The sequence below is a fragment of the Triturus cristatus genome, chromosome 5_1 (assembly GCF_964204655.1).
Source record: "Triturus cristatus chromosome 5_1, aTriCri1.1, whole genome shotgun sequence".
Lineage (NCBI taxonomy): Eukaryota > Metazoa > Chordata > Amphibia > Caudata > Salamandridae > Triturus > Triturus cristatus.
Genome location: NC_140587.1, coordinates 51646600 through 51790778, shown reverse-complemented (window position 1 = coordinate 51790778; position 144179 = coordinate 51646600). Strand labels below are relative to the sequence as shown.

Below are 144179 nucleotides of genomic sequence, written 5' to 3'. Positions count from 1 at the left end.
GGGGGTGCGGTGCCTGGCAGGAAGGAGACATGCGGTGACCGGGCACGCTGGGAAGGGACACGAGCAAGTGGGAGGCGGTTGGTGGGAACTGAGGGGGCGGTGGCAGGTGTTGTTCCACTGTCAGCTGCTGGTGCAGCCTCCGCCAACTCTGAGACATCCTCCTCGGACCTGTCAGCTTCGTAGTCTGATGTGCCAGTCGACAGGTCCTCGGCCACACTATCCTCCGCCCCTGTCCCACTCGATGTGCCAGCCCCGATGTCACGGCTGCCACTGGTGCTCGGTCCCTCCGCCTGGTCCGTGTCCATGTCTCCCTCTGTGTCCCCCGACGATGCTGTGGGCAGGGTGGAGAGACAGAAATTAATCAGACACCTGTACACATCTGTCACATGAGTCCAATCTACATAGTCAACATTGCATAGCCTGAAGAGGCAGATCCCTAACATCTGCAAAACAAGGTACCGATGTAGGGCATGAAACACAGTTGGTTTAGCCACCATGCCACTGAAATACCATGGAGAGCATGAGACAATAGCTGATGACAGGAAACGGAGTCTGACATAGCACCCAGGCCCTGGGGACAATCCTGCACTGCCTCTGCACCACACAGCGTATGTGAAAATACCTATGACCAGGGACAATATCCATGAACTTGAGACACATGCTGCATAGGTAATGCTGCAAACATGCCCAACATAACTCGGTCACTGCACCTTGCGTGTGTGTCCAGTAACATCACACACTGTCCAGACCCAGCAATTAGGAATCAGGATTTGACACATAGGCATTGCCCGCCCCAAGCAACCCCCACACGATGCTAATTGCTGAGACACAGGTGGCACCAACATCTCATAGTCTGGGTGATAAACACAGTGGCAGGCAAAAGGCAAGATTGGACGCAAAACAGCAAAGGTGCGCCTGTACAAATAATGAGGTACCAGTGCCCATCCTCAGATGAGTATAACAAGACACACAGGCACTGGCAACTGTGAGTATGAAGAAGGACAATCAGGTCAGGCTGCACAGTGGACACCTGTACATAATAGCACGTCTATATACATGGTGACAGGGGACAATGGCACAGAGCACAACCTACGCTGTAGACAGTGAGAGTGTCCACGTTGATGATGACACAAACAACACTGAGGATAAGGTGCCCCAGGGGACAGTATTGGGCACGCAACTACATGCTACTGAATGGGAATGACTGCTACACACGTCACCATCCCTGCACTATGCGTAGCGCACACTCATGCACATCATGTCACAGGCCACTACATAGGACATGCGCGCTGTAAGGCATGACACATGAGAGACCAACTCCCATGTCTGGAGCCAGCATCAGTGCCAACTGACATGGAACCCACATGCAGTGAACTTGACAGTTCACAGGCAAGGTCCCACAACCTGTTACCCACCACCCCCACCCATGATGCTACAGTCATTGTTCTCGTGGACAAAGCGCCAGCCTACATTACCTTGTGAAGGAGTGACTACACACAGACCAGGGAACACATTGCAAGGAGGGGAAGGGTGGCAGGGGCGCAGTGCTACACTGGGGCAAACTGGATGGGCACAGCACCTTTAAACCATGCCAGTGAATTAATGCCACTGTGCCCTTACAAATGCCGGTGACACACAACAAACGCACATGTACCTACCCCCTTCCGCCTGCTGCATCGCCTGTAAGCGCCTCTCCAGGTCTGGAAAGACCACCGGCAGCACACGCCTGTGGAGGTGGGTCAGACGGCGGCGGCCGCGGTTCTTGTGGCTCTCAGGTGAGTCCCCCAGCAGGAGCCGTGCAATCCTCCGCGTCCAGCACCGGATATCCTGCCAGCGTTTCCTCACCTGGGACAGGCTCCGCCTCCGACCATCCACACGCCTCACGGCACTGACGGCGGTCAGCCAGATCTGCTCCTTGGCAGTGGCGCCTACCTGTGAGGAAGAACAAGTGACACCACATCAATACACCAGCCACATGTCACAGAGAGACATATGAGAACAAATTAGCTGGTTACAACAAGGCATGTCATGCAGCCAACGCATTGCACCTCTGTCATAGGGACATCATCCTCTGGTGAGGGAAAAGGCAGTACGTGCCATAGTGGGTACTCAGGTGGAATGATGGCAATGTCACAATCAATGATCAAGGCTCACACTGTGCATCACACCCACACCTCCTGTCTCAGGGCACTGCTGGGAGGAATCTGCACACACCCCTCCTGTCTCAGGGCACTGCTGGGAGGACTCTGCACCCACCCCTCCTGTCTCAGGGCACTGCTGGGAGGAATCTGCACACACCCCTCCTGTCTCAGGGCACTGCTGGGAGGACTCTGCACACACCCCTCCTGTCTCAGGGCACTGCTGGGAGGAATCTGCACACACCCCTCCTGTCTCAGGGCACTGCTGGGAGGACTCCACACCCACCCCTCCTGTCTCAGGGCACTGCTGGGAGGACTCTGCACACACCCCTCCTGTCTCAGGGCACTGCTGGGAGGAATCTGCACACACCCCTCCTGTCTCAGGGCACTGCTGGGAGGACTCCACACCCACCCCTCCTGTCTCAGGGCACTGCTGGGAGGACTCTGCACACACACCTCCTGTCTCAGGGCACTGCTGGGAGGACTCTGCACACACCCCTCCTGTCTCAGGGCACTGCTGGGAGGACTCCACACCCACCCCTCCTGTCTCAGGGCACTGCTGGGAGGACTCTGCACACACACCTCCTGTCTCAGGGCACTGCTGGGAGGACTCTGCACACACCCCTCCTGTCTCAGGGCACTGCTGGGAGACATCAGGCACCCCCCCCCTGGTACCCCCCCGACAGTACATGGCATGTGTGTCACACCGGGACACAATGCCTGAAGACACAGTCACAACATAGGGACAGTCTGTGGCAGTGGCCTATGCACTCACCTGATACCCTGGTCGCCCATACAGCATGGGGTACTGTGGGAGGATCACATCCAGCAGAGCCATGTTCTCCTCCAGGGTGAATGGCTGTGTCCTCTCCACAGCCCTTGACATGGTTCCAGGGAATCAGTAGCAGCAGCTTGGTCGACAAATGCAAAGATGTGCAGGCAAGTAATCCCTCATGGGACCTGGCTGCCTTATATGTGGCCTTCTGCCCAGTCTCATGCACAGGAGTACAGAGTGATTGGTCACTCACATTTGCATCCTATGTTTCCACCAATCCCTTCAAACCTAGCAGTCTGTGGGTTCTCTATCGGTTACATCCTCCTGCATGATGTCAGCCCCACAAACACATTGCAACAAAGTAGAAGAATTCCAACTGACTTCTGCTGTGCACCTTCCAGAACAAAATCGAAATTTGAACCTGGTCGCCATGACAACCAGCATGCATGTAGGCCTTAATACTTGTCCCCTATGTAATTAGGAGAATCACACACAGGTACGGTGCGTTTCCGGGCCCTAGGGCACCCCAAATGCATGGCAACGGCCCGTACATGCATGCCTACGTTCAAAATCACTATGGGTCTGCACGCGTATGCGTACACGTAGTGGTACGGACCGTACACTCGCATGTACGCTCACTATCACTATGGGTCTGCACGCGTATGCGTACACGTAGTGGTACGGACCGTACAAATGCCTGTACGCTCACTATCACTATGGGTCTGTGTACCCGTAGTGATAGTGAGCGTACATGCGAGTGTACGGTCCGTACCACTACGTGTACGCATACGCGTGCAGACCCATAGTGATAGTGAGCGTACATGCGAGTGTACGGTCCGTACCACTACGTGTACGCATACGCGTGCAGACCCATAGTGATAGTGAGCGTACATGCGAGTGTACGGTCCGTACCACTACGTGTACGCATACGCGTGCAGACCCATAGTGATAGTGAGCGTACATGCGAGTGTACGGTCCGTACCACTACGTGTACGCATACGCGTGCAGACCCATAGTGATAGTGAGCGTACATGCGAGTGTACGGCCCTCTCACTATGGTTCTGCACGCGTATGCGTACTCGTTGTGGTACGGACCGTACAAATGCCTGTACGCTCGCCATCACGATGGGTACACATACGGCAGCACTCCCACAGTGATTGGGGAACATACACAGGCCCTCTTAGCAGCAGTACGCCGGTTTGTACACATCACTGTGGTGATAGTCGACACACAGGTAGGAATAGGGCGGACATACTTGTCCATGGATGGACATACTTGTCCAGGAATGGACATCAAGGCATCGTCTGTGCATTACTACATGTGTGGGGCACAGGTGTGACAGGCTGTGATGTGGAACATGCCTCCTGAGTGGAGGAGGCACCAGATGTATGATGAGATGTGTACAGGTGTACTGTGTGAGGGTGCAATGTGTGCCAGGCATGCCCTTGACTCCTTTGACATGTGTGCATGTCGTACTGCGCACTTGGGGTGAGCGTCACTGGCATGGCACGGACACCAACACACGGAAGTGTCCCATGATGCCCGGTACAGGGGTCATGACACCTGACTTGTCACTACCCACAGTGCACAATGTGACTATGTCATTTATGTGTCCGGGATTTACATCAGGTTGATGTTGTAGCACCCTCAAAAGCTGCAGCCGTTGCAGCAACCAACATGTGTCTGTGTGTAGATTGTCATTGCACACTGTTCCGCACACCATGCCACATGTGGTATCGGATGTGAGGTGCACATGTATGCATGGGACACGGAGTAGCGTGACAAGGCCATGTCAGCATCCTCACAAGGAATGTGTGGTGAGTCATGACATGTGCACCTTCATGGCAAGGTGTGTGGGCAGGCCTAGTGTAATGTCATGTGACCTGTGGCTCCGTTGTTCCGCTACCAGTCTCTACAATCGGCATCCTACTTCTGCTGATGTGTGGGTGTATGTCACTTCTGTCTTGCGTCGGGCTGTTCACTTGCACTGGGACACAGCTATTCCCATGGCGTGGCATGGGGAGGTTCTCAATCTCCGTGTGTAGCTGGGTCTTGGAAGGAGTGTCACCTTGCATCCATACGTGTCCTGGGCATGTAGCACATATGTGACTCCCTATGTAGCATGTGTGTATTGCCAGATTTACATGTGCTCAGTAGACATGAGTTGTTGTCGTAGTGCACTCACTCTTCCTTGTCACTTCCAAATTACTGCAGAGCGCCGCCTGTTGCCCGAATAATTCCAGACTTGGCTGCCATGCAGGAGAATGACAGGATCCGGCTCTACCGCTTCACCCAACCGTTGATTCTGGAGCTGACAGCGAGACTGGCACCACACCTGCAACCGCAGCACAGGTATCCTACGGCACTGACACCCCAGCTGAAGGTAATGGCTGCCCTACATTTTCTAGCCACGGGTACCTTCCAAAATACCATAGCTCATGTTGGTGGCATGTCCCAGAGCATGTTCAGCGGTGTGCTGCATGATTTCTTGGAGGCCATGTTGATTCACCTGGATGACTTCATAAAGTTCCCAACCCCTGAACAGATGACAGAGGTCAAGCGTGGATTCTATGCCCTGGGAGGGATGCCCCATGTCATTGGGTCCATAGATGGGACACATGTAGGTTTGGTACCACCACACGCACGGGAGGTGGCGTACCGGAATCGGAAGCACTACCACTCCATCAATGCCCTTGTGGTGTGTCTCTCCAACATGGTGATTTCACATGTCTGTGCTCGTTTTCCAGGATCAGCACACGATGCCTACATCATGAGGCGTAGCGGGATGCCTGATATGATGATGCAGCTGCGCAACGAACGGGCATGTGTTGTTGGTGGGTACAGTCTGTCTGTCCTGTATTCTGTATAGCCTACCAGCACGACCGCTTCGCCAGTTCTAACGATATCCATGTGCTTTCCATGTAGGGGACGCTGGCTATCCCAACATGCCTTGGCTGCTGACACCTCTCCGCAACCCCATCACGCCGGCCCAGCTCCGCTACAACACCGCCCATGGCCGGACAAGGCGTGTGATAGAGAGGACGTTTGGCATGCTGAAGAGCCGATTCCGGTGCCTCCACAAGACTGGCGGCGCACTCCCATATGCCCCGGCGAAGGTTTGCAAGATCTTCATGGTCTGCTGCATGCTGCACAACATGGCAGTTGAAAGAGCTGTGCCACTCATCCTGAATCAACATGACGAGGACCATCCACCCGTGGAGGACGAAGGCCTTGGCAATGGGGCTAGTGATGTGGAGGATGTGGAGCCGCAAGAGGACATCCGGACTCGGCTCATACGCGACTTCTTTGCTTAGTGGTGAGTACCAGTGTCTTGAGTGTGCACGCCTTGGTCCCCGTGTGGCATGCGTTGTGATGTGTGTCTCCACCTGCATGTATGGCACGTGAGTCAGAGGTGTGTGTGGGTGTGTCACTGGAGTGATGGTGGCAGTGATGGCAGTATTTCCCCACTCATAATTGTGACCTAGCATGTTGTCATCCTAACATGTGTCGAGTACATGCACATGCAAGTGGCTGTGCTTTTTGTGGCTGACTTCTTGTGTGTCTCTCTTCCCCAGGTACCTGCGCATGCCATCTGCTGGTTGCATTGTTGTGGCACTGCTATTCCTCATGGACATGGCATCGTGGGCTGACTCAGCGTTACAGGCACGGACACGTTTGGAAGTCTCCATGGGGTAAGGGATGCATCAGGGGTGTATTGGGTGTGGCAGTTGTTCACGATGTGTGCACACTGCCCCGGTCGGGGTTTGGTTCCTCTGCAGACATGTGGCATCCCCATGGGACACGACATGCAGCTGGGTACACCAGAATAGATGTGCTGCCTGGTTGTCAGTCATCAGTGATGGGATAGTGGATTGTGATGATGCCATCAATGTGTGTGACACTGCCCTCGGACACATACGGTTAACAATTGCTTGACATGGCGTGGGACTTCCACATCAGCGGATCTGTGGTGTATGTTAGGCTCTCCGTGTGCAGCTGTGGGTATTTAGCTGTTGGCCGACGCTTGTGTGCCAGTACCATGGCTATCACGCATTTGTGCTGCAGAAGGGGGGTGCCAGTGTTGGACCCACATGTTACTCCACATGAAGTGTTCCTGTGTACTTCAAGTTGCCTCTGCAATCCCGAATACATGACTAATAAAGGTGTCCCTATGCCTCCAAGGTGCCTCTTCTCAGTCAATGCTGGTGTGTTGGCACGGTGCATCCAGCATGTCTGGCATGGTATCCCCTGATTGTGGCTATGTGTCAATGCGTCGAGTGGCAAGATGCAAGCTGTGTGTGTGTGCTGAGACTGTGTATTGGGCATGATGTCCATGACTGTGTGGGTAGTGTGACATGTGCCATCCCCATGCATCCAACGTTGTCCAGGCCCCCATTCTCTGCATCCACCGGACTCAAGCTTGCAGGACATGGTTCTGCCACCTGTCTACACGTACCTGGGTGCCCCCCAGGACACGGGCCAGGTTCCCTGACCTCTGCGCATGACTGTTGCTGTACTCAATGTGTCTGTCAGCACGGTTGTTCGGCCACCCCCTCAGCTGGTTCTGCACATCACGGGTGTGTATGGTGCTCCATGTCTGTCTTGCCTAATAAACTGTGACCCATGTGTCCTGTGCCAGACTCAGGCCCCAGGGTGTGGATGGTTGAAGTGAACAGATGACTCAGGCATGTTTAGACTGTACAAGACACATGTTAGGTAATAATGCTACCAGCAGGCATCTACTCTTAATAGTGTGATTTATTAGGGGGGGGGGGGGGACAAAGTGGGGGGCTTTCCGGGATTAGGGAATCCAAAGTTCAGTAGGGGAGTTGGTGTCCTTGCCATTGGAAATCGTCAGAGTCCATGCCACAGTCTTTGTCAACATTGGTCAGCCAGTGACCAGCAGGGCCATGTGGCAGAGAATGTCTCTTGATGCTGTGATGCTGTTGCTCCAGTGGGCCAGGTGCCAGGCCAGGTGTCCTGGGAGATGGTGATGTGGCAGCCACCCTCACGGTCCTTTCCGTGGACGACCCGGCTTCCTGCGGGGAACCTCAGCAGCAGGCCGTGACGACGTCTGGGATGCTCCGTCGGATGTTTCCTCCTCCTCCTCATGATCCCTCCCTGTGGGTGGTGATGTTCTCCGCCTTCTGGCACAGGGAGGGTCGGCCATGGTGTCGGCCATCCGACGGAGTTCAGCGTGAATCCCCTGGGACGCCGTCACTTGCTCAGCCTGTCTGTCCTCCATCCTCCGTTGGTGTAGCTGTAGACAGGCTATTAGCTCCGCATGTTGCTGGGCCTGCTGGACCTTGATCCCCTCGAGGACGGACACAACCTGGGCCATGCCCGTGGTGTCCTGCCGGTATGAGTCCAGGATGTTACGGACATGTGAAAATACCGGATCCCCAGCCAACTGGTCAGGCTCGCGCCTCCGCCGTCCTCCACTCCCACCACCCCTGCCCACTTGCGCCTGGCCTGCACTTGTGGGCACATCGGGTCTGCGGGACCCCTGAGGGGTGGCATTTGCGTTGTCGCCTGCCTCCTCCTGGGTGCCCGGGACACCGTGTCCCTCCTGGCGAGCCTGGCTGCATTGTGGTGTTGGGGCAGGGATCCTGGGTGTCTCCTGGGATGTGGCAGGAGTGGGGGTGGTGGTTGGCACGGTTGTACCTGACGCAGGTGCTGCAGGTGGTTGGACACCAGAGGGGCCAGGTCGGTCGAGGTCGTCCGCAGAGTGGTGAGAGTGGTCGCTGCCGGTGGGATCGGTCTCCTGCAGATCCGGGTCCTGTGAGTGTTCCCCCCCAGTGTTGGGGGGTGCAGCACGACGTTGACCTGTGTGTGAGAGAGACAATGTTAATTTTGGTCCATGAAACATCCATGTTTCATCAGTTTCAAAGTTGGCACTTTTCCTCTTGGAATTAGGATCTGTCTTGCATTCCACTCACAGTGCACTTGTGCATGGGTGTGTCCCTTGGGCACCACTTTGGCCCCTTTCACTATGTGTGGCACAGTCTTACTTGCTGCGTCAAGTGTGACTGCAGTCAGCAGTGGAGTGTGCAGGTGTGGCGAGCCATGCATTTGCGCCTTCCTTGTAGCACTGTACATGTGCACATGGAGTGGATCCACACACTTATACGATGCAGGTGGCTATCCTTGTGCTCGTGTACAGGTTGTGACATGGCCCTGCGTTTGGCCCTGATGAAGAGGGGGGGTTCTTGCACTGGCCACCCATGTCTACATGCACGCGGTCCACCTGCTTACGAGCAGACATTCCCACACACCAAAGGACTAATTTGCTCTCCCTGTGTCTCCCTCCTTCTCTGTCCCCCTCTCCCTCCCTCTCTGTCCCCCTCTCCCTCCCTCTGTGTGACAGCCTCCTCCCTCTGTCCGTCTCCCTCCCTCTCTGTCCCCCTCTCCCTCCCTCTCTGTCCCCCTCTCCCTCCCTCTGTGTGACAGCCTCCTCCCTCTGTCCGTCTCCCTCCCTCTCTGTCCCCCTCTCCCTCCTTCTCTGTCCCCCTTTCCCTCCCTCTGTGTGTCCCCCTCTGTCACCTCGGCCCAGCTTCCTGGGCACAGACTGTTAGCAGATCTTTGAGTGGCCCTTGGCTTGTTGATGTGAGTTTGTTTCTGCTCTCCAGGCACCCATTTGGTGTGATGTGTGTCTGTGCGCTGCTGCTGTGGTGGTGTGTGCTGCCACTCTTTCACAATGTTGGCTGTTCATTAGCTGCCGTCATGTGCAAACCAGTGCCTTCACCCCCATGTGTTGATGCAAGGCGTCCGCCATTTGCTGGCAAGTCATTCCTGTGTTGGGACACACTGTTTGTCTGGCTGTGACCTAGGCCATATGGGCAGAGGGCATTGTTGTCTGCTTTGGAGTCGCACTATGTGATTGTTGGTGCCCAGCCTCCCGCCATCCGGGTTACCGTGTCATGTGTTGTTGTCTTCTGTGGCCTGTGACTTGACATTGTCCAGCTGGGTGCATGGGGCATGGTGGCAGCAGTGGCATGTGCCTGCTCATGGAGTGTGGTTGAGTCATGCGATGGCTTGTGGTAGTTGCGTGCCTGTTAGTAGTTTTGGTTGTGGTTGCAGTTCCCCCCATGTGAGGTGCGTTGTTTGTGTACTCACCCGGGTCTCGGAGTCCTTCTAATCCTTCAACTGCCTCCACCGGCAGTATGGCCATCACCCTCTCCTCCCAGGGATGGTACTGTACGGGTCTGCGGGAGGGCCCTCCTCCGGTGGCGTTGGCATGGTCGAGTTCCTCCTGCCTCTTGGCTCTGACCCTCCTCCGCAGATCGTACCACCTGTTCTGGCAATCCTGCTTGGTCCTCCTGGTGTCCGCAACGGCATTCACAGCATCGACGATGGTCTGCCACATGGCTGTTTTGGCAGCCTGGCTGGTGTTTCTGACCAATGTTCCAAAGATCTGTGGCTCGACTCTGAGGATTTGATCCACAAGGACCTCCAACTCTCGGTGACTGAACTTTGGATTCTTGGTAGTGGGCATGGTGAGGGGTGTGGGTGGGGATGGTGTGGGTGCGGGTGGTGTGTGGATGTTGGGGGGGGGGTGTGGATGGTTGTGTGTGTGTGTGAATGTGATGAGAGGGTGTTTGTGAGGGTGGTTGTGGAAAGGTGTGCAAGTGTAAGGTGTGGTGTAGCTTGTAGTCTGGTTCTGTGGTGTCTGGCAGCAGTGAGTCTGTTGCAAAGGCTCATGGTTTGTGTGTGTGGGCCCTTTTTATTGGTCCATGGGTGGGTGTGGCAGTGTTTGAAGTTTGGGTGGGTGTGTTATAAGGAGTGGTGGTGTATTGGGCCTCTGTTTGTTTTTGGCAGTTGCAGGTCAGTGATTGTGTTATTTTAGTGGTTGTTGGCCATGTTTCGTGGCTTTGTGCCTTTCGAATGGTGTATTCTTGTGTAGTTTTGTTTTGTCCTGGTTGTGTACGTGCGTTTTGAGCATGTGTACGGTGTGTACATGGGCCATTTGGTTGTACGGTGCTGTCCTTGTATGTGACTTGGTACGAGTCGTACATGCGGTGGTGATGTTGGGGCCTGGGGTGCGCTCCGTACTTAGGAGGTTGTGTTGGGGGTAGGACCGGAACCTACTGGGGTGTACATAGACGGTGGTACGACACGTACTGGGGTGGGGGGGTGTACATTGACGGTGGTACGACACGTACTGGGGTGGGGGTACGACTCGAACGTACTGGGGTGTCGGTAGACGAGGGATATGACACGTACTGGGGTGGGGGTACGACTGGAACGTACTGGGGTGTAGGTAGACGGGGCTATGACACGTACTGGGGTGGGGGGTGTACATTGACGGTGGTACGACACGTACTGGGGTGGGGGTACGACTGGAACGTACTGGGGTGTAGGTTGACGGTGGTACGACACGTACTGGGGTGGGGGTACGACTGGAACGTACTGGGGTGTAGGTAGACGGGGGGTATGACGCGTACTGGGGTGGGGGTGGTGCTCGAACGTACTGGGGTGTAGGTACACGGTGGTACGACACGTACTGGGGTGGGGGGGTGTACATTGACGGTGGTACGACACGTACTGGGGTGGGGGTACGACTGGAACGTACTGGGGTGGGGGTACACGGGGGGTACGACACGTACTGGGGTGGGGGGTGTACATTGACGGTGGTACGACACGTACTGGGGTGGGGGTACGACTCGAACGTACTGGGGTATCGGTAGACGGGGGGTACGACACGTACTGGGGTGGGGGTACGACTGGAATGTACTGGGGTGTAGGTTGACGGTGGTACGACACGTACTGGGGTGGGGGTACGACTGGAACGTACTGGGGTGTAGGTTGACGGTGGTACGACACGTACTGGGGTGGGGGTACGACTGGAACGTACTGGGGTGTAGGTAGACGGGGGGTATGACGCGTACTGGGGTGGGGGTGGTGCTCGAACATACTGGGGTGTCGGTAGACGAGGGATATGACACGTACTGGGGTGGGGGTACGACTGGAACGTACTGGGGTGTAGGTAGACGGGGGTATGACACGTACTGGGGTGGGGGTACGACTGGAATGTGCTGGGGTTTGGCTTGACGGTGGTACGACACGTACTGGGGTGGGGTACGACTGGAACGTACTGGGGTGGGGGTACACGGGGGGTACGACACGTACTGGGGTGGGGGTACGACTGGAACGTACTGGGGTGTAGGTTGACGGTGGTACGACACGTACTGGGGTGGGGGTACGACTCGAACGTACTGGGGTGTCGGTAGACGAGGGATATGACACGTACTGGGGTGGGGGTACGACTGGAACGTACTGGGGTGTAGGTAGACGGGGGTATGACACGTACTGGGGTGGGGGTACGACTGGAATGTACTGGGGTGTAGGTTGACGGTGGTACGACACGTACTGGGGTGGGGGTACGACTGGAACGTACTGGGGTGTAGGTAGACGGGGGGTATGACGCGTACTGGGGTGGGGGTGGTGCTCGAACGTACTGGGGTGTCGGTAGACGAGGGATATGACACGTACTGGGGTGGGGGTACGACTGGAACGTACTGGGGTGTACCTAGTCGGGTGGGGGTATACATACACGGGGGGTACGTGTCGGACGTACGGGGGCTGGGGGGAGTGTTGGGCGCGTATGCGGGCACATGTCTCCATGGTTGCCATAGGAGTTCGGTGCGGACGGTGTTTTTTTCCATACGGTTGTACGCTCGGACGCACGGGATGGATCGTGATTCCTCGGTCGGACTTGGCTTTTCACGTTTGTAAGGTAAATCGTCCGAGGACGTGTCGGACACATTTTCCGACCCGAGGACGTGTGGGAAATGATTCCCAGTGCGGTTCGTATGGACTTTTTACCATGCGAATCGTGATTGCCAGTTCGTACGGCACTTGTACGATTCGTACGGTAAAAAGACCCGATACGAGTCGCACGGGGACATTTTTTGCCGGATCGTGATCGGCACCTAAGTGAAGATTTTTGTAAATGTCTCCATATACATTGGTTTAGATGGAAGTAACATCCTTGGATAGCTGTATGGGGGTACAGTTTTAGAATGCAATTTATCATGGCTTGCTCAAAGTCTATGATAATTCTTTGAGGGTAAAAATCATTTGATTCTTGTTTTAGTTTTCCTCGCATTTCATTATATGTTGTGTTTTGTTTGTTAGGTAATAGTGCATAAATTAAAGGTATGGAAGTGTTGTGATATTGACCGTGTATTGTGTAAAGCTGGTAGAATGGTTTTGGGCATACTGTAAAGGTGCCATCCATCATCCATGTTTGGCATTGTTGGAGTTTAGTTATATTGTTTGCAGTAGCAAACATTATGATTCTTTTTTCTGTGCTTTTGTTATCAAAAAAAATAAAAGGTTCATTCTGGTGGAATGATGATATCTTGAAAAGTTTTAGGGGATGGTATAGTTGTCGTGGTTGCTTTTTTGGTCCTAGCAATAGTTCTTTTTATAGAAGCAATTGATGGTAATTGGCCTCTTGCTTCTTTGGGCACTCTAGGTAATAGTTCTTTTAGGATTACACTTGTAGCAGTTTGTGAACCAGTGCTTAATTCTTTGATATTTTCGAGGGTTGATCTGACTTCTATTTCAGAGAGATTGGGTGGATGGTTATGCTCTCTTGTATATAGAACAGTTGTTTCTCTTGTTGTTGCTCGTCCGTAGCATTTGTTCGAATAATATTTCGAACACTTCCAGTTCACTTTTCGGTCCGTCTGCTTTTCTTGGGTGTATGTTTAACCCATGTAACACAATAGGAATTTTCCTTTCTGCGAAGTTATAAATTGGGCTTCTTCTGTCATCGTGATGTGTTAGAAATCTGGAAAAAATGTATATGAAAATATATGCAATTGTACTTTATATATTTCTATAAAAATAGGAAACAAACTACTTTTTTATATATAATTACCAAGTGTTTTTGGTTCTATTTGAATGAAGATGTTGTTTGTAGACAAAATGCTGTTTAGTTGATGTAGTCTCTGAAAGTTAAAGAACATATATTGTTTTGGTTGGTTTAGTTTTTTAAGTGGGGTGGTATTGTTGTTTGGTATAGACTATATTTTTTTTGTTGAGACGTATTTTATTGTTTTACAAATCAACAACTCTACAAACATTCCCCCGCCTTCACCTGTCCCGGAAGTACCACACATTTATCATCAAGACCAATTATTCAGGAGAAGGAACAACCTTCCCACCCAGTTCTCTACCCCTCCCCCACTCCCCCACTCCCCCACCACATGTCAATGTACCCCCGTCCCCTACCCCTCTTACTATGTGCCCCTCCTCCCTAATAAATAAGATGCAGTAGCCCAACCTCTCCCTAAGCAAACAGAGCCTTCCCTCATGCCCAGTGGTATAGACTATAGGTGTTAATTTATACAGGTTTTTTTAAACTTAAAAAAGAGAACATGGATTTGTTTAGGGGTTTAGGATGTTTTGGGGTTTGAGTAGTATACTTACTTTTTAGTGAGTCTTTTCTGGCAATCTTCAATATTTTCTTTAGCTGTTTGGAGTAATATCTGTAGTGGAAACATAAAGAGATGGAATATATAAGTTAGTTATTTATTTGAGTAAAGATAAATTAGTGTTTTAGTTTAATTTGGCAGTTTAGTTAGAAAAGAATATTTACTTACGTTTTTAGAATAGTAGTAGGATGTAGGTTTCTTCTGTTTAGCAGAGTTTCTTCTTCGTTCAATGCTTTGGTTTAAGGAACAGTAGAAGACTTGTTTTAATTGGTTTATATAGTGGTTTTAAATTGTTTCTTGAATGTTATTGGTTGTTTTCTGTATGTGGCCTTTCTATTGGATGGTTTGAATTTTTTTTAGTTAATTGGTTTCCTTTTATGGAAAATGCTAAGTAAGAGTATATTTAGTTTTAAAGGAGGAGAGTTTTAAATAATTATATATAAACAGATTGTTTATAATGTGTTGTAATTTTGTTTAAATGTGTTCGAAATGCCAATGTGATAATTATTTCAGTGTTTTTTTATTATGTTGTTAAATATTTAGATCGTTATAAATGTTAGGTTTATGTTTAAGTAGAATCTCATTTGAAAATGTATGTTTTCGGAAAATATTGTCTTTATGTTGTTTAAAGTATTGGTTTTATTAGTGTTAGAATTGTCGATATATTTTTAAAAAACGATATTTTTGATGTCTATATTTTGGTTATCGATATTTGTGACATGTGTCATATTTATTTACTCATGTCGATATTTAGTATTGCGATATTTATGTGTGCGATTTTTGTGTGATCGATATAATTGTATTACGATATTGTAGTGTCGATATTAGTGTAGTTTTTTAAATAAGTATACAATGTCGATATTTTTGATGTCGATATATTTGATGCGATATTTGTGTAGTTCGGTAATGTGTCTGTCGATAATATGTCAGAAATCCGAATTATTTGATCAAACAGCCAACTTAGAGAATAAAAGCACACAAGAGAACACAGAAAATGCAGAACTTCCATGTGCTGGAGCAAACTCGCAACATATTGAAATAAAAACCTTACTTAATCTCATATTGGATGAGATTAGGGATATGAAAAAGTCTCAGGAACAAGAGACAGCTACTCTCCATCTTCTGCTGTAAAAAATAGAATAATCAATATCAGGCATTACCGCAAGACTGCAAGAAGCTGAGTCAAGGATAGCGCACCTTGAGGATCAGATGAGCTTTACGATCCAGAAAATTAACCCAATCACGACAGACAAGATGGCCCTTGAAAACAAGCTCACAGAATTGAAAACCACTCACGTCGTTCTAATCTTCGGATTGTTGGAGTGCCGGAGGGGAGTGAGGGAACCAACACCCTTTTATGGGTTGAAACATTTTTTTTTATTTTTATTTTTTATTTTTTTTTTAAAACCTTTATTTCAAAATTCAGGACACAGCTATTCAGCCGACAGCCCGAAGGTTCGGCAGCATTGAAGTTAGATACAGTGATGTGTCCCCAATACAGGTCAAAGAGTAATGCAAAGGTCCAATTTTAAATAAACACAGAAAAAACTCACAACAAACCCCAGCAAGGCAAGGACATTGAAAGCCCATGGCGAAAGCCCCCAGGGGAGGCCGGACCCCACTCATCTACTAGTTACAAGACTGTGTACGGAGGAAGAAGGGGGACAGCAGAGGCCCAAAACGGTTCCTAAAACCAAACTGTGCTGGAAAGTAGGTCAGGGGGAAAGCTGTTCCTCGGGAGGTTCCAGATCCGGGACAAGACATATTCCCCCCCTGTATTGGTTCCACCGCCCCCAGATGGCATGCCACTTCCGGGGGCGACCTCTAGAGCAGTAGACCGTCTTCTCCCTAAACATGCTCCAGTCCATGTTCTCCTTCCACGCGGTCAGTGTAGGGGGTCCCGAGGAGCCCCACAATCGCGCGATATCCCTTTTAGCTACCATGTTACCCAGAGTCACCCATTGGGTCTGCGCCTCATCGAGGTCAGTGGGCCCCCAGACGTTCAGGAGGCAACACCGCGCCTCCGGCTGTACCGCAGTGCCCGTCACCTCCCCCATAACTGCATGGACTCTCCTCCAGAACTCCACAATGACACCACATTCCCAAATGATGTGCAGGAAAGTACCCACCATACCACATCCCCTTCTGCACAGGCCGTCCTCCGAGAATCCCATGTGGACCAGCCTTGGCCCCGTTACATACACCCGGTGCAGTATTTTAAGCTGCACCAGCCTCAGACGCGGCGGGATCGCAACCTCCTTAGGAGAAGAAACCGCTGACTGCCAGTCCTCATTATCCAACTCAAGGCCATCCCTAGTCCACTGCTCTCTCAGCCCCAAAAGCATATCTGCCCGGACGTTAATCAACTTCTTATATATGAGCGAGATCGTGCTCTCGGGCATATGACCATCAAGGACTCGGTCCTCAAGGGGAGAGGACTCCGGCACCTTCTCACCCTCCACGAGGACTGATCGGAGGGCGTGACGCAGCTGGATATACCTGAAATACTCTGAGGGCCCTAGCTCATACTCAGTCTGCAACTCCTCGAAGGACTTCACCCTCCCCTTATGCAGCACATCTCCCACCTTGGATATACCTATCAGGTCCCACTTATCAAAGCCCTTCGTATGCCAGAGTCTTCCCAATCTTTCCGATTCAAACAATGGGGTAGCGAGGGTGAGCCTATCCTTCCAGCCCAACGAATCAGTCGCCATCTTCCATACACGCACCGCCACACCTGTGGGCCCCGTGAGGGACGAGTCTAAGGACCGCGAATACAACGCCCTGTAGTAGTTGCCGCCACGCAGCAGCCACCTATCCATAGCATACCCAGGGCTGAGGGCAGGGCCATAAAACCCATGGTTGATCGCGCTCAGCTGCGTGGCCCAATAGTACCGTCGGATGTCTGGGAGCGCAATGCCCCCATCGTACCATGGGAGCGTCAACTTTGAAATAGCTATTCGCGGCCGCCCATCCCACAGCAACGTCCGTTGGAGGCCTTCGACCTCCCGAAAGTATTTGGCCGGTACCCAGTCCAAGGTGTTCTGGAGGGCATAGAGGAAGCGGGGAAGAGACATCATTTTGAACAGGGCCGCACGCCCAACAAGGGAGAGCGGCAGCCTCCGCCAACCTTCAACATCTCGCCTCAAGCGCGCCAAGGGGGGGAGCAGATTCCTCTCATAGCGCACAGCAGGATCCATGGATATAAAAATCCCCAAATACACGAAACCCTGCTGGGCAACCTGTATCGAACATGTTCTAGGGATCGGTGGGACCTCGCCACTAAGAACGTACAAGTACGATTTGCCCCAATTAATCACAAGCCCCGAGTTCCTACCGAACGATGCGAGTACGTCACAGACCACTATAAGTGACTTCTTAGGTGAGGCAAGATACAGTAGGATATCATCGGCATAAAGCGAAATACGGTCCTCGTGATCCGGCGACCACCGAAGGCCCCGTATATCCGGGTGCCAACGTATCCACGCAGCCAACGGTTCAAGGGCGAGGGCGAACAACAGAGGCGACAGGGGGCAACCCTGCCGAGTACCCCTACCAAGCTGAAACGGAGTAGATGCCCGACCATTCACCACAACATTCGCTAGTGGCCCCTCGTACAGCAACCGAACCCAACTCACAAAACCGCGACCGAAACCAAACTTGGCCAGCACGGCCCATAAGTATGCCCACTCCACCGTGTCAAAGGCCATCGTGGCATCAAGAGATGCCACAATAGCCGGTTCACGCAGCGTGCCCGCCCTGGCGATGACGCCATGAAGACGCCTAAGGTTTAATGCTGTGTTTCGGTGCGGGATGAAGCCAGATTGATCCGGGTGGACCAAATCGCCAAGTACCCTACTCAAACGGGTAGCCAGGAGTTTGGCCAGAATTTTCGGCTCAGCGTTGAGGAGTGAAATGGGCCGATAGGAGGGCACCTATCTCGGGGTTTACCCTCTTTATATATGACCACGATCGACGCCAGCCGCTGATCCAACGGAAGGATCCCATCCCCCCGCGCCTCCAAAAACATGGCGCGCAGGTGAGGGGCGACCCTATCCGGGAACAGTTTGTACAGGTCGATCGGCAGTCCATTCGGTCCAGAGGCCTTACCCGAGTTTAACGCGCGAATCGCCCCCGCCACCTCGTCAACCGTTATGTCACCATCCAAATCATCCCTATCTATGTCAGAGAGGCAGGGCAACTCGATATCACGGAGGAGATCAGACGAGTCCTCGGACGGCCTGTCCGACACAGAGGAATAAACCCTACTAAAATACTCCGCGAAACACTTCACAATCCCCTCAGGTTCCACAATCGCCTCTCCCCACTCTCCCGTCAACTCTGGCACCACTCTATTGACCCGTTCTTTCCTGTCCAACCACGCCAGGAGTTTCCCTGCCTTATCACCAACGTCATACAGGCGGCCCTGTTGTTCCCTACTGAGGGTCTTAGCGGCGTTCGTCACCAGGTCCCTATACTCCGCCTGCTTCAAGCAAAGCTCATGCAGTGAGGACTCTGTAACCTCCTCCTCCATAGCCCCCTCAAGGGCCGCGATCTCCTCCTCCACTTGCCGCACCTCGCCATCCCTCCGATTCTTGGCAGCCACCACCAGGGAGAGGGCTTCCCCCCGAAGCACGGTCTTAAAAGCTTCCCACAGCGACACCGCCGAGTCCACGGTTCCCAGATTGTCCTTAAAGTAATTATCCACCTTCTTTACCAGGGCGCTGCGCATCTTGGGGTCTCGGAAATACCATGGGTTGATGGGGGCCACCCTCCCTCCTCCCTCCCGACCTAGATCCAGCCGGATCCACACTGGCGAGTGGTCAGAGATACCGCGTGCCATGTGCCTCGCCTCGGATATCAACGAGGCATGTGCGGCCAGAGTGAGCAGGTAATCAATCCTGGAGAGGCTACCATGCGCCCCGGAGTGAAACGTGTATTGACTCTGTGTGGGGTGCCGAAGCCTCCAGCAGTCTATCAGACCAAACGTATCCAGGAAGTCTGGAAGCCATTTCTGAGCCCCCCCTGTGTCCCTGGGCGGGTATCTATCCAACAGTCCGGAGCCCACAACGTTGAAATCCCCTCCCACTACCAGCATTCCCCCCGGGAGAGTCAGCAAAGCCCTGCCCAGTTCAGCAAATGTGGAGGCCTGCAGGGCCGGCGGGACATAAACCGAAACCAAAACCAAAGTCCTTCCTTCCCACCGCCCCGCCACCGCCACAAACCTCCCCCTATCGTCAACAATGGTGGAGTCCACCTCAAAAGGCAACGATGCTCTAACAAGGATGCCCACACCCCTGGACCCAGAAGAGAATCCCGAGTGTGCAATGAATTTATACCCCTTCCTATTCAGGGCATAGCACATATTACCTATGAGATGCGTCTCCTGCAGCAGGACAACATCTGGCATTGAGCGTTTCAAAAATTGCAAAACAATCCCCCTCTTGATTCGATCCCCCAAACCATTAACATTCCAGCTTATAACACTTAAGCCCCTACCCCCCATCCTCAAACGGAAAGAGGCCCACCCCACACCCGAGGAGCCACCATGGAACAGCCCTGAGGATAATCATCATGCCTTGCAGAAATAAACCCCCCAACAACAAACTCAAAATCCCCAAAACTCCCCCCACCCTGCACCCCTGCTGCAGCTTACAAAGCCCCCCCAACTTGCAGTGTGCCTGTCGCCCTATAAAAACAAAAAATCTACAAAAAGTACCCTAAGGGAGGAAAAGAGCACCCCTCGTCCTCCCGCAACCCTCCACAGTTACTGCACTCTGTTCAAATCTTCAAGTATGGTCAAGTCAAGTCAGGCCGGCTCTGAGATATCAGCCCTGTCCATCCCGGCCACTGTCTCCATGCTCGGCTGTGTCGTCCCCCGTCCGTCGCCGGGGCAAAGCGTCCAGCCATTCGTCGGCCATAACAGGAGAGTCAAAAAAGAATGTCCGATCTTCATGCACCACCCGTAGTCTGGCAGGGAAAAGCATGGCATACTTCAGATCCAGTTCCCGAAGTCTCCGCTTCACCCCCAGGAAGCTCTGTCTCTGTCTCTGCACCTGCTGGGTGAAGTCCGGATAAAAATTCACCGACGCATTCTGGAAGGGGACTGGGCCCGTCACCCTCGAAGCTTGCAGGATAGCGTCCCGATCTCGAAAATGAAAGAGCCGGGCGACAATCGGCCGCGGCGGGGCACCCGCCTTAGGCCGCCCGCCCGGCACCCTATGGGCCCTTTCCACCGCAAAAAACTTTCCAAGGCCCTTAGGCTTCAGATGATTGAGGACCAAATCCTCCACAAGCAGGTCCACCGAAGCCTCATCCGAGGACTCCGGGACCCCGATGACGCGCACATTGTTGCGCCTGGCCCGGCTCTCGAAATCCTCCAGCCGGCGGGCGGCGAGGTCACTCTTGGCCCTCAGCTTCCGAACCTCGGTCTGCAGATCCGCAACATCATCAGTGAGGCCCGTGGTCTTGTGGTCCAGGTTCTTAACGCGCTCGTTCGTCTTGCCCAGGTCCGAGCGGATCAGATTGACATCTACCAGGATGGCATCCACCTTATGCGCCAGGGCCTCGAACTGTCTCCCCATCGAGGTCTGCATCCCGTCGAGCGCGCCCATGACATCCTGTAGGGAGAGCTCCGGTGTCCCAGGCGAGTCCTCCTTCTGGGCATCCGGCGCCTGGCTCGATCCACTCGGCGATGCTTTCAGGAGGGCGTAGCGGTCCATACTGTTGACTTGGGAATACGTTCCCCGCCTGGTGGACTTAGTCTTCAGCCGATCCCCTTCTGCTTTGCCCGACATAATGGACTCCTGGCAGTCCAGTGCAGTTAAGACTGTTCCCTCTCAGAGAGAGGGATAAGGAGTGAGCAGGTCTGCCTTGTGCTGCCAGAGTAGCCCGCCGAGCGTCCTTGGGGTAATAAAGCCACCCAGAGCTCTACAGTGTCCGGGCAGACAAAGGGAACGAAATCGAAAGTAAAAGAGCGAGGACCTCCGTCCGACAGTTCACACCTCGCCAGGCCGTTGTTGATCAACTAGGAGTCGGGCATCCTGCCAACTCTAGCCCCTGGCATCCCCGGGAGTTAGGCCGCAATCTTCCGCCAGTCGTAAGTCCGGTTCCCGATGGGCGATCCGACCGCGGGTAGCATCAATCGCCTCCCTGACAACTCAGCAACACGGTGCCATGCATACCATCAGGATTAGATACAGGATAGTCGACGGAGGGCGCGAGGGTCTCGGGAGCTCTAAGCTCACGCGGCCATCTTGGTCAAGCGCTAGGCTCCTCCTCCCGGTTGAAACATTTATTAAACAAAACGTGCTAACGGATTTTACTGGGGAATGGACATTAACAAGGGCACATCGGGTTCCCGCTCATCCTATCCCTAATTCTAAGTACCCCTGTACAATCCATTGTTGAGAAGGGAGAGTTGTGGTTTGCGGGAACTGAAGGAACAACCACAGTTCCAGGGTGGGTTCTAGGAGTTGGGGTAGGGGGGTCAGCAATAGTAAAAAAGAAACAGGAAAGGTATAAATTCGTTTATAGAAATACTCTAAAATGCGGAGGCTTAGACGGGACCAAAGATTACAAAATACAGCAGGCCATATTAGAAGAAATCAATAAATGCAGAATATAAAGTTTGTTACATGTAATGTCAATGGTTTACTTAACCCGAGGAAAAGTGCTGTTCTTCTAAATTCACCTCCCTCTCTCCTGAGATTATATTTTTGCAAGAAAGATAGCACTACCCAAGAAGTACTTACAGGCTTATTTGTTTGTTATTTTTTTAAATATTATTTTATTGAAAAGATGTCTCAATTCAACACAGCCTCTTGCCTACAACCCTTCGGGCCGGCTGCTTGCTAATTCACAACAGTGCACACAGCTATTTAGCCAACAACCCAAGGGGCAGGCAGCGTACATTGGCCATAGATATCTTGAGGACATTCACTCGTGCAGGTCATGGTGCACCAAAGGGATCACTGACAAAATATTGACTACAAAAATATAGACTTACAAAAATATCGATGCCAAAATATAGAATACCAAAATATCGAATCCCTATCTCCAAACAGGAAAGTACAAAAATATAGAATCCAAAATATCGTTGTAAATAATATAGTTAGTCAAAATATCGAATTTTTTAAATGTTTTAAAAGTAATGTAAAATTAATAAAATAATACATATAATTAACTGACACATACTTAAAAATACTTAAATAACATTAAAATTAATAAATAATTAATGTAAGTAAAAAAAATAATTAATACATATATATTAACGTAATATTTATTAAAAATATTCAATATTTTCTGTGTAGGATAGCGAGAGGGTAAAATTTACTATTACCACTCCAGAGAATGCAACAGTAGGGAAAGCGTTGGATAGCGGGAGAGTAAAAATTACTATTCCCACTCCAGAGAGTGCAATAATAGGGAAATCATTGGATAGCGTAGCGGTAAAAATTACTATTCCCACTCCAGAGAGTGCAACAGTAGGGAAAGCGTTGGATAGCGGGAGGGTAAAATTTACTATTCCCACTCCAGTGAGTGCAGCAGTAGGGAAAGCGTTGGATAGCGTAGGGGTAAAAATTACTATTCCCACTCCAGAGAGTGCAACAGTAGGGAAAGCATTGGATAGCGTAGGGATAAAACATTACTATTCCCACTCCAGAGAGTGCAACAGTAGGGAAAGCGTTGGATAGCGGGAGTGTCAAATTTACTATTCCCACTCCAGTGAGTGCAACAGTAGGGAAAGCGTTGGATAGCAATAGGGTAAAAATTACTATTCCCACTCCAGAGAATGCAACAGTAGGGAAAGCGTTGGATAGCGGGAGGGTAAAAATTACTATTCCCACTCCAGAGAGTGCAAAAATAGGGAAAGCATTGGATAGCGTAGGGGTAAAAAATACTATTCCCACTCCAGAGAGTGCAACAGTAGAGAAAGCGTTGGATAGCGGAGGGTAAAATTTACTATTCCCACTCCAGTGAGTGCAACAGTAGAGAAAGCGTTGGATAGCGTAGGGGTAAAAATTGCTATTCCCACTCCAGAGAGTGCAACAGTAGGGAAAGCATTGGATAGCGTAGGGGTAAAAATTACTATTCCCACTCCAGAGAGTGCAACAGTAGGGAAACTGTTGGATAGCGGGAGGGTCAAATTTACTATTCCCACTCCAGTGACTGCAACAGTAGGGAAAGCGTTGCATAGCGGGAGGGTAAAAATTGCTATTCCCACTCCAGAGACTGCAACAGTAGGGAAAGCGTTGGATAGCGGGAGGGAAAAAATTACTATTCCCACTCCAGAGAGTGCAATAATAGGGAAAGCATTGGATAGCGTAGGGGTAAAAAATACTATTCCCACTCCAGAGAGTGCAACAGTAGGGAAAGTGTTGGATAGAGGGAGAGTAAAATTTACTATTCCCACTCCAGTGAGTGCAACAGTAGGGAAAGCGTTGGATAGCGTAGGGGTAAAAATTACTATTCCCACTCCAGTGAGTGCAACAGTAGGGAAAGCATTGGATAGCGTAGGGGTAAAAATTACTATTCCCACTCCAGAAAGTGCAACAGTAGGGAAAGCGTTGGATAGCGGAAGGGTAAAAATTACTATTCCCACTCCAAAGAGTGCAACAGTAGGGAAAGCATTGGATAGAGTAGGGATAAAAATTACTAATCCCACTCCAGAGAGTGCAACAGTAGGGAAAGCGTTGGATAGCGTAGGGATAAAAATTACTATTCCCACTCCAGAGAGTGCAACAGTAGGGAAAGCGTTGGATAGCGGGAGTTCAAAATTTACTATTCCCACTCCAGTGATTACAACAGTAGAGAAAACGTCAAATGGCGTAGGGGTAAAAATTACTATTCCCACTCCAAAGAGTGCAACAGTAGGGAAAGCGTTGGATAGCGTAGGGATAAAAATTACTATTCCCACTCCAGAGAGTGCAACAGTAGGGAAAGCGTTGGATAGCGGGAGGGTAAAATTTACTATTCCCACTCCAGAGAGTGCAACAGTAGGGAAAGCATTGGATAGCGTAGGGATAAAAATTACTATTCCCACTCCAGAGAGTGCAACAGTAGGGAAAGCGTTGGATGGCGGTAGGGTAAAAATTACTATTCCCACTCCAGAGAGTGCTATAATAGGGAAAGCATTGGATAGCGTAGGGGTAAAAATTACTATTCCCACTCAAGTAAGTGCAAAAGTAGAGAAAATAATAAATTAATATTTTTTTACCGATTAATTAATTATTAATACCAAAACAAGTATTACAATTAATTACCAATCACACAAGATTTAATAATTGAATATTTATAAATACCAATACATTTTTGTTTAATTAATTACCTATTAATAATTATTTAACAACCAATTGTTTTTCAATAACAAACATTAATAAATGCTAATAATACCAATTAATAATTAATTAATAATATAATGATTAACGATATACACAAATTATTTAAATAATTAATTTTTTACAATTATATTACTTCCCACCATATTCCCCTATAAACACACTACCCGCTACAAATATTAAATGAATACAATTAACATAATTATCAATTAAACAATTAATACAAATTAATTACCAATTAATACAAATTATTTACCAATTAATAATTAATCAACAACCAATAAATTTTCAATACCAATTAATAATTAACTAATAACAATTAAATTACTTCCCACCCTATTCCCCTATAAACCCACAACCCGCTACAGAAGTAAAACGCAAAATTAAATTAAAGATATATTAATTAACAATATACACACATTAATTAAATAATTAATTATTTACAATTATATTACTTCCCACCATATTCCCCTATAAACACACTACCCGCTACAAATATTAAATGAATACAATTAACATAATTATCAATTAAACAATTAATACAAATTAATTACCAATTAATACAAATTATTTACCAATTAATAATTAATCAACAACCAATTAATTTTCAATACCAATTAATAATTAACTATTAACAATTAAATTACTTCCCACCCTATTCCCCTATAAACCCACAACCCGCTACAGAAGTAAAACGCAAAATTAAATTAAAAATAATTAATAATTCCTATAAATTATTATTTAATGTACTATAATTAAATTACTTCCCACCCTACTCCCCTATAAACCCACAACCCGCTACGGAATTAAATTACACAAAAATAAAATAACATAAAATTCATTACTTTAAAAATATTCTAACATACATTACAATATTAATACATACTTTTAATACATATACTAACACTTAAAACACTATAAAAAATTCGATATTTTTAACAACTATATTATGACTGTCGATATTACTTACTTCTATATTATTGTAATCGATATTTCTTACCTGATTTTCGATATTCTTCACCACTATATTTTGGCAATTCGATATTCTGTCCATTCTATATTAAAAACTCGATATTCTGTCCACTCGATATTTTTTTTTCGATATTATGTCTATTTACCGCACCAAAGCCTCTAGTCATAAACAACATTCACAGTGTACAGTAAGTAATATAAAGCAATACTCATGAACTGCGCACTAAAGTCAGAGACATGCACTGATATCAAGTAGGTGGGATACCATTCCCCTCGCCTGAGGCCGAACCAAGCCTCCCTCCCCTCGCAACCCGCCTGATGCGAAACTTCCCATTAGCAAAGTGTCCAGGGAAGTGTCATGGAACGTGTCCCATGTGTAGACAATCAAGTACCAGGAGCGTGAGTGGCAGTGTCAGAGGTGGCAAGGACAGCCTCACCCAGGGCAAGCTCTTTGGCAAGCAGTTATGAAATATATAATCCCCAGAAGTTCTTGGGTCTGCTCTTGGGGGGGAGTAATTCGCTAAAGGTCTCAGTTTGGGTACTGCAGTAAAGCATGTTGTGCGACCATTGCGCCAATGTGGGTACAGGGCCCTTTAACCAGTACATTGCAACCCGTAGCTTCGCCACAAGCAGGCCCATGTCTATCAGTCTGCGGATCACCTTAGGTAGCCTTTTAGAGTACCCCAGGAGGGCCAGGGCCGGGTCCGAAGCGAGCTCTGTGCCCACCACCCTCCCCAGTTCCAGAAAGATCAACTCCCAATATCTATACACCTCAAGGCAATGCCAAGCAAGGTGGACAAAATCTGCAAGATGTGCACGGCACCTGTCACAAGCCGAGTCCTCTCGCAGTCCGTATCTGTATAGTCTCTCTGGGGTGTAGAACGCTATATGCAAGTAATTGAAGTGGACAAGTCTATGCCTGCCTGTTGGAAACCGGGCAACCGGGTCAGCAGTCACCAGGTTTCCAAGCATACAACGGTAGCTTGGCTCGAGCGGTTGGGGGTCAGGCACCGTGTTAAGCGTACATCACACCCTCACAATAACCATGCGTTCATCCGTTCCAAAAACGACTCTACACCGTAAAAATTTATGAAAGAATCTCTTTGTGTTTATCTTAATTTTTCTCTTAGTTGCAGGGTTATGACACAAATACAATACAAAAGGATTTTCTTCAGAAATAGCAGGTCAATTAAATAATAACACTTTGCAGGTGCAATAAATAGGATTAGGTCATAAATACACAAGGAATAAATAGAGGTGCGATAAATACCTAGGGCAAATAAATACTGTCAGACAATAAATACAAGGCAGGAATAAATACGGTCAGACAATAAATAAAACACCTTCAATAAATAATATAAGCCATTAAACAATTGCAAATCAGATCACAATTATGAGGTAGATTGATTTTACCATGCCCAAGTACAGCTTGTGGTCATTTGGATGACATGGGGGGTGTCCCACCTAGATTGGTCAAGGCTGGGCCTGAACTGAGGTAGACTAAGGGTAACCTAAGGATTTGGTTCTCCCAAAATACACAACCCCTCACAAAGGGCACTGCACCAGTCTCAGTTCACCCCTGGCACTCCCAGGCTGGTTCTAACACCCCTCTAGCCCCTAGAATGGTCTTTTAGGGCTCCACAGGGCCTCAGATGCCCTTTTCACCACTTACTGCCCTTTTCACGATGATCGGCTCCGCTCGGCTCCGGGTCGACGCCGTGAGACGGTTCCGGTTCGATGTCGCGTCGATCTGTTCCACTTGACGCCGTGTCGATGCCGTCTGGCGGTTCCGGTTCGATGTCGCTGGGCGGCCTCGGTTCGATGTCGCGTCGATCTGCTTTACCTGACGCCGGGTCGGTGCCGTGAGGCGGCTCCGGATCGATGTCGCTGGGTGGCCTTGGCTCGATGTCGTGTTCCGGCGTCACAGGGTCACGGTCTCCCCGCTTCCGGGTGTCTCCGGAGTGCGACCTCCACTCCCGACCTCCGTCAGCTCCACCTCGGGTTCCGGCGACTCCGGAGTGCGATCTCCACTACCAACCTCCTGCGCGCTTCACCTCGACCTCAGGCAACCCCGGAGTGCGACCTCCACTCCAGACCTCCTGCGCGCTTCACTTTGGTTTCCGGCGACTCCGGAGGGCGGGCTTCACTCCCCCGTCGACGCCTCACCTCGACCTCAGGTGACTTCCTACTCGACCTCCGGTGCCTCTCCACGACCTCCGTCGGCGCCCTCACTCGACCTCTGGCGGCTCCGGGTACGACGTCTGCTTTCTGTCAGCGCCGCTTCTCCACCTCGGGCTCCAGGTCTCCAGGCTTCTCGACGTCGGGTCTCCAGGAGGATTCCACCAAACAGGTCAGGAACTTGCTGTTCTTCTCCTTTAAGGCCTGTTCCGGCTGTTCAGGTCTTTAAGATGATTTTCTGGTCTTTATCCCACACCGGGCTTCAGGCTGGGCTTGGTCAGTAGGGACTAGTATCAAGGGTGGGTTTCTGGACCCCACTCCAGGCACAAGTTTCCACCCCTGCTGCCTTACTCCTTCCTCCTTCTGTTTCTCTGTCCTCTCTCCTCTCCAGTCAGGTGCCAACTGCCAACTGCCAACGGCCACACTGAGATGGCCTCCCAACATTCTAAACCGCCTCCAACCGTCACAGGGTTCCAGAATGTTGCAGAAGGTTCTAGAAATCTCCAGTGGGTTCTGATGATGTCACAGGTGGCCTCCATTTTGTGTCTCAGGCCCTCAGACAGAAGTTCCAGGGGTAGGGAAAATGGCTCCCTGACCCTGCATCAACACTAAAAAGTCTGGTGGTTCCCAAAAAGGAAAAATTCATAACAGGGTTTGAGGCAAAAGTGGGACAAAATAAATAATGATGAGGAGGGACCACCCAAAGGGCTGACAGGTCTAACACGCGTCCCCCCCAGCTGAAAGTGGGGAGAGCTACCCAACCCCTTGGGAGTTCTCATCACTAAGGCGGAAATACCTTGAGAGACCGTCTGCATTGGCATGGTCCACTCCAGGCCGATGTTCCACCTGAAAGTCCATTCCCTGTAGGGAGATAGACCACCTTAGCAACTTGGGATTCTCCCCCTTCATCTGCATCAGCCAACGAAGGGGTCTGTGGTCGGTCTGTACTAGGAAGTGCGAGCCAAACAGGTATGGCCGCAACTTCTTCAGAGCCCATACCACTGCAAAGGCTTCACGCTCTATTGCACTCCACTTCTGTTCCCTGGGAAGCAGTCTCCGGGATAGGAAGACCACAGGTTGATCCAGACCCTCTTCATTGAGTTGCGATAACACTGCCCCAATGCCATGTTCCGATGCATCCGTCTGGACAATGAACTCCTTGGAAAAATCTGGGGCCCTTAAGACCGGGGCCTCGCACATGGCTTGCTTCAGTTTCACAAAGGCCTGCTGACAAGCCTCCGTCCAGACTACCCGTCGAGGTTGCTTCTTGGACGTAAGCTCCATGAGGGGGGCCACAATGGTCCCGTACCCCTTCACGAAGCGGCGGTAGTATCCTGTGAGGCCCAGAAAAGCTCGGACCTCAGTCTGAGTCTTGGGGGGTTCCCAGGCCATGATAGCCTTGATTTTCGCCTGGAGGGGCTGCACCACTCCCCTACCCACCAAGTGTCCAAGGTACACTACCGACCCCTGCCCGATCTGGCATTTACTGGCCTTGATCGTTAACCCAGCTTGTTTCAGGGCCTGGAGAACAGCTTGCAGGTGACGCAAGTGATCCTCCCAGCTGTTACTGAAGACGGCAATGTCATCCAGATAAGCAGCAGAGAAACTCTCCATTCCGGCGAGGATCTGGTTCACCAGACGCTGAAACGTGGCAGGTGCGTTCTTGAGCCCAAAGGGCATCACGCAGAACTGGTAGTGGCCCTTGGGCGTGGAGAAGGCTGACCTTTCCTTAGCTCCATCAGTCAGGGAGATCTGCCAGTACCCGGATGTAAGGTCAAAGGTACTCAAATATTGGGCAGCTCCCAGCCGGTCAATCAGTTCATCCGCCCTCGGGATCGGATGAGCATCAGTCTTGGTTACTGAATTCAGTCCCCGGTAGTCCAGGCAGAACCTCAGTTCCGGTTGGGCACCCGGTGGTGCAGCTTTTGGTACTAGTTACACCGAACTGGACCAGGGGCTGCTGGAAGGTTCAATCACTCCTAGCTCCAGCATCTTAGTGACTTCACTGTGAATGCTGGCCTTCACCTTGTCTGTCATCCGGTAGATCTTCGACTTCACAGGTGGGCTGTCCCCTGTGTCCACGTCATGGACGCACAGGTGAGTCCTACCCGGAACAAGGGAGAACAACGAAGAGTACTGCCCCAGGACCTGGCGGCAGTCCTCCTGCTGTTCAGGAGTTAGGGACGGGGAGAGAATCACTCCCTCCACCAACCCATCCTTTTCTTGAGACGCAAATAAGTCGGGGAGAGGCTCGCTTTCCACGTCCTCTGCTCCGTCAGTCACCATTAACAATATGACTTCGGGCCTCTCATGGTGGGGTTTGAGGCGGTTGGCATGCAGCACCCGTAGGGGCTGACGAGGGGTCTTCAGGTCCACCAAGTAAGTAGCCTTACCCTTCTTCTCCAACACCTCAAAGGGTCCTGACCAGCGATCCTGGAGGGCGCTAAGCTCTCCTGGTTCGATCACCCACACCTTCTGGCCAGGCTCCAACTCCACCGGGTGAGCATTGTGGTCATACCACGCCTTCATCACTGCTTGGCTGGCTTCCAAGTTGTCAGAAGCTTGCTTCCACAACTTAGCCATTTGGCTCCGGAAGGCCAGCATGTAGCTCACCACGTCCTGGGGAAGCTTTCTGGGAGTTCTTTCCCATCCGTCTCTCACCAGGCTGAGAGGTCCACGCACAGGGTGCCCATACAAAAGCTCGAAGGGGCTGAAGCCCACTCCCTTCTGTGGCACTTCCCTGTAAGAAAACAATAGACAGGGTAGGAGGACGTCCCATTTCCTCCGCAGGCTTTCAGGCAGACTTCTGATCATGCCTTTCAAGGTCTTATTGAACCTCTCCACCAGACCATTGGTCTGGGGGTGGTAAGGAGTGGTGAACCGGTAGGTCACTCCACACTCCTTCCACATCGCCCGCATGTATGCTGACATGAAGTTGGTCCCCCTGTCGGACACAACTTCCTTGGGAAAACCCACTCGGGTAAAGATTCCCATCAGGGCCCTAGCCACAACAGGTGCAGTTATGGTCCTCAGAGGTATGGCCTCTGGGTACCGTGTGGCATGATCCACCAGAACCAGGATAAACCTGTGACCAGCTGTAGTAGGCGGATCTAACGGTCCCACAATGTCAATGCCCACCCTTTCAAAGGGGGTGCTAACGACAGGAAGTGGTTCCAGGGGAGCTTTCAGCTTCACCCCTGTTTTCCCACTGGCTTGACAAGACACACACGTCCGGCAGTAGGTGTCGGACGACACTTTCATCTGAGGCCAATAAAAGTGCGGGACAAGACGGGCAAAGGTCTTGTCTTGCGCCAGGTGTCCTGCCAAGGGGATTTCATGAGCCAACTCCAGAAGGAAGGCTCGGTAACGTTGAGGGACAACCAAGGCCCGTGACGATCCGTGCATGGGCGCCTTGGGTTCACTGTAGAGGAGGCCATCCTCCCAGTAAATATTATAGTTCCCCTCAACGTTCCCTGCTGCCTGGGCTTCGGCCTGTCGCCTCAGTCCCTCAAGGGTAGGACACTCCTTCTGGCCCTTGCAGAATTCCTCCCTGGTCGGCCCTCCCTCCACGTGCCACTCGGCCGGGATGGGTAGGTTCTCCAGGTTGGTAACATCCCCCTCCGCGGACTCCTGGTCCACCACCTCCGGTGGCCTATCCGTCACACGGGGCGCGGATGCCGAGGCAGGCTCCTCCTGTCCTCGGTTCTTCCCTTGATTGGAAGCCGGCGGTGCCTTTGTTCCAGGCTCCCGCCTAAACGAACTCCCCCTCCGGGTAGTCGCGGACCTTGTGCTGACACAGGCCCAGTCAGGTGTACCCAGCATCTCAGCATGAGTCCGGTATTCCACCTCCTTCCAAGCATTGTGCTCCATGTCATTCCCCAGCAGACAATCGACTGGCACGGCAGGGCTTACGGCAACTCGAAGTGAACCCGCAACCCCTTCCCATTCAAATGGAACCTCGGCCACCGGATAGTGGCCCATTCTGCCGTCAGCCATCGCGGCAGGGTGGATTACATGGGGAATCACCTGCTCTGGAGACACCAGTTGGCTACGTACCATAGTCATACTGGCTCCTGTGTCTCTCAGAGCCTCCCCTCTTTGGCCATTGATGGTGACCCATTGCCCATACTTTGTGGTATTTGCGGGCACCTGGATCTTAGGAACCATCTCCCGTTCTCCCAGGGACACTAAAGTGACACCCGCCCACTCCCTTCCCTTACCTAAGGGCATCTCCTCCCCGAGCACTACACTAGCTACTCCGGGGGCCTTTCCTCCGATGGGAGGGGGTGGTCTTTTCAGGCACTTCGCATCTCCCTTATAGTGTCCGATACCACCGCACTCATAGCAATGGACAACCCTTCGCTGCTGACTCTGGCCAGGATTAGGGTTTCTGGGTGGGTTAGCCCTAGGGGTGAATCCTGTTCCCTTCCCTTGGGAACTATTTTGGGGGCCTTTAGAGAACTCCGCTTTCTTTTCCCCTCCCTCTTTCTTCTGGGGGGCGCCCTGTCCGGTCCTTTGAGAGTCCCCTCCAGTCCCCCTTGTGGACACTCGGGTACTAGCCCAAATGTCCGCCTCCTCAGCAAGCTTCCGGGGATTGGTCAGCTTGCTATCCACCAGGTGTTGACGCAGTTCAGGGAAACATTTTTCGAGCAGGTGTTCCTTCAACATCAAATCAAACAACCCCTCGTAGTCCCTCACCTCACTGCCTTGTATCCAACCCTCTAATGCCTTCTTTGCATAGTCCAGGAAATCCACCCAATTCTGTGTGCCCAGTTTGTGGCTACCCCGGAACTTCTGTCTGTACTTCTCGGGTGTTAGTCCAAACTTCCTCATGAGCGCCACTTTCATGGTGGGGTAGTGGGTCTGCTCATCCTGCTCTAGGGCCAATAATGTATCCCTACCAGCTGGAGGCATGTACTTATACAATCCCCCTCCCCAATACTTCTCTGGAACCCCATGGACTCTTAATGAGATCTTATAGGCCGCTAGCCACTTGGCGATATCATCACCTGCACTATAGCTAGCTACTATGTCCTTTGGCAAATAGGGTTTGGATTCCCTGGTGATTCCTCTTTCTTTGCTGCCACCACTAGGAACAGGGTGTGCCCCGACCCGTAGGATCTGGAGATCTATCTCCCTGAGCCTCAACTCGTGAGCCATCCTCCGTTCCTCTTTTTCATTCTCCAGCTTCGCCAAATCCCATGTGAGCTGTCTTTTCTCCCTCCGGTCAATGAATTCTGCTTCTAATAAGCCGTTGCTAGAGACACTGCTGCCCTTCCTTGAAAGTGTTCTGGGCCCCGCTACTAGGTCCCCCACCTCAGGTTGGCACAAACCAGCCCCCTCGCTGTCAGGCTCTCCATCCCTGTCCTCCTTCTCAACCTTACTTTCTCGTCGTGCCTCCCACCAAGCCCTTAAGCTGGTCTGGAGCTCACCCTTCTTTGCACCTTGGGGACAAAACACCCCCTCTCTCTGACAAAACTCCCTGAGTTGGGTCACCGTGTAAGTTTCCACATCCTCCAATACAAACTCCATTTTGCCCACTCAAGTTAGAAGACAGTTGCTTGCAGAAGCTATGCAGGGGGCTACCTTATGTAATACCTCCTCCCACCACCAGAAGTAAATTTGGAAAAAACAAAACTCAAAATTAGGAAGGCCGCTTGGAGAAAACTCCCGGTGTAGGCCTATGGACTACCCACAGTTATTGTCGAGTGGACGCAAGCACAGCTCAATCCCACCGCTGAACACCAATTTTATGTTGGAAACCGGGCAACCGGGTCAGCAGTCACCAGGTTTCCAAGCATACAACGGTAGCTTGGCTCGAGCGATTGGGGGTCAGGCACCGTGTTAAGCGTACGTCACACCCTCACAATAACCATGCGTTCATCCGTTCCAAAAACGACTCTACACCGTAAAAATTTATGAAAGAATCTCTTTGTGTTTATCTTAATTTTTCTCTTAGTTGCAGGGTTATGACACAAATACAATACAAAAGGATTTTCTTCAGAAATAGCAGGTCAATTAAATAATAACACTTTGCAGGTGCAATAAATAGGATTAGGTCATAAATACACAAGGAATAAATAGAGGTGCGATAAATACCTAGGGCAAATAAATACTGTCAGACAATAAATACAAGGCAGGAATAAATACGGTCAGACAATAAATAAAACACCTTCAATAAATAATATAAGCCATTAAACAATTGCAAATCAGATCACAATTATGAGGTAGATTGATTTTACCATGCCCAAGTACAGCTTGTGGTCATTTGGATGACATGGGGGGTGTCCCACCTAGATTGGTCAAGGCTGGGCCTGAACTGAGGTAGACTAAGGGTAACCTAAGGATTTGGTTCTCCCAAAATACACAACCCCTCACAAAGGGCACTGCACCAGTCTCAGTTCACCCCTGGCACTCCCAGGCTGGTTCTAACACCCCTCTAGCCCCTAGAATGGTCTTTTAGGGCTCCACAGGGCCTCAGATGCCCTTTTCACCACTTACTGCCCTTTTCACGATGATCGGCTCCGCTCGGCTCCGGGTCGACGCCGTGAGACGGTTCCGGTTCGATGTCGCGTCGATCTGTTCCACTTGACGCCGTGTCGATGCCGTCTGGCGGTTCCGGTTCGATGTCGCTGGGCGGCCTCGGTTCGATGTCGCGTCGATCTGCTTTACCTGACGCCGGGTCGGTGCCGTGAGGCGGCTCCGGATCGATGTCGCTGGGCGGCCTTGGCTCGATGTCGTGTTCCGGCGTCACAGGGTCACGGTCTCCCCGCTTCCGGGTGTCTCCGGAGTGCGACCTCCACTCCCGACCTCCGTCGGCTCCACCTCGGGTTCCGGCGACTCCGGAGTGCGACCTCCACTCCCGACCTCCTGCGCGCTTCACTTTGGTTTCCGGCGACTCCGGAGGGCGGGCTTCACTCCCCCGTCGACGCCTCACCTCGACCTCAGGTGACTTCCTACTCGACCTCCGGTGCCTCTCCACGACCTCCGTCGGCGCCCTCACTCGACCTCTGGCGGCTCCGGGTACGACGTCTGCTTTCTGTCAGCGCCGCTTCTCCACCTCGGGCTCCAGGTCTCCAGGCTTCTCGACGTCGGGTCTCCAGGAGGATTCCACCAAACAGGTCAGGAACTTGCTGTTCTTCTCCTTTAAGGCCTGTTCCGGCTGTTCAGGTCCTTAAGATGATTTTCTGGTCTTTATCCCACACCGGGCTTCAGGCTGGGCTTGGTCAGTAGGGACTAGTATCAAGGGTGGGTTTCTGGACCCCACTCCAGGCACAAGTTTCCACCCCTGCTGCCTTACTCCTTCCTCCTTCTGTTTCTCTGTCCTCTCTCCTCTCCAGTCAGGTGCCAACTGCCAACGGCCACACTGAGATGGCCTCCCAACATTCTAAACCGCCTCCAACTGTCACAGGGTTCCAGAATGTTGCAGAAGGTTCTAGAAATCTCCAGTGGGTTCTGATGATGTCACAGGTGGCCTCCATTTTGTGTCTCAGGCCCTCAGACAGAAGTTCCAGGGGTAGGGAAAATGGCTCCCTGACCCTGCATCAACACTAAAAAGTCTGGTGGTTCCCAAAAAGGAAAAATTCATAACAGGGTTTGAGGCAAAAGTGGGACAAAATAAATAATGATGAGGAGGGACCACCCAAAGGGCTGACAGGTCTAACACTGCCATGTAGCGATATACGTTGGGTGCTGGTACAACAATAGGACCACATAGAGTCATCTATCTCCAGTTGCAAGTCTCGTTGCCAAGCTAGCCTAGCTTTCGAATAGTGATTCGCTTTGTGGGACATTGCCAATTTGTAAACATTGGAAACCACCTTGCGTGGCGATTTAGCTTTAATAATGTAAGACAGTTCCAGAATCTCAGGTGGTTCCAGCAGATCATCCCCCAGTACCTCCCGTAGAGCCCTCCGTACCCTATGAAACTAGAATCTCTGTAGCAGAGTGCTATCTCTGGCTGAGCCCTCCACGTCTTCCCACATCTTCACGGCACCGTCACGAAACAAGTCGGACCACTCCTTTATCCCTGCATGGAGACAGCCAAAGGGCCCACTCCAGCGGCATAACCAGAGAGTACAACAGGGCCCCCGCCTCCAAGCTCAGTAAAGTATGCCAGACGTGGCGTGTCGAGTTAAGTGAGTCCAGTATCCCCATCCTGCGGTCAGAGGGTTCATATATCATGGCTGGGAGAGGTAGCAGGTCGGCAAAGAGCCTCTCCATGCGAAGAAACAGTATATCTGGTGAGCCGTTCATCCAATAGTAAGCCTGAGCGCTCTGCGCCACTCTGTAATACAAATTCAAATCCGGCGCGCCTAGCCCCCCCATATGATATGGTAGAGTAAGGTGCCAATTACGATCCGGTAAAAAAAAAGCCCGTACGACTCGTATCCTGTCTTTTTCCCGTACGAATCGTACAAGTGCCGTACAAACTGCCAATTACGATTCGCATGGGAAAAAGTCCATACGAACCGCATTGGGAATAATTCCCCACACGTTCTCGGGTCGGAAAATGTGTCCGACACGTCCTCGGATGATTCACCGTACAAATGTGAAAAGTGAAGTCCGACCGAGGAATCACGATCCCACCCGTGCGTCCGATCACACAACCGTATGGTAAAAACACCGTCCGCACCGAACTCCCATTGCAACCATGGAGACATGTGCCCACATACGCGCCCAACACTCCACCCAGCACCCATACGTTCGAGTCGTACTCCCCGTAAATGTACACCCCCCCCTGAATGTACACCCGTGTACGTGTCGAACCCCCACCCGTGTACCCACACCCCTGCACGTTCGAGTCCCACCCCCACCCCTGTACGTGTCGTACCCCCCTGAATGGACACCCCAGTAGGTCAGAGTCGAATCCCCACCCGTGTACGTGTCGTACCACCGTGTATGGACACCCCAGTACGTTCGAGTCGAACCCCCACCCCTGTACGTGTCGTACCCCCCTGTATGGACACCCCAGTACGTCAGAGTCGAACTCCCACCTGTGTACGTGTCGTACTTACACTGTTGGGGTGGGGGTACGCTCCATACGTACGCGGGTGGGGGTACGTGTCGTACTTACACTGTTGGGGTGGGGGTACGCTCCATACGTACGCGGGTGGGGGTACGTGTCGTACTTACACTGTTGGGGTGGGGGTACGCTCCATACGTACGCGGGTGGGGGTACGTGTCATACTTACACTGTTGGGGTGGGGGTACGCTCCATGCATACGGGGTGGGGGTCGGGTCCGTACATATCCGTCCCCACGCTATGTGATGCTTTTGCGGCCCGTACCCAGGCCTTTGCCACGTGGGTATGAGCCGTCCCGCCATTGTTGGGGTGACGTGGGTGTGGGCGTGGTACGACTCGTACCCACGCTCTTCAGGCGTGGTTACGGGACGTACCTGTCTGGTTGTGTTGCCTGTTCGTGTCGTGACGGACTTCCGTTGTGGCGGTCGCTGGCTTATCTGGACACGCCCCCACCCCCTCGTAGTGACCAGGGCATGGGAGTCAGGTATGTCCAGGGCATGTGTGCTGTGTGACTTTGGTGGGGGGTTTGTGGCCTGCCCTGGTCCTGCCACCCCCACCCCACCCCACTTTCCCCCTCCCCTTAGTTGTTCTGACCTTCTGCGGCGTCTGCGTCCGAACCTGTAGAGGAGGTCGACTGCTATGAGGGCCGGGATGACACGTAGGTTCGGGTCCATGTCTGTCCGTCGCGTACGGGTCCTCCTTGTTCGCGTCGTCCTGTCTGTCCGTCGCGTACTGGTCCTCCTTGTTCGCGTCGTCCTGTCTGTCCGTCGCGTACTGGTACTCCTTGTTCGCGTCGTCCTGTCTGTCCGTCGCGTACTGGTCCTCCTTGTTCGCGTCGTCCTGTCTGTCCGTCGCGTACTGGTACTCCTTGTTCGCGTCGTCCTGATTTCCCGGCAGTTTTTGGCAGCCGGAAAACATTCACCGTGCGGGATGACGTCGGTGCGAATCGTGATTCCTGGTTCGTGAATGGCAGGCTGCGAGCGTCCCGACGTCAGGTCGGCGCTTTCCCGGATCGCATTTGTAGGTTTATTTTGTTCAGTCGGGGTTTTTTACGATTCGTACGGACATGGTGTTCCCGTGCGAATCGTAATTCCATGTTTGTATATTTTGACGACCGGGTACGCGTCGAACGGAGAATATGCTCCGTCCGACGGTTCGTACCCGGTTTTTACAGGATCGTGATCAGCGCCTAAGTGTCTGCAAACGCACCCTCGCTTGCTTGCCCGCCCAGGATAACTTTATTAATAATGTATTGACCCGGTGAAAAAATGAAGCAGGTAAGACAATGGGGATATTCATGATGTATACTCTAACGAGTAAGGATAACGGTATCTTAATCCAGGCCTCTACGTCATCCTCCAGCTTGCTGATCGGTATACCGTAGTTTTCCCTGAACACGATCTCCGAGTCTGTATGGAGACGTATGCCCAGGTAATGAATTGCATCAGTAGACCAGTGTAGTGGGAAATCCGGTTCAAAGCGCGCTGTAGCCGGGGTGAATGGGAAAATTATGGATTTAGACCAATTGACACGTAATCCCAACAGCGCTCCGAAATGCACGACTTCTCTGAGGATAGAGAAGAGGTTATTCTCAGGATCTCGGACGTACAGCAACGTATCATCCGCGTAGGTGGAAACTACTATCTTATAATTAGGAAAACTGATACCTTTGTGGCTATGATTTTCCCATAATATGCACGCCAACGGCTCGGCGACCAGGGCATATAAGACGGGGGATAACGGGCAGCCTTGTCTCGTCCCTCGAGAAATAACTATGGGATCCGTTACCAAATTGCCTATTTTTATTCACGCCCTGGATGAGCTGTACAGGATTCCGATCAACTGGAGAAAGACGGGGACAAGTCCCATCCTAGTTAGTACGTGACGCAGGAAGGGCCATTAGACTGAATCAAAGGCCTTCTCCATGTCGAGGAAGACCGCAACGGCCTTAGTATCCTGCCGAACATGCTGGATGTTTCCGAGCACCATGCGGAAGTTATATGTAAGATTCCTATCTTGGACAAACCCCGCATGTTCTGAAGCCACCGGCGCCAGGGGGGAAAGACAATTGGCGAGCACCTTCGCAAAAAGCTTAGTATCCACATTGAGCAAGGAGAGTGGGCGGTAGGACCCACATTCATCTGGCGACTTATTTGGTTTAGGGATGGCGACAATCACTGCCTCCCTCATCGATGGTGGCATTGTACCCGACACACACGTCATCGAAAAGCATAGCAAGGTGTGGAAGTAATAAATCTACAAAGGCCTTATAAAAAACGACGGTTAAACCATCTACACCCGAGGCGCTAGATACCCACATTCCTCACAGGGCAAGTAATATTTCATCTTTTTCAATGGGCCGCATGAGAAACTCACGATGCGTGTTCGTAAGGAATGGCAATTTGATATGCTCGAAGTATTCCAGGATTTGTTCCTCCGTGCCGGAAGATCGGGAAGTGTATAAGTCTCCGTAATATCTCTTAAACCTATCTGCTACGTCCGCTTCTTCAGATAGCAGTTCTCCCTCCTCCGATTTAAGCTCAGTGATCAGCGTTCTGCTGCGTTTAGCTTTTAGAATCTGGGCCAGGACCGACCCAGGCCTGTCGCCCTCCCCGTGGGTGCACGCTGTCGCATATTTACCCATGTGTTTCAATTCGCTATCTGCAGCTTCCTGATATTCCCCCAACCGGTCTTTTATTGCCTGCGTGGTAGTCTCATCCTGACTCACTAGCTGACATTGTTCTAAAGTGCCCAGTTCCTTTTCCAGAGCAGATAGTCTACCCTGAATCGAGCGGAGTACCCCCGAGTGCTTGGCCATAGCCACGCCACGAATATAAGCCTTAAAGGTTTCCCACACTACTTGAAAACTGTCCACTGACCCCTCGTTAAGGGGGAAGAAGGTATCTATGGCTTCAGCTAATTCCGCCTTAAAAAGAGGGTCCACCAGTGAATAAGGGGGAAAACGCCAAGTGAATGGCGGTATTGTGTTTTTTGGTGTGGTAAGAACAAGCAGAAGAGGAGAATGGTCTGATAGAGGACGTGGAAGTCCCGAGCACTCCCGAGTGTGCTCCACAAGCGAAGAAGAGGTCAACCAGTAATCTATGCGAGTGTGCAAGTTGTGATAGGCAGAATAATGTGTGTAGCCTCCCTTGTCCGTGTGTCGTGTGCGCCAGACATCGCAGATGTCCAAGCTCACCATTACGCTTTCAAGCGCCCTTGCAGCTGCCGTGGCCCTCCTCTTCGGGCCCCCGGATCTGTCCAAATTTGTGTTTCTGACCAAATTCAGGTCCCCACCAGAGTCACTGCGCCCCTGGGAATTTGGCTACCGCGGCAGCAAGTGTAGTGGAGAACACCGGGCAATCATAGTTAGGGCCATAAACATTTACTATAATTAAGTCAATACCCCTTCCCTGACATCTAGAAATCACGTAGCGGCCATTCTTGTCTGAGTCTAATTGGACCAAAGTATAGGGGGATTTAGGGTTAACCCATGTCAGCACCCCTCGGGCATGCGTTGTGAAGCCTGATACATTAACATGATCCATCAACCCTCTGCTATGCAAAATTGCACTATTCAGTGGGAGGTGTGTCTCCTGCACCAGGGCCACATCAATATTCTGTCTGCAAGTAGTTCAATACCTTATGCATTTTACGGTGGTCGTTAAACCCCTGGACATTCCACGTGAGCGCGCGGAGGAAGTCTAGCGGCTTTGGCGTAGGGGTCTCACTGGGTCCCGCCATCTGTAACTATACTGCTTGTAATGCAACCTGACCCAAGCGACTTGTAGTTAGTGTGTACACCTGTCAGAGACCAATATGAGACTTTAAACAACAAAAACAGCAAAACCCTCCCCTTCCCCCAACCACCCCCCACCCACGACAGACCCCCCCCCAACTTGGTCGCGAAGCATTCCCCAAAACGTCCAAACCACCACCCACCTCCCCACCAATCAGACATTACCACCCTCGTGTGATGCACTCGTGGGCAGATGTTGCTCTACTTTGCAAGGAGGAACAATATGAACATTAAACAGCCCGGCTCCCTGTACATCGTCCCAAACATCATACTCAGCATCGCAGACCCAAGAGTCACAGATCTCAACAGTCACTTGGTGCACTAATGAAGCAATGACATCTCTTGGTCTTGTATCAAATGTTTCCAACACTTCGGGACAGCTCACACCAAAAGATCTAAAGCAGGCTCTATGTGGTCTACACTTGTGTGTCTCACCAAATTAGTTATCGGGTGGCCACCCAATGCCAAGAATAGGACTAAACTCAACCTGTAGGTAGCCCCAGCTCGGCAGTTGTGGTCTCACCGCCACGTGCCCCAAACAGCAGAGCCCATGAGACCCAAAGATCACACCCCCGCCCTTCAGTCCATAGCCATACTTAGCAGTGTGTCGCAGTCCTCCGCAGCTAGTCCTGGTCGTCCAGGTCACCCCCTTCCGCCTCGCCGAGCTGCTGCCGGTCCGGGCTGCTATGTAATTCTTTTGTCCAACCTTTTAAAGCCTTCTGGAGCGCCTTTGGATCCGTGAAGATATGGGATCGGCCCTGCCTGTTAACATGGAGTTTGGCAGGGTACAGCATGGCGTAGTCTACGCCCAGTCAAAATCGACTAGAAAAAACACCTGCGTAGATTATATAAGTATGGGCCTAAAGCAAAGGTCCCTGGATATAAGGACACTACCTGAAGCTGAATCAACAATATGTTCATATCATAAAATCACAACATAATTGGATAGAAAAAACATATTTCTTTTTATTCACATAGTTTTCAAAACAAATATTTTTTGTGCAAGCGAAAACATTACACAATAAAAAAAGGGGGAAGAATGAAAGGATATACAAGATATTTTTTATACAGAATATTTTTCAATGTCCCGCACACCACTATATTCATGCACACATACATTCATTCTAACAACAATCGCACTATCACGTATCGGTCCTGGTAGTAAAATTACCGGATGGAATGGTGTGGAAGGTTTGCTCATACATCATCCAGTTGGAAAACAGGGATAATATAGGAGAAGATATGCCGAAAGTTCAAACGCCAACGTGCGTTTCGGTATCGGACCCAGAACAGGGCCCCACCTTCATCAGGGCAAAGACCGGTAAATAGTGGGGGGACACAAATCACACTTCAAAATTGAATCACAGTGGAAATGGATTTATATATGCATCTTCACAAGGTCGATATGCATATACTCAGAAAGGCATCTGGACGCTTGTCTAATCCAGATAGTGGATAATTATGAGACAGATCCTATGGAGTATTGGATCCAAAGATCGAATAGGCAATCCAGGGGATAAGTACGGGAGATGTTCTTTATAAAGATTGCTCAGAACAGCGCAGATGGACGTAAACGGTTCTAGGGTTTTCCATGAGATGGAAAATTAGCATAGTACTGTTTCCACATATATAACGGTTATTTCAGAAGAGGAGTCCCACAAAGCCAATCATTCATCAGGATGATAGTTCTCGTATCCAAGACGGTAGATAGATTTCTGTAGATAGTGATTTCTCTATGCGCAGATAGTCGGCGGCGTTACGGCAGGACAGCAGAGACTTCCTCGATAAAAGTCTACGCCCAGATCACGCAGCTGTTTCTTCATAGGGATGAACTGTCTGCGCGCCTCCTGCACTCGAAGTGTAAAGTCCGGAAATAGCGAAATCTCGGAGCCCTCATAGGTCAATGTCTGCTTGTCTCTCGCTAAGCGCAGGGCAGTGTCACGGTAATTGAGCAGTTTTGCAATGATCGGGCGCAGTGGTGCCCCCGGGGGCGGACAAGGCCCCAGTGAGCGATGTGCTCTCTCCACCACGAACATTGAGGAAAAGACACCTTCCCCCAGCAGCGCAACCAACAGCCTCTCGATAAATTGCTCCATGTTGCCTGTTTGGGTGGACTCCGGTAGGCCAATGACTCTGAGGTTACATCAACGGGAGTGCGCTTCCAAGTCCTCTGTTTTATCTTATAGGACACGCATAACTCTACCCAACTGCTTGTGTTCAGTATCTAGCGCAGTATGCGCTTCTTCAACCTCAGTGAGTCACCGCTCTGACATATCCAAGCGCTCAGCGTGTTTGTATAAATGCTCAGCCATTCTATCCATCCTGTAGGAGAGAGCGTCCATTTTCGTACCTAGAGAGGTGATACCGCCCTGCAGGTTCTTTTCCATAGCCAGTAGCATGCTCCGGATATCAGTGCCGGGATCGGCAGGCGCAGGGGTCTGTGTCCATGCAGCATCATCCGTTGAGGCATCATGCGATTTCGACCGCTTCTGCTCAAAAGAGAGTTTGGGCTGTGCCCTATCTACTCTGCCCATGTTCGTTATTAGTTGAGTGCACCCTGCAACGCTCCTTCACTACTCAACACCGTAGCCCTGACAACCACTCCTCAGGGACAGCCGTGAGAAACTCCAAGCCACTATGATCCTTCACCACTTCTGAAAGTCGCAATGGGAAATGCCCACTCCAATAGGTGCCGTAGACCTGTTAGCAGATGTCAGCCCACGCCGCCTAGGTCCTCCACTAGGGTGCTTCCCAGTAGGCTTTAGGCGGCGTCCAGAGTGCGCACTCAATGTAGGTCACAGTCACCAGCAGGTCTGCTCGTCGCCGCACATCGTGCAACCTCCAGCTGTGCCACACAATCCGGAATAGTACCACAGGGGTACACGCTTAGGAGGCCACTAATGAGACCAGAGTACTGGCGCTATGGGGCTCATCAACAAGCCAAACTCCAATCCCATTCCAGGCTACTTGCACATACTAGTCTTCACTCACCAGGCGTGTACAGGGCTCCCCCGGGGATGTGGCAGATGCAGGGCCCCATGCACTGCCACTGTCCCACATTTTCCACCGGTCCAATCCACGCACACCTGCCAATTGATGCGCTGCCTCAGTTTTCTCCCCTCCAGTCGCAGCGTGTTTAGGCATCGTACCGCGCAACAGCACTCGGCGAGACGGGCCCATCGACCCCGCGGGAGCAAGATGGCCGTTCTCAGAGTCCACAGAAGGGACGGGCGTCCAGGCCGACCCCGAACGGGCCCCGAAACAAGGGGCTGAAGAGCGGTGGGGGTACTGGCAGGGTTCCCGAACCGTCCCCCAGCAGCTAATAAAGCTGTGGCAGTCCAGGCGCCGCGTCAGGCCAGGTGCCGCACCTCCCACCATGTTGCAAGGGACCCGCTGCCCCAAGCCTATGGTCGCGGCATCCGCCACACAAGGATGCAGCTCACAGCTTTTCACCTCGTCCAGCAATGACTGATGGCTTCTGCCGCGCTGGGGGGGGTCTCGTGGCTCCCTCCGCGGCAGGAGGCTGGATGGTTCCCTCAGCTCGCGTAGGGCAGCACTTACCCTCACAGCTCTGCCGCTCACCAGTGGGCTGTCGCAGTAGCATCCCCCAAATCAGGGGGCCGGCCACAGGCGTCTGACACACGCCAGGTCAGCACACAGCTGCTTCGGGCACGTTCGCTGTTTCAGGCTCCGTGCTCCAATCCTCCACCCCGCCAGGTCGATAATTAGCTCCAGTGGTCTCCGGGCGGTGGTACAAGTAGTAGCTCGTCACTACGAGGTCAGGGCGCTCCTCCGGTGTGTCACAGTAAGCCAGGGTTTGCGTTTGCTGCGCTCTCACCAGTCAGTACTCACCGCCGCAGCGACGCTCGCACCTCCAGCGTCACTGCGCCTCAGCTGAACTCGAGCCCGGGGTTCTGAGACCTGTGAAGAGGGCGCCTTCAGGCATCGATATCTTCGGCATTTGTGGGCAGAATAGGGCCGGAGAGCCACCTCTGTACACCCAGCAGCTCTCGGAATCGAAGCCTCTCCGACACGCTCCTGGGGGGGAGCAATGCTGACGAATTAATGCCGGATTGTCTGACGATGTACGGAGCTAAAGGCTCAAGCAGCCATCTTGGTCACGAGCAAGCTCCACCCCCCTACTTACAGGCTTATTTTTCATCTGCTAATTTAGCTGTCCATGGGGTATGGATCTTACTAGCAAATACCCTTGACTGGCAGGTTTAGAAGGTTCAACGAGATGGTAAAGGCAGATAGCTCTGGTTGACGGTAAAGTTACAGGAAATAGTCTTGAACCTGGTGAATTATTATGGTCCAATAGAGGACGATACTGCAGCACTTGGCCAAATGTATCAATTAGTAGTACAAATGGAAGGAATATTAAGTCTGGGGGGGCGATATTAATTTCATTTAGAATTTGGCACCCGATACATCAAATAAGGCGTAGCGCCAACTAAAGCCTAAAACCGCTAAATTAATAAGTAGCCTCAAAAAAGATTTCTCATGGAGACTAAGGTGCCGATTCCGATCATGGAAAAATTTCCCCCGTACGAATCGTATCCGGATTTTTTTCCGTACGAATCGTACAAGTAGCGTACAAACTGCCAAGTACGATTCGTATGGGAAAAAGTCCATACGAATCGCATTGGGAAAATTCCCCGACAATCCCTCGGGTCGGAAAAAGTGTCCGACACGTCCCCGGACAGTTTCACGTACGAGTCGGGAAACTGAAGTCCGAGCGCGCAAGTACGATCCGTCCCGTCCGTCCGAATGCACAACCGTATGGAAAAAACACCGTACGGACCGAACTCCCATACCAACCATGGAGACGTCCAAACATGTGCCCGCATACGCGCCGAACACCCCCCAGCCCAACTCCCCCATGTCCGCACCGTACCCCCATGCCCCCCATGTTCGCACCTGACCACCACCCCACCCCGTAGGTACGGAGCGTACCCCCACCCCGTGTGGGTACGGTGCGGACCCCCAGCCCGTGTTGGTACAGAGCGGACCCCCACCCCGTGTTGGTACGGTGCGGACCCCCAGCCCGTGTAGATACGATGCGGACCCACAGCCCACCCCTTGTTGGTACGGTGCGGACTCCCACCCAGTGTTGGTACGGTGCGGACCCCCAGCCCGTGTTGGTACGGTGCGGACCCCCAGCCCGTGTAGGTATGGTGCGGACCCCCACCCCGTGTAGGTACGATGCGGACCCACAGCCCATCCCGTGTTGGTACGGTGCGGACCCCCACCCAGTGTTGGTACGTTGCGGACCCACAGCCCACCCCGTGTTGGTACGGTGCGGACCCCCACCCCGTGTTGGTACGTTGCGGACCCACAGCCCACCCCGTGTTGGTACGGTGCGGACCCCCACCCCGTGTTGGTACGGTGCGGACCCCCACCCAGTGTTGGTACGGTGCGGACCCCCACCCAGTGTTGGTACGGTGCGGACCCCCAGCCCGTGTTGGTACGGTGCGGACCCCCAGCCCGTGTAGGTATGGTGCGGACCCCCACCCCGTGTAGGTACGATGCGGACCCACAGCCCATCCCGTGTTGGTACGGTGCGGACCCCCACCCAGTGTTGGTACGTTGCGGACCCACAGCCCACCCCGTGTTGGTACGGTGCGGACCCCCACCCCGTGTTGGTACGGTGCGGACCCCCACCCAGTGTTGGTACGGTGTGGACCCCCACCCCGTGTAGGTACAGTGCGGACCCCCACCCCATGTAGGTATGATGCGGACCCACAGCCCACCCCGTGTTGGTACGGTGCGGACCCCCACCCAGTGTTGGTACGGTGCGGACCCACACCCCATAGGTACGGTGCGAACCCCCAGCGCTACGGGCTGGGGGTCCGCACCGTACCCACACGGGGTGGGGGTCCGCTCCGTACCAACACGGGCTTGGGGTCCGCACCGTACCCACATGGGGTGGGGGTCCGCACCGTACCCACACGGGCTGGGGGTCCGCTCCGTACCAACACGGGCTGGGGGTACGCTCCGTACCAACACGGGCTGGGGGTCCGCACCGTACCCACACGGGGTGGGCTGTGGGTCCGCATCGTACCTACACGGGGTGGGGGTCTGCACCGTACCAACACGGGCTGGGGGTACGCTCCGTACCAACACGGGCTGGTGGTCCGCACCGTACCAACACGGGGTGGGCTGTGGGTCCGCACCGTACCAACACTGGGTGGGGGTCCGCACCGTACCAATACGGGGTGGGCTGTGGGTCCGCATCGTACCTACACAAGGTGGGGGTCCGCACCGTACCTACATGGGCTGGGGGTCCGCACCGTACCTACACGGGCTGGGGGTCCGCACCGTACCAACACGGGGTGGGCTGTGGGTCCACACCTACCAACACTGAATGGGGGTCCGCACCGTACCAACACGGAGTGGGCTATGGGTCCGCATCGTACCTACACGGGGTGGGGGTCCGCACCGTACCTACACGGGCTGGGGGTCCGCACCGTACCTACACGGGCTGGGGGTCCGCACCGTACCTACACGGGCTGGGGGTCCGCACCGTACCAACACTGGGTGGGGGTCCGCACCGACCAACACGGGGTGGGGGTCCGCACCGTACCCCCAACACCCCATATGTAGGCGCCGTACCTTCGTGTCCCGTATGTACGGCATGTACCCCCAGGCCCCTACACCCTGCCCCGTACGCACCCTACCCCAGGCCCCTACACCAGCACCCCCATCCAACATTGCGCATGTACGAGTCGCACCAAGCCACAGCAAATGTGAGCACTGTACAACAACATGGCCGATATACGCACCTTACAGACACCAAAAACACACGTACTGAACCAGGACACTGCTAAACACCACAAGGAGAGTCCATTCCAATCAAACAACACCACAAAACACGTCCAGCAAGTCAAAATACATCCAATACACTGACCTGCAACAGCCAAACAGGGAAACAGAGGTCCAAAACACAACCACTCCTTACACCCACCCAAAGTTCAAACACAGCCACACCCACAAAAGGACCAATAAAAAGGGCCCACACACACAAACCATGAGCCTTTGCAACAGACCCACTGCTGCCAGACCCCACAGACAACCCACAGCACCAGACTTGACCCTGACTACACCTTACACTTGCACACCTTCACACACCCACCTTCACAAACACCCCCTCATCACATTCACACACACACACCTTCACAACCACACACCCACACCCACAACCATCAACACCCACACCCCACACCATGCCCACAGACAAGAATCCAAAGTTCACAACAGCGGAGCTGGAGATCCTAGTCGATGAAGTCTGCAGAGTCGAGCCACAGCTCTTTGGAACAGCGGTCAGACAGACCAGCATATCAGCAAAATCAGCCATGTGGCAGAGGATCGTTGACAGGGTGAATGCTGTTGCGCCCATCAGAAGGACCAGGCATGAATGCCAAGCCAGGTGGTACGATCTGCGGAGGACGGTCAAGAGAAAAATGAATGAAGAACACGCCCAGAGCAACATCACTGGAGGTGGGCCGCCCCGCAGAACGGTACAGTTCCATCCCTGGGAGGAGAAGGTGATGCGCACGCTGCCGCCGTTGGGAGTCCACGGAGTAGAAGGAGTCAACGAGCCTGGTGAGTACACAAACAACTCACCTCACATGGGGGGAACAGCATCAACAACCCAACTCCCAATAATGCACGCAACTACCCCAAAGACATCACCGGTCACAACCACACACCAAAAACATGCACATGCCACCAGTGGCTCCATGCCCCATGCACCAAGCAAGGCCATGCCAAGTCACAGGCCACACAAAACACCAACACAAGACAGGATGTCCGTGATGCCGGGAGGGTGGGGCTCTAAAAATACATTGTGCAACTCAGAAGCAGACACCAATGCCCTCAGCCCATATGGCCTAGGGCAGAGCCACACAAACAGTGCGTCCCAACACTGTACAGTGTCGCCTGCACATGGTGGCTGTGTCGCAGGATGACATGGGAATGAAGGCCCAATTTGCACATAACAGCAGCTAATGAAGAGGCATCACTGTGAGAGTGTCAGCACACACCGCCGCATCAGCGCCAGACTCAGAGACACACTGCCCAATGGGTGCCGGGAGATACGAAACAAAGCCACATGAACAAGCCAATGGCGTTTGAAAGACCTGCAAAGTGTGTGTACCCAGGAAGCTGGGCTGAGGTGACAGAGGGTGACAGACAGACGGAGGGAGAGGGAGAGAGAGGGAGGGAGAGAGGGTGATAGAGGGCGACAGAGGGAGACAGACAGAGGGAGGAGGGTGACAGAGGGAGGGAGAGAGGGAGACAGAGGGAGACAGACAGAGGGAGGAAGGTGACAGAGGGAGGGAGAGAGGGAGACCGAGGGAGACAGACAGAGGGAGGAGGGTGACAGAGGGAGGGAGAGAGGGCGACAGAGGGAGACAGACAGAGGGAGGAGGGTGACAGAGGGAGACCGAGGGAGACAGACAGAGGGAGGAGGGTGACAGAGGGAGGGAGAGAGGGAGACAGAGGGAGGAGGGTGACAGAGGGAGGGTGACAGAGGGCGACAGAGGGAGACAGAGGGAGACAGACAGAGGGGGGAGGGCGACAGAGGGAGACAGAGGGAGACAGACAGAGGGGGGAGGGTGACAGAGGGAGGGAGAGAGGGAGACAGAGGGAGACAGACAGAGGGAGGAAGGTGACGGAGGGATAGAGGGAGACCGAGGGAGACAGACAGAGGGAGGAGGGTGACAGAGGGAGGGAGAGAGGGAGACAGAGGGAGGAGGGTGACAGAGGGAGGGTGACAGAGGGCGACAGAGGGAGACAGAGGGAGACAGACAGAGGGGGGAGGGCGACAGAGGGAGACAGAGGGAGACAGACAGAGGGGGGAGGGTGACAGAGGGAGGGAGAGAGGGAGACAGCGGGAGACAGAGGGAGGAGGGTGACAGAGGGAGGGTGACAGAGGGCGACAGAGGGAGACAGAGGGAGACAGACAGAGGGGGAGGGCGACAGAGGGAGACAGAGGGAGACAGACGGAGGGGGGAGGGTGACAGAGGGAGACCGAGGGAGACAGACAGAGGGAGGAGGGTGACAGAGGGAGGGAGAGAGGGAGACAGAGGGAGACAGAGGGAGGAGGGTGACAGAGGGAGGGTGACAGAGGGCGACAGAGGGAGACAGACAGAGGGAGGAGGGTGACCGAGGGTGACCGAGGGAGACCGAGGGAGACAGACAGAGGGAGGAGGGTGACAGAGGGAGGGAGAGAGGGAGACTGAGGGAGACAGACAGAGGGAGGAGGGTGACAGAGGGAGGGAGAGAGGGAGACCGAGGGAGACAGACAGAGGGAGGAGGGTGACAGAGGGAGGGTGACAGAGGGCAACAGAGGGAGACAGAGGGAGACAGACAGAGGGAGGAGGGTGACAGAGGGAGACCGAGGGAGACAGACAGAGGGAGGAGGGTGACAGAGGGAGGGAGAGAGGGAGACCGAGGGAGGGAGACAGAGGGAGGAGGGTGACAGAGGGAGGGAGAGAGGGAGACCGAGGGAGACAGACAGAGGGAGGAGGGTGACAGAGGGAGGGTGACAGAGGGTGACAGAGGGAGACAGAGGGAGACAGACAGAGGGAGGAGGGTGACAGAGGGAGACCGAGGGAGACAGACAGAGGGAGGAGGGTGACAGAGGGAGGGCGACAGAGGGAGACAGAGGGAGACAGACAGAGGGAGGAGGGTGACAGAGGGAGACAAAACACCCTTGGGTGGTGTGGCCATGTCGGCTCGTCAGCAGGTGGACTGTGTGCATGTTGACAAGGTCTTGCAGTGCGTCAAACAGCCCTTCCACGTTTGGAAATCACAGGGCCATGTGTCAAACTGTGCATAAGTAGATCCTTGCTGCAGGCACAAACCTAACCCTACACCCAGTATACCTACTCACTGTGTTCGTTATAACCCTGTCACAAATGAAGAAGTTGCCTACATGCATTCTCCAATAGAAATGAAAATGCACCAATTGCCCACGTACAGTGTAACACGTAAGCATGTTCTGCATCGCTCGCTACGCACGCTCGCTACACTGCCCACTATGTACACAAATGATGCAACAAAGAGTGTGTCACACATAGGAAAAGTGATGAAAGCTGTGGCCAAGGGACACACCCATGCACCATGCAAAATGCACAGGGACTCTCCAAGTACAGACACGGTACATGACACTCGGCCCTGCTGTAGACAGCACAAGCCAATCCTGTCACCACTGTACACTCAAACACAAACTCCACATGCCACCTACCTACCACAGGAACTCACAATCACAGTCATGCCAGCATGCACCATGAGGGGATAGACACATCACCTGGTAGACCCAATGACAAATCACACCACACCCAACAGCATGCCGGGTCACACACCCCCCCCGCTCACACAAGCACACCCCCCCGGGGCAGCCAACGCAAGTTGCCACTCCCACAATGGATATGTGACACAACAAGACCAATCCATACCAAATTAGCATCACAACACCCATTAGACAGGCCAAATAACCAGGAGTACATATCAATCTGTCCCCCGCAACATACCCATCCACAAGTGCACTGTGAGAGGTATGCCAGACATATCCAACTACCCAGAGGAACTGTGCCAACCTGAATATGCATGAAACATGGATGTCGCATGAAACACAATTAACATTCTCTCTCCCTCACACACAGGGCAACGTCGGCGATCTCCCCCCAACAATGGGGGGGAAGAGTCACAGGACCAGGATCGGCGTGACCAGGACACCACCGGCAGCGACGACTCTCACCACACCATGGACGACCCCGACCAACCTGGCCCCTCTGGTGTCCCACAACCTCCAGCACCTGCGTCAGGTACAACTGTGCCAACCACCACCCCCACTCCTGCCACATCCCAGGATACACACCGGAGCCCTGCTCACATACAACCACGCAGCCAGTCTGCCCAGGAGGGACAAGGTACTCCGGGCACCCAGGAGGAGGCAGGCGACCCCGCAAATGCCATCCCTCAGGGGTCCCGGAGAGCCGATGTGCCCACAACGGCAGGCCAGGCACATGTGGGCAGGGGTGGCGGGAGTGGAGGACGGCGGAGGCGCAAACCTGACCAGACAGCTGAGGAACCGGCCATGTCACAGGTCCGCAACATCTTGGACACATACCGGCGTGACACCAGGGGCATCAGCCAGGTAGTGGAGACCCTCAACGATATGAAGAACATGCAGGCCGAGCAATATGCCAGTCAACAGCAACACCAAGGACGGATGGAGGCAAGACAGGCTGAGCTCGTGGCGGTGCTAACTGAACTGAACCGTTCACTCCGTCGGATTGCCGACAACATGGGCAACCCTCCCTGTGCCACCAGGCGAAGATCAGCACCAGACACAGGGAGGGAGGAGGAGGAGGATTCATCCGACGGAGCATCACAAGCATCGTCCCGGCCTGCTTCTGAGGGTCCCCGCAGGAAGGTGGGTCGTCCACGCAAAAGACAGTGAGAGTCAGCGGAACATCACCATCTCCCAGGTCACCTGGCCTGGCACCTGGCCCTCTGGCCCAACAGCAGCACATCATCACATGACATTCTCTGGCACATGGACTTGCTGGTCCCAGTCTGACCAATGTTGACGAAGACTGTGGCATGGACTCTGAGGACTTCCAATGGCAAAGATCCCATCTCCCCTTGTGAACTTTGGATTCTATTCCCCCGGTAGAGCACCTAATTTCACCTACCAAGACCCGTACCCCACCGCAAATAAATATATTGTTTTGATCTTGAGACGTTGCTGTCATTTTGCATCATTCAACAACACATGTGTGTGTAAATGTCAAACCATGCCTGAGTGTTGAAGTAACTCCAGCCATCCATACCCTGGGATCTGAGTCTGGTACAGGACACACATGGGTCACACGGTATCATCCAATACAGACATGGCGCACCATAATCACCCGTGATGGGAGCAACCAGTTGAGGGGGTTCCTGCACAACTGTGCGGACAGACCTATTCCGAAGAGCAACTGTCATGCGCAGAGGTCAGGGATCATGTGGAGTGTCCTGGGGTGGGAGTCCCAGGTATTTGAAGCCAGGTGGGAGAACTAGGTCCTGCATGCTGGAGTCAGGTGGATGCGGAGAATGGTGGCCAGGTCAAGGTTGGATGCATGGAGATGGCACAATGGGGCCTTGGATGACAGTGCCACAAGGTTGTGATGGGGTCGTGGTGGTGGGCTGCATCCTGAGTGTGGGCGTGGCTTGTGAAGGTCATCCTGCAGCTGACAGTGATCTATTGCAGCTATCTCTGTTGGACGGTGATGTGGCTGTGTCGCCGGATGTTGAAGCAGAGCTGTGCAGATGCACCCTGGATGTGGACAAGTATCATGGGAGTAGCAACGTACTTCTCCGTAGAGTGAAGGGTAGGATTACACACGGATGTTGTAGTTGACCTGGGGGATGGTCTGTCTTGCCTTGAGGTGGGTCGAACTGTGGATCTTGTGCATAATGCAGAGTGTGCTGAAGCCTCAGGTACAGATGCTGGTGATCAGCATAGCACATGTGAGCAAGCAAACCATGATGCACACCAGCTCGTGTGTGTGGACACTGTGTGCCTGTGCAGGGCCCTTGCGGGTGGGACACAAGCAGTTGACCCAGCTGTAAGGGGACAATCCGCAGATAAACACCTCAGTCGTGTACAAGTCCAGCATCAGGTGGCCGCTGTCCAGCCATCTGCCAATGGACACCATGCATCATTCAACATGAGAACTGGCAAGGACTGCGTCTTTGGGGAGGGTGAGAAGCACCTGGCTGGCAATGGGACACCAGATGATGTTGAGATGCAGTGTGCATGCCATGGTGTAGAGGGGGATCCTGGACACATTGTAGACTGACACGCTGAGACATGATACCTGTGCCATGTGTCCCACAATGACACCATACTACATGCAGAGGCCTGGAGTACCACTCCCATGGCCTTGTTGGGGCACAGAGCCGGTGGGGAGTAGGAGGGACATGACCTGGTTGGAGTGACAGGGCCTGGAAGGCGTGCCAGCGCTGTGTAGGCAGTTGGAGTTGCACACTCAGCATGCACACGTGTCGTGTGTGTGCTTAGGGTGTGTCTGACTGCAGGGGGTAGATTTGCGGATGTACATTGCTAGGAGTGCGTCTGCTACATCAGACTGTAGTGTGATGTGGGTGATGCAAGGACATGAGGGTCGTGCAATGTGCACGTTGCATGTGCAGACGTTCCAGCCTTTGCCACCACAACAGTGTCACACACAAGCAGATTACAACAAACTGAATGGGTGGAGGGAGGAAAGGGGGTGCATCCTAGAGGCGTGTGTGTGAGTGCAAATATAGAAACTCTGTGTGCCCTTGCTGCAGGGCCTGCAGCAGCATGCGCCATGCCCTGAATACCATGCCACAAGTTGCACACAAACACAAGCATGTCAGTAAGGACCACTGCAAAAGGTGGATGAAAAGGAAGGAGTGTCTGGTTCTACATGGTGTAGTGAAGAGTACCCTAATACGTACATACATTGTTAAGTTAGCATAACCACGTTAGATGTTAGAAAGCCATCTTGCTGCTTTTGCGCACGACACTGCAGATACATGTTATTGTTTAAGAACCTGTTGGCTCGCGTTTCTCCTCACACGAGAGCTATCTGTTGTTACCATCCCGAGCTCTGCGCAGCGACCTTGGTCTGTACATAGTGTAACAAGAACAGTCTGGGTCGCTAGACGATGCATGTTTTCCACTTCAGGTTGATCGACTCACTATTTAGCCATAACACACATACAGCTGCGAATACCTGAAAGTCGGGTGCTTTTAATACTGCAGACAACATGTTTAACACACAGTCCGAAGAAGAGCCTTCCTGCGAGAAGACTTCAAATGCTCCTGTGATGTGATTTCACTAAGCTGATCTTTGAGGTATGGGGTTACCCATTCAAGCCTAAGAGACCTTTTATTAGCCTAATAATAATATTAGCTTATTAGTAAAGGGAAGGTGGTTGTATCCACTGTCATTTAAAATATGATTTCTCCCTTTATATTCTATGGTATTGTAACAATGCTGATGGTTTTACTTCTAATCATTTGTCTGCTTGTATTAGCCAAAGTACTGCATCTTAGGACACGTGGTCTATAGAATAAATTCTTTTTATTTTCACCGTGTCTTTGTTTATTCTTGTTGTGGACTACTATGAGAATAATATACGAACAGGTATTTCCGATTCCCACCATTCCTGAGAGTACACTGAGTCGCTTGTTCTGGGTTGTCTTTTCATTGGGACCGCCGAGTTAAACCTCGGATAACGAATGGGACACTTATGCTGGCCAGATACAGGGTTCTGGGTTCTCTGAGGTGAGTTTCTGGTACACCACAATTCACTGAGGTCCTGGGTTCCTACGCATAGTTCTGTGTATATGCAGAATCCCTGCAACATGGCGCACCTAACGTTTGGTCTATGAGTTGAAACGCCTTAGTAGTGCTTATATTAGTCCACAGCACCCTCACTCTTGTTTCCGGATAACAAGTCTGACGGATTCAAACCTACCTATTTCTATTGACATAGGTTTATTCAAGCTTGATCATTAAAAAGGTTTTTGAACCCTTGTGCTACTAATTAAACTAGGTGTAGTTTGTCCTTATGGCGGTTGAAATAGCAGCGCACAGTCGGACACCTCTGAAACGTCATTTGACGCAGTATGGGGTGCCGGACACTGGTATGGAAGTAATCTTTGTGGTAGGAGCCGACGCGGCTCATCCTTATGAGTTGTTTTACTCTTGGGTGACGCTTCCGGCGGTGAGTGAGGACGATAACTCTTTTCATACTTACACTGCCACTGCCGTGCCAGCGAGCTGTACACCGTATAGGACACAAGAAATACTAATATCTGCTTGGCAGCATCGTATTTGGTTTAATGGCGCCCTCCCCCATGCGGTTATACCGCCGAGAATGGGCCCGTTGTCAATTGAAGGGGCCACTTGGCCGGTACTAGCCGGATATACGCCTCATCCTCGTTACCTAACGGCAACGGTGGCTGAGTTGCGTGTTCTACACACTGCCCTTATTACAGTACATAGGGCTTTAGTGCAGTACGTGTCACGCAATGTGCAGGTGGGGGCACCTGCTGTTGCGGGACAGCCTACTGACCACCATGCGGTGGTCATTAATCCTGTTATGGTTAATTCGGTTATGGGCAAGCGCCCCCAAACTAGGGATGATTTCCCTTATTGGCTTGCTGAGAAATTTGACCAAATAGAAGAGGTTTATCCGAATACAACTCCTGTGGAGAAACACAGGATCCTTACCATTAGTTTGCCAAAAGACTTGGTCCCAGACATAGACGATTGCGTGAACTGGGGCAAGGTCTTTGCAGCGACTTACTCGCAGTGCTTTGGCACTCCGTCTCTGTCGGTACTGCCATCCGTTATTAAACGTGTTCAAGATAATCACGGTGCGGAGTCTGCGGTAGAATTAGGCATGCGGCTTGTCGGACAGTTCGATCTGGTAGCTACCATGATAATGGGTAACCTTAAGGGTGATGCTATACAATTCCAAGTTCGTAATGAATTGAAGAAAGTGGCAGATGAAGACAAGCCGCGGGAGTTCGCGAGAATAATCTCGACGGCATACAAAGAAGTGGGTCGTAGCGCTTTAGGCGTTAAACCTGTTGTAAAAACTCCCGACACTAAGCAGCAGGGTAAGGCAGACTCCTCTGGTAAGGACGACCGCCCAAATTTTCCGAAAAAAAATTGGCGATCAAAACAACAGGGAAAGCAGCAGCAGCAGAAACAGGGGTCTCGGCCTGCCTCTCCCGTTCAGTCAGGTAGTGAGCGCACTTATGATCTGCGTGATCGTGCTACTATTAAGTCACCTGATAGATTTCAGGTTTCTGAACAACGTTCTCCTCGTTCTTCACAGGAAACATCGGCTTCACAGTCCGGTGGCAGAGGCGGTGGCAAAGGTCGGGGTGCTCCACAAACACGTGATCAACCCCGACAGACTGAAGGTAAAGGCAAGCAGGAAGAATTTGCAAGACAAAGACCCCCGTTTCAGAAGAAGAAAGTGGCTGCTCTGATGGCAAGGTATGCCTCAGATAGTGCGGACACGTTTTCGGAACCGGACATGGGTGCTGACGCTACTAGACAGCGCGGCGGAAGTTACCATAGTCCGTCAAGCTCTGCATCCATTTCTGGCGGCGACAACAACTGATACGTTGGTTACTGTTGAAACAGCTGACACTAGAGTGGCTCCCCCTGACAGACTCTATGAAATAGTCTTACTTATTGAGGGTGACATACAACGAACAATAAAAGGGATTTTTTGGGATAATCTGACTACCACCTATGACATCCTCCTAGCGGAGGCAGATTGGCCCCCAGCTTTCATTTTAGACGCTCCTAGAGGGGAGGAAGTAATCCTCCCGTCCTTTGCGCACACAGTGCCAAAGGACCAGGCTGAACAGTTCGCTGAGGAGTGGGCACTGGCGTTAGCGCCAGCATTATATCGTACTCAGGTGGGATGGGATAGATTGTCCCCCTGCCATGAGATTCCATTACGGTCCATGCCCCAGCCACAGCCCCAATATCCTATGCGTCGTGAAGCAAGACCGCACGTCGCAGCAATCCTTGACCAATTGGAATATCAGGGTGTTATTAAAACTTGTGTGTCCCCTATGAATAACCCTTTATTCACTGTGACGAAGCCTGACGGGTCGTACTGTTTGGTTTTAGATTACCGGCATTTAAATTCGCATTGCCGGACCTGCGCGGTACAGAATACTCACAGTTCGGCTCTGGTCGATAGTCTCGTGCGTAAGAGATTTAAAACGACACTTGACATTTTCAATGGCTTTTATAGCCATAACCTGTCCACACTAAGTAGCCAGTGGACGGTGTTTACTTCTGGCGGCAAACAAAAGCAGTGCACAAGATTAGCCATGGGCTATAAAAACAGCCCTGGCGTCTTTGCCACTCGCGTGGTCTCTCTCTTAGAAAGAATAGACCCCGACGCATACTCATATGTTGACGATATCTATCTCACGGATGACGAGCTGATGCCGCATCTGTCTCGAGTCGACAATATAATCACGAGTTTTGCGCAATACGGTTACAAATTTAATTTTGCGAAGTCTCACATCGCAGAATATACAGTGTTGTTTTTGGGCTACGAGCTCAACAATGAAGGTAAGGGATTGGCTCCTCACTTTCTAGAGAAGTGCGCATGCCTGCGTGCTCCTACAACATTGAAAAAATTGCAGTCTTTGCTGGGCTTTCTGAATTTCGGACGTACGTATATTCCTGATTATGCCCAGCGTATCAAGCCGCTTTACGCCTTGGTACAACCTTCTTTTTCAAAGTCTAGCTGGCAGCTAGAGCATTCAGCTATTTTACAGTCTTTACAGGCTGATCTTCTTGCTTCACAATATTTACTGACGCGTGATAACCGCACTAACCTGGTAATAAGAATAGTACCGGGCGCGGTGGGTTTCACATACTTGACGTTCAATGAGGGCGATACAGTCCCCATTGCGTATAAATCACACTTGTACACCTCTGCTGAACTGCGATTTTCCACTGTCGAGAAAGTTCTGACAGCAGTACAGATGGCGATCCTTAAAGAACGCGCACTGTCGCAGGGAAAACACATATTGGTGGTTACACCATATCCTGCCCTTGAGGCAGTGACGAAAGCAAGTGTACCAAATTCTAAAGCTTTGCATCCACGGTGGATACAATGGGCCACGACTTTGACATCACCAGATGTCACTTATATCTTTGACGCTTCATTACAGACTCAGGAGTACTCACAATATGAATTCGTTCATCCGGCTCCTCTGTCTTTGCGCCCGCTCGAAGATTACCATTGTGTCATTTACACCGACGGCTCGGCGCAACCGGCGATTGGATCGAAGCATGCCTATTCTGCGGCTTGTGCAATTGTCGTGGGTACATTCGTAAATGGTGAATTCCAATCTGATGCCGTGCATACGCAGTCATTGGGTAATTGTACCGCGCAATTGGCGGAGCTCCGTGCTCTGGTGCTCGCACTGGAGTTTGCTGATCCCCGAGTCACTACTCTTATAGTGAGTGACTCTTTTTATTGTGTCCAGTCCTACAATGACAATCTACACTTCTGGTCTCAAAATGAATATCGCGATACCAAAGGTAGCACAATTAAGCATAAATTGCTTTGGATCCGAGTGGCGGACTTTAAAGAACGTCTCCCACTCGTGAATGTTATTCACACTCTTGGTCACCAACGACTTGGTGTCCATGCTGTTGGTAACAGCTTGGCTGACGAGGCAGCAAAAACAGCAGTGGCGACATACTTAGTGGCAGCAGTTACAAGATCCAAAAGTAAGATTGATGATGACATCTTGGCAGCTATTGCTGCTACAGAAAAGGGAAGTGATTACCCAAAGGGTTTTCCTTCTCGTTATTCTTATCACTTAAGTCCTGATAACGTCCCATTGGTGAGGATTAACGACGTTGGTGACAGAATAATTCCCAACGCGGACTGCAGACCATCTCTGATACTAGCAGCGCACGAAGGCTTGGCATCTGCCCACGCCGGCGTTTCCGCTACTGTATCTCTGTTACAACAACGTTACTGGTGGTTTGGTTTGTATAAACAAACGTGCGCTTATGTTCTTGATTGTGACATTTGCCAACAGATTAAACCTTCGACTGTTGTGCGACCACCACAAACTCAGTTGTACATATCTAATAAACCATTTGGTTGTGTTTATTTAGATCACTGCGGTCCTTTTTCTTCTGATACTGCGTACAAGTACATCTTGGTTGCAGTGGATTCATGCACACGTTTTCTTTGGGTATGGCCACAAAGGAGTGCTGATTCACGGACTGTCATCAAGGATTTGCGTGTCTTTGTGGGAACTTTTGCGTGTGGTACCTTTCATTCTGATCAGGGCCCTGCGTTCGCCTCTAAGGCTTACAAGGAGGCCATGAGAAATTTGGGGGTCCAAGTCAAATTTCCGTCCCCCTTCCGACCTGAGGGTAATAGTGTGGTGGAGCGAATGAACCATGACTTAAAGCAATCTTTGACAGCACGTGTTTTGGGCACAGGCCTAAACTGGCTAGCCCATTTGTATACCGTCCAACGTGCACTTAATAATCGCCCTAGAAGGTCTCTGGGTGGGCGGACCCCATACATGATGCTCTTCGGAATCGGAATGTTTGTCCCAGACCTTGATGGTCTAGACATGGCGGCGTCAGCCGCACCCTTTGACGTAGATGATCACTGTGCTGTTTTGCAGACTCTACAAGAAGCCAGAGACACTCTATCAAAGGAACATTTGCCCTCCACATCTGATGCTGAGCTTCAGATTCCGGTAGTCGGCTGGCTACCCCGAGTTGGAGACCTGGTCCGTGAAAAGGTGGAGAACAAGAAGGAGTTCGGCCCCTCTTATCGTGCACCAGTTCCAGTGCTTGGAGTGCAGGGTACAAGAACAGTCATTTTACCTCCACTTCCTGATCGCAAGGATAACAGGTACATCTCTATTGACAATGTCAAACTTCAGCGAGTGGCCGATACTTCTTAGTATGACTCCAGCAGTTTCGTGCCCGACGATGCTAAGAAATTCTGTGTTGGTTCCTGCTTCTACCGCCTTGTCTGATGTTGTCATCGAGATGCAAACAGTTACGGATCCCTTGTTAATGCCACCAGCTGGTGGTCTGCCTGAAGAGACTGAGTATGCTTATCCTACAGATGGTCAATCGCCTGTTTTACAATCTACGGCAGTTGACCGGTCCCGTTTCTCCTTTGACACTAACTCACTGCCTTCCAATTCCCCTTCGAAAATTGCTATTTTTGCTAGTTGGTTCAAAAGACATTTTTTGATTCCCCCTTGGACATACATTTGGCTGGCGCTCATAGGTATCTTTTTGTTTATGTCCATTGGATTTGTAATAGTGTTTTTCCGCCTGGTAAATGGCCACTATCTTAAAGAAAGATCTACAATTAGACTAATCAATGGAACTTTGGCCCCCCACTCCTCGTCACACATCATGAAGAGGGACCTGACTTTTGTGAACATTACTGCCTGGCCTGTTTTAGATGGAATCGCGTGGGATGCTGTTAAATTCCAAATTCATGGCACTACTGAGGTCATCAACGTGCCTAATGTATTTCCTGTTTCTATGGGTGATGTGGTTAAACAGAACATTCGTTCTGATGACTGGGACGTTCATGCCATTGAAGCACTGTTTTCTGATTTGAAATATTATGCCGCATTTGATGCCGAAGATTTATATGCAAACGCGGCTAATTATGCTGAACAGTATTGTTTCCAACATTATGGCAATCACTTTCTGCATAAGGCAAATACGTTTAGAAATTTTGTAAATTTTACCCAATGGGAACATTGTCCTACACCACCTTTAGGTAGCTCACCTACATTGGTTGATAAGTACACATATTTTACTGATTTCAGTGTTTCCAGGTCAGCCTCCTTTTATTTTAAAGTGACAGCTGAGTCTGCCTCAAAAGTTAGGCTGACACACACCAAATTATTATATTCTAAATCCTTTATGGATGAGTTGTCAATCAAAGGTTATGATCTGTGGAAGGCTACTATTGATCTTAAATCGGTTTGGGGTTCCAAACCGTGGCAGGTTCAGGGAACTGAGGCTTTAAATCGTGCCTGCCTTATACCGAATCGCATGTTGTTTCTAAATTCAACCATCTTCCAAACCACCTGTTTTGGATTGGCTACTTCAAAAAAAACTAAATTTGCCCTCTGTTCCGGATCTGGGTGCTTATCCGAATTGGGATAACCAAACAGATCTGTCCCTTGATGCGTTGCAATCATTAGTTTCTAATACCTCTTTCAATATTTCGAAAATTAGCCCAGAAGGATGGTTGATTTGGCAGAGGACTTCAGACTCCTGTCAACATCGGTTTCTGGGTCTGAGACCTGGGTATACGCAGCAACGCGCAGACCCTCGGTTTGAGTCCTCTCATACAGTAAATACATACTCTGTAGGGAAATTATATCAATCCTGGCTGCGACATTCCACCTTGGCATCTGTCAAAGTTCATTTATCAAAATTACATGACAAAATAGATTTGAATGATTTTGTTAAGGGTCCTGTGGGTGGCAGATCCAAGAGGTGGGCGTACGCTATTTACAACGAAGTATGGAAATTGTCGCAAATTGAAGCTGCTTCAAGGTTGAGAGCTATTGATCAAGCAAATATGGAAAAGGTCTTAGCCGTTATAGATAACAGCATTAACACTCTTTCTTCCAGAATTTATACATTAGACAATATTGTTTCTTCAATTATTGATATTGTACATGATGATGTGTCTGTGTTGTATCATGGTCAAAATCAATTGCGTTCTGTTATGCAGTTTGCATGGACATTACAAACGTTAAAGGCAGGAAAAGTCCCCTGGGACTATATGAATACGACATCATTATTCCTTCCCTTTAACCTTACCGTTAAACAGCAGTTCATGTCCATGAAGGATGCAACATATTCATTGTTACACATTGAAAAGTTAGAACCTTTGCCTTTCTCTGTGGCGGAATTGAATTCAGCCGTGTGGCTTGTACACGGGTTGATCACGTTGCCTTTCTCGCTTTTCAAGTTTACGTCATGCATGAAACACTATGCTCTAGGTAGATATGAACAGCTGGGTACTGCGTTCCTCCATGAGGTTTGGTCTCTCCCTTTTACATATAGATGTACGAGAGACGGTAAAGAGGTTTACCTGAAGGGTGAGGAATGTACTTCGACACCTGATCATTCAGTAGTATGTAGGCACATTCAATTGCATGGTGCATGCAATGTACACGCCCCTAATTTAGCCTGCGTCCTAAAGGGGATCCCAGTGCCAGTGATTACACCATCTTTTACGCTGCTTGCAAATGGTAGTTATTTGCTTTTGAATAATGAAGCTTGCTGCAGGATGTTAGTGGGTATCCCATATATAGTAACTGTATCACAGAGGGTAGTCTGCTGTAATAATGTTCTATTCCCACCCCCGCATGGGCGGCTGGATGTTTCCATCTGGCCTTCGATTCCGTCCTTGAAAGCAGAGTTCAACAAGATGAGCAGAATAAGAGCTCTATTGTCCCAAAAGGAGGTCGCTTTGACTTCCTCCCGGGAAACATTTGTCCTTCACGTGGCGAATACGCGCACTGAGCTACAGGCGCTTTTGAATACTGACCTCCCCCTGCATTTTGGAGCTTTGATCCAAACAATCTTTAATGCCTCGTCAACAAGTGGCCTGGCTCATTTTTTTAAACTTGTGGGCTCAGGCCTCAAGACCTCCTTCCAAACTGTTTTTGGTGTGATCCCGGCATTTTTTCATTCTATTTTTTCGAGCGTCTTTGGCGGTCTCCCGTTGATTCTGGCACTGGTGGCAGGTGTGCTACTTTTACTTTGCATATTGCGAAATGGCTGCACTTTCTGTGCCTCACGACAGCCTGCCCTGACTGCACTTTCTTCGTGACAGGATGCTTGCATATAATGGTACGCTGCCATTGGCGACATTGAGCCTGGCGTATGGATTATCCTTCCGGTATTCCTATTTCACCTGTGTGCAACCTGTCTTTCACTGCCTAGATTGTCCCTTTGAATGGACTCTGGATTTGTGCTTAACCAACACGGTGTCTCCGCCCCCGGATTATGATCGACTGATGAGTCCCTTAGTGTCTCACGAGTTTGACTGTTCTGGTGTTCGGCTTATGGCCTGTGGTGTGGCGCATGGAATCCTGGGTAATTGGGACATCGGAATGGAGGCCTATGACTTCTTGGATAGGAGTTATCTAGAGGAACACGTCGGTTGCCCTCTGATGGTGCTAGAGGCTCCGCTTGTTGAAGAACATGTATGTTCATTTTCCTTATTAAACTGGATGGCAGAAACTTTTAGTGGCCGTGCCAACGATTTTCTGTTGGAAGCTGTTGCTACTTATGCTGCATACACGTTTATGGATTAAGTGACCTGTCATCCACTATATATTTTTTTCTTTCCCTGTCTTGATATTGACTGTGGCTTTGGAAGCCTCGCAATAGCGACTTTTTAAATCTTTTTCCTTTTTCAAGTTTTTTTCTATCTTTTTTTCTTTCGAACTTTCACTGCACCGATATTGGATTTCAATTGAGTACACTTGGTTCTGCTCTATCGATTTTGAACTCTGCGTTCTCTAATTTCTTCCCTACTGGTTAGTGATTCGATCAAGGGGGCATGTAGGGAAGAGTACCCTAATACGTACATACATTGTTAAGTTAGCATAACCACGTTAGATGTTAGAAAGCCATCTTGCTGCTTTTGCGCACGACACTGCAGATACATGTTATTGTTTAAGAACCTGCTGGCTCGCGTTTCTCCTCACACGAGAGCTATCTGTTGTTACCATCCCGAGCTCTGCGCAGCGACCTTGGTCTGTACATAGTGTAACAAGAACAGTCTGGGTCGCTAGACAATGCATTTTTTCCACTTCAGGTTGATCGACTCACTATTTAGCCATAACACACATACAGCTGCGAATACCTGAAAGTCGGGTGCTTTTAATATTGCAGACAACATGTTTAACACACAATCCGAAGAAGAGCCTTCCTGCGAGAAGACTTCAAATGATCCTGTGATGTGATTTCACTAAGCTGATCTTTGAGGTATGGGGTTCCCCATTCAAGCCTAAGAGACCTTTTATTAGCCCAATAATGATATTAGCTTATTAGTAAAGGGAAGGTGGTTGTATCCACTGTCATTTATAATATGATTTCTCCCTTTATATTCTATGGTATTGTAACAATGCTGATGGTTTTACTTCTAATCATTTGTCTGCTTGTATTAGCCAAAGTACTGCATCTTTGGACACGTGGTCTATAGAATAAATTATTTTTATTTTCACTGTGTCTTTGTTTATTCTTGTTGTGGACTACTATGAGAATAATATACGAACAGGTATTTCCGATTCCCACCATTCCTTGTGTTTTGGCTCTCTGTGAGGACAGTATGTTTTAGGACAGGTACCTAGAATACTGAATACTATCAAGGATATTCTAACTCCTGACAGCAGCAGGAGCTCTGAGTGAGGACAGTAGAGTACCTATTATTAACAGGGACATTGGAACTCATGGCCGCTGGAGGTGCTCTTTGTCAGGACAGTGTACTCTGGGACAGACAGCAGCCGTACCTATTACTAACAGAGAGATTAGAACTCATGGCCACTGGTGGTGCTCTTTGTGAGGAAAGTGTGCTCTGGGACAGACAGCAGCAGTACCTATTACTAACAGGGATATTGTAACTCATAGCCACTGGACGTGCTCTCCGTGAGGACAGTGTACTTTAGGAGAGAGTCGCTTGTTCTGGGTTGTCTTTTCATTGGGACCGCCGAGTTAAACCTCGGATAACGAATGGGACACTTATGCTGGCCGGATACGGGGTTCTGGGTTCTGAGGTGAGTTTCTGGTACACCACAATTCACTGAGGTCCTGGGTTCCTACGCATAGTTCTGTGTATAGGCAGAATCCCTGCAACAATGGCACACACACAGACAATGGATGCACATGCAGCAAAGTGGCCGTTGTGGGGACTGACATGCCTAAATACCCACACAGACATGTACATCATGCACAATACATATCATAATCCCTGACACACAGTATGCATCTTGCTACTCTACACATAGACTCATATGCACAATCTGTGATAACTATGCCAGACATGCCGCATGCACAGTGGCATGAGACCTGCATTGACAGAGATGAGGCACATTGGAGGCTGAGGGACACCTTTATTGGACATGTGTGCCGGAAGGAAAATGCATCCATATTGACAGATGCACAGGTCATGTGGATGAACATGTGGGATTTACACTGGCACCCCCCTTTGCACCACAGATGCAGGAGATCCATTGCACTGGCACACAAGTGACGGGTGTGAGGCAAACACCCCGTGCTGCTCACGGAGAGGCTGCTATTCACCATTGAGCCTCTAATGGGGATGTACCACACTATGTCAACCCGGTGCATCCCGTATGTTTCCGAGGGCAGTGTTACACACATTGATGCCCTCATCACAATCCCCAATCACATCACAGATGACTGTCACCAAGTGTGACTATCACTTCAGGTGAATCCAGCACCATGTCATGTGCCCCATGTTGATTCGACATGTATGCAAAGTAACCAAACATGAACAGGAGCAGTGCATACACATTCCAAAGAAATACCACACCAAAAAAGCCTTGGTGCATCCCTTACCCTAAGGAGATTCTTCTACATGTCCGTGCATGTTACGCTGATTCAGCACACGTCGCTGTATTCATGAGGAATAGCAGGACCACAACAATGCCACCAGCAGACAGCATGCGCAAAGACCTGTGGATGAGAGACACACAAGAAGTGAGCCGAAAGAAGAACATCCGCATGCATGGGCATGTACGTGACACGTATGAGGTTGTCAACATGCTAGGTGAAAATAGTGTCTCTGGAAAGACATTCGTACATTACACCATCACTGGAGTGACACATCCAAACACACCTCTGACTCACTTGCCATACATGCAGATGGACCCACACATTGCAACACATGCCACACAAGGCTCAATGCGTGCACACTCAGACACTGCAACTCACCACTAAGCAAAGAAGTTGCGTATGAGCCGACTCCGGATGTCCTCTTCCTCCTCCTCCTCAACATCACTTGCCTCGTCACCAAGCCCCTGATCCTCCACTGGTGGATCGTCCTGCTCATCCGGATCCAGGATGAGTGGCACCGCTTTCTCCACTGCCATGTTGTGCAGCATGCAGCACACGAGGAAGATTTTGCAGACATTCACCGGGGCATATGGGAGTGCGCCGCCGGTCTTGTGGAGGCACCGGAATCGGCTTTTCAGGAGGCCAAAGGTCCTCTCTATCACTCGCCTGGCCCGACCATGAGCGTTGTTGTACCGGTGATCGGCAGCCGTTCTGGGGTTGCGGAGCGGCGTGATCAGCCATGGCATGTTGGGATAGCCAGAGTCCCCTACATGGAAACATCATGGACAGAAGTGGGTCAGGAGAAGCAGTAAGACAGTAAAATGAAGCTAAATATAGGAGTAACAGAGTATACCCACCAACAAGACATGCTCGTTCGTTGCGCAGCTGCAGCATCATTTCAGGCACCCTGCTACGCCTCATGATGTAGGCATCGTGTGCTGATCCTGGAAAACGGGCACAGACATGGGAAATCTCCATGTTAGCAAGACACACCACAAGGGCATTAATGGAGTGGTAATGTTTTCTATTGCAGAAGGCTACCTCCTGTGCCTGTGGTGGTACCAAAGCCACATGTATCCCATCAATAGACCCAATGACATGGGGCATCCCTCCCAGGGCATAGAAGTCACCCTTGACACGTGTCAACTGCTCAGGAGTTGGGAAATGGATGAACTCATCCAGGTGAACCAACATGGCCTCTAAAAAATCATGCAGGACACGGCTGAACATGGTCTGGGACATGCCACCAACTTCAGCTATGGTATGTTGAAACGTACCCGTGGCAAAGAAATGTAGGGCTGCCATCACCTTCATCTTGGTTGTCAGTGCAGTAGGATACCTGTGTCGTGGTTGGAGGTGTGCTTCAAGCCGGCCGGTCAACTCCTCAATCAACGGTTGGCTGAAGCGGTAGCGGCGTATACAGTCACGTTCCCTCAGGGCAGCCAAGTCTGGCATTGGTCGGGGGAGAGGCGGAGCCCTGCAGTAATTTGGAAGGGACAACGAAGAGTGAGTACACTACAACAACAATGTCAATGTACTGAGCACATGTTAAACAGCCAATACACATTTGCTACATACAGAGTCAGGTCTGTGCAACATATCCTGGACACGTATGCCAGGCAGGTGACACTCCTACCAAGAGCCAGCCACAAACGTGGATTCACAAGCTCAACATGACATGACACGAGCTGTGTGCCAGTGTGAGTGAACAGGCAGACGCATCACAGGAGTGCCAGACATCCGCATATGTGCAGAATAAGTATGTTAATCATACAGACAGGTTGCGGAACACTAGAGGCACAGGTCACATGTCTGTTAAGAACAGGACAGAACACACACCTTGCCATGACGGGGTACATGTCAAGACAGATCACACATACATTGAGACTACACTGATACGGCCTTGTCTTGCAAGTCCATGTGGGATGCATACATACACACGTTTCGTCTGATGCCACATGTGTCCTGGTGTGCATATTGGTGTGCCATGCCCATCTACACACAGACACATCTTGGATGCAGCAACTGCATTTGACGGTACACCAACAGCAAGCTTATGGGAACACATGACACACACATGACATAGTCACATCGTGCCACGCCGGTAGTTACATGTCAGGTGTAATATACTGTGTACATGGCATCAGGGGACACTTGCGGGTGTTGTTGACTGTGCCATGCCAGTGATGCATTGCTCAACAAGTCTGTACTTCATGCACACATGTCAAAGGTGGGAAGGGGATGTGTGGCACATCACAGCCTGACACACCTAGTCCTGAGACATGTGAGACTGCACTGACAATGACTTGATGTCCAGCCTTGGCCAAGTATGACAGCTCAATTCCTTACTGTGTGCCGCCTGTCACCTGTGTTAGCCATGAAACGCACCGTACACACGCTCTGAGGGCATGTGTAGGGTCCGTACCACTATGGGAGTGCAGCCGTACGTGTACGCCACCGTGTACGGACCGTACACATGCATGTGTACGGTCCGTACCACTATGGGAGTGCAGCCGTACGTGTACGCCACCGTGTACGGACCGTACACGCGTGTGTACGGTCCGTACCACTATGGGAGTGCAGCCGTACGTGTACGCCACCGTGTACGGACCGTACACACGCGTGTGTAGGGTCCGTACCACTATGGGAGTGCAGCCGTACGTGTACGCCACCGTGTACGGACCGTACACACGCGTGTGTACGGTCCGTACCACTATGGGAGTGCAGCCATACGTGTACGCCACCGTGTACGGACCGTACACGGGTGTGTACGGTCCGTACCACTATGGGAGTGCAGCCGTACGTGTACGCCACCGTGTACGGACCGTACACACGCGTGGGAGTGCAGCCGTACGTGTACGCCACCGTGTACGGACCGTACACACGCGTGTGTACGGTCCGTACCACTATGGGAGTGCAGCCGTACGTGTACGCCACCGTGTACGGACCGTACACACGCGTGTGTACGGTCCGTACCACTATGGGAGTGCAGCCGTACGTGTACGCCACCGTGTACGGACCGTACACACGTGTGTGTACGGTCCGTACCACTATGGGAGTGCAGCCGTACGTGTACGCCACCGTGTACGGACCGTACACACGCGTGTGTACGGTCCGTACCACTATGGGAGTGCAGCCGTACGTGTACGCCACCGTGTACGGACCGTACACGCGTGTGTACGGTCCGTACCACTATGGGAGTGCAGCCGTACGTGTACGCCACCGTGTACGGACCGTACACACGCGTGTGTACGGTCCGTACCACTATGGGAGTGCAGCCGTACGTGTACGCCACCGTGTACGGACCGTACACGCGTGTGTACGGTCCGTACCACTATGGGAGTGCAGCCGTATGTGTACACCACCGTGTACGGACCGTACACACGCGTGTGTACAGTCCGTACCACTATGGGAGTGCAGCCGTACGTGTACGCCACCGTGTACGGACCGTACACGCGTGTGTACGGTCTGTACCACTATGGGAGTGCAGCCGTACGTGTACGCCACCGTGTACGGACCGTACACACGCGTGTGTACGGTCCGTACCACTATGGGAGTGCAGCCGTACGTGTACGCCACATGTACGGACCGTACACACGCGTGTGTACGGTCCGTACCACTATGGGAGTGCAGCCGTACGTGTACGCCACCGTGTACGGACCGTACACGCGTGTGTATGGTCCGTACACGGTGGCGTACACGTACAGCTGCACTCCCATAGTGATACAGACCCTACACACGCGTGTACGGACCGTATCACGGTGGCGTACACGTACGGCTGCACTCCCATAGTGATACGGACCCTACACACGCATGTACGGACTGTATCACGGTGGCGTACACGTACGGCTGCACTCCCATAGTGATACGGACCCTACACACGCGTGTACGGACCGTATCACTGGAGAAGTGGTGCCCTAGGGGCGTGGAACGCACCGTAGCTGTGTGTGTATAGTGAAATTACACAGGGGACACATGAGGGACAAGTCTAAGGGCCTAAATGCATGCTGGTTGTCATGGAGACCCAGTTTCAAGTTCAAATTTTCAATCAGGTGGCCAGCAGAAGTCGGTTGGTGAAAATATACAAAGTTGCAAAGTGGTTGTTGACTTGACATCATGCTCATTTTTTATGACATGCAGAGGCAGCCCCTGGGGTAGGTTTAAAGGGATTGGAGGAAACGTAGGATGCAAATGAGATTGACCAATCACTCTGTACTCCTGTACATGAAACAGGCCAGCAAGGCAAATATAAGGCAGCCAGGCCCCATGAAAGAGCACTTTGCCTGCACGACCTTGCATTTATGACCACTGCTGCTGCTCGTGATTCCTCTGGCACCATGTCCAGGTCTGTGGAGAGGGCCCAGCCTTTCACCCAGGAGGAGAATGAGGCCCTGCTGGATGTGATCCTCCCACAGTACACCATGCTGTATCGTCGACCAGGGGAGCAGGTGAGTGCAGACTCCACTAGCTTAGACTGTGCCCCTTTTTTGTGACTGTGACTTCTGGCATTGTGTCCATGTGTGACAGACATGCAATGTTGTTTAGAGTGGGTCCCAGGGTGGGGAAGGCCTCATGTCTCCCATGCAGAGCATGCTGTAGTTCCTGTGTGCACTCCTCACTTGCATAGTGCTTACTGTGACAATGAATGCATGGTGCATGCCACATTCTGCCTGGCTACTCCTCCTGGGAATGTTGTTTCCACAGTCCTGATGTGATTCTGTGGTCCCCCCAGTGTGACAGGTGACAGTACCCATAGATGTGTGTTTGTTTAGTGTACCTGTGCTGTGAGTGTCCAAATGATGTGTTCGTCCCCTGGACATTGGTGTGTGTGTGTAAGTCCCCTGTTATGTGGGTGAGTGCATATGGGGAGTGTTGCACACCAGCTGCATGAGGGATGGATATACCCTGCCCATCTGATGTGAGCAGGGAGCAGTGCTGTGTGACTGCCGTGCTGAGCCAGCCCCACACCTGTGACACCCCCCAGTCTAGTGGCACATGGGCAGAGTGAGGTTTGTACCCGCAGTTGGCAATGGCAGCTGATTGTCCTGTGCCTGTGTGTGTCTGTGTACTCTGCTGAGGTTGCGTCAGTGGGCTGGGGCATGTGACTGCTTTGAGGTGCTGTACATAATCCTGGTTAAGCTTGTGATGCAAAGTGTGATCCTGGATCATTGATTGTGTGGCACCCCTCATGCCACCTGTGTACTTTCAATGGCACGTAGTGCATTTGGCCTTCCCCAGATGATAATGTCCCTATGACAAAGGTGCAATGAGTTGCCTGCATGCCATGGCCTGTTCAAACAAGACAAATTCTTAATATGTGTGTCTCTGTGTCATTGCTCAGGTGGATTAAAGTATTCTCACTTTTGCATCCTCACAGGTAGGCGTCTATGCCAAGGGGGAGATATGGAAGCGAGCCGTCAGTGCCGTAAGGGAGACGGAGGGTCGGAAGCGGCGCCTAGCCCAGGTGAGGAAACACTGGCAGGATATCCGGTGCTGGACGAGGAGGATCGCACGGGTCCTGCTGGGGGACTCACCTGAGAGCCACAAGAACCGTGGGCGCCGGCGTCTGACCCACATCCATAAGCGTGTGCTGGCGGTGGTCTTCCCCGATTTGGATAGGTGCCTAGCGGACAAGCAGCAGCTGGAAGGGGGTAGGTACATGTGTGTTTGTTGTGTGTAACCAGCTTTTGGAGGTGCGCAGTTGCATGGATGCACTGCCAGGGTTTGAATGTGCAGTGCATGACCTGTTCCCCAAAGTAGACCGGTGCTGTTCTTCCTCCCTTCCCCTCCTTGCCATGTGTTCCCTGGTCTGTGTGTAGTCACCCTTGCACAAGGTTATCTAGGCTGGCAGTTAATCCAAGTGCCCAATGCTTGCAGCATCATGTGTGGGGGTGATGTGTCACAGGTTTTGGGACCTTGCCTGTGCCCTGGCCAGTTCAGTCATTGTGGGGTCCATGTCAGTTGGCACTGATGGTGAGTCCCGACATGGGAGTGTGTCTTAAAAGTGTACTGCCTTACAGCATGCATGTCCAATTTGTGCCCTCTGACATGATGTGCATGAGTGGGAGTGATGCATAGTGCAGGGACGGTTGCTTCAGTTGCAGTCATATCCATCCAGGACCATGGAGGAGTGTGGCCACTACCGTGCCATGGGGCACCTTTTCCTAGGTATCATGTGCGTCATCCAACAATATGGACATTCACTGTGTATTCGGCATAGGTTGTGCTCTGTGGCATTGTACCCTGGCCTCATCTGTATTTACGTAAACTGTGCTACATGTGTCCACTGTACAGGGTGACCCAATTTTGCTGGTGCATACTCACAGTGAGCAGTGCCTGTGTGTCTTGGTATGACAATCTGATGATGGTTGATTGTCAATGATATATGTGGACAGGCGCACCAGGGGTAGTTTGTGTACAATCAGGATTTAGTGCAGGCCATGTGTTTTCATCCCAGAGTAAGAGGTGTAAGTACCTCTGTCTCAATCACATTGTCTCAGGTAGGGGGTGGTTTGTGCGGCCAAGGCCTACATGTCAAAATCTGAAGACTCCTTGCTGGGTCTGGCCTGTGTGTGCTGTGTGTCTGGACATGCACTCAAGGTGCAGTGACCCAGTCATGTTGGGCATGGTTTAATGTATTAGCTTTGCAGCATGCGCCAAAAGGTAATAGACATGGTTCATGATCATCCCTTTTTTGGCAACGCTGTGTGGTGCAGATGCTGTGCACGATTGTCCCCAGAGCCTGGCTCCTCTGTCAAATCAGATGTCAAGTTATTTGCTGTTGTGTCATGCTCTCCATTGTTTCTCAGTAGCATGGTGGGTCAACCAACTGTGTGTTGCATAGCCTACATATGTACCTTGTATTGTAGATGTTCCTCATGTTGCTTTTCAGGCTATGCACTGTGACCTATGTAGATTTGACTCATGTGACATATGTATACAGGTGTCTGATTATTTCCTGTCTCTTCACCTTGCCCACAGCATCGTCGGGGGGCTCCGAGGGAGACACTGGCACGGACCGTGAGGAGGGAGCGAGCACCAGTGCCAGCAGTGCTGTCCTGTCTGGCGCATCGAGTGGCACGGAGGCCGAGGGGAGTGAGGCGGAGGACCTGTCCAGTGCCACCACCGACTATGACGCTGACGGGTCCGAGGCTGAGCTCCCAGAGGGGGCGGAGGCTGCTCCCACAGCTGAAAGCAGCACTCAAGATCTACCCGCCCCCTCCATTCCAATCACCGGCCTCCCACTTGCTCGGGTCCCTTCCCTCCGTGCTCGGTCACCACGTGTCTCCTTCTTGCCAGGCACCGCACCCCCTGCCCCTGTCACCACTGCTGCCGTGAATGCCGAGTCTGTGGACATCCTGCGCCAGTTGCAGGTTGGTCAGACTGCGATGCTTAATGTCCTCCATGGCCACACCCGAGTGCCCACCCAGATGGAGGCATACATGGAGGGCATCTCGGCTGCGCAGTCTGACCAACGCCAGTTGCTGAGGTCCATAGACTCGACACTGACTGCAGCAGTGGATCTCCTGCAGCGCTGCTTCCCCCCTACCCCTGCACCATCCACACTTCCCACTCCCATGCCTGTCCCACGCACACACAGACGTCCCCATGCACGCACCCCACCAGACACAGGCACCACACCACCAGGGAAGGCAAAGCGCTCACCTCCTCTCACGCACACACAGGGTGAAGTAGGCACACCCACTGGGTCGGGGCGCAAACGGAAGACACGCAGCCACAGTGGGAGTCTATATTCGTCACAACCCCCTCCCTCCCAATCCACTCCCCTCAGCTCTCCTGGACGAGATTCAGACAAAGACTCCTTCATGGCCGCTCTGTCCCTGAGCCCCATTGTGACACCACCCTGCAAGCGGTCAAAGGAGTCCCCGGTCAGGGTGGTTGAGTCCCCCCCCTGTCCACACCCTCCCCCAGTAGCGCTGCAACCCATCCCTCCGCCCCCCCCCCTCCTTGGGGCCTGTTGTTTCTCTGGGTGCAGGGGAGTCGCTTGACGAACTGGCAGCAGTGTGCAGCGCCGAACTCGCCTCCACCTTTGGCGCTGCCCCACCCCCTGTGGCGGAGTTGTCCCTCCCTGCACCCACAACACCTACCCTTGCCCCTCCTGTCCCTGCGGTGCCTGGTCCTTCCCCCCCACATGATGCCCCCTCTTCTGTGGATGAATAAACTGTGCAGGCAAGCTAGGGGAGACGCGTCCCAGTGTGTCCCCCCCCCCGGAATTCTAATATGGACTGGCCTGTGTGCCTTGTATATAGTTTACATATCAATTCAAAACAATTTTATTTATGCTGAAACAAGCATTTTGTTTTTCATTTCCACACAATTGCTTTTCTGGTTTTGCTGTTGGTGCTGGTGCTCCCTGAGTTGGGGTGGTGATAATGTGTTAGGGGTCTGGGAAATGTTGTAGTGTGCTGCTCATGGGGTGTACCCTGGTCTGCGTGCCATCACAAGGTCTCTGCAAATAATATTTGGTCAGGTTTGCTCTTACTGTATGGTGACATTGTCCCAAGGTGTGTTCCTTCCTCTGTGGACCCTGGCATCTTCCCTGCAGGGTGTTTCCCAATTGTTGTGCTGAGCTGTGTCTACATTTCTTGGGTGTGTGAGGGATACCTTATACTTTAGGTATGCAGGCTCAGCAATGTCTCCACCTGCATCATTTGTGGCATCCTTGGTGGTCACTGTACTCGTGTATGGAGTATATTGTACTATGTCTGGGCACTGCTGGGAGTGTTAGGCACCCACCCCTCCTATGTCTGGGCACTGCTGGGAGTGTTAGGCACCCACCCCTCCTATGTCTGGGCACTGCTGGGGGGACTCTGCACAACACACCCCTCCTATGTCTGGGCACTGCTGGGAGTGTTAGGCACCCACCCCTCCTATGTCTGGGCACTGCTGGGAGTGATAGGCACCCACCCCTCCTATGTCTGGGCACTGCTGGGAGGACTCTGCACCCACCCCTCCTATGTCTGGGCACTGCTGGGAGTGTTAGGCACCCACCCCTCCTATGTCTGGGCACTGCTGGGGGTGATGGGCACCCACCCCTCCTATGTCTGGGCACTGCTGGGAGTGTTAGGCACCCACCCCTCCTATGTCTGGGCACTGCTGGGAGTGTTAGGCACCCACCCCTCCTATGTCTGGGCACTGCTGGGGGGACTCTGCACCCACCCCTCCTATGTCTGGGCACTGCTGGGAGTGTTAGGCACCCACCCCTCCTATGTCTGGGCACTGCTGGGAGTGTTAGGCACCCACCCCTCCTATGTCTGGGCACTGCTGGGGGGACTCTGCACACACCCCTCCTATGTCTGGGCACTGCTGGGAGTGTTAGGCACCCACCCCTCCTATGTCTGGGCACTGCTGGGGGTGATGGGCACCCACCCCTCCTATGTCTGGGCACTGCTGGGAGTGTTAGGCACCCACCCCTCCTATGTCTGGGCACTGATGGGAGTGTTAGGCACCCACCCCTCCTATGTCTGGGCACTGATGGGAGGACTCTGCACCCACCCCTCCTATGTCTGGGCACTGATGGAAGGACTTTGCACCCACCCCTCCTATGTCTGGGCACTGCTGGGAGGACTCTGCACCCACCCCTCCTATATCTGGGCACTGCTGGGAGTGATAGGCAGCCACCCCTCCTATGTCTGGGCACTGCTGGGAGGACTCTGCGCCCACCCCTCCTATGTCTGGGCACTGCTGGGAGTGATAGGCACCCACCCCTCCTATGTCTGGGCACTGCTGGGAGTGTTAGGCACCCACCCCTCCTGTGTCTGGGCACTGCTGGGAGGACTCAGCACCCACCCCTCCTATGTCTGGGCACTGCTGGGGGGACTCTGCACACACCCCTCCTATGTCTGGGCACTGCTGGGGCTGGTGGCCACACACCCCTATGTGTCTGTCCACTGGCGTGGTGCGACCCGTACCCACGTCCTACGGCCTGGGTACGGGCCGTACCACCATTGTTGGGGTGCCGTAGGGGTACATACCGTACCCATGCCTTTGGGACGTGGGTACGGCTCATACCAAGCGTACCCCTACGTCACCCAAACAATGGTGGTACGGCCCGTACCCATGCCTGTGGGACGTGGGTACGGCCCGTACCACGCCCACTCCAACGTCACCCCATCAATGTCGGTACGGCCCGTACCCACGTCCCACAGGCATGGGTACGGGCCGTACCGCCATTGTTGGGGTGCCGTAGGGGTACGCACCGTACCCACGCCTTACGAGCGTGGGTACGGGACGTACCACGGCCACCCCTACGTCACCCCATCAATGTCGGTACGGCCCGTACCCATGCCTGTGGGACGTGGGTACGGCCCGTACCACGCCCACTCCAACGTCACCCCATCAATGTCGGTACGGCCCGTACCCATGCCTGTGGGACGTGGGTACGGCCCGTACCACGCCCACTCCAACGTCACCCCATCAATGTCAGTACGGCCCGTACCCACGTCCCACATGCATGGGTACGGGCCGTACCGACATTGATGGGGTGATGTAGGGGTGGCCGTGGTACGTCCCGTACCCACGCTTGTAAGGCGTGGGTACGGTGCATACCCCTACGGCACCCCAACAATGGCGGTACGGCCCGTACCCATGCCTGTGGGATGTGGGTACGGGCCGTACCGCCATTGTTGGGGTGCCGTAGGGGTACGCACCGTACCCACGCCTTACGAGCGTGGGTACGGGTTGTACCACGCCCACCCCTACGTCACTCCAACAATGGCGGTACGTGCCGTACCCAGGCCTTTGGGACGTGGGTACGGTGCGTACCACAATTGTTGTGTTGACGTTCGCGTACATGTCCACTTCCGGTGTGGCGGACCAGGCCTTGTTGGACACGCACCCACCCCCGAAGTGACCAGGCCCTGGGGGTCAGGTATGTACAGGGCATGTATGATTTATAACTTGGGTGGGGGTTATGTTTCCTGCCCCTGCCCCCCCTTTGCCCCTGGGTGTTGTTCTGACCTTCTGCGGCGTCAGCGTCGGTTCCTGTACACCAGGTGGACTGCAATGAGGGCCGGGATGACACGTAGGTTGGGGTCCATGGCTGTCCGTAGCGTCCAGGTGCTCCTTGTGCGCGTCGTCCTGATTTCCCGGCAGTTTTTGGCTCCCGTAAAATATTGTCCGTGCGGAGTGACGTCGGTACGGATCGTACTTGCTGGTTCGTGGAACGCTGCCTGACTCCGTCCGGACGTCATGTCCGCGGCTTCCCGGATCGGAATTGTGGGTATTTTTTGTTCGGTCGGTGTTTTTTACGATTCGTACGGAAATAGTGTTTCCGTACGAATCGTACTTGCATGTTTGTGAGGTATTTCGACCGGGTACGAGTCGGACGGAGAAAATGCTCCGTCCGATGGTTCGTACCCGGTTTCTCGTGGATTGGAAACGGCACCTAGGTCTTGCATTTTACCTGTTACTCAGCAAGATATAGATCAGCTTCATGACTGGATTATTTTTTAGTTGATAAATTGGTTGCCCATGGCCCAGCAGAAATAATTGCTAATTGCTAAGTCTTTTTCAGATCATTCTTTAGTGTCATTTACATTAAAATTAAGTAGCACTTTAAAAAAGAGGTCCAGATGGCAATTTGATAAATCTTTATTACAAGACTTGACATGGTTAACAGAAACAAGAGGGTTTATTAAGGAGTTCTTTCAGCTTAATTTAACTACGGCCCCCTTGTTTTCGGTCTGGGAGGCTTTTAAGGCTACTTTTAGAGGCCAGGCTATATCATATAAGTCAAAAATGAATAACCAACGGAAACATAAGATTCAGGCATTACAGACTGCCGTGCAAAAGGCCAGACTAAAGATAATCCTAACAGACACACCAGAACCCATTATAAAAGCACAGCAGCAAGAGCTAGCTAGGGCTAAGGATAATTTGAAGGATTTCTTTTTAACGGAGGAAATTACAGAGAGAAGGGCCTACCAGCAAAAGCTTTACAAGGAAAGTCAGCAGATTGGCAGATTTCTGGCATGGTCTATGAAATCTCAAAAAGCTGCTCAATTAATTAGACAAATTAAAAATTCCTCAACAGACATGCTAGAAGATGATAACTTGGCTATTGCTGAGGTCTTCCTGGCACATTTTAATCAAATGTATGCAGGAAATAGAGGAAGCTGATTTAATGAATTATTTTTATACATTGGAGCTACCTCTGTTATCCCAGCAGCTCTGCCATTTGACTGATGCCCGGTGGAGCTACCTGATAGCTGAAGAGGAGATGGGCTGTGGATCCCCCCTCGGCCGTCACCTACCCAGCCGTACTTTGGGCAGACGTTCTCTCGTCTCTCTGTCGTATCTCCCTCCTACCCCTTCACCCTACTCCCTTCCCCCCTCTACGCTCCCTTCTTCTTGCCTTCTATCCCTTTAATATGTTTCTGTTGAGACCTAGCTATCTGACCGATGCCCGGTGGAGCTACCTGATAGCTGAAGAAGAGATGGGCTGCGGATTCCCCCTCGGCTGTCACCTACCCAGCCGGACCTTGGGCAGACTTTCCCTTCGTCTCTCCGTCGTATCTATACCCTACCCCTTTTTCCCCTTACCCCCTTACCCTTCTCACTCCACATTCCTTTTCTTCTATGATCCTTAAATGTTTTTACTGGTAACTTGTAACTGATGTAAGTTTGCAACTATGTGGAACCTTATGTAAATTGCTCTGATACCTTCAGGTCTAGCCAGCGCTATATAAAATAAATAAATAAGCTCTCAGAGGCATTGAATGCACAAATAGGAATTACAGAAGCTCAATTAGTATTTAAAAGTATGCCCAATGCCAAAGCCAGTAGAGCTTAAGGGATCGCTGTAGAAGTACATAAGGTATTTCAAGATGAATTACTTCCCTTTTTAGTAAAATTGTTTAATGAAATAAAAGATGGTACTGATATTCCCAAAAGTTTTAAGGAATCTGTGTTAATAGTTTTTCTGAAAAAAAGATAAAGATCCTTGCGACCCTAGCTCTTATCGCCCCATTAGTCCGTTAAATTCGGATTATAAATGGTTTATGAAAATGTGGGCAAAAAGGATAGCTCCGTGTGCACAACAACTAGTTCATACTGATCAAAATGGTTTTATCCCTGGACGTCTGATGGCATCTAGTACATATTTTTTAACGGAGGACATAGATTACTTTTCTATTAATAAAACTAAAGCGGTGATCATGAAGATGGATGCCGAAAAGGCTTTTGATTTACTAGATTGGAATGCTTTGTTTTTTATTCTTCAGAAGTTTGGTTTTACTTTACAATTTGTACAGATGCTAAGAAAAAGTCTACAGCTGTGCAGAAGCCAAAATCATTATTAATGGGTCGGAAGCCGGCAAGATTATTATTAAACGCGGCACCCGTCAGGGATGCCCGCTATCCCCCCCTCCTGTTTTCTTTGTTCATTGTACCCCTAGCTGTGAGGATTCACAAAAACTTAATGATCTTGCCTCCAATTGCTGGAATGGCAAAAATTAAGCTTTATGCAGATAATTTTATTTTATCTCTGAAGACTGGGGCTAACAATGTACAGAATGCGTTGGATGAAATTCTAAAGTTTGCACAGGTTGGCGGATATAAAGTCAATCAATCAAAAAACGAAATTTTAACATTCAATGTGACTCCTTCGGATATCCCGGCTTCTATTCAGCTAAAACCACCGCATACAGTTAGATATCTGGGGTTAACCTTTAGGAATAATTTTGGCCAATTATATTTTTTGAATTATAATAATGTGCTCACAAAAGTGAAAAAGCTACTAGATAAATGGTCTTTGTTTCAATTGTTCTTAATAGGGAGGATTTCCATGGTTAACATGTCGGTGCTTCCAATGTTTTTGTTTCTTTTTATTAATCCTCCCTTGAAAATCCAGAATAATTATTTTAAGGAGTTGGATCAAATAATTAGAACATTTGTATGGAATAATAACCATCCTAGGGTTCAGATAACCACATTGCAATTGGATGTAACATAAGGAGGATTGGCACTCCTACATTTTTCAACTTCTTATCAGGCTGCTTTAGCTAATTTACTTTCCCAATTGGGTGAGGAAAATTCAGTTTTTGATAATATTAGTTTTGTTACTTATGTTGAACAAAAGTGCTATAGGACTCCCTGTGTTTCTACGACTAGCAAAACTCCCTAAGAAAACAAGATAAAAGGTGACACTCACACTGGCTGAGAGATCTCCGGTATTTTTAAGTCACGAGATATCCCTGCATTCCATGCATATACCCCTATACAGGATTGTGAAGTAGTATGGCCGGACAGGCTGCGTAACCAACCAGTGGTATTCTGGTCTGACAACATGACTGTGGTGGAATGCATTAATCAGCAGGCTGCGAGATGTAAGATGATCCTCCGCCTGTTAAAAGAGATTGTCCTGTTGTGTATGAAGGGGAATATATTGTTTAAGGCTAAACATGTCCCAGGCGTATTGAATAATGCTGCTGATGTACTCTCTCACTTCAAGATGCAGGTCTTCAGAACACACCTCCCTTCTGCAGAAGCGAACCCAACACCCTTCCCAGAAGTACTTTGGCTGATTGGTGCCCCCAACTACCGAACCTCGTGGCAGCTAGCCTAGCTCCCAGGACAAAGAAAGCCTATGAGGGGGCGTTTTGGGCATATTGCACTTTTTTGGGGAGGGATTGGGCAGAAGATTGCCACACCCCAAAGGCATTGCTACGTTACTTAGGCGTATTGCATGATGAGGGACGCTCAGTGGCGGCAGCCAGGCGCCACGTGGCAGCGATATCTTTCTTCGCCCGAGCCAGGGGCAAGGGGGATCCCACTGATAGATTTACGGTAAGGAAGGATTTAAAAGGTTGGCAGCGCATCCAGGGGACAACACCAGATTCAAGGCGTCCAATAGGAGTGGAACTACTAGCTGCCCTACTGGGGACGCTTGACGCGGTCTGCACGATGAAAGGGGAAGCTTTATTATTCAAGGTGGCTTTTTCACTAGCCTTTTATGGCGCATTTTGCGTTGGGGAATTGGTCGCCCAGAATAAACAGGATGCACAGGGAGGTTTGCAGGAAGACCATGTGAAGATACATGGCGACGCCCTACTAATATCAATTACAAAGTCCAAAACTGACCAAGAGGCCAGCGGTGAGGGGTTAGTGTTGCACAGAGCACATGGCAATCCACGCTGCCCTGTAGCACAATTGGAGGCATTTTGGGGCAGAGATCTTCTATAAGGTGTGGGACTTTATTAATCCATGCAGACGGTACACCTCTCACCCGGTTTCAGTTTAAGAGGGTCATGGACATGGCAATTAAGCAGACAGGTTTAGATCCTGCTCGCTTTGGAACTCACTCGTTTAGAATAGGGGCTGCGACCAAAGCAACAGCTAGGGGGTTACACAGCAGCAATGTCAAGAGAATTGGGAGGTGGTCCTCCAATTGTTACAAACGTTATGTGCGGCTGCACATGTTGTAAGTGGGCCATGTGCACTGTGATGATGCGTGTCTTTCTGCTTAATCTTTACAGTTTCTCGAACCTGTCACGCAGGGGGATAACTGGCGTCGGAACATCTGCAACAAACAAAGGAAGGACAGGCACCTCCGACAGCGTCAGGAACACAGGTGGTTTGGATTATTGGCCATTCCTATGTGACACGTTTGAAAACATTTTTCTGTTCAGGGAATTACATGCACAGAGCGGAGCAGGCTGGTTTAAAAGTCTCATTCTATGGGAAAGGGGGCCTTTGTTTGAGTCAATGCAGGGGTTTTATAGGGGATTTGCTGAGTAGAAGGGGTCCCCGTCCGGATATCATTATCTTACACCTGGGAGGGAATGATCTGGTGAATCTAGGTAGAAGAGGGCTGGTGGAATCCATAATCACAGAAGTGGGTTGGTTAGCAAAAGCATGCCAGGGATGCACCATCGCAGGCTCGCAGATGGTACCTAGATGTCAATGGGGGGGGGGGAGTCTGTAAGGGCACTGAACCACTCGGTAAGACGTATCAACAACAAGATAGAGAGGTTGTTTAGGTCTCCTCAATTGCAGACTATCGCCCACGGGTGTATCAGGGTGGACCTGTGCTTCTTAAAAGACGGTGTCCATTTATCAACTGTGGGGAATGCTATCCTCTCGGAGAATCTGCTGGCGTGGTTGGTGGGCTTGAAAAGCAGGGCATGACTTCCTAGTTAGCCTGAGGGTAGGGGGGGCCAGATAGTTGGGCAACTATGCTGGCCTGTGGCGGTAAGGTCATGATTGGTGAGCAGAAAATTTAAGGTCCTTAGGGGCGGCGCCATTCTTGAATAGGGTCGCCCAAGGGGGAGGGACAAGTCGTCCCTCCTAGAACTCTCCAGGGGCAGTTACAGCCGTTGTGGCTGTATGGGTGCGGGGGAGGGGAGAGTTACGCGTTTCCTAGGCTGGTTGGCCACCCCGCACGTGCACAATGGCGCCAGTAAAGGGCGCAGAACTGCAAGGGCCCCCGATGGAGATAGTATACAGAGCGTACAGGGTTAACTGGGGGGGGGGGAGTACCCTCACGGTGAACGGGCCCTCTCCGCATGCGCACTCAGGTGGGAGGGCGGGGTTTAATTGATAAGGATCTGACACCAGTTATTGACCTTGCCGTAGGCTCAAACATGGATACGCAGAAAGTGATTGCCATTATGATTATGAATGATGTTATGCTTAGATTCGGATACAAATAACTTGTATTAGAGTTATGTTAGTTATGTTAAGGATAGCCATCTGATATCTGTACATATCAAATGTAATCAAATGTCAATTATATGATTATCTGCGTACATTTTAGTAAAAATTGTTAATATTCATTGTTTGATTAATTTTGTTTATAAATACGTCCGGGGGTTATCTACGACCCCTTTTCCAACTAAACTCTTGTTCTTGATATTCTGTGGGTCTGAACAAGGGAGGAGGGGGTGTAGGTAGTACCCGGCCATATGAAAGGTAGAAGGAGGAAGCAGGGAGCGAGCGCTCCAGGGTAAGCGGGAGGCACCGTGAGAGAAGCGAGAGCTGCCGGGTGAAGGTGGGAGTGCCGGCATGTAGGATGAGAAGGGCAGGAGGACAGAGAGTTCAATGATCCATGCAAGAGGGAAGGGGCACCAGTGATGCGAGAGCAAGGACACTACTGAGGACTGTCACTGAGAGAGAGGTCCTGAGGGGGTGCTAACCACAGAGAGGCATTGAGGACTGGCACTGATTGAATGATAGTGAAGGGCACTGAGGACTGGCACCAAGGATTGGTACTCACAGACTGTCTTGAGGATTGGTACTCACAGAGGGGCACTGTGGACTGGTACTGAGCAAGGTGTACCGAAGACTGGCGCTGAGGACTGCTGCTAACAGAGGGGCACTGAGGACTGTCACTGGAGAGGGATTATGCGGACTGGCACTGAGCGAAGGGCACTGAGGATTGGTACTCACCGAAGGTCTCTCAGGACTGATGCACACCAATTGACCATTGAAGACTGTGTTGAGTGAGGGATACTGAGGACAGGTACTGACCGAGTGAGCCCTGAAGACTGCACTCACTAAGGGGTACTGAGGGCAGGTACTGACGGAGTGAGCACGGAAGACTGTGTTCACTGAGGGGTACTGAAGACAGGTACTGACAGTGACTTTGAAAACTGTGTTCATCGAGGGGTACTGAGGACAGGTACTGACCGAGTGAGCCCTGAAGACTGCGCTCACTAAGGGGTACTGAGGGCAGGTACTGACGGAGTGAGCACGGAAGACTGTGTTCACTGAGGGGTACTGAAGACAGGTACTGACAGTGACTTTGAAAACTGTGTTCATCGAGGGATACTGAGGACAGGTACTGACCGAGTGAGCCCTGAAGACTGCACTCACTAAGGGGTACTGAGGGCAGGTACTGACGGAGTGAGCACGGAAGACTGTGTTCACTGAGGGGTACTGAAGACAGGTACTGACAGTGACTTTGAAAACTGTGTTCATCGAGGGGTACTGAGGACAGGTACTGACCGAGTGAGCACGGAAGACTGCGCTCACTAAGGGGTACTGAGGGCAGGTACTGACGGAGTGAGCACGGAAGACTGTGTTCACTGAGGGGTACTGAAGACAGGTACTGACAGTGACTTTGAAAACTGTGTTCATCGAGGGGTACTGAGGACAGGTACTGACCGAGTGAGCCCTGAAGACTGCACTCACTAAGGGGTACTGAGGGCAGGTACTGACGGAGTGAGCACGGAAGACTGTGTTCACTGAGGGGTACTGAAGACAGGTACTGACAGTGACTTTGAAAACTGTGTTCATCGAGGGGTACTGAGGACAGGTACTGACCGAGTGAGCACGGAAGACTGTGTTCACTGTGGGGTACTGAGGACAGGTACTGGGTGAGTGAGCAATGCAAAGTACTATTTTTTTTGTTTCTGGTTTTGAAAACGAGGTGCACTTGACGCCTCGGTGGTATTTAAACACAAGGCTCTATTGGGCATCCGTGTACATAGTTCTGTGAGTGTATGGCTACCGTAACGGTCTGGCGTGGGCCTTTCGTTGAGGTCGTTTGCAGGACTGACTTTTGTGATCGTGTTTCCTGATAGTAAATGAGAGTAACATAGAAGGGTTCGGCAGTAGAGGGTGTGCCTCTCTAGCCTGGATGACAGGGGGAGAGAGTGATTGATGGTAGAAAAAGGGAGGGGGCGGCATTTTTCAATTCTTGCCTGGGGCGGCAAAACACCTAGAAATGGCCCTGTGCACCAGAGGAGGACTAGCTGAACATCAGCCCAGTGTTAGAAGTGGGCGGGAACGGAAGGGCACGGCGTGCCCCTACTTTTAAAAATTATTTCAGTCCGTTCCCCTACTTCTCTGTTTTAAAAAAGCGTCCCGGGACTGCAGGAATAGCTCTACTTTTAAAATTTCAACTTTATCTTTCAGCCTGTGTGGTGCACATCGAGGAAGGCCTCTGCAGTGCCCACGACCTCCTCCCCCTTCCCCTCTGTGTCTAGGGGCCTGCAAAACAACACCGAAAGGGCCATCAGTTTTAGGTTAGCACAAAAACTGTTACCTCTGATGGCCCTGCTGCTGCCGTGATTCACACCTCATTTAGTGGGGCCGCGTCTTGCCTGCACCCACTGTGACCAATACAATGGTCACGTCAGGATACTTTGGTGTCCCCGCCCTTGACCTCCTCTGCCCTTTATTTTCGGGTTCACGCAGACTGACGGTCGCCACCTGGAAAAAACAAGCATTTGCAATGCAACAGGTCTCGCATTTATACGAGTTTTAGCTATTGGCATTGTAAATGAAAATGCCTTTTATTTATGTTTGTTTTTGAAACATAAATAAAAAGCATTGTCATTTACAATGCCAATAGCTTAAACTCGCGTAAATGCGAGACCTATTGCATTGCAAATGCTTGTTTAAGATTGCTGTGGGTAATTTACTTGTAATTTTTCTATTTTGGTATATATGTTTATATGGTGGTGAAGCCATTAGTATTCCAAGCCATATGTTTTCAGTTGTGTGTTAACCAGGAGGGTAGGCCGAGGGGAACTCACCAACAACCATTCCATTCTCTGACAGGACTGTCCAACGCAAATGATGTGTACTTTATGTAAGGTTTGATGGAGGAGTTACAAGGCACCAGTCTATTTTCTTTGCAGCCTGGAGCCAAGAGAAATCTATTAGGGTCCCTGAAATTTCAGTTGCAGCAAAGCCTTCTATCACGCTGTGCAAGGGATTTCTACTATAAGAGGCCATGGATGGAATGGGCATTGATATTCTACTCATTCTCCGCTTTGAATGCGAGTTCCTCAGCAAATGGGCTCAGTTGAGTATTAAATCTACCAGCTCCCCGATGCAGGAATGAAAATCTGCATTACTCCAAGTCTTCCTTGTCTTAATCTTTGGATTCCATCCCTATTGCTCAAGGACCAATTTCAACCTTTCCCAGACATGGGATGACACGGGCAACATTTTAAAAAACAAGCATTTACAATGCAATGGTCTCGGCATTGTTAAAGTTAGAGCTATTGGCACTGCTCATGACATTTTTTTTGTGTGTGTTTTTATTTTTAAAACATTTAAAGAAACGCCATTGTTATTTACAATGTCAATAGCGTAATCTATCTCAAATGCGAGACCTATTGCATTTGCACCCACACACAGAGCCACACACACAAAGCCACCCACAAACACAGAGCCACCCACACAGAGCCACCTACACAGAGCTATTCACATAGAGCAAACCACACACAAATAGAGCCACACAAATAGAGCCACCCACACACAGACAGAGCCACCCACGCATAGAGCCACCTACTAAAAAGCCACCCACACAGAGCAACACACACACAGAGGCACACACATACACACACAGAGCCTCCCACACACACACACACACAGAGCCACACATACATACACAGAGCCGCATACACATACACACACAGCCACACGCACACACGTACAGAACCACACACACACACATGGATCTAGACACATACACATTGATCTTGGGAGCCAAAGCAGAAGTGGCACCGTTGTTTCTAGATCTTTGCATTTATCACTAAAAATTAAGCATTTAAAAAATAAATGACTAATAAAAATTGACAGATTATCAGAAAGGTTTCTGAGGTGGCCATAGTGGGGGCGATTGGTCAGCGAACACTCATGCCGTAGTCGTTACTCTCTGCCTCGCAAAAGAACGGAAAGTTAAGGAAGCTGTTGAGGTTTTCTCTAGGTTTGCCATGATGATTACTCATTGGTCTCAGGATTTTGTATGGTTAGGTCTGTAACATCAGGAAGCTGCTGAGACGTGTTGGGTTGCTGGTAGCTGTCACTTTTTTCTCCTAATGGCTGAGAAGTTATGGAGACTGTGTAAAATGTGGGGGCATATAACGGCATTCCTCGAGTCTACACGTTATCTGACTGCATTTGACACAATATTACATACATACTTAGCACAGCAGAGAAAGGGTCCAGAAGAGGTAATTTTCAGTCGGGGTGATTACATGTTCTAGTGTTGCCCTGTGTGTTGTAGGTTCTATTGTTGCAGTTTGCAGAGTCATATGGTGTGCTATCATATTCCTTTCCAAGAAATGTGGCTCTGGTGCCTAGATTTGTGGTTGTCGCCATGTGGTTTATGGGTCTCTCTGGGGCCCACTCTTATGTTGTAACAACAGGATGACCAAAGTCAGCATAATCACATGTAATGTTCATGGCATGGACACCACACCTTCTGAGGCAAGGACGGGGATAGGAGATAGTGGGCACTGCCCAGAGTTGACAAATTGTGCTCTGTGTTGGCATCCTCGCAATCGGGTAGGTCGATTTGCCCTGAATTGCAGGAGGGTTTTCACAATTCGAGCACTTTATTAGAACAGTGCTCGCCAGTGGTGGTAAGATGTCAGTCGGCACCTCATCAGATATTCACAGTGTGGGGCTTTGAGTCATTGAGCTCCTCTCTCTGCAGAGAATATTAGGTCACATCTACCCGTTTGTATAAATGGTTGGGCCGGACGAAATGCCACCAGATCGCTCAATGACCACCTAATGCATGAAACATGTTGACCTATGGCTTTGACCTGAGCTTACTAGCAGGTCTGAGAAGCACTCTCACTTACAGAGACAGGGACCATTATATCCAGAGTTTCTTTGCTTTCATTTTAAGCTCAAATTCAACCAGGAATATCACATGAAAAGTTTTTTTTTGCAGCATCTGGATGACAGTTGATTTGATTCTCACACGTTTCACCAATCTTCTCAAGTTGTAGGACACACCATTCCCAACCCAGCAATGATGCATTTGTCACAACTGTTAAGCCTGGGCGTAGAACAGTGGCGGCTGATGACATATGAAAGTGGTGAGGCATAAAAGTTCGGGATGAGTGGCATGTGGCAAGCGAGCGTAGCGAGTGATCCCAACCGTTATAAGGGAGTTCGGGGGATGATTTGCAAAAACATTTGGAGTAGGGAAAGTAGTACTTAAGGAGTAATATTTTATGTACTCTTACATTTCTTTGTGACTCAGATCTCAAACGTCGAATTCTTTATTAGTAGAAGTGCAAAAAGGGCACCACTCCTTTCTATTTGAACTGATTGAGTATGCCTATTACCTTAATATTCTCATTTTATTCCCTTTTTAGATGTTTTGGGGACAGTTCACAAAGGCATTTAACAGTATGTAAAAGAGTACTACAGGAGTAGCAGCCCCGTCTGAACTGTTATTTATCTGTCTTAAAAAACCCACAACATGCTCCCAGCAGAAAGTGCTGGCGGTGTTTAAGAAAGCTAAGTGTCTGGCTGGCTTCAATTAACACCCTGTGATTATCTGGTATTCCAAGCAGCAAAAAGGGAATAAATTGCATCTAATTAATGCTTCTCGGTGACACTGATCGGAGGCTGTGAGGACAGTGAGGCAGGGGGCGCCCTGGCAGCAATGTTTGTTTTTTCCATCTTCGGTGGCAGGGGTGGCTCAGTGAGGGAAGGGTTGCGCTCCTAATGTTTGTTCAATCCACCATCTGCGACTTTAATTCAAATTTTAAACAATAAGAAAGTATGAGGCACAGGTAACTGATGCATGTACCTGACCTTGTTTCAGCTGTACCACCCGATTAAAAAAAAAAAAAAAAAAAAAAAAAAAAAAAATTTAAATTAAAGGTGTCCGATCGTAAATGCTGCGAGTGTCATTCCAGGCCGTAGAAAGGCCACTGCGCACAAAATGGAGAATTTGCCGGTACCGATTTCTTTTTTAGGGGGGCGGGGGGAAGCTGGGGACTGAAAACACTTTATCCTTAAATCAGCTGATATTTTTAATAGGCAGAATGTCTTTCCGGTTCATTTTCTACAATGTGGCACTATTAATGCTGTGCACTGGCTGAAATGAGTGCTCAGTGAAAAGGCTTTTTCTTTTAAAAATTCAGCAGTGAAACCGAACTACTGCTCAATCTGAAGGTTTTTTTTAGCAGCAATAACAGTATGACACTCTAAGTTACGGATATTTTCTATCTGCTGTGTTACGCCTTTCTTCAACTGTTAGAACGGAATGATGAATAGGGGAATCAGCCCTGCTGGACCTCGATTCTGAGCTTTGCACACGGACCGCCGTAGCACGCGCTCACCTCTTTGAGCCTGTGTAGTGGACGCACTCTTAGATGAAATTTGTGTCACATCGTCTATGCGTTTGTGAAGTAAAAGTAAACTAGTATCAGTTGTTTAGTAGACGCAGTGAACACATGTTTGATTCACAGACATGGTGGAAGAATGGGATGACATGACTAATTGCAGTTTAACAAATCTAACCTCCGACAGCTGGTTAGTGATACTGACGGCTGCAGCGCAGTCTTACGCAGACCTTTCCCTGCTCGACGATGCACAGATTATCATGCCACAGTTACCGCGCATAAAGAACACCGGATGTTTGTAACTGCCAATGACTGAAAATAATGAACGTTGTCAGGAATCTGAGGCGCATGTGGAGCGGGAGTAAAGGCAGCGGCATTTTCGGATTGGGGGGCGTGTTTTAGGAGTTAACGAAACGGAACGCAAAAAACACGCCCCCCGATCCGAAAAAGACGGGCCTTCAACGGAGTGACTGGACCTCTTCTCCAGTGGCTGGCCAGCATTTAAGAGGCCAGCCAATGGAGAACAGGATAGAAGAGGGGCGGGTGCAAGCCCCTCTTCTCAATAACATTAAATCTCCGGACTTCCGGTCTGCCGACCGGATGGTCCCGAGACCTAACAACTGAGTTATTTTCTTTTTCTAAAGTTCACATCACTCAGTAATCCTTTGGACACTCCGATTCGCCACACCTAACAAAGTAATCTTAAACAGAAGTTCAGATTTGCCAGTAATCACGTGGGAAGCGCTCAAGAATGAGAGAGAGTATCGAGTGAGAATTAAACAGGACCAGGTGATAGAAACACAAACTACAAGGCTAGCACCTGCTGTTCATGGTGACTGTTTTTTCCCCCAGTTCTAAAAAAAATGTCCTCCACTTTATGGCCTTTGACTACTAGATGTGAAAGGACGTACCAAGGAGAGGCCAATGACTGTATGGGTGCCAGCATTCTGCTCTGTTCTCTACTTCGAATTCTATTTCCTGTGCATAAAGTGTACATGAAACCTACATCTATTCATCCATGCAGCCTTCTGTACATCTTAAAATCATCTCTCGAATACCCCTTGAGCTTTATCTGGTACTGTACGTATACTTGAATTCTCTTCATATGAGACACTCCGGGTTGGACTGTACGTGCCTGCGCCTCTGTTCAGCTGTGAACATGGGTGACAAATGCTGGCGTTCTGCACGCAGGGTGCATTAAGGTTTCTGTGCAGAAATACATTAGGGTTTCGTGTTAGTCTGCGTAGGTCATAAGGGGGGTGTTGCTAAACATGAGGGGACACCTAAACTATTGCTAAACATAGAGGTTGGCGCACCCTCCACAGGTCAGCGTCCAGTGCAGCCGCACCAGTTGTACTGCCCTAAAGCCGGCCCTGCATACGAGTCATCTAAAGCAACGTCGGCGTCCTGCATCGCTGTGGGAATGCACGCGCTGTAAAACGACAACCTGCTTTGTGGTTTCTCTAATATTCAACAGTTTTGTTCAGTGTTACAAGTTAGTTACAACACACAGCCTCTCATCTTCCCAAGTAACGACCTATCATCACCTTCCGGCTAATTACTCCAAACCACCATGTTTAAGAAAACAAGCATCGATCTCTTGTCTTTATGGGGCTATGTGTTTCTATCTAGAAACACATGGCCCCATAAAGATAAGAAAGTGCTTTGCGACAGCAGCAAAGCAGGCGAACCAGTCCGAATCGGAGGCCAAAGGGCGTCAACAGAAAACCCTCATTTCCAATGGCAGGCCACCGTCTAGCATAAACGGTGACGCCAGCCAATAAAAATGAGGGGCGGGGCTTCAAGTCCCCTTCTCAAATCTACTCTCCTACAAAATCTCACGCCCATCGGCAGCGCTTTACGCTGCAACGCCAATATCGCTCTTGTTTTTTGCGAGTAGAATAGTTGGCCAAGCAGCACAATTCAAAAGGTATCCTTTTCAGGACACTTGAATACATATGTACTATACTATGTTTGAGCAGCTAGCTAGCTGACATGAATATAAAGGAGCCATTGTGGATTTCCGTGAGTCAGATCAGATTCTCTTGAAGAGGCCCTTTCTCTTCTGAGCCCTGCTTAACACATGTGTACAGGAGGAGCCCTGTATTCATGTCCTCAATGTTTGGGCCAAAAAAATACTCATTGATTTCTGAACAATGAGAGTAAAAGTGTTAAGGTAATATGTCGTTCCTGATTATATTTCGAATGCTTTACATAATCCTGCATTCCCTATGAGTGTTTGCATTTTCACATCTGAGTCACATCCAGGTGTTTATAATGGGGCAGAATTGGGTTGCAGCTGAAGACAGTGCGAGTTTCACTCAGTGGGGCAGAAGGGTGTTCGGGGGATAGGATGTGGCACTATGGCCAGAGCTACAGAATTTTGAACTGGGAAACCTGATTCAGCCTTCATGACTAGTCCATCAGACCACTCTCCTGAGGTAGCACATTCCCCTACTAGACCTTAGAAGGCCCTACTAGACCTTAGAAGCCCTGGTCTCTTAGCACCAGCAGGTGGACCTTACCGGTGGCCAGTATTGGTTAACCTTGAAGCCCTGTCCACCACAATCCATACTGAAGGTCACCTCCAGTCTTGCGGGCAGACCTACAAAGCAGCACACCCTAGAGCAGCAGTGACTTTGCCACTGAGCTCACAGGACCTTTGAGGCCAGTCCGCCTCACCCGTTGGTGCTTCCATTTGCCTTGTTCCAGCAGTACTAATGCAACTCACCAAGGATTGGCAATGCAGGATTTGCATGCACACCTGTCTAAGGGGAATGTTTACAAGGGCCTTGCATCATGCTTGCACTTTGCAACATGGTACATGCACAACGCAAAGTTCCAGCTGGGTGACCGATCCAGAAGGCTGCTGCGGCGTGATATGACCATATATGAGGTGGTTCGTTCAATACAGATGCAGATTTTAGTGCTTGAATCAATGGCTGGTTCACCTGGGCCCTTTGCTACAACCGCATTAAATGCTGCTGAACGGATGCAGTTTGCAACAGAACAAAGGCTGTGTTAGCATCAAAAGGGCACAGTTCTTTAGGAGCTTAGCAAATAACCTGCGAAAAAGGATGACTGACTAATGCATCAAATGTTTCTAGATGCACAACCACAAACAATGACGAAATGGAATACAAAGAGTTGGTACATAGAATGAAACTCTTACAACCAGTTTATTGGCCAGATCCAGTAGACATCTTATATTGTGAGGCAGAATTACTAAACCGTTGTAGCAGGTTGCAGGTATTTGATACTAGGCAGTACATCCTTAGTTTCAGAGAGTACAAACAAAATAAAAATTGCATCCCTGGAAGCCTGAAACCATTAGTGCATATTATAGACACCTTTTGCACCTCCACTGCTGAATGTGAACGGGGCTTTAGTGTAATGAATGAGGTGCTCACACCACTGCGGAACAGAATATCAATCAATCGTCTGTCTTCTATAATGTTCAGAAAAATCTTGGGGGCTCCTGTCATAGAATTTAAACCTGAATTTTATGTTCAGAAATGGTTAGAAAGAGGGAGGAGAAGTGCCGATGAAAGAAACTGCATGGCTCGGACACAAATGTCTGATTCCACTTATAAGCGTATTTGGAACATTCTGTGATTGGAAACATGTCCCAGATTGTAAATGTATTAAATGTAAACAACTTATATATTAAACCTCAAATAAACATGTTTTTCCATTGTTTGAATTAAAGAACATTATAAGCTGTAACTGGTCAGTGAAATGCCAAACGTACTAAAAATTGATATGTTTTGCTATTTCTAGCCACACATCCGACTCCGCCCACTGATCCAATCTTCGGTTTATTCCCGCCCTCTCATTCACCGCCCACAGTTACCCTACTGTTTTTTTCCCCACTTCGACCACTGCATCAGCCATACTCATACCCAGCTCCGAAAGGCGGAGGGGCTGCTTCATCAAATAGTTCAGGTGCTGCTGTAAATGCAGGTCATAGAATACTGCTATGTGAAAAAATAGGCTCTCCCATATTAGGCAAGACTTTGACTGACAGGCCATGGGATGTATCTTTGGACTACTGTACTGCTTGTAACGGCACGCCATCTGCTTCTTTCACTTAAGATGCTGCGTCCTGGACACGCTTTTTACTTCTGAGATGCTGACAATGAATTGAGCCTTAGTCTGCTGTAACACCAGGCCTCCCTTTATTGAAAGGTGCATTTCTGCTCTTGCTTTCAATAACTTGCCCAAGCGAGCTCCGGGTGCAAGTCTGAGCCTAGCCCACCTCACGGCACAGGAAGATACCCGTCTCCTTCCTCCAAGATACTACAGCACATCTGCTGATTCATTTGCACAGTTTATGTGTTTGCACAGTGCATGCCTTTCTTTCCTGCTTGTGGTCTCCAAAAAGCAGGAATGTTGCCTTCCTGCCATCCACAATGTCTTGTTTGTGGCCATAGCCCACCTCCCATCTGTGAGTGAGCACAGGGGGCTTTGATTGCTACTGCCAGAAGGGACTTTTATATGTTTCTTTGCCACATGAGCAGGCCAAAGGCACCCTCAAGCGGGTGCATCCGGCCCTCGGGTGCCATTTAGGAGCATTGCTCTAAATGGCTCCCTTTGACTGCATAAACCCAATTGACAAACGGGTGGGTGAAACTGCAGCCAATAGAAGCAGATCCAGACACCACAATGGCTAAGTGTGTTCTGTCCACCAGTCACACTGTTCCTTTCATGGAACTCCTTAAAAGCGGTGTGCTGCCTACCAACAATTTACTCCACACTTTCAACAGTCTGATTCTTCTTTTGAAATCTATGATGTGCATAACTGAGATAGAAATAGTGTTCAGACCCCCTTGAAGACCCACAAGTTAATTGAAATAGAGACTTCAGAATGGTCCCACTTCTTGCTGATTTTTATGGACCTTGGGCTTTCAAGATCCAGTTTCACATACTGATTAAACCCAAGTATTGAAAATATTTGATTCATCATCATACACATGATATCCATTCAATAAGTAGGGCTTGGCTCAACCCTAAGGAGGATCTCAAAATATGTGATGGCTTTTGGCTGCTTATATGCTGTGATTTACTAATATTGACGCATTCAGAAATGATAGTGCTTTAGGGGTGCAGTAATGTCTCTGTTTCTTTGATTAGGTTTGGGGTGAATGTAAAAATGGCAATTCACTACCTTTCCCAACCATGGTTTCCAAGATGCAAAAGTAAACTCAGAAACTCAGTATGGAGAAAAGAGTAGAAATAATAATAACATAAGCCCATTCCTTCCTCCGTAAATATGTTTTCTCCATCAGCTGTACTGAGCCGTCCTTTGCTCAATGTCCTACTACACTCCACTCATCAAATTATGCAGGAGGGTACTAGTAAGAAATTGGGTTGAGAGGGGTAAAATCCTACTCAGCAGCAACCGCAATCCTTGTCAGGGAAAGTCACAAGCAAACCCCAAATCAACCTGTGCTCAACCATCTGGTAGCTTGCACAGGCCAGTCAGGCTTAACATATAGGCAATTTTTGTAAAGTATCTGTGCATCTTTTCAAACATTAATACAATAAAAAAAACACTACACCAAAATAATCTCACACCAAATTAGAAAAATAGAATAGATTTTCATAAAAAAACAGATATGAAAATTACAAAAATCCAATCAGTAGATCCGGGGATACGCAATTTAAAGATTTAAGTGAAAATAGCACTAAAAAGCCCAAGGTGACACTCGTAGCTATCTCGCATTGAATTGACGAACTGTGCAAGCGACACGGTTTTGGCACCAACAGGCCTGTCTGCCACAAACAGCCTAAAAATATAAATTCAGCCTCTCTGTGGCTACTCCAAGGGTCCAAGACCAGAGGGGCACCATCTGGGGGACCAGGGGCTTGCTTATCTGGCTCAGGTGATTGGGAGCCTGGTATCTCTGGCTCTGAACGGGAGGCTAGCTGACTAGTCCTTGGGGTCACTCTGGGAGTTCTGAGCTCGGGTGCAAGTCCCTCTGACTCCGGCAGGAGGGCAGCAGTCAGCAGGGCAGCAATCCAGCAAAGCAGCAGTGCAGAAAGGCAGTAATCCGGCAAGACAGTAGTCCAGCAGAGTGGCAGTCCTATCAGCAGCACAACAGGCCTTCTTCCTGGCCGGTTTGCCACAAGTCCAGAAGTGTACTGAAGGGATGGTGTCTGAGGGCCGATATTTATGCCTTGTTGTTCCTTTGAAGTGGGAAAAGCTTCTAGAGGTTTCCCTATGAAGTTCACATGCTTCCTGCCTTACCCGCCCTGGCTCTGCACTGACTACAGGAGTATGCAGCCCGTTGTGTAGAGGCAGGACATAGCCTATTCAAGTGTAAGTAGGGCTGTGCCCATCCCCACCCTCCCATCCTGCCAGGTATGGCCCATCCAGGCACACCTAAGCTCTCTATTGTGTGTGGCTTTCTAAAAGGAATACATAAAGCCCAACTGTCAGCTGCACCCAGTAGTTGGACACACGGACAGGCTACAGGCAATAAATTGCTAAGGCAGTAAAATGCCAACTTTTATAGTGTGGCATTATTTAAAATTGTAGCTAAAAATCTGACTTTGCCATAAGAGAAGATTTTTCATTACAATTCCAAATAAGCAAAATATGAACTGGTTACCTGTCCCCATTTGTAAATTACAGCTTGTTAAATGTAGTTAGGTAACCCCAATGTTATCCTATAGGAGAGATAGTAAAAACGAATTTAACCCCTTGAGTGCCCCGCCCTTTCCCCCTCCTGTGCCGGGCCTTTCATTAGCGGGCGGGGTCCATGACGAGATAGTCTCGTCATGGGCACAGCGCAACCGCGCTCCATGACGAGACTATCTCGTCATGGGCATAGAAGAGGTTAAGAGTTTTTTTCTATCAGGACATGTACAACTTAAAAGTATATGTCCAACCTTTTAGAAACACTGCACCTTGCTCTCTGGGCTGTCCAGGGCGTACCCCCAGGTTGACATTTGTATTAAAATGGAAGGTTTGGGCCTGGCAAAAGGTTTATTTTGCCAGGTCGAAATGGCAGTTTAAAACTGCGCACACATGCTGCAATGGCAGGCCTGAGACATGTTTTAAAAGGGGCTACTTAACTGGGTGGCACAATCAGTGCTGCAGGCCTACTGGTAGCATTCAATTTACAGGTCCTGGGCAAATATAGTGTTATGTTATGTTATTTATGCTTATAGAGTGCACGGTTATTCTAGGGTGTCCTGGCGCTAAGCACTGATTACCTGAGGAGCATAAGGCCTAGAGGTGAGAAAAGAACCATGGGGCAGATTTATGTTTGACTTGCGCTTCATTTACGCCGCCGTTGCGTCACTTTTGTGACGCAGCAGCGGTGCAAATCCTGCACCATGGTGCGGGGTATTTACAACGTGACGCATCTGGGAGATGCGTCACGTTGTAAAGCCCTGCGCCACATGTAGGCGTTCCAGGGCAGGTGGGGGCGTTCCGACGCAGGAACGCCTCCTAAAAGTGGCTGAGTGAAATCTACAAGATTTCAATCAGTCACTTTTGAGCCCATGCTGCGTCAAAACCCTGCGCCTGCTTGAAGCAGGCGTAAGGATTGACGCAGCATTGTGAAGATAGGGCCCCCCAGAGCATTGCTGGAGCTGCGTCGCGCTTGCGTCGCAACTCCAGCAATGCGCCACTTTTACGGCACAGATGCGTGACGCATCTGTGCCGTTTTTGCCCCATGGTGCGCCGCATTATAAATGCAGCGCATCCATGGTGGCGGAGCTGGGGCGCAAAATAACTGGCGCATCCCTGCTGATATGCAGGGATGCGTCAGTTATTATAAATATGCCCCCATGTCTTCAAACCCTTCCGAAAAGAAACAAGATCTGGGGCATTTCTCAGTTGGAAAGGCAGTTCATTCCAAGCCTTAGAGGCGCAGTGAACAAGACTCCCCAGTTCGTTTTCTTAAAAGGGGGAGTTATTACTCGTTTAGACTCAGTTGACCGTAGTGTTCTGTTTGGGATATACCATGAGAATTTAGATTTAAGGAACTCAGGACCTGTTCCATTCACAGCTTTAAAGACAATACAAAGAGCTTTAAAGCGAGATCTTAATGGTACTGGAAGCCTGTGCAATTTCTTAAGTTCTCCCTTAACTGAGGCGAACCTGGGTGTTCCGGTCAGCAATCTGGCTGCTTCATTCTGGACCTCTTGCAACCTGTTCAGATGTTGTTTTTGAACATTGAGATATAAGCTGTTGCTGGTATACTCGGCCCTTTCAGAGATGATTGATACCCCACTGGCTCTGTCTCCACTTCAGGCACTACTGGGATATACCAAACCAATAAGGAGACTTTACCGTAGATTCATAACTATCGCTCTCCTATTGGCGAAGAGGCGGGTGGCTTGCCGGTGGGGGAGGGGCAGAGCTCCAAAGTTTAAGGAATGGGTACAGGACATGTTATATTGCCAGGACACGTTGCTCCGATACTCGGAGCTTCTGCCCACTGCCTCTAAACCCGCTGATATTTGGGAACCCCTAAAGAGCTATCTTCTTGCGCACCCTCTTGACAATAATTCTGCCACAGTCGCCTCCACTATTGTATCCGCAACATAAGTTCATGGAGACCACGGGGAGTGGAATTTAGTACTCCTGAAACGGTGGGGTATGGGTAGGAAATGTATTTTCATTAATTGTGTCATAGTAATTCTCCTCATAAGATTGTGGACTCGTGAATTGTGGTGGGGGAGATGTTTTGCTGCTGCTGGTGGGGATGCATTGGTTCGCTTCGCAACTCGAGGATCAGAAAGTCTGTGCTGCCTTAGTGTTGCCCTGCCTGCTCCTCCCAAGCAGTGAATGCAAAGCTAGAACTTTATTCTGGACCAGACCGGTCTAATATGATGATTATGGATCACTGTCAACGTTGTGTGTACTTTATTGCCCAATTGCTCTGTGTAATGTACGCCTCAGTTGCAGCTGTGCCTGTTTATTGGAAAATGTATAAATAAAGTATTAAAAATAAAAAAAAGATATAAGCTGTTGCAATAGTCGAGACGCGACATTATGAGTGCCGTCACCACAGTTCTAAGGCTCCTCTCAGACAGGAAGAACCTAATTTTTTTGATTATTCTGAGGACCATGGAGCATGCAGAAGTCACCATGCTCACTAGGGGTGGGCGGAATTTGCGTAGTCGCGCTACGCAAAGCTCTGCAAAACGGTAAAAAATCTCCGCGAACACGCAGAAATTCCACGAACACGCGGAATTGCTTGTTCGCGATTCTTTTTTTCCTGTTCGCGATCGCTGTTTGCATGCTCGGGGGGAAATATATCGCAAACACGCATTTTGAGAACGCGAACAAGCAAAAAAGTCTGCGAAGCCGCAGAACGCAGATTTTAGGGCAATTCCGCGTACTCCAAAATTCTGCAAATTCCGCAAGCAGAACGGAATTTACCGCCCAAGCCTAATGCTCCCTTGGTCCCCCATGGTGAGTTTATTATCCACCACAATACCAAGATTCTTGGCTTTTCTTGATGGTACAGGACACAAGCCCAGATCCTCTGGCCACCACTGTGGTGTCCACACCCGTGGATTATTGCCAAATTTTAAAACCTCGGTCTTAGCTGAGTTAAGTTTTAGACAATTGGCGGACATCCAGGTTGAGATGGATCCCATACAGTCATGGAAGCGATCGCCTGCCTCCTTTTCCGCTCCCTCCGTCAGCGACAACACAATTTGTGTGTCGTCAGCATAAGAGGTGAGCTGGAACCCAAAGGAACCCAAAGGACCTAATGATACCAGTCAGGGGTGCCACATAGATATTAAAAAGCGTGGGGCTAAGAGCTGAGCCCTGTGGCACCCCACACAGCAGTGAAAAAGGTTCTGAGATGATACCGTCTAGGTCTACAGTTTGTGACCTGTCCGTCAGGAACGATTTTAACAGTTTCCAGGCCGAACCACTTATACCTATTTCAGATAGCCGGTTAAGCAGTACCATGTGGTGAACCGTATCAAAGGCCGCGGATAGGTCTAATAGGATCAGTATAGCATTCCCTCCCCTATCCACGGCCTCTCTAATTTCCTCCTTGGATTTTAACAGAGCCAACTCAGAGCTATGAAAGGCTCTGAACCCATATTGCGATGGATCCAAAGAGTTGGTAGAAAGAAGAAAATCACTGTTGGCTGGCAGGGGAAGTCTAGAGATCGGTCGATAGTTATTGGGGTCCTTGGGATCCAATGACTGTTTCTTCAATAATGGAAGAACGGAAGCTTTTTTCTATATTTTTGGAAAAATTCCGGATGAAAAAACAGCATTAAGTAAGGGAGTAAATTCAGTACCAATAATATAAGGGATTTGCTTAATAATCCAAACTGGACAAGGGTCACTGGGAGCACCAGATTTGATGCAGTTCAGCAGTTTCAGTGTATCTAACCTCTCCAGGGGGGTAAAATGGTCAAGTGTCACCTCTGGGGGACATGAACTTTCCAATGCCACAATGCCACTGTACTGGGGACTTACAAGTAAACTAAATATGCCAATTAGTTGCAAGCCAATTCTGACATGTTTGAAGGAGAGAGCACCATCACGTTATCACTGGTTAGCAGTGGTAAAGTGCACCCAAGGACAACAAAAACGAATTCAGCAAAAATAGAGGAGTGAAGGCAACCAGTTTTAGGATGACCCAGCAGAAACGGTCTAGTCCAACAGGAATCTTCATCAGTCAAGCCTAGATGGAAGATTAGACAACATGAGAGCAGGTTACATGCCTCTGTTATGCCTGAAATCCTACTGTCGCTCAGCCATGATATTTGAGATGTGTTTGACGCGTCAGCACCCAACAGATGCCCAGCCCCCACTCTTAGGCACTGAGATGCACAGTGGCATAACAATAGCCTCCTCAACCCCTGCGGTACGGGGGGCGAGGCACCAGGCGGCCCCTATGGGACTCTGCATAGGTGGCCTGAGAACTCTTAACTGGGTCTGGAGTGTGGGGGGGGCGCTCCACGTACATTGCAGGGGGCCCCCTCAAATATCATTACGCCACTGCCTTCATGCACTCATACTTGGTTTAGTCATTCTTACTCAGATCAAGAATTGCCTTGTTCCCACTGTGGCAAACAAATCCTTAGAGTCACTCCTGTTTTCTTAAAACTCAACTTCTTCATGAAACCGTGCAGATGAGACGTTTCCAGTCTTGTCAGCACATCTCTACCTACCGTGTTGTCTGGTTCATCTGTTTGGCTTTTCTGCAAGGAAAAGTTCCATATATTGGAGGCAAGGACAAACTTGACTGCCTCCTTCCCAAACACCTGCAGTTTTGAGCATTGGTTAGTTTCTTCTTTCTCATGACCCTATTTGCTCTCGGCTCTCTTGCTGTCCCTCTCCCTGCGTTCGTTTTGCATTACCAGAGAGGATAACAAGGCCACAGAGCTTGAACTCTCTGGTCATCTTGTCATCTCTGTTCTTCGACTGAAAAATTGCACTTCCACTCTTCATTGCAGGAAGACAGCAACAGGATTCAGGCTCCCGGTGAAGGAGGATCACCAGATGGGTGGGGTGATTGTGAGAATCTTCATTGATGTTATGTTATGTTAATTGATTTTTATATAGCGCATAATCACCGGCAGGTCTCTTAGCGCTTTAGAGAGAGTGGCCAGCGACCACCAGCAGTTACATAGCAGTGCAAAGAAGGGGGATTAGCCTGTGTTCAAAGCCTCCCTAAACAAGCTATGTTAACAATTCCATTTATAATCTCACCGATATCTGACTCAAATCAATTGCCATCCTCTATGCACTTGGAAGCCAGAATGTTTGCAAAGAATTAATAATCAGTCATGGCTGCAGTGTTAGTAACTTTTAATTCTGCAATGGGTCAGTTCATTTAGCTTCAGGGTCTGCAGTGCAGACAATTCCCACACTCTGGTCACCGCTGTTTTGAGTGGCCCTGTACCTCCCATGTACTGCAGAGTACGGATTAGTGTTTCGCGCCTTCTGAAGTCTGGAATTTAGTGATCATATTGCTTGAGCACCAATGGGTCCTCTCCTTGTCTGTGGTTACTAAACAGTATTGTGTGGGTGCTGTTGTTTACCACTGGCATGCTTAGAAGCCTGTGCGCTTAACCTGCATGGTGCACAGGGCTTGGTGCACAATGCACCCTAGGGTTCAGTGTTATTTACAGCAGTTGGTCTGTGTGCATGGGTATCTTTATCTGTTGCCATCTCTCCATCAATGTATATATATCTGTGGGTTTGGGTGCAAGGTTGCTTGTATGTGTTGTGTGTACATGTACATCTGTGCATTGTCCCTATGTTCATGCAGTAACCTGAAGCCAGACCCAGGGCCAGAAACCAAGTTCGACCATGGCAAAAATATACAAAGTGCTCGCACGCTGCAGGAGGCCTTGACTAGAACTGGGCCATCAGGGCATGGCTGGATCATGACAGCCAATGCTTAATTTGAGCAGGTGGTTTCTGGTGCTCAGCACCGGCTCTTAATTGTCAACACCGGCGCTTGTGATAGTCTGCCACAAGGTGACGCTGTCTCTCTAATTTAGGGATGGCCAAAACAACAGTTAATTATTAATTCAATATACATAACAAATTACTATTATTTGCCACCCAAACCCTTTTTACAGCTTTGGGGGCCTGAACTAGTTCGAACTGTCACACTTGCAGGAGTGTGATGGTCAGTAGTTCTGTGGTTATCATCATCGGCAGCATGACAGGGGCAATGTGTGATGAAAGCTGCAGTGGCCTCCTAACAAGGGCCCTGGTACTTTTTCTTTTTTACTTTACAAATTAAGCACTGAACTCATCCTACTTAGAGAGCTAAAGAGCTTGTCCGGCTGTGAATTGAATATTGGATTGTCAACATATACCAGTGTGTTTGTGAAGCCCATGTCCACCTCTCAGCCCTGCTTGACAGATTCTATTTACTCCCCCCAATGATACTCATTTTAGAGACCTCGGCCTCAGACCTAGGACAGGAAAAGAGAGGACATGCTGCGCCTTCGTTGAGCCTCTTGGGATTTGCAGACAGACTAAAACACCACAATGAAAACAGTATCCGCTAATATGAGACAGGAAGGATTCATTAAATGAGAAACAAAGCAGAAAAGAACAACAGAAAAGGCATTAGCCTTGTGAATTGCCTCCTGTGCCCCAATACAAACAGCACGCTGGTCTGAGAATGTACCCTCTTTGAGTGGAATGAGAAACATCCAAGAGGGACAGTCCTCTGCCACCTCCCTGTAAAGAAGAGCATCAGGCAAGGAGCATGTGCCGCCCCAAAGAGCAGGGGGAAGAGCCAAGGGTTTTGTTGTTATTTTGTTTTTTTACTTTGATTAAATCTCCTGTAACAGTATCAGAATTGCTGTGGCCTATCTTGATCAATGGTCCAGAGCACTCTTGTCAGATCTTCGTTGTTCCCCCCCTGCTGGAACTGCATTTTCCATTGCAGGGATGTTCCCATGATTGACACGACCCCTGTGCAGGAATCGCACTCTTCGTATGCGCTTCACTTCAATGCCTCAATATTAACAGAGGACTACCTTGTCCTTAAAGTGCTTCACAGGACAGGACTCAATCAGGTGACATTTCCCCCCTTAATGTGATCATCTCCCCTTATTTCATGAACATTGCTATTGTTTTACAGTTTTGCATCTGCTGGTTGGCCAGTAGAAAGAGTACTTGGTCAACCATTTAGTTTTGCGTTGCCTTCAAAATTCTTTCTATAAATCCTGCTCTTAAAGATCTCAATATCTAGCATGGCAGCAACAAGTATGCTTTTTGTATTTCATGGTCAATTCTCCCACATGCTAGATGTACTGTTCTGTCTTTATCTTACCCTAATAAGTGAGTTAGTATGTTAATTCTTGCAAAGGGATGCAGTCTCCTTTCTGTGCATCCTTTCAGATCATACCTCTTTTAGGAGTCTTCCGCTGCTTTACGGATTCACACCAAGTCAAATATTTTGTCAATTTAATTCTCACCTTAGATTTGAAATTCTGCTATATTAGGTCCAATTGCTGTTTTAACCTAGTTTGGCCAACGATCTCCACTCAGTGTAAACAGGGCTTGCCACAGGCACTGTATTCAAACTGAACCAGTTTCCGGTGTGGCTGATAAGGTCCTGACGCGAGCAGTTCAGACCGGCACCTGTCCTTGGGAGGAGCTTCACTTCAGTCCATAGAGCACTACCGCTTGTCTTGCTGTTGGCATGGAGCCACATTCTGCCTCCAGGGCCGAAAAGAAAAGCTGGAAGTAAAAGATGCGTAGTTACTGCCAGCGTTGCTTCTCATAAGAAACAACTATAAGTACAAAGTGCGTGTTTACACACCGCTTGTAGGTTTTCAAAATACATAAATAAAAGGCATTGGCATTTACAATGGCAATAGCTCAAACCCTCGCAAATGCGAGCCCTTTTGCATCGCAAATGTTTGTTTACTATGGCAAGGCCTATCTCTCCCATAGGTTAGCTTTGGAGTTGCCTTGTAAAACTTTACAACTATAACTTCCAGTTTGGTCTCTCTGGACTCAAAATTCAAAAACACATCTTTTAGAAAAATTGTTTTTTAAATTTTTGAAAGTTGGCATTTTCTTACTTTAACCATCCTGTGCCTCTGCCTGTCCCTAGAATACAGGTCTGGGTCAGGGTGACAGCTAGGCTTTGTGAATTTACTCTAGACAGTCACACAAAGGGAGCTGAGGTGTGCCCTGCGTATCCTGAAGGCCCATCACCAGGCTGGTGAGCCTTCCTGAGCTAGAGTGGTGGGAGGAGCTGTCACTGACACCTGAATAGGGCTGTGCCTGTCCCCACACAAAGAGCGGCATACTCCCCTGTAGTGTGTCTGGAGTCAGGGCAAGGTAGGGCAGAGTCTTGTGCACTATAAAGACCTTTCTTTCAAGTATCCCTCCTTCAAAGACTAAAATGGGTATAAGTACTGGACTGCTGACACCATATATTCAGAACACTTCTGGACTGAGAACATTCTGCCAGGGAGAAGAGATGTTGTGCCTCCAGGAGGGACTTCCACTTTGCTGCTTGCTTTGCGGTGTTGGCTTGCTGTCTGCTGCTCCTTGCCTGGGAGTGGAGTGAGAGGGCTGGACTTTACTCTCTATATCTTGCGTCTCTAAAGGATCTCCAAGGGCTTATTTGGGATTGTCTCCTGTTTCTGAAGTCTCAGGGATATCAAAGACTTCACCTGCATCTTGCTACCAGCACCTAGGCTCCTCTGCTGAGAGTCCTGCTCTGCCAAGTGGTGCAAAATCCAGTCCTGGGCCCTTGGAAGTGAGTGTTTGGTGCTACAACCCAAGAACCAACAGATCACCAAAAATGTAGTTCGGAACCAGCGCATTCCCTGCACAATCAGCTCATTGCCATTGTCTGCACTATCATAAACATTATTTGTGATGTCTTCAAAGGCTTTTTTTCTTTAATATGGGATAGTGTGCTGCTTTTGTAAAACAATTCCTTTTTAATCTCTTTATTTTCTAAAGCATCTACAATATAATTCAAAATCCAAGGGACTTCAGAGACACTAAACAGGCCATATTAAATGTAACCAAGACATCTGGGCTATTTGTTATAAGCAGACAACCATGACCCACATGTTTCCACAAAAGGAATCCTCCTTTATAGGAATTTAAAAAAAATGTTTCTGCTCACTCAGGAACTGTTAACAGGGCAGCTTTCTTTCCAGAAATTGTAGGAACGTTGACACAGCTTTTCTAAAGCTTTTAAGCAAAGTTTTCACTGTTTTTAAAGGGAAGGCTTTTTTACATGTACTCAGCAGTAATGTAGATAGACAACAAGCATTCAATGTCACATAATTCAACACAATTCCACAACACACAATTCAGTGCCACACAATTCCACACAACATAATTACAATCCACGTAATACAACTCAACACCACATAATTCAACTCCATTTAATTCCACGCTACTCAATAACACATAAATACACCCCACATAAATACACTCCCTGCCACATAACAATCCACCTAAATACACTCCACACCATGCCACATAATTCCATTCAAAATCATTTCACTCAACACCACACTGTTTCATACCACACTATTCAACTCATACAAATCCATTCCACACCACATAATTCAACACCAAATCACAGTATTCCACTCCACAACAAAATTCCACTACACAACACAATATTACATTTACAACACAGAATTCAACATCATAAAAAATTCATCAGCACATCAATAATTAAACTTCACTACATAACAATCCACAACACAAAATACCATTCCACACAATTCACTCCACATAATTCCGATAGTCAAAATTACTATCCACATAATACAACTGCACACCATGCCAAATAATTCCAGTACACAAATCCATTCCACACAGTGCCACAACTAACAATTCCAATCGAACCCACATAATTCCATACACACCACATACATCCACTCCGATCCATTACACACAGGTAAAATCTTTACATTTACAACAGCCAAAACCTCTAACTCTATATTTTTTTAACACACAGATCTTGCACTTAGCTCGTACCTATTTGTTCTTTTTCATCACCAAATATCCACACAATTCAACTCCACACATTTCCAATCCACACCACATAATTCAACTCACCAACACAATTAGACAACAGACCACATATATCCAATCCACACCACACAAATCCAATCCACACCCCACAATTCCACATCATGCCACAAAATTCAACAGCGCACCACATAATTAAACTCCACTACAACACAAAATACCATTCACATAATTACTCTCTATAACACAGAATCCCACTCCAGACGATTCCAGTACACTCAATACCACATAATTACTATCCACATAATTCCACAGTACGCCATGCCACATAATTCTGCTACACAAATCCACTCCACACCACACAATTACACAACTAACTAATCCAATACAACCAACATACATACACTCCGTAACACATTGGTAAAAGACATTGCCATTTACAATGCCAATAGCACTAACGCACACTAATGAGAGACCGATTGCATTTTTTGTTAAAAATTATAGCAGTAGCATGAGTAAGGGTGCAGTGCCTTCTATGGCTAATAGAGGTCTGTTTACAACTCCACAAAGACACCTAGTTACAGCCTGTGGCACTGCACCCTTTTCTTGCTTCGTGGATTTTATTTGATTACATTTGCTACTGCTGGGATATTTTTAACAACAAAAAAACTAGCAAATATTATAATTTTCAACGCCAATAACTCAAACTTTCAATAATGCGAGCCCTAATGCATTGCAAATGCTTGTTAATTTTACTTTGAGCCATGTAAAAAATTGTAAGAAAAACAATGAGAAAGCTAATAAATTTCTCATAGGTGAAACCTATTGGCTTTTGCCAATTCTTCTTCAATTACCATAGACACAAACATATAGGGCTGACAAGGCTGCCTGAACCTAACCAAACATGTGCTGTCATTGCACTTACTCTGCAAGTTATATGTTTGCCAACAAATTCATTATACAAAAAACAAAATACTTTATTTCCCCGTTTTAATAGTTTGCTTTTGCTCATTGCCTTTCTTTACCTTCAACCTTTCATCTTCCACCCGTTTTGATATTGGTTTCCCCTCATTTTCGTCCCTGACGTTGTTTCTATTCTCTGTCATTCTCTTCCCCTTGTGTTTATTTTGTTATGATTCCATATGCTTCTGCAAGCATTTTACTAACTTTCACAATGTATATTAATGTAATTGTTATTTTAGTTCTTTGTATTTATCGCGTTTTCTGTCTGTCTCTATTGTCCGCTGCAATATTGGACAAGTTGCAGGCGATTTATAGCCGAGTTTGGCATCCTGTTGAATGGTGTGTCCCCTAACTCAGCCACGGCTGCTTCTGTCTGAACCCGCCCGGGCTGAGTTTCATTTCCGAAAAATGCAAAAGAGCAGGGGGTACGCGATACCCTTGAAATACCAGATATTACACAACACCGGCCTCCGTCACCGCACCCTGTGATTTCCTTGGAAAACCTGCTTTGTAGGAACTGCAGAGACATTGTGAAGGGTGTGAGCTTGGGGCGGGGGCGTTGAGGTGTGTTTAAGACTGAAGAGAGGGCCAGGCTGCGGGGCCACAGACCAGACAGCTTTAGGAGCAGGCTGGGAACAGAGGGGACCCCACAACACAGACGCCGATCCAACACCTTACTGCACAGAACAGGTGGGTGCACTGGGAGTTAGTGGGATCTATAGAAGAGGAGGACACGGGTGCAAGACTCATCCACCCAGGGCTGAAAATGGAAAATAGACCCCATTCATAGCGAGTGAGGTTAACACCCAAGCACAGCAGCAAGGTAACTCTGCTGGTTCATGCACTTGCTGGAGAGATATGTGTAGTGTAGTCCCCATAGAGGGGTAGTGTGCAGAGACGCAACTAGACCTGAACTTCGGGTGGAGGGGGCTAAGAGTCCCAGCTCAAGAGCTGTTGGCGGCCGTTACAATATTCTTTTTTGGCGCTCTGCTCCCCCATAACCTCCTTCTCCTTGAATTACTTCACAGTGCACCTCATCTATCCATTGCCTCTCGCTGACGTACATTTATTTTTTTATAGTGCTACTCATAGTTCACTCACAGTCAGAGGCATATTTACTAGGTAGTGGCGGAGCGCAGCGTTTGCTTCCTTGACTTAAGGCCGCGCTCCGCCACTTCTGAAACACTGGGCTGCACCGTATGTGTGCTGCTTAATGCAGCAGACATAGAAGTTGCAAAACGTAATTTTTTTATTGATTGTTTATCTGCAGGAAGGGTCACCTTCCTGCACATAACAATCAGTGGCCTTTTGCTGTTTCTAGGTTTCTCCTTTTTGCACCTGTTTAAGACCAGGTTTTCCCTGGTCTTAAGTTTGGCGCTGCCCCATATTTACGCTCTCCTTGTAAATATGGGGAAGCGTCATCATCGCCATGGCAGGTCGCTTCCCTTTCGTTTTGCCTCTTTACTGCCTGCCTTGTTTTTCTTCTGCCTATTTCTTTGTGCCCCCACTGTTGGTGTTTTTGTGTTCGTTTTCTCCCTTGTGCCCCCTTCTCTTGTTGTCCCTTTGCCTTCTGTGACCCCCACCCGCTCCCCCCTTAGTTTCCCACCGCTGCTCCCCTGCGGCCCCGCCCCCCTCCAAACCCATTCGCCACCCCGCTCCCGCCTCCCAGCTGCTCCTCCCTCCCACAGCCACTCATATGGAGGCCGCACAGGCGCGCCTAAGGCAAGCCCATCTGCGCCCGTCCGCGCCTGGACTGTGCCCTGCGCCAGGACCCCTGGCCCCCGCAAACACCACGACGCCCGCCTCCGCTACGACTCCAGCACTCTCCACGCACTCAACGCCGGACGATCTCGCACCTGCTGCCAGGCCACCCCGAAACGCACCCAAGGACCCTTCTCCTGCCGGAACTGCAGCTTCACCAGCATCCGGCCCGCCAACCTGCCCAAAAAGGAACCCAACTTCCTCAGATGTATCCTGCTCAACACCCGCTCCACCCGCAAACACGCCGTCGAACTCTGGGACCTACTCGACACCAACGCCCCAGATGTCGCCTTCCTGACAGAGACCTGGCTGACCCCCTCCTCGGCACCTGACATCGCCATTGCCATCCCAGAAGGCTACAAGATCACCCGCAAGGACCGCACCAACGGAATAGGAGGAGGAATTGCCATTGTCCACAGGAACACTCTCAAAATCTCGACACACGCCGATGACACCCTCAACACTGCCGAACACCTGCACTTCCAGATCCACACCGACCCCAACACCACCTTCAGAGGCACCCTCATCTACAGACCCCCCGGACCTCGACTGCAGTTCAGCGACTCCATCATCGACTTCATCATCACATATGCCCTCGCCTCCACGGACTACATCCTCCTTGGGGACCTGAACTTCCACCTCGAGAACAACAACAACGCCAACTCCTCCACCCTGATCAACAACCTCGGCAACCTCGGACTCAGACAACTCGTCACAACACCCACTCACTCCGCCGGCCACGCGCTTGACCCCATCTTCTCAGCGAGCACTCACGTCTTCTTCGACCGCACCACCGAACTCCACTGGACCGACCACCGATGCATCCACTTCACCTTCCGGAAATCCACCACACACCACCACACCCAGCAGATGCCTCGTCGCAGCTGGGGCAAGATCACCGAGGACCAGCTAACCGCCACCCTCGCACAGAGCCCACCCGCGGACCCGACCAACCCCGACGCCGCAGCCCACAGCCTCAGACAATGGATCAACGACTGCGCCAACACCCTCGCCCTGCTCAAGAAGCCCCCCAACACCCACACCAGCAAGAGAGCCAGCTGGTTCACCGAAGACCTCCAGGCCTCCAAACGAACCTGCCGAAAACTAGAAAAAAACTGGACCCGCAAAAGAACACCGGAAAGCTACTCAGCCCACAGGAACACCACCCACCAACACCACCAACTCATCAGATCCGCCAAAAGTACCGCCTTCAGAGACCGCATAGACAACAACGCACACAACAGCAAAGAGCTCTTCAGCATCGTGAAGGAACTCTCCAACCCCAGCTCCAACACCAACGATATCCCACCGTCACAAGACCTGTGCGACTCGCTGGCCACCTTCTTCCATCGCAAGATCGCAGACATCCACAACAGCTTTGATGCCGTCACCACCCCGGCAACCACCGACACCCCCGCCCCCACGACCACCACCCGCACCAACCGCCTGCTCACCTGGACAACATCAACGACGACAACACCATCAAAATCATGAACACTGTCCACTCCGGATCCCCGGAAGACCCCTGCCCACACCACATCTTAAATAAAGCCAGCAGCATCATCGCACCCCACCTCCGGAAAACCTTCAACATCTCCTTTGAGACAGCGACCTTCCCGGAGAGCTGGAAGCACGAAGAGATCAACGCCTTACTTAAGAAACCCAAGGCTGACCCCAAGGATCTCAAGAACTTCCGGCCCATCTCCCTCTCCCGTTCCCGGTGAAGGTCATCGAAAAGACCGTCAACAAACAACTGACCAGCTTCCTCGAAGAGAACAACATCCTGGATCCGTCCCAGTCCGGGGTCCGCAGCAACCACAGCACCGAAACTGTACTCATCGCCGCCACCGACGACATCAGGATCCTGCTCGACAATGGAGAAACCGCGGCCCTCATCCTCCTGGACCTGTCATCCGCGTTCGACACAGTCTGCCACCGCACACTAAGAGCACGTCTCCACGACGGCGGAATCCAAGAGAAGGCCCTGGACTGGACCACCTCCTTCCTCTTCGGGAGAACCCAGAGCGTCCACCTCCCCCCCTTCCGCTCCAAAGCCACCGATATCATCTGCGGCGTACCCCAAGGCTCATCCCTCAGCCCAACGCTGTTCAACGCCTACATGGCACCACTCGCCCACGTCGCCCGACAGCACGACCTCAACAATATCTCCTACGCCGATGACACCCAGCTAATCCTCTCGCTCACCAAGGACCGCCAAAACCAACCTCCACGAAGGAATGAAGGCCATCGCTGACTGGATGAGAACAGCCGTCTGAAGCTGAACTCGGACAAGACGGAGGTCCTCATCCTCGGTTCCACCCCCTCGGCCTGGGAAGACTCCTGGTGGCCGACGGCACTAGGAGCACCCCGTACACCCACCAACCACGCACGAAACCTGGGGGTCATCCTCAACTCAACACTCTCCATGACAAAGCAGGTCAACGCCGTCTCCTCCTCCTGCTTCAACACCCTTCGCATGCTTCGCAGGATCTTCAAGTGGATCCCCACCGAAACTAGTAGGACGATCACCCAGGCCCTCGTCAGCAGCAGACGGGACTACGCAACGCACTCTACGCAGGAGCCCCGGCCAAACTCCTGAAACGACTCCAACGCATCCAGAACGCCTCCACACGCCTGATCCTTGACATCCCCCGCCGCTGCCACATCACCCCCACCTGAAAGACCTGCACTGGCTCCCGATCAACAAGAGGATAACCTTCAAGCTCCTCACCCACGCACACAAAGCACTCCACGACACCGGACCAGCATACCTCAACAGCCGACTCGGCCTCTACACCCCCGCCCGCCAGCTCCGCTCCGCAGACCACGCCCTCGCCACCGAAGAGTGACCTCCGGCGGCAGATCATTCTCCCACCTTGCCACCAAGACATAGAACACCCTCCCCATCCTCCTACGGCAGACGGAAGACCTCCTAACCTTCAGGAGACTCTTCAAGACCTGGCTCTTCGAACAGTAGCAGCATCCCCCCCCTAGCGCCTTAAGACCCTCACGGGTATGTAGTGCGCTTTAGAAATGCTATGATTGATTGATTGATTGATCAATGGGTGTTGCGGTAGAACGTCCACCGCAACACCCATTGCCCACCCCCTTCACGCTAGGTATAGTGTGAAAGGGGCCTTATTTACAAGGCGGCGTTAAACCACGTTAAGTGGCTTAACACTGCCTTGTGAATAAGGCAAAGACCCTATCGCCACTACAGTGTCCTGAAAAGTGACGTTGTGGTGGCTATAGGGGCATGTAAATACGCCCCTCAGTTCTGTGAATTGCATGGTACAAGTTCTTTGCAGCAGGCACATTAACCCTCTGTGCTACTTTACGATGAGCCAAAACTGCCAGTAGGAACATTAATCACCAGAGTTATCTTGACATTTTATGGTTGCCTGAAAACTGTCTTATGCACAAAAAAGTTCATGTACTTTTAAACCAAAATATATTTTTAAACTCAGCGCCCCCCACCAAAGTCAACGCCAGGTGCGGCTGCACTGTTCGCACCGCCATAAAGCCAGTCCTGCTCCCAGCACTGGGGCAGGACAAACATCTCTGGAAATGGGGTCAGAGCTAAGCTCATAGCCATTATATGAGGAAAATATCTATGTTAGTGGTGGGGTGCGATGCTTCCTCCAAATTGCAGTAAACAAAACAAGTTAACAAATTTATTGTAGATGCTTTAAGGGAGAGTGGGCTTCTCCCATGAGAATTTTTTGAAACTTTTGGGATCAAATTTGCTAAAACGCCACAGACACTAATAGGACATTCATGAAATATTCCAGTACTTTCATGGTGCACCAGGGACGCCTGGCCTCTCTTAGGAGTAGATCTAGTTTTTTTCAAATGTGTTAGTCAGAAAAAACTTCCACTATAGCAAGTCCAGCATTTTTTTCTTGGGTGAGCCCCTCATGCCAAGGAGTACATTCAATATGACAGCACCATCTATGTACCATGGATACTTCAACCCCGCTCATTGGTACCTCTAAAAATTCCCTCCAGTATACAAGGGTCTGCATTTTGCCATTCACACCCCCTATAAAATGAGCACAGGAAATCTGATGACAAGAGTTACCTCAAATATCAGGTCCAACATTTTACTATGGATCCACCCCGTATGCTAAGAATAACGTGCATAATGTCAGAGTCTCCAGCCAGGTGTCTTGGAAGGAAGCAATGTGGTGAATGGTGTCACACGATCCTCAATCCAGCACCATACCACAAAGACTCAGCCCTAGTCTCCCTCCTTGTTCTACCCCACATTCTCAGTCCACTCCCCCTCTTGCACCAACCCCGTTGTTCCAGATGGAATTCAGTAGGTATCTAGAACTAACGGAACAAGCAGGTATTCTGTGTATACTTTTGTAGAAATATGTGTATATTCATTAGAGTTGTGTAATTTTTATATGTGCAGAGTAAGACGTCTGCTCATGTAAGTGCTGGGTGATGGTGAATAGTGTGAGCGAGTACAGCGTGAGTTGTGCTAGTGTAGGGTGAAAAATGTGCCAATGTGAGTGTTGGGTGAGCTGCATGGATACAATGTGAGAGGAGTGCCCATGTGAGTGTAGGGTGAGAGGAGTCCGTGCAGAGAGAGAGGAGTGAGTGCACGGTGGTGTGAGCACTGTAAATGCAGGGTGAGTGGTGTGCCTGTATGTGGTGCAGGGTGAGTGGTAAGAGTGAAGGGTTATCTGTGAGAGTGACTGGTAAGTGAATGGTGAGAGGAGTTAGTGCAGGATGGTGGTGTGTCCCTATGAGTTCCGGCAGACTATTGTCCCAGTGTGCAGTCAGGGTGAACAGAGTGCCTGTATGATTGCAGGCTGAGAGGTTTGCCCACGTGAGTGCAAGGTGAGAGGAGGGAGTGCAGGGTGACTGGTTTCATTCCAGTATGAGTGATGTGCTTGTTTGCATATCGTGAGTGCAGGGTGAATGCCGTGCCCAAGTGTGTGAAGGGTGAGCTGTGTGAGTGACAGGAGAACCTATGTGAGTGCACAGTGAGCGATATGAGACTATGAGAGGAGGGTGAGAGGAGTGACTGCAGGTAGAGTGATGTGACACATGAGTTTGGGTGCGGGAGAAAGTGCAGAGTGGGAGGAATGAATGCATGGTGAGTGATGTGCTTGTTTGGGTAAGATTGCAGAGTGAGCTGTGAGAGTGACAGGCAAATAAAGTGTCACATGAGTGCAAGGTGAGTAGTGTGCTCGTGTAAATGCAGGGTTAAAAGTGTGAGTGTAGGGTGAGCGGTGTGCTCATGAGACCGCAGGGTAAGTGGTGGGAGAACGACGTGAATTCATGACAAGGGGCATGAGTGCAGTGAGCTTGTGTGAGTGCATGGTAGGAGGAAGATGAATGGCGTGAGTGCATGGTGAGTTGTGTCAGTGTAGTGTGATCGCTGTGAGTGCAGGGTGAGCGTGAAAGTGAAGGGTAAGCAGTGAAAATGAGGAGTGAGTTGTGGTAGGGTTTCAGATATAAGCTAAACTATTGCTAATATGGCATCACTCAGGAATAGAGGGTGGAGGGAATGAATAATGTGTTCATCCTGCAACAAACATTCAGTCTCCTGAATAGGGTTGCCAGCTGATCGGATTTCTACCGGAACCACCAGTTTTTTCATGTCCCAACCAGCACAAAATAAGCTAAAGCCCTTTCAGTTGGAGAGCTGTGGTGCAGCGGACAGGGCAGCTGACTTTGGAGCACAGGCTTCACGGTTTGATCCCCGGCTCTGGCGGCAGCTCAGCTCAGCGCCATGTGACTCTGGGCTGGGCAATAGCTCCCTTAATTTCCATGATGGCCCCCAGCGCCTTGAGACCCATAAGGGTGAGTAGTTCGCGCTTTACAAATACAGATTTACATTTTATATTTTTATTTTATGGGCGTTTTGCAACTGGTAGTGTGAGTGCTGCAAAGCACAGCGTGTAACACGCAGGCCAGAGAGTTGTGTTTCATGTAGCCAGCTCAGTGGGTTTCAGCTTTTGTTGCTGAGATCCTTGTGTTACCTGAAAGCCCCAAGTTACACCTGTTTGAACTATGCAGCTTACTGAGGCATAAACCCAGTGCTTAGTTTGAGCCCGTGGTTGCATGTGGGGCCCACCAGACGCTCATGTTTGGGGGTTCGCACTTACTTTTGCTCATCGGACTTAGACCCAGAGCAAGCGAAAGAGAAACACAAATGAAGGAATGGGGTAGTATGATAGAAGCTATAAACACTGACAGAGGGAGAGAGCTGAGATGGAAAAGAACCTGCGAGAGTGAGACAAAGGGGCAGGAAGTGTCCGGTAGTGGAAGAAGGAGGCAGGGAGCACTTTTGCGCCACCGGAACATCACCATTTTGACGTTCTGGTGGTGCAAGGTGCATATTTACAAGGCCACGTAGAGCCCCTTTACTTGACTTTTCATGGCCTCGTAAATATGTGCTCCTTTCATGCAGAATACTGCGTGAAAGGGGCATTCCATGATTGTTTCCACGCAACACCTGTGGACTCTGAAGCATTCCCAGATGTACGAGAAATTGTAAACCTGGGAATGTGTCAGAATCTAACGCCACCACCCCAGGGGTGGCGTTAGTAAGACGCAACGAGGAGAATGTTTTCATTTCTCCTCGTTTTTTCCTTTTTCTATGTGTGCAGCATTCTGTAGCACACATAGAAAGAGGAAATCGCCTGAACTGATTGATTTTGTGCAGGAAGGTGTTCCTTCCTGCACAAAATCAATCAGCCCCACAACGTAGGCACCCTTCCACCTTGGTGCAAGTGCGCCTGTGTTGGCACATGGCAGCCCTTTGTGCACCAGCGCAGGGGAAAAGGACAGGAACGCGTCATATCTCACAGATGCGGCACATTCCTACTCTTTTGTTTTGACATAGGGTAGCACAGCAAGATTCCTTGCGGAGCTGTCCTGCACCAAGACCTCATAAACAAGGCCCAGGAGGTGAAATCAAGACCAGACATCCTCGGCATTCACAAACCATCACAAGTGGCGGCTCCTAAGGAACACTATAGCCTTAAGCACTTATTGTTTTTAAAAAAGGCACAGGTTAAAGTCACACCAAGGAGTTTCGCTCAAACTGCAAGACAAACGTTTGTGACCAAGGGAGTGATCTTCATTTATAGGGGATTTGTTTTTTGTAGCGCTCTCTACAAACGCAGCTGCTTCCCGGCGCTGCAGCAGGCAACACTGCACTGCAAGTATGCGGAAGGATGCGGGATGAATAGTCTTTCCTCTGGCAGGAGGGTGACCCCCTCTTAGGGCTAAAGTGGGGGCCGGGTGTCCAAAATGTTACAGTGTCAGAGCCGGCAAATACCCGCCTCCGAGATGGGCGCCAAGTCAAGGGCAGCCGGAGGCATACATGCAAAGTGAAGACTCCCCAGTCAAGGGCAGCCGGAGGCATACGTGCAAAGTGAAGACCCCCCAGTCAAGGGCAGCCGGAGGCATACATGCAAAGTGAAGACCCCCCAGTCAAGGGCAGCCGGAGGCAAACATGCAAAGTGAAGACCCCCCCAGTCAAGGGCAGCCGGAGGCATACATGCAAAGTGAAGACCCCCCAGTCAAGGGCAGCCGGAGGCATGCATGCAAAGTGAAGACCCCCGAGTCAAGGGCAGCCGGAGGCATGCATGCAAAGTGAAGACCCCCCCAGTCAAGGGCAGCCGGAGGCATGCATGCAAAGTGAAGACCCCCCCATTCAAGGGCAGCCAGAGGCATGCATGCAAAGTGAAGACCCCCCCGACTCGTGTGAAACATTGTGGACTCCCTGCTTTGTAGCCAATTGCAATGTAATAGTTTGCATAATCACACTTTTGACAATGAGACCAATCACTAGTGATGTTCAGCTCTAGTCAGTTAGGGATATGGAAGGGTTGGTAATTACAAGAATATTTAATAATAAAGGGGCAGATTTACAATAACTGGCGCATCTCTGCATATTGGCAGAGATCCACCAGTTATTATGCGTGACCATGGCGCAAGGATAGAAAGATGCGTGACGCATCTTTTACGTGAAAGGCAACGCATTGCTGGAGTCGTGTCGCAAGCACGACGCAACTCCAGCAATGGTTAGGTATGGCTATTCCTAACATGCTGCGTCACTTCTTACGCCTGCTTCAAGCAGGCGCAAGGTTTTGACGCAGCGGCGTCGTAAACGTGACTCAGTAAAATCTTGTAGATTTCACTGCGTCACTTTTACGAGGCTTCTTTGCGACGGAACACCCACCCTGCATACAATATACCTGACTCAGATATAATGTAGCGCAGGGCTTTACAACGGGACGCATCTCACTAGATGCATCACGTTGTAAATATGTCGCATCGTGGCTCAGCCATTGGTTGATTGTAACTTGTCATTCATCCGATTCAGCAGCCATTGGTTGATTGTAACTTGTCATTCATCCGATTCAGCAGCCATTGGTTGATTGTAACTTGTCATTCATCCGATTCAGCAGCCATTGGTTGATTGTAACTTGTCATTCATCCGATTCAGCAGCCATTGGTTGATTGTAACTTGTCATTCATCCTATTCAGCAGCAATTGGTTAATTGTAACTTATAATTCATGACATATGGAATTATAGATCCCAAACCGTGAGTGGTCTATGTTGTCACCAGGAACCCCAGGGGGAAAAACCCCCTTTAGTCATATTTACACCTGTACAGTTTTAAGTCGCATACGCCCGCCCTTCCCTCCTCCTGCTCAGCGTAGATGTAGAGGAGTCATGGGGGAGTCACCCATAAGCTGATGTCCTGCTAGCCAGCTCCACCACCCTTGGCATTACACTCCTCTGACTTTGCCAATCCTTTCCATAACCAAATATAAATAATCACGGGCAAAGCCAGTAGGATTTGGCCAATAAGAGCTATTAGCTTTGCTGCGGCGGAGCTGCTGTGCAGCGTAGCGTAACATCATTTTAGAAAAGTGCTATGACGCAGCAAGTGCTCATGTGCTTTTTTTCATTAAATAAACTAACAAATGGGGGTCGTGGATGAGGCAACATAGAGGAAGGTTGGGAGAGAAGGGCACTGGTGGGGAAGAGGCCATGCAATAGACAACGAGGAAGCGCACGGACAATGGAGGGTGGGCTGGAGGGGAATGGGAAACACACAGACTACAGTCTGTGCACTGCATGTTAGACATCTAAGGCCTGATTCACAGAGGTAAACTCACCCTTTTGTTTGAGTTTGGTCTAACTTCACAAAGGTAAAGTTAGACCAAAAGTCCAACTTTACTAGTAGTAACTTACCGTTGTGAAGACCAAAAAGTAATACATTTAGACTTTTCTTCTAAGTTTACCTTTGTGAATACCAAACAGTTGTAAACTTACACAAAAGTCCAGGCCATTGTTGGACTTGGCCCTCTTTGCAGAGTCATCCCCAAACTTTTTGCCTTCACCCCCCTCAACCAGTTACCCAATTTCCTACGTTGGTGTTCAGTGGTGAGATTCAGTGCTTGAGTTTGTGCAGCGCAATACACTGGTTTTGCGTGGTACTACAATCCCAGATAAATAATTTGATACCAATTTCAGTTTTTAAAATTCTCGTTGATTAGCTTTTTTGCTTTTTTAAAATTCACTCTCATTCGGCCTGCCTGTCTGCGACCATGCCTGCCAAAATGGAATTCAAGCTTATTAATTTGGAGAGCTATACAGTGGCTGAGCTCAAGGTGTTCGGTCTGGACAGTAGGCTTCCAGCCAAGAGGAACACCAGGAAGCTGAAGCTCCAGAAAGCCACACGGGCCTGGGCAGAGGTTCACCAGTCACTAGCAACAGCAGAGTAGGGTGAGCATATGGAGGGGGAGGACCTAGACACAGGTTCTGAGCTGTAGCACTTGGCGGAGGAGGACAACTGAGGCCCAGGAACAGAGCCCTCCTCCCCATAATTATTGCAGCTGCTCCGGAGGATGGGGTCCCCATGGCCGAAATTGGCCCAAGGAGGGGGTCTGCACGCCCCCTCTCCCCTTTAATTAAAAAAAGCCCTGTGGGATGGGGTCCTGTAATCAGATGTTTATGTAAATTGGTTGGAATACCACTACCATTCCATGGTCTGTATGTTCTACATGAAGAGCTGTTCCGAAGTTGGGAGAGGAGTTGGCCTAACGGCTAGGGCGGTCGACCTCGAATCTAGGGAACCGGTTTCGAGTCTCGGCAATGACACTGAACATCCTGTGATTCTGGGCAAATCACTTACTCTCCCCGTGCCGAACAAAAATGAATGTGTCCTCATGTAACGCAACTGGGCTCTGATACCCGATACCTTCGGGTCAAGTTCGCCCTATATAAAACTCCTATATATATAAATAATTTAAGACTGAGTGGCTGAGGGATGGCTATGCTCGAGTTGTAGTGGAGAATAAAGAACTTTACTCACCCTAAAGTGTCCTGGTTTTTATGGTGGTGCAAGAGGTCCCAAGGGGCAGGCCCTATGGCCAACCCCCCCCCTCCCCCCCGCTGTAGGGTTGGCTGCAGGCATTGCAGCAAACCCTCCGACACGCATGGTATTTGGCAGGGGGTTGCTTTTAGGTATGGTAATTAAGTTTCACTTTACATTAAAAAAACCTCGAAATTATCTGAAAAAAACAAAGATTAAAGTAACGTTATAGTTAAGTATGATAAAAGGAGCTGTTTCTTTTTTTTATAAACATCACAGTGACTTTGTCAGTGACAACATTAATGTTTTGAACTAAACAAAACCACAGAAATCCACTAGTTATAGTAAGCAGCGCCCCTGCCCTGCCCTGCACTGCTTATGACCTCACATGACATCACTCATGACAAGTTCTATGACATCATTTATGACATCACTGATATCTCAAATGACATCATTTATGACATCACTATATAACTAGCCACAACACATTTTTTTGTGAACAGCGTTTTGTGGTACGTTACTAGTACTATTATAGTACTACTAAACATACAACAAAATGCATTTTGTGAATAGATCCCTTGATGCTTCACCCATGATGAGCAACCCAATGTGGGCATGCTTTGTAAGCCCCTCCAGGTCCAGGGCAGGTCCATGGACATCATCCACAATAAGGAGCATAAGAGGGATTTCCCAATCAGGTCGCCCTCCACTCATAACATGAATATATAAAAAAATACCTGATTGTGCTCGGACTCGAAAGCTTTTCCAAGGACCCTGGGGACAGGGTAGTGATAGCTCTGCCCAAAAGCTGTCTTCTGAAAAATGCCGATAGCAGCCGGACCTGGGTGTCCAATTTTCAATGTTTGTCAATCCACCACACTTAACCCCCACTTGTTAGTGTATACAAGGAAAACAAATATGTGAGAGGTCAGAAAGTACCTCACGTAAGCGTCACCAAGGGAGCTGCTGGTAGGTACTCACCAGTTTGCTCAGGTTTTTCATCATTCATTTTCATGACTGAAAAAATGAAACATGTTTAGGAGGTGAAGAAAAAGAAAAGATAAACAGTGAGATGTGGAAAGATGCACAAGAGTGCTTGTGTCGTGCTATCCCAATGGGACCCCGTAGTGAGAGAAAAAGTAAACTCGCTTCTCCAAGCTAAAATGAGTTCTGACTCACTTGCAAATAGGCCTACTTTATTGGATGCCGAGAGCCCACTCAGAATGAAAAAGGAACAATATGTTGCAGACCACTTCAATTGGGAAAGACATCCAATAAAGTAGGTTTGATAGCCAGCATAGCTTGATTTCAGTGGCATGGAGAACACGGGACTCACGTCTGAGCATACCCATCCCACTCGGGGTGACAAATGCAAAAAGAACTGTTGATGGACAGAATGCAGAACAATGACATACATTCACCCCAGTACAAAGATCTTAGCCTAAATCCATTGTTTTTTTGTTCACCATGCCATTCCAGTTTGGACCCATTCATATGCAAATGAGTCTTGACCCTGTGCCCCATGGGAACAGTCTAGCCCGAACTGCCAGGTCAGGTCCTCCCTGGACTGAAAACATGCATCCTAGGAACGGTTTCAGGGTTTCACCCCTCTTCAGCCAGGATAGCTTGATTCCAGTGGCATGGAGAGCACGGGACTCACGTCTGAGCATGAACTGGGGTTTGGGGAGTGAGCTAAAGAATGATGATGGATTAAACCCAGATCAGTTGACTGGGGGTGAGTGTTTGATTTGCTCAGACGCTCCGTCCATCATCCCCTTTATTATCGCTTTGTTTGCCCTAAGTTGGCAGGGTATACCCAGACGTGGGTTCCTTGCTCACTTTGCAACTGGATTCAAGATAGCCTGGTCGATGAGGGTTATGAACCCGAAACCGGTCCCAGGATGCTTTTTTCCGGTCCAGGGAAGACATGGCTTTGCAGTTCGGGCTGGACTGTTCCCATGAGGCACAGGGTCAGACTGATTTGCATATGGCCATGTCTGAATTGGGGTGGTGGAGTGAGCTAAAGAATGATGATGGATTAAACCCAGATCAGTTGACTGGGGGTGAGTGTTTGATTTGCTCAGACGCTCCGTCCATCATCCCCTTTGGTATCGCTTTGTTCGCCCTAAGTTGGCAGGGTATGCCCAGATGTGGGTCCCTTGTTCACTTTGCCACTGGATTAAAGATAGCCTGGCTGATGAGGGTTATGAACCCGAAACCGGTCCCAGGATGCTTTTTTCCAGTCCAGGGAAGACATTGCTTGGCAGTTCGGGCTGGACTGTTCCCATGAGGCACAGGGTCAGATTGATTTGCATATGTGGGTCCCTTGCTCACTTTGCCACTGGATTCAAGCTAGCCACATCTAACATGGACTTCAATTGGAATTCCATAGAGCATATTATCAAGCCCATTATCGCCGTTTTAGCTGCAGTTTTCTGCCGCTAAAGCGGCGATAATTGTATCGCCTGTCTTGATAATATGCCCCTTAATTATTTAGAGCTATTACTGCTTCCAGAACAAAACCAAATTGTGAAATTAACTAGCGTCCAGATGAGAAGTGATGCACTTGGATTTCTTGCTGCACGGTAATGATGGCAGACCTTATTTCTATATACTGTATTCATAGCGGGCCTGGTTTTGAAAGAGCATTTTTCAGAAGGAAGACTGTATTGTGGACAGGCATGACTGCAAGGAAGTCTCTCCGGTGCACCCAGTACTCTGCCTCACAGTAGGTAGAGTTTGAATTCAAGAGGACCGGAAACAAAATGATGTAGTAATATTCAGAAGTAGGCACAACTAGGCAGGACATTGGTGTAGGCAGCCTCCTTTTTCACCCTATGGAAATTTGAGAAATGTTTGATTGTGACTGAGTCAGTCACAGGCAATCAAAGTGAGCGCTTCAAAAGGATGTCCACAAGAGGTCCTCGTTCCCCAAAAGTTGGGAATTGAGAGGTGAAAATATCTGTTTTTGCAGCCCTTCGTCAAAAAACAAAACAAAACAAAGAAGATCACATTTTCGAAATTTCGCAGGCAATTTTGTAACAAGCATTTGCAATGCAATAGGTCTCGCATTATTAAAGTTTGAGCTATCGGTGTTGCATTATTAGCCCGTCGTTTCAAGCTAACTCACTCAACAGTTCTGGCTAGTGTTTCCAATATTAATAATATGAAAATGCAATATTATTAAGACTTCTTTATAGTACAACTATCAGTTTGTTTGCCTTTTTGACCTTGAAGTGCTGTGAGAGTGCTGTGAGAGTGCAATGTACTGTTCCTGACCCCGAGGCTGTATAGGGATTTAAGGACTGTACACTAACTCGGTGTGTGTCTGGATACTGCCCACTGCCAGCGCTGTGTGTGTAGTGGAAACATGCCACCCCATGGACAGTACTGGGGTGTACAGAGCCCTCATAGCTATGCGTGTGCTAAATCAGCCGGTGTAGTGAGCTCTTGCTCGATGGGGTATGCTGGCTGGTTGCTTTTTGTTTGTTTTTGTTTTGCAGTTATATTTAGCGCGAAGTCCACCAAAAAGTATTGGAGAGATTTACAGGACAACCAGTTACATTACACAAGAACACATTGCCTATTGGAAGGCGCAGGGAGATTAACTAATTTGCACAGAATCACAGGACGGTGAGCCAACGCCGTGACTCGAACCTGGTTCCTTAGCTTCCCGCTCGGCAGCTCTGGTCATTACGCCACATCCTTGTGCTTTAGGGAGATTGCCTACTGTCGTGTTGTGTGCCTATGCTCCGTTTTTGTACAGTTCTATTGCAGAGAGGGCTACTGTGCCCCTAATATTCTGTGCAGTGCGCCACAGTGATGCAACGCATCAGGTGTTAGTGGGGAAGGAGGGGATCTGGGGACACAGTGAGGAGCAGCGGGTTATAGAGTCTCCTGAAGTGTGCCCCGGGTAGTACTGTCCCTCTCGTTCCTTAGTATGCAACAGGCTGAATACTCTACACAGGGTACTGCCTATAAATAATAACGTACCCCATACATTGGCAGAACTGTTCCGATCTCAAACTCTAAAAAAAAAAGCCATTTGCTTTGCTAATGGTATTTTATAGCAAAGCAAATGGCTTTAACTTAATAAAAGGCGAGGCCTATTGCATTTTTAATGCTTGTTAGTGAACTGTACTTAGCTTCATATCCTTAAACTACAAGTCCCTGACTGCTCAGTGATTTGCCTTACAACGCGAAGGCTTCCAGCAGGCGCTGTCACAGGGGTTCACTAGCCAGGGGTTTACCCACGTCGCCCACCTTTGTGCACTAGCCCTGCCATCGAAGTTTGAATTGGGGTCATGTTGGGGCGGTGTGAGAGAGCGAGGGTTTATTTAGCCCTGAAGTTCTCTCCCCCTTTCAGCACCATCGGCGGGCTCATCTCCCACCGTGCGTGCCAGGAGAGGCGCTGCTTCTATGTATAGCGCCTTTGCCCTCCAGTGAGCTAGAGGAGATCACGAGGGAGGGAAGTACGGAACAGGATGGTCCGGTTTCGGCAGGAAGGTGCACTTGGCCCGGACGTCGAGAGTGCACCCACAGCATTCCTTTACCCAAGACGGGCCCGGGTGTGTCTATCACAGTCAGGGCCGTTTCTAGGTGTTTTGCCGCCCTAGGCGAGAATTGAAAAATGCCGCCCCCTCCCTTTTTCTACCATCAATCACTCTCTCCCCCTGTCATCCAGGCTAGAGAGGCACACCCTCTACTGCCGAACCCTTCTATGTTACTCTCATTTACTATCAGGAAACATGATCACAAAAGTCAGTCCTGCAAACGACCTCAACGAAACACCCACGCCAGACCGTTACGGTAGCCATACACTCACAGAACTATGTACACGGATGCCCAATAGAGCCTTGTGTTTAAATACTACTGAGGCGTCAAGTGCACCTCGTTTTCAAAACCAGAAACAAAAAAAATAGTACTTTGCATTGCTCACTCACCCAGTACCTGCCCTTAGTACCCCTCAGTGAACACAGTCTTCCGTGCTCACTCGGCCAGTACCTGCCTTCAGTACCCCTCGATGAACACAGTTTTCAAAGTCACTGTCAGTACCTGTCTTCAGTACCCCTCAGTGAGCACAGTCTTCAATGCTCACTCCGTCAGTACCTGCCCTCAGTACCCCTTAGTGAAGGCAGTCTTCAGGGCTCACTCGGTCAGTACCTGTCCTCAGTACCCCTCGATGAACACAGTTTTCAAAGTCACTGTCATTACCTGTCTTCAGTACCCCTCAGTGAACTCAGTCTTCCGTGCTCACTCCGTCAGTACCTGCCCTCAGTACCCCTTAGTGAGCGCAGTCTTCAGGGCTCACTCGGTCAGTACCTGTCCTCAGTACCCCTCGATGAACACAGTTTTCAAAGTCACTGTCAGTACCTGTCTTCAGTACCCCTCAGTGAACACAGTCTTCCGTGCTCACTCCGTCAGTACCTGCCCTCAGTACCCCTTAGTGAGCGCAGTCTTCAGGGCTCACTCGGTCAGTACCTGTCCTCAGTATCCCTCACTCAACACAGTCTTCAATGCTCAATTGGTGTGTATCAGTACTGAGAGACCCTCGGTGAGTACCAATCCTCAGTGCCCTTCGCTCAGCGCCAGTCCGCATAATCCCTCTCCAGTGACAGTCCTCAGAGCCACTCTGTTAGCAGCAGTCCTCAGCGCCAGTCTTCGGTACACCTCGCTCAGTACCAGTCCACAGTGCCCCTCTGTGAGTACCAATCCTCAAGACAGTCTGTGAGTATCAATCCTCGGTGCCAGTCCTCAGTGCCCTTCACTATCATTCAATCAGTGCCAGTCCTCAATGCCTCTCCGTGGGTAGCACCCCCTCAGCACCTCTCTCTCAGTGACAGTCCGCAGTAGTGTCCATGCTCTCGCATCACTGGTGCCCCTTCCCTCTTGCATGGATCATTGAACTCTCTGTCCTCCTGCCCTTCTCATCCTACATGCCGGCACTCCCACCTTCACCCGGGAGCTCTCGCTTCTCTCACGGTGCCTCCCGCTAACCCTGGAGCGCTCGCTCCCTGCTTCCTCCTTCTACCTTTCATATGGCCGGGCACTACCTATACCCACTCCTCCCTTGTTCAGACCCACAGAATATCAAGAACAAGAGATTAGTTGAAAAACGGGGTCGTAGATCACCCCTGGCTGTATTTATTAACAAAATTAATCAAACAATGAATATTAACAATTTTTAAAAACATTTACACAGATAATCATATAATTGACATTTGATTACATTTGATATGTACAGATATCAGATGGCTATCCTTAACATAACTCTAATACAAGTTATTCCTATCCGAATCTAAGCATAACATCATTCATAATCATAATGGCAATCACTTTCTGCATATCCATGTTTGAGCCTAGGGCAAGGTCAATAACTGGTGCCAGATCCTTATCAATTAAACCCCGCTCTCCCGCCTGAGTGCGCATGCGCAGAGGGCCCGTTCACCGTGAGGGTACTTCCCCCCCCCCCCTCCCCGATTACCCCCGTACGCTCTGTATACTATCTCCATAAGGGGCCCTTGCAGTTCTGCGCCCTTTACTGGCACCATTGTGCACGTGCGGGGTGGCCAACCAGCCTAGGAAAAGCGTAACTCCCCCCTCCCCCGCACCCATACAGCCACAACGGCTGTAACTGCCCCTGGAGAGTTCTAGGAGGGCCGACTAGTCCCTCCCCCTTGGGCGACCCATTCAAGAATGGCACCGCCCCCTAAGGACCTTAAATTTACTGCTCACCAATCATGACCTTACCGCCTGACCACGGAATCGCACTAAAATATGACAATTTTACCTTAAAATGGGAAAAACAAGTTATTTACACATCACAACCTGAAATGAAAAGAGAAGACAACTGTACACAACACAACCTTTGCTCTAGGGGATGGTGGGATGGCAAATAGTAAAATTACGACCTCCTAGCGAGGTCGCACGACAAGGCTGGGGAGCGCGGAGGGCAAAGAGGTCGATTCCTCTGCTCCCCAGCCTTTTATTGGGCAAGTACTCACTCCTCAGAGGGGTGGGGGCTGGCGACTTGCGTGACCCGGAAGTGATTCTTTCACTTCCGCGTCACTGCTGTGCGCGACAGGCCGGCTTCCTTTGGATCGTCGGGGGCCGGCAAGACCGCCATATTATCGGCAGGTCCGATGCCGGCCCCACCTTTTCTATATGGCTTGGTACTACCTATACCCTCTCCTCCCTTGTTCAGACCCACAGAATATCAAGAACAAGAGTTTAGTTGGCAAAGGGGGTCGTAGATAACCCCCAGCCGTATTTATTAACAAAATTAATTAAACAATGATTATTAACAATTTTTACAAAACTTTACGCAGATAATCATATAATTGACATTTGATTACATTTGATATGTACAGATATCAGATGGCTATCCTTAACATAACTCTAATACAAGTTATTCCTATCCGAATCTAAGCATAACATCATTCATAATCATAATGGCAATCACTTTCTGCGTATCCATGTTTGAGCCTACGGCAAGGTCAATAACTGGGGTCAGATCCTTATCAATTAAACCCCGCCCTCCCGCCTGAGTGCGCATGCGCAGAGGGCCCGTTCACTGTGAGGGTACTTCCCCCCCCCCAGTTACCCCCGTACGCTCTGTATACTATCTCCATCAGGGGCCCTTGCCGTTCTGCGCCCTTTACTGGCACCATTGTGCACGTGCGGGGTGGCCAACCAGCCTAGGAAAAGCGTAACTCCCCCCTCTACCATCTGCGACCATGCGATGGTGCATCCCTGGCATGCTTTTGCTAACCAACCCACTTCTGTGATTATGGATTCCACCAGCCCTCTTCTACCCAGATTCACCAGATCATTCCCTCCCAGGTGTAAGATAATGATATCCGGACAGGGACCCCTTCTACTCAGCAAATCCCCTATAAAACCCCTGCATTGACTCAAACAAAGGCCCCCTTTCCCATGGAATGAGACTTTTAAACCAGCCTTCTCCACCCTGTGCATGTAGTTCCCTGAACAGAAAAATGCTTTCAAACGTGTCACATAGGAATGGCCAATAGTCCAAACCACCTGTGTTCCTGACGCTGTCGGAGATGCCTGTCCTTCCTTTGTTTGTTGCAGATATTCCGATGCCAGTTTACCCCCTGCTTGACGGGTTTGACAAACTGTAGAGATTAAGCAGAATGACACGCATCAGTACAGTGCACATGGCCCACTTACAACATGTGCAGCCGCACATAACGTTTGTAACAATTGGAGGACCACCTCCCAATTCTCTTGACATTGCTGCTGTGTAACCCCCTCGCTGTTGCCTCGGTCGCAGCCCCTATTCTAAACGAGTGAGTTCCAAAGCGAGCAGGATCTAAACCTGTCTGCTTAATTGCCATGTCCATGACCCTCTTAAACTGAAACCGGGTGAGAGGTGTACCGTCTGCATGGATTAATAAAGTCCCACACCTTATAGAAGATCTCTGCCCCAAAAATGCCTCCAATTGTGCTACAGGGCAGCGTGGATTGCCATGTGCTCTGTGCAACACTAACCCCTCACCGCGGGCCTCTTGGTCAGTTTTGGACTTTGTAATTGATATTAGTAGGGCGTCGCCATGTATCTTCACATGGTCTTACTGCAAATCTCCCTGTGCATCCTGTTTATTCTGGGCGACCAATTCCCCAACGCGAAATGCGCCATAAAAGGCTAGTGAAAAAGCCGCCCTGAATAATAAAGCTTCCCCTTTCGTCGTGCAGACCGCGTCAAGCGTCCCCAGTAGGGCAGCTAGTAGTTCCACTCCTATTGGATGCCTTGAATCTGGTGTTGTTCCCTGGATGCGCTGCCAACCTTTTAAAGCCTTCCTTACGGTAAAGCTATCAGTGGGATCCCCCTTGCCCCTGGCTCGGGCGAAGAAAGATATCACTGCCACGTGGCGCCTGGCTGCCGCCACTGAGCGTCCCTCATCATGCAATACGCCTAAGTAACGTAGCAATGCCTTTGGAGTGTGCCAATCTTCTGCCCAATCCCTCCCTAAAAAAGTGCAATATGCCCAAAACTCCCCCTCATAGGCTTTCTTTGTCCTGGGAGCTAAGCTAGCTGCCACGAGGTTTGGTAGTTGGGGGCACCAATCAGCCAAAGTACTTCTGGGAAGGGTGTTGGGTTCGCTTCTGCAGAAGGGAGGTGTGTTCTGAAGACCTGCATCTTGAAGCAAGAGATTACATCAGCAGCATTATTCAATACGCCTGGGACATGTTTAGCCTTAAACAATATATTCCCCTTCATACACAACAGGACAATCTCTTTTAACAGGCAGAGGATCATCTTACATCTCGCAGCCTGCTGATTGATGCATTCCACCACAGTCATGTTATCAGTCCAGAATACCACTGATTGGTTACGCAGCCTGTCCGGCCATACCGTTAGGGCCACCCAGATAGGAAACAATTCTAAGAAGCCAATGTTAGCCGTTAGACCATTCCGTACCCATGCGTCTGGCCACCTGTGCGCTACCCACTCATTGCCAAGTATGGCACCAAATCCCACACTACCCGCAGCATCAGTCCATAAACCTAACTCTGCAGAAGTAGTGGGTGGACCGGACCAGAACACCCTGCCGTTAAAGTCCTGCAGGAATGCCATCCAAATCCGCATGTCCTGCTTGACCTCAGTCGACAGCCGAATGTGATGATGTTTTTCTTGAATCCGGGTCATGGCTTGGGCGATAGAGCGAGAGAATGGGCGGGCCATTGGAATCACTCTAAGGGCAAAGTTCAACTGTCCTACCGTTTGCTGCAACTGATGCAAGGTAACCTTATCCTTAGCTAAGCATTGCTGTAAGGTTGTCTTGAACTTCTTAATCTTATCTTCCGGCAAGCGGAAACACCCTTGAACTGAATCTAGCTCAATACCTAAGAATTCTATCTTTGTCGTTGGTCCCACTGTCTTTCCCGGTGCCAGGGGAACCCCAAAAGCCCGCATGAGTGTGCAGAATTCCTGCAGTGCCCACGCACACTTCCGAGAGCCCGCAGACCCCAGGCTAAGAAAGCCATCTAGATAGTGTATGACAGACTGGTGCTCAGTCACACGTCTAAAAACCCATTCCAAAAATGAACTGAACTTTTCAGGAGACCGAGCAACCCATGGGCATACACATATCCATGTAGAATTTGTCCTGAAACTTGAAGCCTAGCAGGTGAAAGTCCTCTGGATGAACCGGTAAAAGACGGAATGCTGATTCAATGTCAGACTTTGCCATCAAAGCGCCAGGGCCCAGCTCCCTGAGCATTTCCACAGCCTGATCAAAGGAAGCGTATTTCACACTACAAGTTTCCTCACTGATGGCATCGTTTAGTAAATAGCCTCTAGGTGCAGATAGGTTATGGATCAACCGGAATTCCCCCTCCTCTTTTTTGGGGACAACACCCAGTGGTGAACAAACAAAATTATGCACCGGAATGCGATCAAATGGGCCCATTATTCTGCCCAGGCGTAGCTCTTTAGCAATTTTATTTGCCGCCACTCCTGGGTTGGTCCTTACTGACAATTGATTTTTGCATTCAGGCATCCCGACATAACCCGGGGCAGGAATCCTAGACCCATATGTGAAACCTTCTTGCAGTGTCCTAGCAGTATCATGACAGGGGTATCTGTTTAGCCACGGGGTCATAGCTGTGACGTCAATGGGGGAATGTGTGACTCGGTGCACCCTGCCATCAATCCTGCTTTCTCTTGCCTTTATCCCTAGATTTTTTGAGACACTTGGATTCTGGGTGGGAAGGATTCGCGCAGATAGAGCAGGCATGTTTAAACTTACATGTGCCTGGCGCCCTAGTACATGTTCTTATGTTAAAATCCCAACATGTCCCCTTCCGCCCCCCTCCACCACCTGAGCCATGGGCAGGGCCTGTGTTCTGCGCAGGCCGAAAGGGCTGATAAGGCTGAAACGCTGGAATTGCTTGTCCTCTGTTCGCCTGCGTTGTGCTAAACTGAAAATTGGTCTGAGGTACGCCAAACGGATCCAACCAAGAGATTGTGTCAACCATTCTCCAAGATAGCGCAGGGTCCGATGCCTTCGCCCTCCTGAAGTTTATGTCATACTGTTTCCAACCCCATCCCCCATATTTGTCGTGAGCCATGGTAATGCGGTTCTGGTAACATGCCATCTCTGCCTGTATGTTAGGGAAACGTTCTGCGATTACTGCCATAAATACTGAGAAACCCCTGATCCAGTTGTTTAAGTTCTCCTCCACTCTGAATCATAACAACTCGCTTGCCCATTCTCTGGGGAGCATCCAGTCTTTCTGTTTCTTAGCTTCCTCTCTCTCTCTCTCTCTCTCTCTCTCTCTCTCTCTCTCATCTACTAGGAGAGAAAACATGCTAACATAGCACCCTGACCAGATGAGTTCCTTCAATTCGCGTGACACATGCCTAGCCACGTTCTCCCTCCCGGTACGAGATTCACCCACCCCCAGCATTGACAGTGTCTCCTGCTTACCTGCTGTGGTCACTCCAGCAGGCTCTGCCAGCTTCTCTATTGCCTGGCTCACCACCCGTTCTTCTTTGTTGACGCCCCCTGGTGAAACCCCATTGATGGGGCTAGGAAGAGAAGGAGGCGCCAGCCCTGTTCCTAGTGGCCCTACAAACTGGGCAATCAACTTCTTTGCTTCTGCCTCAGGGTCGCCCTGCATGCCGTTCCCCCCTACAGTTGGTGACAAAATCCCTGCTTTCCCCAACCACGGCAGAACCGCCGCTAAATGCACCACCAAATCTGTTGAAACCGGGTTTATGCCTGCTTTACTATCCTTAGGGCCCCCTCTATCTGGCACCCCTGCGCCCTGTGGCGTGATGGCTACCGGAATTGCGCCTGCCGGGACGACCGGTAATGGCCCAGGCAATGGTTCTCCCTTAGGTACCACCCCCACTGGCAGTGTCGGGCCGGGGCACTCAAAGGGACTCCCCCCAGCGGGACCACTCCTGATGGTCCAGGGACCTCCCCCTCTTTAGGCTGAGACACCGGCGCCGTCGCTTTAGACTTAATCCCCCCTTTCTTTGGCCTAACCCGCTTTGGAAGTGGATCCAATTCACCTCTGGGCTTGGGGGTACTATGGTGCGCCTGGGTCTTTCTAAGGTCCCTTCTTGACCCTCAACCCTCTCCCTGAGATCTGCCAAATTTTTCCCCAATCTATCCACCTTCTTCCATCTCTTGTCCATGCTAACCATTTTTCGCATCGTCTCCATCATATACTCCATGCGAGAGCGCTTGTCGCCCGCTTCATTTTTCCTGCCATTGCCACTTATGTGCCAAATGCTTTGACCCTTAGACTAACACCGCGTATACAATGCTAGCTTTGTCCTAACCTGCCTAAAAGGTACCAAACGTAAGAACGTTCTTCTGGATAAAATACTTGTCAGCACTGTATCACTGCAATACATAAAGCACCATTGCTCGAAGCGCAATCCCCAAAATATGATGGCCTCCTGCGCGCTGCACTCCCAACGTAGAACCAATTTTAAACTTAAATGCTGAACAAACAGTATACTTATTTGCGCAGCGCAAGTGTTTCATACCTAATCCTGAAATCGCAGTTGCTTGCCCCACCTGTATGTTCTATTAAAATTGCATCCTAACACATTCAGCCACGAACACAACCCTGGGAACATGAGCCTCAGCTTTATATGAATTAATTAGTTTAATTTATTATTCGCTCTTAAATCAAATATTTGCCAACCTTACGGAAGGAAATACCATTGCCTACACTTTAGACTGAGCAAACAGTAACATTGCAACACCAGGGATTGAACACCTAGCCTTCACAGTAAGAGTCCAAGACCTTAACCATTAGGCCAGAGGGACTCTTTTTCTTTCACTTTTAAAGAATTAGGCCAGCGTGTCTCGTTTTATTTGGCAACGATTACGAAAGCCACGAAATCCTCTCTGTGTAGAACTTCACCACGAAGGCTCACCGCATCTGCAACAAGCATTGGCAATGCCAATAGGCCTCGCCTTTGGGAGCTTATTAGTATTTATCCATTCAGTACAGTATCCTGGTTGCTAAAACATTTACTGCTATTTTCTGTGCCACTGGTGAACGGCCAGACACACCCACGTTTGGGCTTTTGTGCTATATAATGAACACTGGAAATCCAGTTTATCCCCAGATCTACCGAAATGAATTTAAAAGTTGAATATAAATAATGTTATTGAAATAATGTCTTCACTAACTGCACCATGTGGTGATGCATTGAAATCCAACCTAGATTGATTTATGGCAGTAGTGATACGATGATATTGTATTTTTATATTTAACAAAACAAGCCAAAATGTATCAAATGACGTTCAGTATCCAAAGGCAGTAATGATGCGCAGCCGTAATAAAAGCGAGTATGAAATATACATAAAGGAGGCAAATGCTAAAATGTGCTTTTAAAAAAAAAAAGTCTCTGTATATTATTTTCAATTTTGTCTATGTCTTAAAAATTGCCATTTTGCGGCGGGACGCTATTCATTAGCGCTTTCCTGTCATTTTGGTTCTTTTGACGTACACAAAGTAAACAATTGTAATTGTTTGAAATAAAAAAAAAAACGTTCCAGAAAGCAAACCTAAGTGGTTAAAATATAGGATGACTTTTTAGGATGTTATCTTCGTCTACTATATATTTTTTAAATACATGTTATTTGGGCTACATGGTATTTCGGCTACTAGCCAGACACAGGCTTTCTTTACTGAGCTTTATCAGAGCAGGCCTGTCTCCATGTCACCTGGTGCACCGAGTCACCATACACAAAGAAGTGTGAGCATTCCATAGTGAAGTATTGGCCCTTCTTGGATGCCACTGCAGCCAGCACCACTCATACCCTGCCAGCACTTGCAATGGCCGTACTAACATAACACCTAACCATCACACGCCTATAAGTGTGACAATTCAGCCTATTTCAGACCACACAAAGCTATAATAATGGCAATACTGGGATTATTCATTTTCAATGTACATTGACTTAATAAACACGTTTTTTGTGCTAAAAAAAAAACCAAAAAAAACCAGACAGCGCCAGCATGTGGTGGACTGTCACTAAATCTGGTGCTGACAATCAAGTGCTGGTGCCGAACACCAGAAACCACCGGCACAAATAAAGCACTGGGGCCATGTAAAGCTTAACTTCGACTTCCTGTTCTACCTCAGTGTGCTGGGACACAGTGACTTTTATGTGAGATATGCAGCGTCTCCCAAGTGCCGACAGACAGTGTGGAAGTAAAACAATTGTGCACAGATGGTTGCTTGCGATGGGCTGATAAGGTGGGGCAGACTTGGGAATTGCCCGCATTTTGGAAGGAAACGCGGTTTCTTTGAAGGAGCAGTATTGTTGTTGGCAAAATCTTTTTGGGCAACATATGTTTTTGTATTTGATAAACCTGAATAGCTGGGTTTGAGCTGGCGACTTGTGACGAAAATGGTAGGCTTGGTGTCTGTTTGTGTAGGAAGGTGTTTGCCACCGTTTGTGGCAACTTTAAAATGAAAGCTTTGTTTAAAGTATATTGGCATCAGAGTTTGGATCGTGTAATTATACGTTGTGCTAGAAGCAAAGTAAAGGTATGAAGCGATCAGCAAGATGTTTTCATTTGTTAGAAACATTGAATTAATTACCACAGGAAACATGATATTTCTTGACAGAGGTACTGTTTTTTGCTCGAGCAGATAGGTACAGAGTGAATGAAGAGTGACTACAACTTTATAGAGGGGGTAAAGGCACATCAGCGACAACCAAGTAATATTGCATTTCAACATGTTTGGAAAAAAAATTGTTTAAACGCATGCTAAATACACTTGTGAATGGGGTGTTGCGAAAACGAAATTATAAGGGCATTTTGGGGGGCATAAGGAGATTGAATGTGGTGTTAAGGACAGAGCTGGCCGCTTTGTAACAAGGGAACTAGGTGCGAGTCTTGTGGTCAGCTCAGCATCCTGTGATTGTGGGAAAATAACGTAATCTCCCGGTGCCCATCAAATGAATGTATGCCCGTGCAACGGAACTGGTGCTCATGTAAACCGCACAAATACCTTTTGATGGATTTGGCACTATATTAAACTGTTCCTAAAAGAATTTAATAAAAAACTTGCAGCTTAGTAACGATGTAAAAATCCTTGTTGCTAAGCAGAGAGTGTGTGAGCAAAATCCACGTCCCTGTATATCATGTCGGTAGTATGTTCAAGTAGCATCTGTATGCAATGTATTGCTATGCCTCTGCTGATAAGGAAGGGGTCAATGCGGCCAACTAAAAGGGAGAACAATATAAACCCTTTGTAATGGAAGACCCTATGCTGACACCATCAAGATCTTCGTTAAATTGTCCACTAATGTTGTTTATAGAGGTAGGCAATAATGTATACACCTACAGTACAGTTTTTGAAACGTGAGCCTTTGAAGCCCGGTGCCTCCGTATGCAGGACCACTACAGTGCTACAGCTGTGCGAGGTTCAAGACATTTGGTATGCAGCTCTAAAGACCCTGGATTATAAACTTGATACACTAGACACCGGTATGCGGACATTTTAAATCCAGTGTCTCCGTTTACAGGGGCCCTGCTGTGCCGCATCTACAACTGCACGTGCTTAAAGAATGTTTTAGAAATATCTTATCGTAAACCAAAAAAATCAAGTTAAACGTTTAAATTGGCAGTGCCATGTAAATGGGTCATGTCCCCTTCAACTTGTTTCTAGTATGTATGTTGTGGGGAGGGGTGAGGGACGGAGATGTACAGCCAGAAGCATACAACGAAGATAGCGCAGATGTTTAACGGCCGGTGTCTCTGCATTCAGGGCATCTACAACGCTGCAGCTAGGATGCGATTATTCGTTTTTAATAAAAGACTGTCCAAAATGACCAAGAAAAAGCTCGCCCTTTAAAGCCCGGTCCCTCCCCAAACATGGCCCCTGCAGCACAGCAGCTACAGGAAGACGAAATTACTAAATGTACTTTAAAAAAAAAAAAAGAGAGAATACCAATCCAAAAGCACAAGCCCCGAAATTTTGAAGTTAGTAAGCCAACACAAGCATAAATAAAGGAAGAATGAGGAAGAGTACATATAAACCGCTGCCGCACCACAGATACACACGGTTAGTGAAAGTTTCAAAAAATAAACAAGCGCGCTCTGAAGTTGACGAGGAGGGAGTGGGGGTGGGCACAGTGGTGCGGCCGCAGTTGTAAAAGGCAGGGAGAGGGTGAGATTGAGAAAGGGAAAGATAGGGATCAAAGGAAACAATAACAAGTAGGAAGGGGGTGGCAAATGGTGTGCACTTTGATGTCCTCAGTGGCCGCGCGGCTCACTGAGGACATCAAAGGGGCCGCGAAGTGATCAGGCAGTGCTTTTCAGGCTGCCAAATGGTGCGCGCGCCCAGCGCACATGCACTGTATTTGGAGGCCTGAAAAGCACTGTTTGCACTTCCAGATCCCCCTTTTACAAAAGCTCTCGCGAGAGCAGCGCTAAAGCGCTGTCTCAGGCGAGACCTAAAAACGAAATAGACAAATAGTAAAATTACAACCTCCTAGCGAGGTCGCACAATAAGGCTAGGGAGCGCGGAGGGCAAAGAGGAAGATTCCTCTGCTCCCCCGCCTTTGATTGGGCAAGTACTTGCCCCTCAGAGGGATGAGGGCTGGCGACTTGCGTGACCCGGAAGTGATTCTTTCACTTCCGGGTCATGACCTGGCCCGCCAATGGGAGAGGTGGCGCGCCTGTCGCGTCACTGCTGTGCGCGACTGGCCCGCCTCCTTTGGATCGTCGGGGGCCGGCAGGACCGCCATATTATCGGCGGGTCCGATGCCGGCCCCACCTTTTCTACTTCTTCTCCTGCGCTCCCTTCTTATCCCTGCAGCCTCATTTTCGGCGCCTCTCTTCCAGGAGGCCTCCTTCCGGATCCCCTCTCTCATCTACAGGGCTCTCTGCACCAGTCAATGCCCCTCGTGCATGGCTCCCTCTGACCCAATAAGCCCTTAAGACTGGATGGAAATACATAGTTTCCATAGTTTTGAGGGTTCTGGCGATGCAACAGGTTCTTCTTTTTAATTTAGGAAGAGGAGGGGTTATTTTTGTTCAAAGTCGGCGTATTTGATACGTATCCACTTTGCGGTTGGATTACCGAAATACATTTTGTTTAGATGTGAAATGTGCGTGTTTGTGAGATGTCTTGTATCACCAGTACTTTTTTCGAGTTCATCAATTAAGCGTGCTAATACACCATAGAGCGTTTACATTTTAGTGTATAAATAGATTTATTTTTGTTTTATAATGAACTGAACTAATGTATTTTTCTTCTATTTTATTATCAATTCTAATTTGTTTAGCAATATTGAAAGAGGCGTTGGCTAAAATTAACAAATTATGTTTATTTCTGGTGGAATTATTCGGAGTTTTGAGCTTTCCGTGCGAAAGTAGATCGTCCAGTCCAGGTTTTCGCTTTACACTCAGGGATTTGTAGTCCTGTTGATTCCCCCCCCCCCCCCCCGCCACAAAACACACCATAAATCCAGCAGTTTTGTAATAAGTCAACTGCACATTCAGCCCTCCTTCGCATGTACTTTCACAAGATGCATATCGCCACAAATTAATTACCCATATCAAACACATGCAGTCCTTGAATTTGCTGAAGAGTTTGTGCTTACTCTGATAAATTTGCCTACAATAAGCTAGAGCCTGTTTTTCTTATACCCGATGCATAAGAAGGATTTATCTACACTCGTGTTATGCTTTAACATCAACAATCATGTGAAGGTGGCGTGGTCAACGAATATGGCAGCGTATCCTGCGGCCCTGCTTGAGCAAAGTCCCTAATACAGAGTGTGGCATTACACCCCTGCACCCCACCTGCATTTAGGGATAGAGCCTCTGCCCCTTGTAGCGGGCCGGCGGACGGCCCTGAGACTGGGCCGAGGGTACAGTCTGGTGTGGCACTGTGCTATCGGGGTTCGGCGTTACCAGGGGGCAGGCGGAAGTGCCCGGCAGCGAGATGCTTGTGCTGAGTGCCGAGAGGTGGCACCTGGGCTATCGGTGGACTGATGCCCCAGCCGCTGGAAAACGAAGGATAGGTGAGGCAGGGGCTGTGCTGCAGTGGACGATCAGGGAGGCAGCCCGTGTGAGTTCTCAACGGGCGGAGCGCCGACAGGGAACTGCGGAGCTCCGTTCTTTATACGGTGCCTACTGCCTCACGCCTGGAAAGGGGTGTGGATGGCTCCCAGACACAAACAGATGGGAGCCGGCTGCATAGGGCGCCGCTGGCAAGCCCGATATGGCCGCACGTGGCCCTGCGAACTGGCTTCAGCATTCTCTTACCCCCATCTCCTGCCACCTTCTTGTATCTGCTTGGGGCAGGGCCGTTTCTACCATTAGGCAAGACTAGGCGGCCACCTAGCTTTACTTTCGTAGGTTCAAATAAAAATAAATCCCCCCTTTTGCCGCCCTAGGCGGCCGCCTTGTCTTGCCTAATGGTAGAAACGGCCCTGTACACCCGCCATCTTGATGTAAGAAACCCGCATGGGTGCACAACCAGTGTGTGTTTTTTTTCTTTTGTTGCACAAAGGATTCCTCTGCTCCTCGGCTAGGCAGGGGACATTAGACAATATGACAACATACGGGCAAGCATCTGATGGGAGGTTCAAAGAATGTGGCGCACACCCCGGCACTGGCGCCCTGACTGAGCATGCTGCTTCTCTCACCCCCCCCCCCACTTCCCTCTGCAGCACCCTTGCCTTGCCCCACTCGAGACTGTTTGGCCTCTCCTTGCTCAGTGGACATGTGGTTGGTGTTCATAGAAGAGGGTTGCACAGTAATAGGTGACTGGGGAGGGTCGACCTTCTTAGTGGGTGGAAATTTGGATAAGTCAGATGTGTCCTGGTTAGTACACATTGCATCCCTCATGCTCCTTGTCGCAGTCTCAATCATTCCCAGGTGCTAATAAATGGGCTCAAGGCCTTACTTTATTAATGCAGATAATTTATCGCACCAGTCTTGGGATCCTTCTAACATCTTGAGAGAGGGTTCCCCCTCCCAGAGCTCCCGTCTTCCCTGTGGTCGCAGGACATCGTTTTTAGGTCAAGCCTGAGCAGCGCATGCGCTGCTCTCATAGGCATGCTGTATCCCAGTAGAGACTTGAATCTCCGCCCACTCTCCGCCCATATTTTTCATTGGCTTGTGTCACTGTCCACTATAAACTGTGGCTCTTCATTGGTCAATAGGCTTAGTAGTCCCTCCTTAGTAGCGCCTTATCTCATTTTGTGACCTCACCAGGGGACTCCCTATGTTATGTGTGTAGTTACTCGATAGGCTTTAATTAAACCTCCGAGCACTATTTACTCAAATAGCTTTGTCCACATGCTTTCTCCTAATGCTTTTTAAAAAAATTTATAACAAGGGCACCAAACGCATTTGCAATGCAATAGGTCTCGTATTTGCGAGAGTTCAAGCTTTTGGCATTGTAAATGACAATGCCTTTTATTGATCTGTTTAAAAAACAACACATGAATAAAAGGCATTGTCATTTACAATGCCAATAGCTCAAACTCTCGTAAATGCTTGTTTCGTTTTGAGGGTTTCCTCTTGTTCCCTGGGCCTTTAAGTGTTGCAGGGCTTCCCTGACCCAGTGGGAGGCTCGGTGTGATCACTGTGTTCGCTAACCCTTCTTCTATCTGGTCGGATCGGCGGCCACCCACACCATAAGCGTGGCTCGATTCAACTTTCGAAGGGGAGCTAGATGGATCATCTCCTAGAGAGAACCCTAGCTTTGGACTGATGGGGAGTTAGTGAAGCCACCGTTCTTTATTAACACTGCTCTCTTAATGAACCCATCCAAGGTGCAGCCCGACAACATTTTATGCCCGACTCTGCTACTTTCCGCTTCCTAATGTTGGCCCCAGCAACTTAAAATTCCAAAAATAGAAGGAAAACTCCAAAAACACCTTCACATGACAGTGCCTTTATATTGGACTCTCCGGTAGACTACAAGAAGGGCTTCCAAGTAGTTAAAGAGCCATGGGAGGTGTACCCTCAACTGCCTCTTCCTGGCAATGACGGGCAGAGGACGGGCCCACCCTTGGCCCAAGCGCATCCCGCACAGCGGGGAAGCCGGAAGTGCTTTAGGCGCCCGCTGGAGGCCAGCTCCGCCACCCTGCAGGCACTCGGGGTTCACGCCTCCGGGCGTGTGGGGAGCTGTTTTCTGGGGTCTCCCACATCAGTAGCAAAGGTAGCGGGTCTCAAGGGGGCTCTAGATCCCCACAAAGTGTTGGTGCGTCATTTATCATTCATATTGTATTCCATTTTAGGAATGCCTGCCATCACCGCCCTGTCTTCTCCCACTCACCATTCTTTTTATAGACAAAACCTAAAACAGTATTTCATAGGTATCACCAGTTACAACGTGTTCAATTGTGATATTTATATATTTTTGCTATAATTTTAGCGTGATTTTATGCAGTTTTTGCTCAGTTTATAAACGTATCCCTTTGCATTCTCACCATTGTTTAGAACAACATAACATTGCCCTATAATAAGTTAATAAGATTTTTTCCCCAAATATCTTTATTGCTTTCAACATGTATATAGCATCCCATGAAAAATAAAGATTTTTAAACTTAAAAACATTTGTAGATGTTCTTTCCTTTCTATCGCCCCCTCTGCTTATAATCCTTGTTTGTCCCACACAAGATTGACTGACACACCGTTGGGATGAACAATGAAATTACCACCAGCCACCTGACCTGCACACTGTTACCACTACTGTTGGGCTATGTCGCCGACATCCCTTATGGCACTAAGACGTTAGTTGTGCTACTGCTGGTGCTAGCCAGACGCAGGACAGCGAGTGCTATATATTGCAACAGTAAAGGGGAGGTGTGTATATCCCTCCAAAGCCTGAAGCGCTACGCCCAAGGACATTTGGGGACCTTTCAGAGAATACATGGTACAAACATTGGCTGAGACTAAATATTCTGATGTTAGTTGATCTCGCAGGTGTGCACCCTGAATATCGAAACCAGAATATCAAGAGCTAAGCAGACCTAGACTTTCTAAACCAAGCTCCCTTTACATGCACCATGGCAATATATATATCTTCAAGGTATGTAGATGTGGAGTTAGGAATACTAAATCTATACTTCTCTATGTCCACTTACCTGTTGATATTTTGTCCCTAGATATGCAGGGGGGACGTGAGCACATAATGCCAATTATTAGTCGAAACATACTTGTATACGATTGTTATATGTGTTAACTATGGACTAAGAGCACGAGGTATGCCTGATTCTGTGCATTTAATGCAGTTTGGTCGTGTCCATGAGCCATATGTTAACTTGTGCTTTATACTGCTGACCTAAAAAGAATAAAATGCATTTAAAATAAATAAGTCTTTTTACTCTTTCTCTGTTACAGACTCTGCAGGATGTGGTGGCGACTCGATGCCGTGCTCGGTCTGTCATTGGCTGCAGTGTTTTGCCTGAAACTCCCAGAAGCTGGAGTCCATGGAGTGGACTATGACCATTTTTCCTCCAAATATGACCTACAGTGCCAGGACTGCGGACAAGGACACAGATACTACTGGTGCCATACACGGGGTGGGTGGGACTACTGTTCACCCACAGCCAACCGGGACTATTACGGCAGGCGGTGCAAAGTGGACCATCCCTGTGGACGCCATGGCTACTCCTACTCCTGGTGTTACACAGAAGGTGGAAGCTGGGGCTACTGTGGGCGAGTTGAGATGAAAGTTGTATCCCACGTGACTTCCAATTATCACCGCATCTGTCAGGATGAGTGTGGCAAAGCTGATAAAACAAGTTACTTCTGGTGCTACACTACATCAGGGTGGGACTACTGCTCCCCGCTCTCAGCTGTCACATGTAGGAACACACAGTGTAATGCAAACCACCCCTGCGGCACGCATGGGCACAACTATTACTGGTGCTACCGTGGGGGTTCCTGGGACTACTGCGGATTTGTAAGAGATAGCGAATGCAAGTTGGAGCCTGTGGGACGGCAATTAATGGTGAATCATTTTGATGAGATTGTTTGTGAGAGAGTTGATCACGGCAACAGGGTTCGGACTCAGTTCCAAGCTGAACCCACCACAGATTTGGCTGATGGAGGGTATTACTATGATGAGGCAGCTTTCCAGGTGATTGCGCATTGGACCAATGGTTGCCTTCGACCCCAGCCAACATCCAGTATCATACGGACGGGTAACCTGCGCCTGGATCTACAGGGGTTTGTGAACTCTGGGGGAATCCGCTATTACAACTACCAGATTCAGATCAATGGGCATCGGCCGCCGGGCCAGAGCTCGTCCATCACTCAGGTGCTGTTCCCTGTGGATGAGTGTGTTCCAGAGAGATACATTCGCAGAGCATTCATGGAAAGCCTTGTGCGTAGAGCTAGGATCAGAGTAACAGTCAACCGATATTGTCAAGCCAAAAGGAACTATGGCTGGACTGTGGAATCTGAAAGGGAAGTGGACCTTAGCTTTTGTGATGACTCTTTTGGAAGTGCCCAGAACCTAAGTGAGATGCACCCCCAAAGTATCCCGTCATAGCACAGAAGCATGGTCTTATGGCTCTTCAATAAGTGGAATGTCCCATCAAAAATATATATGTCATACCATGCAGCCACAAGTCAGCCATTATCTAACCATAGAAAAATCAATAACTAACTTCCAAAAAGCCCAAAGCCAAACTACAACAAATTATGCAGCCAGTCAATCCACCCACTCCTCTGTGACCGTTTAGCCGCCCAGTTTATATCTTCGTCCATGACAAACGTCCCATCTCCACCATTGGATCCACCAAGCCGCAGGGCTCAGTCTTCAAAGAATGGTGATGGTTCATCCGCCCGGTCTACAGTGGCCGACCCACCCCCATGATCTTTGGAGTAAGCAGTGTACACAACCATCATGGATAGGGTGGCAGGAATGAGAGTTTTGTTGATCTAATATGTTAGGAAACTCTGCCTGAACAGCAAAGATAGATCTACCCTCCAGAGTTCAGCCAGCAGACACCGGGGCAGGTCCTTCAGAAGACCCTGGAATTAAGCCAATGCTGACAGTAGAACCAGAATAGCGCACACTATCAACTTAAATTGATTTGGGTTGAAATCATTTACTTCTACTACGGTGATCAGATTTTGAAAACCAAAAACTGGGACATTCCACAAACATTGAAGTAGGACTAATATGTCACACCCACCAAGGGGCACAGAATGATATAAGACAACACTCACTAACATAGAAAACAAAGACACTGACGCACTAAGGGAAACAAATTAACAGCAAACTTTATAAATAGTATTATATGTGTCAATCAAATTGATTTTTGATTAGGATGGCAACTATTCCGTCTTTGGAATTCATAAAAGCGTGGCTTGCTTTATATTCAGCCGACCTGCTCTAAATACTACGACATGTGCTGAATTTAGTTAAATCTGCCAGGACAGATGATGAAAAACCAGCAGTGTCCTGGCCAATGCGGGATACCAGGGCACCCTATTTCCTTCTAAAGCTGATCTAAAATTAGCAACTGAAAGTTATAGCTATTTCTTAAATTGACTATGGGGGTGCACTCACTGCTCTTCACGCAGTGGCAGAACATAGGACCCCACAGCCCCCAAGCTCCAGGGGGCCCCCTCAGCACAGTACCATTGCCTGAGAGCTCTTGAATGAGTCCAAAGGTGGGGTGGGGGGCTCAAGTTTTGTTACAAAACTGTCTTCACAAATCAATTCTTGACCCTCTCCAAGCTCGACATGTATTCAATTCAGAGAAGTTCTCCGCAAACTCCTGTTCTTGCTTCTCTCAAATGCCTACCTCTGGAATCCAGGTGCACATTCGAGACGGCTGGCCTCACCTATCAAGCCCCCCACCTGGACAATCCCAAATATCTAATGCAGAAATTCTACTATTGTGGGAGAGGTTCGGGGAGCAAATCACTTTTACAAACTGAATGGAGTTATCCTTCTATGCCAATGGCCCCAACATTGGGCTTGCCCGACTAACTCACATCAATCTTCCTTCTTCTCGTACTCTCTTTAAAAAATAAATCAGGACTCTTCTAGACTAAACCACCCTTAACTCGAGAAGCACTTTTAAAGAACTATTTGTTGATGTGTTTTCTATGTCAAGACCCACAAACTGTCCCACTGGCAGTTCTTTGGAGGGCATATTTAGTCCCTCTTTCATTATATGATGTTTTAGTTTGAGTCACTGTCAGTTCATCCGTTTGACTCTTGTATGTACCATGGCTGTTTTTCCATGATTGTGTCGGTCATTCTTTATATTGTTTTTATTCTGATTGTATTTCCATTACCATGTGAAGTGCCTTGATGCCTCTTCTGTGGACATGTTGAGGCACTATACTCCGAACAAAATAAATAAACCAACCAAATCATCTCCTTCTTAGAAATTTAAGTCAGGGATCTCCAGGGATCTTTCAACTTAGCAAACACAATTCAATTCAAATTAATATATTTAAAAGAATTTGGATCTCCAATGAGGTCCACATAAAATATACACACAATTATTACATGAAAAGCAAATTAAGATACAAACTCAATTCATTTCCACAGAAGATAGGATAGAGTACAACGACAAGCAATGTAGTAAAATCCCAGTGAAATCGCCTCAGAAATTCATTGAGAAACAGAATTTAAAACTATATGGCAGCAGCATAGGATGGCAGGAGGAGCAGTGATAGCTAGACTGGTATATACGGGCCCGATTCACAGAACTAATTTAAGACAAAATCCTTAACTTACTACCATTTTGGAACTAACTTTAAGACTTTCGGTATTCACAGAAGGCATTTAGGAGTCCTAACTTTACTACTCCAAAACTGAGAAAAATCCTAACTTTAAGACTTTCGGTATTCACAGAAGGCATTTAGGAGTCCTAAAGTTAGGACTCCTAACTTTACTACTCCAAAACTGAGAAACATCCTAACTTTAAGACTTTCGGTATTCAGAGACGGCATTTAGGAGTCCTAAAGTTAGGAGTCCTAACTTTACTACTCCAAAACTGAGAAAAATCCTAACTTTAAGACTTTCGGTATTCACAGAAGGCATTTAGGAGTCCTAAAGTTAGGACTCCTAACTTCTGTAAATACCGAAATGAGTAAGTGCCTTCTGTGAATACCAAAATGGTAGTAAGTTTAGGATTTTGTCTTAAGTTAGCTCTGTGAATCGGGCCCTACATTCCTACAACCCAGGTAAACATAGTCTACTTCACCCAATACTTGCCCCTAGCCAGACTCAACACACAGGGGCATATGTTCAAGGAAGTGGCGGAGAGTGGCGTTAGCCGTCATGGCTTAACGCCTCACTCCGCCACTTCAGAAACGCAAGACTGCACCATATTTACAACGATATGGTGAAGCCTTGCATTTCCCCCTGTGCTGGTGCTACACTTAGCAGCTTAGCGCCAACGCAGGCAGGATAAAGATTGTTTATGTACAGGAAGGTCTCCTTCCTGTACATAAACAATCTTTAAATGCCATTTTGTCACTGCTATGTGTGCTGCTTCATGCAACACACATGGAAGACATAAAATTGTATTTTATTTTAAGATTGTTTGTGTACAGGAAGGGGAACCTTCCTGTACGTAAACAATCCACGGCTTTTAGCTTTTTCCATGTGTGCTGCACAAGGCAACACACATGGAAAAAGTGAGGAGAAATAAAGCATTTCTCCTCGTTCCA

The 144179-nt window shown here is 49.5% G+C and overlaps 1 protein-coding gene across 2 annotated transcripts; it reads left to right on the top strand.

Moving 5' to 3' along the window:
* The first annotated feature begins 81379 nt into the window (after positions 1 to 81379).
* LOC146830145 (uncharacterized) lies at positions 81380 to 142876 on the top strand. 2 transcript variants are annotated; one of them, XM_085604396.1, is made up of 2 exons: positions 81380 to 81469; positions 139875 to 142876. In XM_085604396.1, the coding sequence occupies exon 2, from the start codon at positions 139885 to 139887 to the stop codon at positions 141028 to 141030; it is 1146 nt and encodes a 381-aa protein (XP_085460522.1). In that variant the 5' UTR covers positions 81380 to 81469; positions 139875 to 139884; the 3' UTR covers positions 141031 to 142876. The 2 variants fall into 2 exon arrangements, with proteins under 2 accessions (XP_085460522.1, XP_085460521.1); XM_085604395.1 differs by lacking the exon at positions 81380 to 81469 and adding an exon at positions 106936 to 107073.
* Positions 142877 to 144179: the final 1303 nt, after the last annotated feature.

Coding starts and splice junctions, on each gene's coding strand:
- LOC146830145 (XM_085604396.1), top strand. CDS start 139,885: ATGTGGTGGCGACTCGATGCCGTGCTCGGTCTGTCATTGGCTGCAGTG.